General features: G+C 45.7%; 2 protein-coding genes across 5 annotated transcripts; one reads left to right on the top strand and one right to left on the bottom strand.

Annotated features, from left to right (window-relative positions):
* The first annotated feature begins 52,846 nt into the window (after positions 1-52,846).
* PSMC1 (proteasome 26S subunit, ATPase 1) lies at positions 52,847-66,528 on the top strand. Its single transcript, XM_025919972.2, has 11 exons — positions 52,847-52,917; positions 56,782-56,835; positions 58,324-58,420; positions 59,544-59,668; positions 59,918-60,103; positions 60,257-60,385; positions 61,442-61,538; positions 63,715-63,904; positions 64,398-64,549; positions 65,099-65,253; positions 66,181-66,528. The coding sequence occupies exons 1-11, from the start codon at positions 52,915-52,917 to the stop codon at positions 66,313-66,315; spliced, it is 1,323 nt and encodes a 440-aa protein (XP_025775757.1). The 5' UTR covers positions 52,847-52,914; the 3' UTR covers positions 66,316-66,528.
* NRDE2 (NRDE-2, necessary for RNA interference, domain containing) lies at positions 63,856-114,327 on the bottom strand. Of its 4 annotated transcripts, XR_015252085.1 has the most exons (15): positions 114,123-114,277; positions 100,761-100,869; positions 98,506-98,736; positions 95,401-95,550; positions 88,655-89,105; positions 87,404-87,809; positions 85,182-85,315; positions 82,676-82,796; positions 77,215-77,390; positions 74,578-74,964; positions 72,914-73,842; positions 71,662-71,800; positions 68,758-68,829; positions 66,945-68,301; positions 63,856-65,935 (listed from the first exon to the last, which is right to left on the bottom strand). XR_015252085.1 is itself a non-coding variant. In XM_086709029.1 (14 exons), the coding sequence occupies exons 1-14, from the start codon at positions 114,184-114,186 to the stop codon at positions 68,176-68,178; spliced, it is 3,495 nt and encodes a 1,164-aa protein (XP_086565155.1). In that variant the 5' UTR covers positions 114,187-114,277; the 3' UTR covers positions 63,856-68,175. The 4 variants fall into 4 exon arrangements, 3 of the variants coding, with proteins under 3 accessions (XP_086565155.1, XP_086565154.1, XP_086565156.1); XM_086709029.1 differs by having other exon boundaries at positions 63,856-68,301; XM_086709028.1 differs by lacking the exons at positions 63,856-65,935; positions 66,945-68,301 and having other exon boundaries at positions 68,329-68,829; positions 114,123-114,327.
* Positions 114,328-144,179: the final 29,852 nt, after the last annotated feature.

The following is a 144,179-nucleotide window of genomic DNA, read 5'->3' as shown; positions in this document are numbered from 1 at the left end:
CTCTGTCCCTTCCCCACTCACGCTCTGTCTTGCTCTGTCTCTCAAAAATAAACGTTAAAAAAAATTTTTTTGAAAGTACGTCAATTTAGAAATACTTGACTGCTAAAAACCGCTGACCATCATCTGAGCTTTCATGAGTTGTAATCTTTTTGCTGCTGCAAGGTCTTGCCTCCGTGTCGATGGCGGCTGAGAGGGGTGACGGTTGCTGAAGGTTGGGGGTGCTGTGACAATTTCCTAAAATAAGACAGCAATAAAGTTTGCTGCATGGGGTGACTCTTTCTTTCACAGATGTTTCTCTGTGGTGTGTGAGGCTGTTTGATAGCGTTTTACCCACAGTAGAACTTCTTTCCAAACTGGAGTCGAGCCTCTCGAACACTGCTGCTGCTTTATCAACTACATTTCTAAGTCCTTTGTTGTCATTTTAATAATCTTCATGGCATCTTCACCAGGAATAGAGTCCATCTGAAGAAACCACTTTCTTGGTTCATCCGGAATAAGCAACTCTTCATCCATTAATATTTCTTAAAGATTTTATTTTTTAAAGTGAAAAAGTTTTAATCTTTTTTTAATGTTTATTTATTTTTGAGAGAGGGACAGAGTGCGAGCAGGGGAAGGGCGGAGAGAGAGAGGGAGACACAGAATTCGAAGCAGCCTCCAGGCTCTGAGCTGTCAGCACAGAGCCCAAAGCGAGGCTAGAACTCATGAACCATGAGATCATGACCTGGGCTGAAGTCGGCCGCTTAACCAACCAGGTGCCCCAAGATTTTGTTTATTTTTAAGCAAACTCTATACCCGACGTGGGGCTTGAACTCGTGGCCCTGAGATCAAGAGTCACATGCTCCACTGACTGAGTCAGCCAGGTGCCCTTCATCCATTAGGTTTTTATCATGAGATTCCAGCAAATCAGTCCCATCTTCGGGCTCCTCTTCTAATTCTCGTTCTCTTGCTATTTCCACATCTGCAGTCAGAACACATACCACATCTATCCATAGAGTTCGCCATCTTACATGGGCGTGGTCTGTGGCACCCCGAGACAATTACAGTAGTAACTTCCAAGAGCGCTGATCACAGATCATCATTAAAAATCTACTAATGATGGAAAAGTTTGAAATATTGTGAAAATTGCCAAAATGTGACCCAGGGCCAGTGAGCAAACGCTGTTGGGACGATGGCGCTGACAGACGTGCTCAATGCAGGGTTGCCACAAACCTGTAATTTCTGAAAACCACAGTACCTGCGAAGAGCAGTGTGGCGCAATAAAATGAGGTGTGGCTGCACACGCAGGTGTGAGAGGCAGCACACACGTGTACATCCGTGGGTGTAATGAGCTTCATGGGTTTTTCTTCACATTTCCAAGGCGGTCCTTCCGTCCTCACTTAGAATGTTTATTGCTGTCTTCTCTTGTCACCTCTGTCTCCACTCTGCACGTCTCTAGCCTCCTCACTGATTCTCTCTGTCCCCTTCTCTCTGGACTGTGTCATGTGGCCTCGTCGTCAGAAGTCATGCTCGGCTGCCCTGGCAGTTTACTGGCCAGGAGGAGAGTGACCGTCAGCAGAAGGTTGGCCTGGACGCCTCTGTCCGGGAACCCAGAGACTCCCCAAGGTGATGAAGGGACCCACTGACTCGACGTCCATGAAGCTCTCGGACTTCATCCGTGGCTGGGCTCGCAGCTAGCCTGTCCTCAGTTGTCTGTGGTGCTGTGATCGTGAACTGGCCTTTCATGGGAGGCCATGGACCCAAGACATGTGGTGTCTCAGGGGACCCTCATCCTACACTACTTACTTGCACAAGTTTTTCCATATTCCCGTACCACCTGAAGTAATATCTTCTTAATATTTTGATCAACTGTGTTTTGACCAGTTTTGTTTTAAGAAGAAATTTGTCTCACTAAATGGAGGGCTCATATCACTTGTTATAAATAGAAAATACAGTCTTTGTAAAAACCAATAAAGTGAAGATAAAATTATCATTAGATTCTATCCAGATCCTGTATCCTAGCGAAGACTCGAACCCTGGGACCTTCTCCCTCGGTTAGAAGCGCAGATTGGCATGTGTGGGAGAGGTGCGAAAGATGCCAGCACCAGACAGACGTTGTGATGGAACGATGACTAGGAGACAATGGAAAAGGGGATAACTTCCTCATTCTGTGCTTCTGTGTGAATGCATCCCACCTCTGAGTGCCCCTAACATCATTCCACATTCACCTAGATCATTGGTGCACATCCCACACTGGGGGCTACATAAAAGTAACAAAGCACATAGGGCGCCTGGGTGGCTCAGTCAGTTAAGCGTCCAACTTCGGCTCAGGTTATGATCTTGTGGTTTGTGGCTTTGAGCCCCGCATCAGGCTCTGTGCTGACAGCTCAGAGCCTGGAACTTGTTTCAGATTCTGTCTCCCTCTCTCTCTGCCCCTCCCCTGCTCGTTCTGTCCCTCCCTCTCTCTCTCTCTCTCTCTCTCTCAAAAATAAATAAACATTAAAAAAATTTTTTAGGGGCGCCTGGGTGGCGCAGTCGGTTAAGCGTCCGACTTCAGCCAGGTCACGATCTCGCGGTCCGTGAGTTCGAGCCCCGCGTTGGGCTCTGGGCTGATGGCTCAGAGCCTGGAGCCTGTTTCCGATTCTGTGTCTCCCTCTCTCTCTGCCCCTCCCCCGTTCATGCTCTGTCTCTCTCTGTCCCAAAAATAAATAAACGTTGAAAAAAAAAATTTTTTTTTAATTTTTTTTAATGAAATAAACATTTTTTTAATCTTAAAAATTTTGTATATAAAAAAAGTAACAAAGTGCAGTAGTTTCTGAGGTCAGGCTAGCCACCTGGGGAAGAATAGTTCTTGGGCTTGAACACCAGCCCACGAATACCAGTTCCAATGTGACACAGGGTGGGCAAGTCTCCCTGTGCCCCAGTTCTCCTGCACCTGTGATGTGCAAATGGTAAGAACATCAGATCAAATGGGGTGATGCTCAGAGCAGGGCTCTGTGGCTCCTAAGGAGCTGCCCAGGCAGCAGGCACTGGCTGTCCACATGCTGGGGGACTGGGGACGAGGGTGAGGAGGACATTAAATCCAATAGTGAAGGATTTTGTTTTGTTCCTGCCCCGACATCCAGTGCTTGCCACGCTGTGCTTTATTAGTGGTTCTCGGTTATTAAATGGCATCACTCTTGGTGATGGTTTTATATTAAACCAAAAGGCTACAATAACTTCATTTCTGTTCCACTGAGTCCTTTCACCTCAGGATTAGCTGAGTTAGCTTGTACAATTCGACATGGTAAAATGTTTGGGGAAAGCTATAGTATCTTGTATATTGCTAGAACTTCATGGCTTTTAAGGTTTATCCATCTACAATGGTAATATTTTTACCTTCATTATCACGTTGTGAAGTAGGCAGGGCACTTATCTTCAAACGACCATTAGCCTTTTCTGAAATAAGAGTAATAAATAATCACACTTTACATAAAAAGTAACTGAGGTTCAGATTGACAGTAGATTGGAGAATAAGCTTTAAAATTACACAGACTGGGTTTGAGTTTCAGCTCTAAGAACTTTAAAGTAACGTCGTGTTTCAAAGCCTAGTCTCTCTTCATGTGCAGTGTGGGAATAGTTGTATGTGCATTACAGCATCAGCACATAAATGGCATGATCTGGGTCTGGGCTCTCGTGTGGTCCCTAAGCCCCTGAAGGTGAAGGTGATGTATTACGGCATTCTGGAAGCCAAAGAATAAACAAGATTGGCTTCTAGAAGAGCCCATTTTATTCCAAGATTTGGGAAGAAAAGGAAGCTTATTTTAATTAATTTAATACATTCTTTTATGATCAAGTGGCATTTATCCCTGAGATGCAAGGATGGTTCAGCATTCGCAAATCAATAAATGTGATACACCCTATTAAGAGAATAAAAGATAAAAATCAAAAGATCTTCCCAATAGCTGTAGGAAAAACACCTGACAAAACACAACATCCTTTCCTTGTAAAAACACCTTAACAAATTGGGACTGGAAGAAATATACCTCAACATAATAAAGGCCACATATGATAAACCCTCAGCTAACATCGTACTCAACAGTGAAAGGTTGAAAGCTAATCCTCTAAGACCAGAAGCAAGACAAGGATGCCCATTCTCACTGTTGTTATTTGACATAGTCCTGGAAGTCTTAGCCAGAACAATCCAGCAAGACAAAAAAAGCATCCCAATCAGAAAGGAAGATGGAAAATTATACGATCTTATATGTAGAAAATCCAAGACCACACACACACACACACACACACACACACACACAACTAGTCAGTGAATTCACTAAGGCTGCAGGATACAAAATTAACCTAGAAATCAACTGTGTTTCTGTACGTAAACAATGAAATGTCTGAAAAAGAAATAAAATTCCATTTATAAGAACATCAAAAACAATAAAATACTTAGGAATGAATTTAGCCAAAGAGGTGAAAGATCTGTGCACTGGAAACTATGAGACTCTGATGATAGAAATTGAATAAGACACAAATGGAAAAATATTCCGTGTTGATGGAATAGAAGAATTAATACTGCTAAAAATGTCCTTACTACCCAAAGCTGCCTATAGATTCAATGCCCCCTATTGAATTTCTGATGGCATTTTTCACTGAAATAGAAAATAACAACCCTAAAATTTGTAGGAAACCACAAAAGATTCCAAATAGCCAAAGCAATCCTGAGAAAGAAGAGCAAAGCTGAAGGCATCACACTTCTGAGTTCAAACTATATTACAAAGTTATAGTAATCAACAGTATGCTAATGGCATTAAAACAAACACATAGAACAATGGAGCAGAATAGGGAGCCCAGAAATAAACCTGTGCATGTATAATCCTTTGATAACGTGCAAAGAATACTCAAGGGAGAAAGGACAGTCTTTAAATGACACTGGGACAATTAGATATTCACATGTAAAAGAATGAAATTAGATTCCTGTCTTACACCACTCACAAAAATTAACTCAAAAGGGATGAAAGGCTTAAATGTAAGACCTGAACCCACAAAACTCCCAGAAGGAGACATAGGGGAAAAGCTCCTTGACATAGGTCTTGGCAACAATTTTGGGGGGTATGACACCAACAGGACAAGCCACAAAACTACAAATAAACAAGTGGGACTACGTCAAACTAAAAAGCTTCTGCACAGCAAAGGAAACAACGAAATGAAAAGGCAACATGCATAATGGGAAAAAACATTTGCCATCCATCTACCCCAAAAATATAAGGAATTCATACAACTCACTAGCAAAGAGGCAAACAATCTGATTTAAAAATGGGCAAAGGGGGTCACCTGGCTGGCTCGGTTGGTGCAACATGCGACTCTTGATCATGGTTTGAGCCCCATGTTGGGTGTAAAGATTACTTAAAAAAATAAAAGTGGGCAAAGGACCATGAGAAAACATGTTTTCAAAGAAGACATACAGATGGCCAACATATGGGAAGGTGCTCACCATCACTAATCACTAGGGAAATGCAACTCAAAACCACAATGAGATATCCTACCTGCTAGGATCTCTATTATCAAAAAGACAAGAGATAACAAATGCTGGACAGGATGTGGAGAAAGGGAAACCTTTATGCACTGCTGGTGTGAATATAAATTGGTACAGCCACTATGGAAAATGGTACAGAGGTTCCTCAAAAAATTTTAAAATAGAATTACCATGGGATCCAACAATTCTATTTCTGATTATATATGTCCAAAGGAAACAAAGTCATTTTCATGAAGAGATGTCTGAAGCCCATGTTCATTGCAGCCTTATTTACGATAACTACCTTATATATAGCATATATGTATATAGTTTACATATATATAGTTTATATATATATTAGATCTATTGATAAATGGAATATTATTCAGCCATGAGAAAGAAGGAAATCCCTCCGTTTGTGACAATGTGGGTGGACATTAAACTAGTGAAATACATCAGAGAAAGACAAATATTATATGATTTCACTTACAGGTGGAACCCGAAAAAGCCAAACTCAAAAACAGAAAAGTAGATTGGTGGTTTCCAGAGGCTGAGGGGTGGGGGGAATAGGAGGATGTTGGTTAAAGGGCAAACTTCCAAGAATAAGGTAGATAAGTTCTGGGGATCTGACATACAGCACGGTGACTATAGTTTACAAGTGTTATATACTTAAAAGTTGTTAAAACAGGAGATCTTAAATGTTTTCACCACACAAAAAAGGATGGTAATTATGTGAGGTGGTGGAGGAGTTAACTAATTCTATTGCAGTGATCAGTTCATAATATATACATGGAGCAAATGATCACATTGTACACCTTAAACTCACACAATGTTATATACATCAGTTGTATCTCGTAAAGCTAGGACTTTTTTTTGCTAAAACATTAAAAAAATACAGAACAAAATATGTAATTCACATTAATTTTTATGATAAAACAGAAGACCTCTAGGAAATTTTAAGGCTGCATTGGACTGAACTGCCAGCCTCCTGGAAGTTAATCTACTGTTTTCCCACCTTAGGGTACTTTGATGGAAATATGTGAGAGTCACCCTTATAAATAAAGGGCTTAAGATACTCCCTGAGCCATAGTGAATGGCTCCGTATGGTGGTTCTTGTTTTTATTAAGTGATCTCAAAATCACACCAGGACATAGTGGAAGGAAGATTACAGCCTACCTCTTCTGCATTTCAGGCTCTTAATTCTAGACCTGAAGAAAGAACACCCAATCTTAAACCTCCACCCATTTCCAGATGAATTTTGAATGTTAAAAGGAGGAGGCCAGAGAACATTGCCCTTGGAGTCACATCATTTCTTCTGATTTACAGGTCTGGCCCCTCTCTCAGGGATCAGTGGATCCAGGCTGCCTGCAACAGAAGTCTCCATTCCTGGGCTAGCATGGTTGGACAAGAACGTTTCTCTGGAAAGGCTTAGCACAGGACGTGGACTTTTCCCTTATTTTCTCAGACTCCCCACTACAACTGAAGATCAGCCCTCTTAGAGTTTCCTCCAAAACAAGCCATACTCTCCGTGATCCCACAGGAATGACGTTATCTGTAGCCGTGTACCTAACACATGGGGCACAACGAGGACATTCCCACCCCTCATTTAAACAGAAGAGTGTACTGGAATATTCAGTTTTCTGATACAGAAAAGTGACCCAATTACTTTGATAGATTATCTTGGCATCTTCTCAAAAACATTTAGCTACTGCTTCCTGGGTACACACTGGTTGCTAATGATGTGGGAAGGAAGCATGCCAGATGAGATGGAAGTTCTCACCCCTGAGAACATCAGCATCATGTGGGGACCTCTATTAACATGACAGATCCCCAGGTCCTATCCCAGACCTAACCGAAAAATATTCTGATACTGGAACCCCAGAAGTACACTTTGCACAATTTTCATTAGTGATTTTGATGTGCAGCCAAGGTTGAGACCCCCCCACTTGGGAGCTTATTATCTCAGGCTCAAGAAATTACTATATCTTATTAATAATGAGGATCTAATGAGAACAGTACTTTACGTGACATAATCTTTCATACTTCGTGAAGACTTTCCATGTGTTCCATGAGTCTGTTAATTGTGACAACAGTCCTGTGAAGGAGGCATCACCATTTCCATTTTGCTGGTGAGGAGAGCGGGGCTCAGGAAAATTTAATGGTTTGATGACTTGTGCTCCCTCTGTTCCTAGATGGGGAGAGCTAGAGGGAGAGTCACCCCTGGACAAACAATGAAAAAGAGCTGTATTAGTTTCACATTCACCATCTTTGGGGGGAAGCCATCAGTGAGCTGAGGTTGCAGGGCAACCGGCAGGCCCAAAGTATGAGGAGAAACAGACATCTACAGAGAGGGAGGTCTCACAAGGGCTCACTTACCTGGGGCGGAAGAGTTTAGAGCAAGTATGAATTGTGGATAATTGTGAATTGATGAGTGCAGCCGGGGTGGGGGGGGGGCAGCGTGAAGCCTCTGACAGCCACAGAAATTGGGAACACACCATTTCTTGTAGGTCTTCTCCTCCTAGACTTCACGGGGTGCTCACAGCAAAGTCCAGCCTGAGCTCCAAGAAAATGTCCACTATGGTGCAATCCTGGGGGAGGGGCACAGCAGCCATGTGGGAGAAGAAAGTCTACCAGGACTTTGCTCTCATGTCTTTTCTAAGGAACAAAAACATCAATGAGGGGAAGGGAGGGCAACGAGATCTGCTTATTTTGGGCACTGGTGAAAAATCACTGAGGCAGGGGTCAAGAATCCCTACTCCTGGGGGGAAAGGCAGGACAATGCAGCACCAACAGCTACAGCCAGGGAACAGGCAGGAGAGGGGAGAAGACCACACCCCTGACAGCCAAGGACACAGTGTCCACCTAAAACTGAGGCTGAATCAGGACCACAGAAACACTCCCAGCATCCTCTCTACCGAGCTAACCAGTGCAGGTAACAATTAACATTAACAGCAGGGTGGCTCAGTGGGTTGAGTGTTCAACCCTTGATTGCAGCTCAGGTCATGATCCCAGGATCATGGGATCAAGCCCCGAGATGGGCTCTGAGCTGAGCATGAAGCCTACTTAAGATTCTCTCTCTGTTGGCCCCTCTCCCCCACTTCTGTTCTCTCTCAAAAACAAAAACAAAAACAAACAAAACTGAAACAATTAACAGAATACAGCTGAGAAGATGAGAGAAACCCTCTCTGAGACACAGTGCAAGACCTAAAGCTCACGCCAACGGACATGGCTTTGGCAAATCCAGTTACACCCACGCCTAAGACATTGCTGCTGGGGGCGGGGTGTGGGTGGCACCTGGGTGGCTCTGACAGGTGTCTGACTGTTGATTTGGCTCAGGTCATGATCTCATGGTTCGTGGGTTCATGTTCTGCATCAGGCCCAAGACTGTCAGCTTGGGGCCTGCTCAGGGTTCGTTCTCTCTCTCTCTCTCTCTCTCTCTCTCTCTCTGCCCCTCCCCTGCTCCTGCACTCTTTCTCTCTCTCTCTCTCAAAATAATTAAGTAAACTTTAAAAAAAAAAGATATAGCTGCAGGAACAGGAAGAACAGAAGGTAAAAACAACATCAATAAACCTCAAATCTGGCCCAAGTCCTGAGTAGATGAATTCGAATATCCACAGTTTATTAGTAGGAAAAGCATGCTCATATGTAGGCATACAGACTCTTTACCCCAGTCTCTGCTGACAACATGTCAGCTTTCAATGACAAAAAATTATGAGACACACAATCCAAAAACATTCTCTAGAAACAAAGCAATAATTGGATCCAGACTCAGACTTGAAACAGATGTTGGAAACACCCTGGTAGGAAATCTTAAATAACTATGACTGGGGTGCCCGGGTGGCTCAGTCGGTTGAGCGTCTGACTTTGGCTCAGGTCATGACCTCATAGTTCGTGAGTTCAAGCCCTGCATTGGGTTCTGTGCTGATGGCTCACAGCCTGGAGCCTGCTTCAGATTCTGTCTCCTTCTCTCAGTACCCCTCCCCACTCTCTCTCTCTTTCAAATATAAATAAATATTTTTAAAAAAAATTTTTAATAAAAAAAAAATGGACTTGCACACAAGTAACCGGAATCCAAGAAGGAGAAAAGAGAACAGAGCAGAAGAAATATGCAAAGAAATAATAGCTGAGAATTTCCCCCAAATTAATGACAGAAACTAAGATCCAAGACACTCCCAGAATGCCTAGCAGGTGATTTATGTAAATATACTCCCCTACACACACACACCACACTCAAATTACAGAAACAAAAGGAAAAGAAAGTAGAAAAGCACAGCTGGAGAAAAAAAGGACATTACGCTCACAAGAACAACGTAAGAATTGTAGCAGATCTCTCATCAGAAACCGTGCAAGTCATAAGACTATAGTGTGACAGCTTGAAAATGCTGAAATTTAAAAAAGGAAGTCTTTCAATCCAGAGTTCTATATCCATCAAACTTATCTTTCAAAAATGAAGGAGAGGGGCACCTGGATAGCTCAGTCAGCTAAGCATCTGACTTCGGCTCGGGTCATGATCTCGCGGTTTGTGAGTTCGAGCCCCACATCAGGCTGTCTGCTGTCAGCACAGAGCCTGCTTCGGATCCTCTGTCTCCCTCTCTGTTTGTCCCTCCCCTGCTCATGCTCTCTCTCTCTCTCTCAAAAATAAATAAAAACTTTTTAAAAAGACCTAAAAAAAAGAACACGAAACTAAGCACTGCCACAGACAAGATCGACTGTTGATGCTAAAATTAATGAGGTAAGAGTTGAAGCAGAATCAGGATATTCATAGTCTAAAAGGATCTCCACCAAATATTTAGCAATTACAAAAAGAAGCAAGAGGAACTTTGCAGTGGAGAATTCTGGCAGACACCAGATGAATCAAGTGAACAGAATGAGCAACCACAATAGTACATACCAACGCCATGTGCCACGGAAATGACGCATCGTGAAGGGCACGGCATCTCTGAGGCATCCGTCACACCAACTGCAGTCTAATCAAAAGAAAACATCAGACAGACTCAAACCGAGGGACGTTCTACAAAACAGGGACGAAAATTCTTCAAAAGTCTGAAGCTCATGAAGGAGAAGTAAAAAAGAACTGTTACAGATTCCAGGGAAGCGTAAGGAGTCATGACAACTACATAGGACCCCAGATTCTAGCACCTGACAAGGACATTCATGAAACCCAGTAAATTTTGTAGTTCATAGTATTGTACTAAGGTGAACGTCTTAGTTTTGACAATGGTCCTGTGGTTACGAAGTTAACAGGAGGAGAAGTTGGGTGAAAGGTATATATGGAAACCCTTGTACTATTTTTACAACTGGACTGGAAGTGTAAAATTATCTCAAAGTAAAAAGTTAAAAAGAAACAAAACAAGGGACGCCTGGGTGGCTCAGTTGGTTAAGCGTCGGACTCTTGATTTCGGCTCAAGTCATGATCTCAAGGTCATTAGTTCAGGCCTCACGTTGGACTCCATGCTGAGTGTCGAACCTGCTTAAGATTCTCTCTCTCTGGGGCACCTGGGTCACTCAGTCGGTTAAGCTTCGGCTCAGGTCATGATCTCATGGTATGTGAGTTCCAGCCCCACGTCAGGCTCTGCGCTGGCAGCCCAGAGCCTGTAGCCTGCTTCGGATTCTGTCTCCCTCTCTCTCTGCCCTTCCCCTGCTCAGCTCTGTCTCTCTAAAAAATAAATAAGCATTAAAAACAAGTTTGTAAAAATAAATCAGTGGTTCTGAGAGTGCTCCCCCAAGGGCACCAGCAGCGCCTGCACCTGGGAAGTTGTTGGAAATGCAGATTCTCAGGCCCCCACCCAACTTCAGGGATCAGAAGCTCTGAGGGTAGGGCCAGGCCATCTGTGTTTTAACAAGTCCTCCAGGCAGTTTTTTCCAGTGAAGAGTGCTGTCCTGAGCATGAGCTCTGAAGGACGGGTAGGAGACTCCCCACCCCCCGGGGTCCTGCCTGTATCCCCATCAGGCTATGCCGCTGTGGCCAGATCCCAATGCCTCCCAGCCCTGAATCTCTTTTCTGCATCTCAGAGCCATTTCTAATTATTTTGAATTGCCCGGATGCAAAATAACTAGGCTGAAAACTATGCTTCCAGTAAGCTATTAGATGAAGGTAATGATTTAGCATCCCGGATTTATGCAGAAGGTAGCACTTTTTTTAAGGGATTTTTTTTTTAATCACCTCATAGCTGTCCTTGGTAGATTCCTGTGTATTCCTAGGGCATTTGATGAGTGAATTTTGTTTAGTCTTCCCAGAAGCTGCCCTTGGATTTAAGTCATTACAGAATGACCTACCAGCAGCAGAAGCTGTCCATCCAATATGTACCACCTTCCTCAAAATCCTCAGAATCACCATGGGAGATTTTTTTAAATGCAGATTTTCAGGCTATTCCCAGACCTTCTCAATCAGAATCTCTATAGGCCAGGGAATCTGCATTTTTAATATGCATTTCCTGCCTTCCCCCAATGAAAATCAGTTTTTCTGCATATTAACATTTGAGAACCACTGCTTTGGGGGATGGGGGGAGGGGGCTGAAGAAAGGCATAGCCTTAAAGAGGATACAGGACCAGCCTCAGATGTGGTGAGAAGGATTTATGGACACTGGAGATAACTACAGCAGAGATTTTTGCATCCAGGCTGGTTAGGCTGATGGCCACTGAGATGCCCGAAAACCTGCATGGTGCATCTGTCCCCATGATTGATTCCTGGCATTCTCTGACCCGTGTGTGAACTTGGGCACCACCCCACCCACTTGTCCCAGCATTCACCCCTGCTGTCTCACAGGCTCTTTAAGTCAGTTCAATATTCAATAAATATCAAAGCCTGCCCTGTGTGTGCTGTTTGAAAGTGCGGAACAAATCCCAGGGCAGTCCCTGACTTCAGGAACACAGTGAACACTGCGAGAACACATTACATAACTAAGGGCTGAAACAAACTATAAAAACAAATTCCCAGGGTGATCAGGAAGGGGTGGGAGTCCATGTAGACTGGGAAAGTCAGGGAGGTCTGCATGGAAGAGGTAGCTGAGGGCTAGGACTGGGAGAATGGATACAAGAAGCAAAAAGCTCTCTGCTGAAGGCATAAGGAGGTAAGAAAGGAAGAAGGGAGATCAAGGATTCCAAGGAGAGAGACTGTGAGCATCTCCCCCTGTGCAAGGGAAGTCAGGAGTGAGAGGCAAGAGCTAGGGGAAACTGCTTGTTCCTAATTCTCCCTCCTCTAAGGACCATCTGCTCCCACTCTACTCCCTTTACTAGAGTCTCTGGCTCTTTTCTTCCCGGTTACCCTGGCCCCTCCGGGATATTCACTGACTGCAAGGGCTCTTTAAACTTCCACTGAGCTACTTACACTCTATCTAGTGGGGTAGAGAGCAGTAACCAGCATCAATGCCTCATACTGCCAGAGGAGAAAGAGTGGAACAGAGGAGTGCTGAGCTGAGAGGCACCAACCTGGGCAAGATGGACAGGCAGCAGCCCATTGTGTCAGCCAGGGATCTGCAGAGAAGGAACCAGTGGCATGGTAGATACACAAGACAGAGATTTATCGTAAGGGATTGTTTCACACAATTGTGGGGGCTGACAGGTTCAGATCTGCAGGGTTAGACCAGCAGTCTAGAGACCCAGGGAGGAGATGAGGTTGGAGCTCTTGTCCGAAGACAGTCCAGAGGCAGAATTGCCTCTTCCTCCAGTGACACCAGTTACTTTCTCTGTGTCTTCAACTGATTAGATGAGGCCCACCCACACCCTAGAGGGAAATCTGCTTTACTCAAAGTCCACCCATTTAAATGTTCATCTCATTGGGGCACCTGGATGACTCAGTCGGTTAAGGGCCCAACTCTTGATTTCGGCTCAGGTCATGATCGGATGGTTCTTGAGATCAAGTCCTGTGTCAGGCTCTATGCTGACAGCATGAAGCCTGCTTAGGATTCTCTCTCTCTTCCTCTCTCCCTCTCTCCCTCTCTGCTCTTACCCCACTCACACTCTTTCTCAAAATAAAATAAGTAAACATTTAAAAATAAATAAATAAATGTTAATCTCCTCTTTAAAATACTTTCATAGAAACATCCAGACTGGTGTTTGACCAAATATTGGGGTACCTTGGCCTGGCCAAGTTCACACACTAAATTAATCATCTCATGCATTAAACCCCTCAGAGCCTAAAGAAAAAAAAAATCAGAAACCATCCTAAGCCCTGAAATCCCTCTCTACTTTGGGCTCACCAAATGGCACACTCTCACTTGGGAGGACTCGATGTCAGCTTTGAGAGAGGGATGAGCACTCTTCCCAGTTTCCAGGGACCTCCCTTGACCACCCCCTCAGCTCTAGGGGTTCAGCCACGGCCTCCACACCCGGGAGCCCTCTTTCCCTGCCTTGAGTAGTTAACCACTTTTCATCACGTAACAACAATTTCTGTTCAATTTTCCCCGTTCAAACTGCCACTGTGGTTTCTGTCTCCAAATGGACTCCAAGTAAATCGGAGGAGAGCCCTAAGGAGATGGCCTCTGATCCTTCCCTTCCCTAACACAGCCTGAGGGGGGAGGCTGAGGGGAAGGAAAGAAGAGAGAAAACTCTGTCCTCTGTGGAGAGGGAAGCTGCTGTCTACAGCTCCCCCGTCCAGTCTTTCCCCTGGAACAGGGCATTCTCCAGAATCATTTGAGAGCTTTAAAAGAACATGATGCCCCATTCCTGTCTCCAGAGATTCTGGCTCAGTTGGTCTCGGATGACACTCGGTCATGAGTATTTTTTAACAGCTTCCATAATTGTTACAAGAGAGATTTTCATGAAGCTCTACATGTATCCTCTATAACTTACTATATAGTGTGTTTTTTATATATTTTTAAATTTACCCTGAGCTACTATATTTTGCAAGATTGGTTTGGAAAATTTTAGCCTGGCTGAGGAGAGAGGTGGATTTGTCCTCCCCGCCTAGAGGGAACAGTGTGAGTACAAGATTCAGATCAGACACCTGTCCATTGTCTCCTACCGCAGCTCCTACATTGTCTCCTACACGCTCTTCTTGGTGTGGCCCATGTGTTGAAATATAATTTTCAAAACAGGAAAATCCTATGTCTCCTACAAACATACAGTGCGCAAAAATATTAGATTTCTTTTTTTTTTTTTTAGTTTATTTTTTGAGACAGAAAGCGAGAGGGAGAGGTAGAAAGAGAGGAAGAGAGAGAATCCCAAGCAGGTTCCGTGCTGACAGCGCAGAGCCCGGTGCGGGGCTCGAACCCACAAACCGTGAGATCCTGACCTGAGCCGAAATCAAGAGTCGGTCGCTTAACTGACTGAGCCACCAGGCTCCCCAAAGATGTCTTTAACTCAGTGAAAACAAACAAGAGGAGACAGACAATGGAGGACAACAAACCTGCCTGAAGAGACAATAGGAGATATATCGTGCGTGTATACACACACACACACACACACACACACACACACACTCACACACACCGAGAAGGAAAGGCTACCAGAACAAGATTGCTAAATTAGATACAAAGCTGGTGAATGCTAATGGCTCATTTTTATAAATCCAGTAGAGGGATTTTTCTTAAGAGACCAAAACACAAACAAACAGACCAACCATCCCTGGAAACAAATATACTACGATGCTAACGGTAATTAATTCTGAGTTGCAATATGGTTCACTCTCAGTTGCTTCTTTGTAGTTATCTGTTGTTTTTAAATATTCAAAAATTAAAATAAAAATATAAAATAAAACAGGTTCAGTACTAAAGGGTGGAAAAATCAGACAGATTCGGATTTGAATATTGGCAAGTCTGTTAACTTCCCTGACTTTTAGCGTCCCCATCAGTGAAACAGAATAATGAACCTAACCTTACAGCTGAGCCTCGCAGCTTAAAGACTGTAATATGACCAGAAGTTCCTGACTCGGAGTAAGCACACAATGAAAGGATTAACTTTTGCTCTGTTCTTGAAGACTCCATGCTGTGTTTATGGACATTTGACCGTCTCCCTCTTGCCTTAACAGTCATCCTGAAAGCTCTCTGTCTCTCTCTCTCTCTTTTTTTAAGTTTTATTCATTTATTTTGAGGGAGAGAGAGAGAGCAGGGGTGGGGCAGAGAGAGAGGGAGAGAGAGAGAATCCCAAGCCTGACGTGGGGCTCAAACTCACAAACTGTGAGATCATGACTTGAGCCGAAATCAAGAGTCAGACGCTTAACCAACTGAGTCACCCAGGCGCCCCTGGAAACTTTCTGAGCTGTCACTCTACCTATTGGACCAGCCACTCTCCACTGCCTCTCCTAATTAGTGCTCCTAAAATGGATGCCTCTCCAAGTATCCAGGGTATCCAGTGTATTTTAAATTATTTATTAAATATGAGTTAATGGAACTGAAAGAGGCTCTAAACAGGGATGCCAGCTTTACTGTTGGGGTTTTATGGTGGCTCATCCAAGCATTTTCGCGCCGGATCTGTGCAATGCTATGTTCATGCAATCACTCACTCATTTAGAAAACATTTAGTGAGTTCTACCACCTGTCAGCTACTGTCCTGGGCATTAGAGGTAGAAAGATGAATGAGGCGTAGTCCACTCTTTTGAGATTCGTGGACTTTAGACTTTATTCTACACTATGGAACTTGTCAAAAACTTGGCCTCAGATGCTTAGATCAATGTTAATGTGAATTCCTGTGGCCTCTTAAGATCTAGATGAGATCAGTTCAAAGTTCTCCCCTCCTTACTCCCAAGGTTGCTGTGAATTCTAGAGGGGCTAATGTTTGTAGTCATCTCTGGCTTTGAGATTCTTAGTAATCTAATTAGCATTCTCTCTCTTTCTTTTTCTTCTTTTTTTTTTTAGAGGGAGAGAGCACAAGCAGGGGAGAAGGGCGGGGGGATGGGAGAGAAAAGGAGAGAGAGGGAGAATCTTAAGCAGGTTCCATGCTCAGCGTGGACCCCATGACCCTGGGATCATGATCTGAGCCAAAATCAAGGGTCGGACACTCAGCTGACTGAGACACCCAGGTGCCCCAGAATTCTCTTTTTTTTAACGGCTCCTTAAATGCCTTCCTGTGTGAACGAATGCGTTTGTGATTCCTGATGTGTCCCCCCACCCAAAAGCACATAATACTATTTTTTCTGTCTTCTCTCTCCCTCCTGCCTTCTGTGATGGTTAATTTTATGTGTCAGGTTGATGGGGCCACCGGATGCCCCGATATCTGGTTAAACAACCTTTCTGGGTGTGTCTGTGAGGGTATTCCTGGAAGAGGTTAGCATTTGAATCCACAGACTGAGTAAAGCAGATTGACCTCCCGCGTGTGGGTGGGCATCATCCTATCCCTTGAAGGTCCCAGTAGAACAAAAAGGTGGAGGAAGGTGGAATTTGCTGTCTGCCTGGCTACTGGAGCTGGGGCGTCAGTCTCCTCCCCTCAGAGTCCCTGGTTCTCTAGCCTTCTAGCTGGTTCTCCAGCTTGCAGACGACAGGCTGGGGGACTTCTCAGCCTCCAGAATCACATGTGTCAGTTCCTCATACTAAATCTCAAGGGGCGCCTGGGTGGTGCAGTCGGTTAAGCATCTGACTTCAGCCAGGTCACGATCTCGCGGTCCGTGAGTTCGAGCCCCGCGTCGGGCTCTGGGCTGATGGCCCAGAGCCTGGAGCCTGTTTCCGATTCTGTGTCTCCCTCTCTCTCTGCCCCTCCCCTGTTCATGCTCTGTCTCTCTCTGTCCCCAAAATAAATAAACGTTGGAAAAAAATTTAAAAAAATAAATAAATAAATCTCTTTGTATTATGTCTATCTATCATTCATCCATCTATCTCCTATGGGTTCTGTTTCTCTGGACACCCTGACTAATACACCTTCCCACCTCATATTCTCATCCTCTCCTGGATTATTCTGGGGAACTATCAGTTCCTCTAACCTTCTGTGAATTGTAATACAGTAAAATTGTAAATTTTGTGAATTGTAGTACAGTAAAACCTTACAAAAATTTGCAAGCATAATTCATTCCGGAAACATGCTTGTAACCCAAAACACTTGTGTATCAAAGTGAACTTCAAGAACCATTGGCTTAGTTGTGATCATGTGACATTCAGCGTGGTGTACTATGTGTATGGCAAGACATCACTTGTTTATCAAGTTAAAATGTATGAGAAATGTTTCCTCTCTGGGGCGCCTGGGTGGCTCAGTCGGTTAAGCATCCAGCTTTGGCTCAGGTCCTGATCTCACGGTTCGTGGGTTCGAGCCCCACGTCGGGCTCTGTGCTGACAGCTCAGAGCCTGGAGCCCACTTCGGATTCTGCGTCTCCCTCTCTCTCTGATCCTCCCCCTGCTCTCTCTCTCTCTCTCTCTCTCTCTCTCTCTCTCTCTCTCTCTCAAAAATAAATAAAATATTTTAAAAATTGTAAAAAAAGAGAAAAGAAATGTTTGCTTGTCTTGCAGAACACTCACAGAACAAGTTACTTACAACCCAAGGTTTTCTTCCTTGTCCTTCCCTTTTGAACGATACCCCTTCAATGAGACTCAACCTATCGCTGAATCTATTTTTTTTAAATATATGAAATTTATTGTCAAATGGGTTTCCATACAACACCCAGTGCTCGTCCCAAAAGATGCCCTCTTCGATAGCCATCACCCACCCTCCCCTCCCTCCTACCATCGCTGAATCTAATAAATATCTCTAGTTACCTTCACAAAGGAAAAGAGTTCTTCAAATTACTCCTAGTAAGGATGCCATTACATATTAAAAGTCAAAGACATTTCTCAAATACGGAGTTATTGGGGGTGAGAATATCCAGTTACAACCACGTGTGTTGATTCAAAACATTTCCTTGGGGCACCTGGGTGGCTCAGTCAGTTGAGCGTCTGACTCTTGATTTCAGCTCAGGTTGTGATCCCGAGGTCATGAGGTCAAGCCCCGCGTTGGACTCTGCTGAGTGTGGAGCCTGCTTGGGATTCTCTCTCTCTCTTTCCCTCTCTCCCACTTCTGCATGCTCTCTGTCTCAAAATAAATAAACATTTTTAAAAATTTCCTATTTCCTATTTTACTTTCTTCTCAGATTAGTGGTGGGAGTTGATTCACAACCCCTTGTGTAAAGTGACAGACAGCTTCTTGTTGGACGTTTCAAGTATCCATTCTCTGTGCCGAAAGTTGTAGAGACAATTGTTCTTCATTTCTACAGAAATTGCCTCTTACCCAGAAGCTCTCCAGGAAAAATTTAAGAAACGTTCCCCCAACCAGTTCCATCTTCAAAGCCTTACATAAGAGGACTCTTAGTTAGAGCCCTCAATTATTCCATGAGTAGAAGCTATAATGGGTGGGCTGGGGGTGGGGAGTGGATGCCACTCACTGGACAATCATAATCCAGTTACTTGATAAGTGTCTTAGCCTAAGCAGCATTGACAGGCTCACTGCAGGGCAGTTCCCAGTGTCACTGTTAGTGCAGTCGGTTGGGGGCATTTCCACCACAAAGCGCCCTTTGACTCCACTGCCAAGTAAAGGAAGAGATTGACTGGCAGATGTTATAACCTTTCCACCTCTCTTAGACCAGATGCCACCCTACAAATAGACATTTATTAAATAACTACTTAGTAGCGTGCCGGTCCCAAACCTGCCTGTTCCGTGAGCTCGATGAAGTCCCAGCTTCTGCCCTTCACATTCTCTGACCACACTCCTCATCAAACATTCAACAAGACAGATAGACCAACAGTCAGCACGAGGTAGTCAGGCCCTCTGTGTTAGATGCAAGGCTGTCTAGGGGCTTGGCTGAGGACTGGGCTTCATCATTATCCCTTTCTCTCGTGCACATTTGGTTTCTTTGATTGGCTCTGTCTGGGATGACCGCCGACACTGAGTTCTTGCTGTGTGCCAGGCATTGTGCTAAGTGTATTATGTACATCATTTTATGCAGTCTCCATAATAACCATATGACGTAGGAACTGTTTTTTTCTTATTTCATTTAAATCCAAGTTAGTTACCATATGGTGTAATAATGGTTTCAGGAGTCAAACTTAGTGATTCACCACTTACCTATAACGGCCACTGCTTATCCCAACAAGTGCCCTTCTTAATGCCCATCTCCCATTTAGCCTATTCCCCGACCTAACACCCCTCCAGCAGCCCTCAGTTTGTTCTCTGTATTGAATAGTCTCTTATGGTTTGCCTCCCTCTTTGTTTTTATCTTTATTTCCCTTCCGTTCCCCGTGTTCATCTGTTTTGTTTCTTAAATTCCACATGTGAGTGAAATCATATGGTATTCGTCTTTCTCTGGCTGACTTATTTTGCTTAGCATCATACATTCTAGCTCCATCCATGTTGTTGCAAATGGCAAGTTCATTCTTTTTGATTGCTGAGTAATATTCCATTGTATCTATATAGCACACCTTCTTTATCCATTCTTCAGCCGATGGACATTTGGGCTCTTGCCATACTTTGGCCGTTGTCGATAGTGCTGCTGTAAACACTGGGGGCATGTGCCATAGAGACACTTAGGATTCCTGTTTTACAACCAAAGAACTCAGTTGGGGTTACTCAGAGGGATGACGTATGCCAGGTTACAGAAATAAAGGTGCCCAAAGTGAGACGAACGAAGAGGTAGGTCTGGCTGAGTCCAAAGCTTTAAACACTTAACCACACACCGTATTTAACCTGCACCAGTCCAGTCCCCATAAAACAAAGTAAACAAGAAACAAGAAACAAAAGAAATCCCTTTGATTGGCCACCGCGTCTCTCTCCTTCCCTTCAGAGCCACTCTTGCCCAAGCAAGGTCTGGTGTGGTCATTCCTTTCTCTACCCGTCCCCTCCCATCCTACCACGCTCAGGCTTTGCCTCCGGCACACCACTGTGGTCACCAACACCAAGAGATATGCTCACCAACAGCCTCCATATCACCAGATCCGAGGGACGCTTCTGCACAGAACTTACTCTGTCTCCCGGAAGTATCAACTCTGTGGGCCCCAGGCTCCCTGAGATTGTGTCTGCCATTTTGTCCCTACTTCTCTGGGCATGGTGCCTCCTCAAGACACCTTTTCCTCATCCATCCTGTAAGCATTCTCCAGGGTTTGCTCACATGCACCCAAGTGGCTTTCACTTCTGCTCTGCGGAACTCTAGAGCTCCGTTGATATTATTAACTTGTCCTCAGGGTTGTGGAAAAAAAAAAGAAGCAAAGTAGGTTTCAACCTGTGTAAGTAAGGGATGCTTTCTTTTTCTTTTTTTTTTTAAGAGACATTAAAAAAATTTTGTTTGTTTGTTTATGTATTGTTGAGAGAGAGAGACAGAGACAGAGACCTGAGCCGAAGTCAGAGGCTTAACCGACTCAGCCACCCAGGCTCCCCAGGGATGCTTTCTATGCAGACACTGTCTCCCTGTAATATTGTAAACGCTATGGGATGAGAAGTGTAGTGGACAAGGCTACATCCACAAGTTCATCCAAACCTGTAACAACTCCTTAGGGTTACCTGATTTGCATAAGCAATGACAGAAGCATACTTTGGTTAATGGAGTTATAGGTGAGGTATCGGGACCCCTTGGGTGATTAAAGGGTGAACGCTGGCCAGCCCTTATGATCAGGAAACCTCTGGACCTCTGGTTTGACCACAGGGCTTGCCTACCCTGCCATAAGCATATTTGTTGCTCAAACTTTTTGTGCCTGGGGTAGATCTGTGTCCCTGAAAAAGAGACACTTTTCCTGAAATTCCAACCATTTGTGACACGATCTAGGTAGTTTACTAATAAAGGCCTGCATGCTTGGCAGAATTTGGTGTGAGACTTGCTTTCATGATCACATACCCCCCATAGAGATTGTGTGAATGGGGTCATAGGGCTCCTCCCTGCCCCCAAACACCACAAGCTGCCCAGAGTCATCAAAAGGACCTGACATTCAATGAATACAAGATTAGCTTTTGGTATACAATACTCCCTTTGGAAAGGATAGAATCCAAGGTCAAAAAAAAATGTCCTACCTGTGAATGTTTTGTGATATTTTTAAAAATAAATGTTCTACTTTGGAATAATTTTAGATTTATAGAAAAGTTGCCCAGGGGCGCCTGGGTGGCTCAGTCGGTTAAGCGTCCAACTTCAGCTCAGGTCATGATCTCGTAGTTCATGGGTTCGAGCCCCGCGTCGGGCTCTGTGCTGACAGCTCAGAGCCTGGAGCCTGCTTCGGATTCTGTGTCTCCCTCTCTCTCTGCCCCTCCCATGCTCACGCTCTGTCTCTCTCAAAATAAATAAATAAACATTTTAAAAATTTTTAAAAAGAAAGAAAGAAAAAAAAGTTGCCCAGAGGGGCGCCTGGGTGGCTCAGCCGGTTGAGCGTCCGACTTCGGCTCAGGTCACGATCTCACTGTCCGTGGCTTCAAGCCCCGCGTCGGGCTCTGTGCTGACTGCTCAGAGCCTGGAGCCTGTTTCAGATTCTGTGTCTCCCTCTCTCTCTGACCCTCCGCCGTTCATGCTCTGTCTCTCTATGTCTCAAAGGTAAATAAACGTTAAAAAAATTAAAAAAAAAAAAAAAGAAATGAAAAGTTGCCCAGATAGTTCAGAGTTCCCATATACCCCTCAGCCAGCTTCCTTGAATGGCAGCCTCTTACCCAACCCTGGTACAAGTGTCAAAACTAAGACATTAACATTCGTACTTTACTGTTAACTAAACCATCCTATTCAGGTTTCACTAGTTTTTCCCCTGATGTTCTTTCTCTGTTCCAGAATCCAGTCCAGGAAATCACACTGCCTGTGGTCGTCGTGTCTCCCTAGTCTGCTCTGATCTATGACAGTCTCTCAGTCTTTCCTTGCTTTTTAGGTCCTTGACCGTTTTGAAGAATACTGGTCAGGTATTTTGCAGAATATCCGTCAGCCTGGGCTTGTCTGGTGTTTTGTCACAATTAGACAGAGGTTGTGGGTTTGGGGGAATAGTCAATGTCTGAGGTGTCCCAATAACACCTCCACCAAGTGGGTGGACCCCCAGAGGGTTCTGCAGTAGCCACAGACTGGGAAGGGAGCCTGGGGGGATTAGGAGACAGTGCCCAGGAACTACATGATGGGATGTCATCCTGAAGACCTGTGTCTGTTTTGTGGCCAGTGGCAGTCCCAGGGCCAGAGGAAGGAGTGGATCATTGCTGAAGGAGATACATATGTCTGAGGTTGAGGGAGGACATGGCTAGCTGTATGTGGGAAACCACAGCCCCTGTACACACAGAGTAAATAGAGAGGCCAGGGACGCCTGGTGGCTCAGTCGGTTAAACATCTGGCTTTGGCTTAGGTCATGATCTCCCGGTCCGTGAGTTCGAGCCCCACGTCAGGCTCCGTGCAGACAGCTCGGAGCCTGGAGCCTGCTTCAGGTTCTGTGTCTCCCTCTCTCTCTGCCCCTCCCCTGTTCATGCTTTGTCTCTCTCTGTCTCAAAAATAAGTAAACATTAAAAAAGAAAAGAGAGGCCAAACATTCTGGTTAGAGACTTCTGCCAACTCAGATCTTCTACAATAAGGATGCATCTCATGTCAAAAAAAAAAAAAAGGAAGGAAGGGAGGCAGGAAGGATGGAAGGAAGAGGGGGAAGGGAGGGAGGGAGGGGGGAAGGGAGGGAAGAAGGAAAGAGGGAGGGAAGGAAAAAAAATATAAATCACCCTGGACTATATTTGACTTTATACCATATAATTTTTTTAAAAACTTTAATGTTTATTTATTTTTGACAGACAGAGAGTGAGCAGGGGAGGGGCAGAGAGAGAGGGAGACAGAGGATCCGAGTGGGCTCTGTGCTGACAGCAGAGAGCCCGATGTGGGGCTCAAATTCATGAACTGTGCAATCATGACCTGAGCCAAAGTCAGATGCTTAACTGACTGAGCCACCCAGACACCGCATAAAATATAATTTTTAATATGTTTTACAGAGGAGAGGTCCCAAAAGTCACGCCGCAATGCTACTCCAAGTGCAGGCAAGTGAAATTCCACTCTTTGGTATCCCTGGATTGAATGCAGGCCCCTGAAGAACAGAGTTCCAGGGACTTTAACTTGGGGTGAATGTTTATCAGCCAGTATCTCTAATAAGAAGGGAAAGATACAGCCAGAGAGACTGAGGTGCCCACAGAGAAGGGGAGAAGAAGCAATTAAAGGCAGAGTCCACAATACTGCTAAGGGCTGGGCTTGACCTTGAGAACGCTTGTTCCATTAGCTCCACTGGGACCGAATTCCTGTTCCACACTAACTAGATTAGTGGTAAATGGCAGAAACAAATAGACAATTAGCTAACAGGTTAAATTAGTTTAAAATCAGAAGTGAAATTAAATGCACAGAGCCCCAGTCTCCGGAGGAAGAGGCAAGATTATTGTTAATGGAGCACGGCCAGGCATGCCATACCTTTGGGGAACCCCCTGCCTAGGGAAAAAGACACAGAAGTAAACAAATAACCACAAACTAACATTACATTAAAGGGATTATGAGAATACAGAAGTGGAAAAACCATGCCTCAGAGAGTCAAGAATGATTTCACAAAGAGCTTACACTTAGACTGGGTCTTGATGGATGTGTAGGAGTTTGGTGGGTGACAGATCACTGTGAAATGGTGAAAGAGCAAGGGTTTTGGAGCCAAGAAGACCAAAGCTAAAATCCCAGCTCCATTCTTTACTATTAGTGTAACCAGAGACAAGTTATTTAGCCTCTGAGACTCAGCTCCCCTGCCTATAAGATATCTAACATGAGACATCCTTGGTACATATAGTATCCAGGAGCTGCCCAGCACCCACTAGGCTTCTTGTAAATAGTGGGTGCATTAGAAGTTGAGGGTATATGGGGTGCCTGGGTGGCTCATCAGTTAATGTCCAACTCTTGATTTCGGCTCGGGTTGTGGTCTCACAGTCGTAAGATTGAACCCCATGTGGGGCTCCGCCCTGCGCATGGAGCCTTCTTAAGATTTTCTCTCTCCCTCTCCCTCTCCCTCTCCCTCTGCCCTTCCCCCCAACCCCCCTCAAAAAAAAAAGGAATTTGAGGGTATGTATAAAAATATGTTGGAGGGATGAGTCACACAAAGGTTGGGGAGAGGATGTGTTGGAAGGTCCAAAGACCCTGAGTTTGAATTTCTTCCCATCCTTGACTTGCCAACAGTGTGATACTGGACTAGTTATAAAGCTTCTCTGCAACTATAAAATGGGGATAATAACAGCACCACCATGTACGGCTGTCATGATGGTACAATGAGCTAAGGCATGCGAAATGCCCAGCACACCATGAGCCATCAGTAAGTGGTAGCTATTATTTCTTTTTTTTTTTTAATTTTTTTTAATGTTTATTTTTGAGACAGAGAGAGACAGAGCATGAACAGGGGAGGGTCAGAGAGAGAGGAAGACACAGAATCCGAAGCAGGCTCCAGGCTCTGAGCTGTCAGCACAGAGCCCAACGTGGGGCTCGAACTCACAGACCGTGAGATCATGACCTGAGCCGAAGTCGGCCGCTTAACCAACTGAGCCACCCAGGCGCCCCTATTATTTCTGCTGTCATCATCCTTATTCTTTCTGTCATTACTGGGAAGAGGAAGTGAGAGAATGGCACTGAGAGCCAACTGATCATATCTGGCCCTGCACATACACTAATGGTATTTATCGATGGGCTTACCTCTCCATCATGTCTCCCCACTAGAACATGAGGTCTGGTGAGGGTAGGCTCTTTGTCTTGTTCACTGCAGTGAAGCCAGTATCTAGCAGAGCACCTGACACACAGTATGTACTCCATAAACATATTTAGGGCGGATAGATGGATGGATGGATGGATGGATGGATGGATGGATGGATGGTTGGATGGTTGGATGGATGGATGGATGGATGGTTGGATGGATGCATGGTTGGATGGATGGATGGATGGATGGATGGATGGATGGATGGATGGTTGGATGGATGGATGGTTGGATGGATGGATGGATGGATGGATGGTTGGATGGATGGATGGATGGATGGATGGATGGATGGATGGATGGTTGGATGGATGGATGGATGGATGGATGGATGGATGGATGGTTGGATGGATCGATGGATGGTTGGATGGATGGATGGATGGATGGATGGATGGATGGATGGATGGTTGGATGGATCGATGGATGGTTGGATGGATGGATGGATGGATGGTTGGATGGATGGATGGATGGATGGATGGATGGATGGATGGATGGTTGGATGGATGGATGGATGGATGGATGGATGGATGGATGGATGGTTGGGGAAAATCACAGGCCCATTGCAGGGAGGACTCAGAGCAGATCTATGAGTATGGCCCCATTCCAGATGCTGTTAAAGGTTCAATAAAGGCTCCCAGTAGTGGTCCCTGGAGGATGGAGCCGGGAGGAGGCAGGTGGGAGCCCTGGGAGGTGGGTGGGAGAAGTGGGCAGAGACGGAACATAGCCAACTCCTGAACACAAGTGCAGAGTCAGCTGGACCTTCAAGGGGATCACTGCCAGCCCCAGTCCCTGGCCCAGGCAGCCTTCCAGCCCTGACCTGGAGCCCCAAGGAGGAGTGGGAAGCAGCGGAGGTGGGGGGCATGGTCTCTGCACCTGCTCAAACTCTGACTACCCTTTGTCACCCTCTTCTGAGCATTAGGAAACCTGTGCTCAAGTCCTGATTCTGCCACTCATTGCTGTGTCACTTAGGCCATTTGTATGACCATCTAGGTTTCAATTTCCTCATTTGTGGCCGGGGTGGGCAGGGGGTGAAAAGACCTACCCTCTAAATTGCTGTGAGCACTGAACATAATGAGAGCACCTGACACAGTGCCTGGCATGAAGCGGGCACCCAGCAGAGGTGGCTGCTGTTATTACTACTGTTAAAATTATCATATCATTAATAATAAAAAGGCACTTTATGAACTGTTATCATTATTACTATAGCCCCAAAGAATCTCTTGTTTGAGCTGAATGGCATAAAGACACCTGCTCCTATCTCAGCTGCTAAATTCCCCTTCAGATGGAAAGCCACTTAGGGCTGTGGCCTGTGAGAATCATCTGTGTGCCATTCTGCTTTTTCCTGGTCCCCTCTCTGTCCCTCTCTCTGTCTCTTGTCTGTCTCTATCTCTCCATCTGTCTCTCTGTCTCTCATCTCTCTGTACCTCTGTATCTCTCTATCTGTCTCTGTCTCCCTGTTTCTCTCTTCCGCCCCTCCTAACTCGTCATCCTCAAAGGCACTTTAAGCATGCTCTCTTTCTGAGGGCTTCCCAGCCCCACCACTACCACCATCTACCAGAAGCGACCCTCCTCCCCTCTGCTCCCTCCCCGTTTCCGTCAGTCCTCTGGAGGGCTTTGCACAGAGCCTCTGTTTCCTCATCTGTAGAAGTAGATATGACACCACCCATGTCCCCGTCTCATGGGCTGTTGGGGGGGGATTCAGTGAGATAAAGCAGAGAAATTGCTTAGCCTGATGTCAGGCCATAGTGTTTGGTAAAATGGCAGTCAGACAACTGTTTTCTTATTTCTTATTTCTTATAATTTCTTATTTCTGTGTTTGCACCTAATTCCCTCTATTTCATCATGAGTTTTGAGGTCAGGCGCTGAGCTCTGGAATCAACTCTGGATGAATCCCAACAGGGGTCATAAGGTCAGTGTGCGGAGGGAGGGAGGGAGGCACAAACAGGAGAGAACGGAGGTGGTGATGGGCTGTTTCTGTGCCAGAAGCATTTCAGAGAGAACCCTCTGTTGAGAAGGGTGGGTGTTTGAAGCAAAATGTGGTTCACACTCCCTCTTCCTTCTTGCCACATGGAGCCACCAGAGGGATGTGCTTCCATGGGTGGGACCGGCAGGTGAGTTCAGGCGCATGGGGTTAGGTAAGACCCCAGGATGAGGGCGCCTGGTCTGGCCTAGCCCACAGATGTTAGTGATAGGAGGCGCCATCCTAAACACTGCCACAGGTGAGGACATGAGGACGTCTGACCCTCCCCTGTACTGAACGGTGTGGCAGGAATAATGGCCTATACTTCCCAGATGAGGAAACAGAGGCCCTAAGAGTTCAACTTGCCTAAGATCATGCCTTTCCCCGGTGCTGCATCAGGGTCTCAAATCCAGCCCCCACCCCAACGCCTAACTGTTCTTTAACCTCTCAGTGTCACACAGAACAAGCTGCATCATGAAGCATGGGCAAGAGGAAGGGCCCAGACTCTCCAAGGACATGAATGAAGGGCGTCCAGGTTCATAGGCAAATAAGCCTCCCTCAGGCCCCGAGCCCTTGTGCAGTTGCGACAGGCAGCTGGCAGACAGACAGACAGACAGACCTCCACACCCCCGTACTGAAGCCTAATCAGTGTGAGGTCTAACCATTTCACTTGCTATAGAACTACTGAGACCTACTGTGTGTCAGGTACTGTGCTATCCCTATTTTATTTCATTTAATACTCCAAGCAATCCTACAGACTTCCATTGCCATTTTACAGATGGAAATCTGAGTCAGGGAGTTTAAGGAAGCTAAGGTCATACAGTCATTAGGTGTCATTCACGTGACCATATTGTTAATCCTCAAATCCCCAGGGAAGCTCAAGGGCACACCATCACTGCTATCTGAGTCTCACCGTGTGTCAAAGCTCCAGGTGACTATCATCTGCACACCTAGATTTATAAAGGAGGAAGTCCCTGGGGGGATGGGAGGTTGTATCAGTTTGCTTTGGCTGTAATAACGCTACATAACAAACAATCTCAAAACTTCAATGGCGTACAACGATGAGCACTGATTTCCCTCAGGCGTGCACGGCTGGGGGTTGGCTGAGCCAGGCTGTGCTCCCTGGCAGTGGCTGTGCTCCAGGAGTCTCTCATTGTCCTCCTGTAATCAGCAAGCTTCCCCAGGACACTCTTCCTGTGCTGATGACAGAGGCACAAGCGAGCAGGTAGAAATGCGAAAGATTCAGCACACCGTCATTCCGTCTCATTCCACTGGGTAGCAAGTGACACTGCCAACCCAAAGGCCAGGGAAGCATGCACCACCCACGGAGGTGAGAAGAACTACATGGTCATGTGGCAGAAGGGGTGGCCTTGGGGAGCCATTCCCTCCCCCTCTGTCCCTGCAGGTGGCAGCATTTGGGCAGATAGATGAGGAGAAGCTCAAGTTCTCTCTAGAAGACAACAGTGTGTGGTTTGTCGCCCACCTCCCTCCCATTGCAACGAACTGGTGTCACTTTGACAAAACATGCTTGGGTGGGCTGTGAATTTCTGGACCTCATTGTCTCTGATAATATTAACAATAATATACCTCAATGGGGAAAAACTGAGAGCTTTCCCCCTGAGATCAGGAACACGACAGGAATGTCCACTCTCACCACTGTTGTTTAACATAGTGTTGGAAGTGCTAGCATCAGCCATCAGACAACAAAAGGAAATCAAAGGCATCAAAATTGGCAAAGATGAAGTCAAGCTTTCCCTTTTTGCAGATGACATGATAATATACATGGACAACCCGATGGACTCCACCAAAAGTCTGCTAGAACTGATACATGAATTCAGCAAAGTTGCAGGATACAAAATCAATGTACAGAAATCAGTTGCATTCTTATACACGAATAATGAAGCAACAGAAAAACAAATAAAGAAACTGATCCCATTCACAATTGCACCAAGAAGCATAAAATACCTAGGAATAAACCTAACCAAAGATGTAAAAGATCTGTATGCTGAAAACTATAGAAAGCTTATGAAGGAAATTGAAGAAGATCTAAAGAAAAGGAAAAACATTCTGTGCTCATGGATTGGAAGAATATTGTCAAAATGTCAATACTACCCAAAGCTATCTACACATTCAATGCAATCCCAATCAAAATTGCACCAGCATTCTTCTCGAAGCTAGAACAAGCAATCCTAAAATTCGTATGGAACCACAAAAGGCCCCGAATAGCCAAAGTAATATTGAAGAAGAAGACCAAAGCGGGAGGCATCACAATCCCAGATTTTAGCCTCTACTACAAAGCTGTAATCATCAAGACAGCATGGTATTGGCACAAAAACAGACACATAGACCAATGGAATAGAATAGAGACCCCAGAACTAGACCCACAAAAGTATGGCCAACTCATCTTTGACAAAGCAGGAAAGAATATCCAATGGAAAAAAAACAGTCTCTTTAACAAATGGTGCTGGGAGAACTGGACAGCAACATGCAGAAGATTGAAACTAGACCACTTTCTCACACCATTCACAAAAATAAACTCAAAATGGATAAAGGGCCTGAATGTGAGACAGGAAACCATCAAAACCCTAGAGGAGAAAGCAGGAAAAAACCTCTCTGACCTCAGCCACAGCAATTTCTTACTTGACACATCTCCAAAGGCAAGGGAATTAAAAGCAAAAATGAACTATTGGAACCTCATGAAGATAAAAAGCTTCTGCACTGCAAAGGAAACAATCAACAAAACTAAAAGGCAACCAATGGAATAGGAAAAGATATTTGCAAATGACATATCAGACAAATGACGTCAGATACATATCAGACGTATCCAAAATCTATAAAGAGCTCACCAAACTCCATACCCGAAAAACAAATAATCCAGTGACGAAATGGACAGAAAACATGAATAGACATTTCTCTAAAGAAGACATCCGGATGGCCAACAGGCACATGAAAAGATGCTCAACGTCATTCCTCATCAGGAAAATACAATCAAAACCACACTGAGATACCACCTCACACCAGTCGGAGTGGCTAAAATGAACAAATCAGGAAACTATAGATGCTGGCGAGGACGTGGAGAAACGGAAACCCTCTTGCACTGTTGGTGGGAATGCAAACTGGTGCAGCCGCTCTGGAAAAGAGTGTGGAGGTTCTTCAAAAAATTATAAATAGATCTACCCTATGACCCAGCAGTAGCACTGCTAGGAATTTACCCAAGGGATACAGGAGTGCTGATGCATAGGGGCACTTGTACCCCAATGTTTACAGCGGCACTTTCAACAATAGCCAAATTATGGAAAGAGCCTAAATGTCCATCAACTGGTGAATGGATAAAGAAATTGTGGTTTATATACACAATGGAATACTACATGGCAATGAGAAAGAATGAAATATGGCCTTTTGTAGCAACGTGGATGGAACTGGAGAGTGTTATGCTAAGTGAAATAAGTCATACAGGAAAGACAGATACCATATGTGTTCACTCTTATGTGGATCCTGAGAAACTTAACAGAAGATCATGGGAGAGGGGAAGGAAAAAAAAAAAGGTTAGAGAGGGAGGGAGCCAAAACATAAGAGACTCTTAAAAACTGAGAACAAACTGAGGTTTGATGGGGGGTGGGAGGGAGAGGAGGGTGGGTGATGGGTATTGAGGAGGGCACCTGTTGTGATAAGCACTGGGTGTTGTATGGAAACCAATTTGACAATAAATTTCATATTTAAAAAAATTACAAACAGAACCAAAAACAAAACAAAACAATAATATAATTTACAGTTGTCTGGATCTTGAAAGATTTCCAAGCGTTCATTATCTTCCTGACCCTCCCTCAACCCCGTGAAGTGTGCAGAGGAGGGAAAGAGCCCATGATAACTTATAACTAATAGCAACAACTCTAATAACAACTAGAATTTCCTTAGCTCTTGCTGCATTCCAGGAGCAGATTTACACAACTGACTCATTTAAGAAAGACTCATTGCTCCTCACAGGGGCTCTGGAATCAGAGTCTGCTTTGGAATCCCAGGGTTTCTGTTTCCCAGCTGTGTGCCCTTGGGCAACTTATTTAACCTCTCTGCGTCTCTGTGTTAGTTTCCTAAAGATGCCATAACAAATTACCACAAACTAGATGGCTTAAAACAACCAAAATCTAACCTCCAGATCTGTGAGGCTAAAAATCCTCTTTTTATAAGGACACTAGTCATACTGGAGTAAGGGCCAACCTTACCTTACGCCAATATAAACTCCAGTCTTAACACACCCAATTTAACTAATGACATCTGCAATGCACCTATTTCCAAATAACCAGATAAGGTCATGTTCTGAAGTTCCAGGAAGGACATGAATGGGGGGCGGGGGACAGAGGAGACACTACCCAAACCAGTCCACACTCAAAGCCTTGTTTTTTCTTTTCCATCTATAAAATGGCGCTGTTAGTGGGTTCTATCTTAGGAGGACTGGGTAAGGCATAGCCGGAAAGCTTTTGGCACAGAGCCTGGCACATTAAAAGTGCTCATCAAACAGAAGCTTTCATATCACTGTCACCATCATCCCCACTTTACAGTGAGGGAAACGAAGTCCAGACAGGCAAAATTGGTTGCCATCTCATACATGGCAGAGCCAGGTTCTTTAATTCCTGAGCCAGTGTGCCATGCATACAGTAGGTGCCCAATAAATGCTCCATGACAACAACTTGAAATCCAGTGGGCACAAACCAAGCCGTGGAGCCCTGTGACCACTCCAGGATGAAAGGAGATGGAACCTGGAGGGCCTGGAGCCCGAGCCCCCTGCCGGAACAGCGCCCCCCGCCTCCACCTCCACCTCCACCCTGCAAGCTGGCTCCCAGCCTCTCAGCTGTCTTTGAAATCAGCTCCTAATTCCACTGCTCTCTGTCTAGTGGGTTGAACCGACACACCTGGGGAAGGATGTTTACCATTAATATTGCAAATTGGATTCCACGAATTAGTCAATCCGCTGCTGGCAGCCGTTTGGCTGGAATTTTTCCAGCAGCTGGCTTTTCAGCTGTTGCAAAGCCACAGGGACTGCTGCCTTCCCAGGGACTTTGTCAAGAAGGCTTTGCTGAGACAGAGAAAGCCCAGTTTTCGCATTTGGGGAACGCTCTTGTTAACAAATTGTAGCTAATCTTACCTCCACGAGGGCTTCCCCAGGCACACAGCTGATTTCTCCTGCAAGTTGTGGGGGAGCCTATGGGAATGGATGGGCATGCATTGGTGGGTGGCTTTGCTGCCATGATGTGGGTAAGTTCAGGTAAAGCCAGACCCAAGCAGACTTGGGGCAGTGGTCAGCTTGGCTTCTGCCCCAGGACTCACCCGTGTCCCCCATGATCTCAGCTTCATTCTCTGGAAAGTGCAAATTTCCCCTGTACACAAGCCACTGAGTCAGGTACAGGTCGCAGGACGCACACACAAAACAGTTATGGTCCCTACTCCAGGAGCTTCCAGGCGCAGAAAAGAGATGTGACGTGTACAACCTCCCTAATTAAGTCAACGAATAAAAAAGTCCTAAGAGAGGAGCGCAGGAGCACAGCTTTGGGGGCAGGGGGAGGGTATCAGGAAAAAGCTTTATTGGCAGGTGGCATCTAGGTGGGTCTTGCAGGTTGAGTAAGAGTTCAACAGCTAGTGGCGGAGTTAGAAGTATGAGTAAAGGCAAGGAGGTGAGAAGCCCAGGGCAGGTACAAGAAACAAGAACTGGTCCAATTTGGCTGAAAAGCAGGAAATTATGGCAGAAGCAACTAGCGAGGCGATAAACAGTAATAATGATAATAATCCCCATCTGAGGAGTCACTCCAGAAATCTGCAAACTCTAGAAAATGCCTACAAGCTCATCAGAGTCCAGAGTTTGCAATGTGATGGATAATTCAGAAGCCATTGTCATTGTTTAGGAAGGGCCCGTCAAGGCCCTTGCATCCTGCACCCCCTGGGGTGAAGCGCCCAGCAGCCTAGCCCCCAGAACGGGCTGCCCATCCAGCCAGTTCCATTCCTTCCATCCTCACTGCGCCTGAGAACGCAAGGGTGGTAAACCCACTTCACAGATGGGAAAGGTGAGGCCCAGGGTCTCGAAGTAGAAAATGGCATGCTCAGTAACTAAAGGGAGGTAGATTTTTTTCCCAATGACCTCACAGTCATTGCAGAGTTTTCTTCCATCATCCAGAACGTGTTTTCATTGAGGTGCGGGGGGGTAACGAGGCTGGGAGAGGAGCTGACACGTGAGCCAGTGACTGGAGCGGCTGGTGCTTGTCCTGAGGGAATGGGAAGGAGGGGCTCCTGATGCCACTCTGGCGGTGAAGCCTGACCTGAGTCTGGAAGAATCTCATCGGGAGCATCCGGATGAAAAGAGCCAGGAACTCTGGGCAGAGGGAACAGCCTGTGCAAAGGCACAGAGGAGTGAAAAGCAAATCAACTGGAACGTATGTTCCACAAGAATAGGAACTGAGTCCACCCGTCTCCAGGCCCAGTGCCCAGCCCACAGTGACTGCTCAGTGCATACTGAATGAGTGACTGAATGAACGGCTAGTTTACTAAAATTCAGGGAGGGGGCGCCTGGGTGGCGCAGTCGGTTAAGCGTCCGACTTCAGCCAGGTCACGATCTCGCGGTCCGGGAGTTCGAGCCCCGCGTCGGGCTCTGGGCTGATGGCTCGGAGCCTGGAGCCTGTTTCCGATTCTGTGTCTCCCTCTCTCTCTGCCCCTCCCCCGTTCATGCTCTGTCTCTCTCTGTCCCAAAAATAAATAAACGTTGAAAAAAAAATTTAAAAAAATAAAATAAAATTCAGGGAGAGTTCAAACCAGAAATGCTTTCAATTTCCTCCAAACCTGTGCTTTGGCCCATGCCTCGAAAAAGCCTCCTTCCCACCCCTGGATATCTTAGGCAGATCCCAGCATTTGTGGTCACTTCTAGTGTTAGGAACAGTCCTATCTTCGGAAGAGTCTCTCCGATTAAAAAGCCTGCTCCAGTCTAAAGCACCCCCCATTCCCCGAACTCAGACCCAGTTCACAGCTCAAGACCCCTCCTCCCCAGCAGTGGGAAGGGGCAGGGCCTTTCCTTTTTTTCCCCTCCCTCCTCCCACTCTGCTGCTGACACCACCTGGGAGGGGGGGATTACAGGGATGCCGCAAAAGTCTGTTATCAAATCTGAGCTCCTCAAGGGCGTGTGTTGCATATTATTCTTTTATGGAGACAGAGTTGTCATATAACATCAGTTTCAGGTGTGCAACATAATGAGTCTCTATTTGTATATATTATGAAATGATCACACAGTAAAGACAAAATTGTTTTCTTGTGATGAGAACTTTTAGGATCTACTCTCTTAGCAACTTTCCGATATAAATACGGTATTGTTGACTAGAATCACCATGCTGTGCATTACCTCCTTAGGACTTACTTATTTTATAACTGAAGTTTGTACCTTTGACCCCCTTCACCCTTTTCACAGCCCCCCTTACCCACCCCCTGCCTCTGGCAACCCCTAAGCTTTTCTCTATATGTATGGGTTCAGGTGGTTTCTTATTTTTAAGATTCCACATATAAGTGAGAGCATATTGCATCTGTCTCTTTCTGTCTGACTTATTTCACTCAGCATAATACCCTCCAAGTCTATCCATGTTATTCCAAATGGCAAGAGTTCCTTCTTTTTTATGGCTGAATAATATTCCCGTGTGTGTGTGTGTGTGTGTGTGTGTGTGTGTGCGTGCGCACATCATACTATAAACACATTTTTTTTACCCCCTCATCCATCAACGGACACTTAGGTTGCTTCTGTGTCTTGGCTGGGAGGGGGGCAGATATCTTTTTAAGTTAGTGTTTTCATTTCCTTCAAATACCCAGAAGTAGGATTGCCAGATCATATGGTAGCTCTATTTTTAAATTTTTGAGGAATCTCTGTGCTGTTCTCTATAGCGGCTGCACCAGTGTATGTTCCCACCAGCGGTGCACGAGGCTTCCCTTTTCTCCACATCCTCACCAGCATTTGTTACCTCTTGTCTTTTTGATACTATCCCTTTTAGCAGTGATACCTCGCTGTGGTTTTGATTTTCATTTCCCTGATGATGCGTGATGTTGAGCATCTGTTTGTGGCCCTCTGTGTGTCTTCTTTGGAAAAATGTCTGTTCAGATAATTTGCTCATTTTTAATTGGATTGCTTGTTTTTGTTTTGTTTTGTTTTGTTTTTTTTGCTACTGAGTTGTGTAAGTTCTTTATATATTTTAGATATTAACCTTTTAATCAGAGATTGTTTGCAAATATTTTCTCCCATTCAGTAGGCTGCCTTTTCATTTTGTTGATGGTTTTCTTCACTGTGCAGAAACTTTTTTGTCTGATGTAGTCCTCGTACTTGCTTAGTTTTGCTTTATGGCCTTTGTTTTTGGCATCAAATCCAAATAATCATCTCTAAGACCAGTTTCAAGGAGCTTACCCTCAATCATTTCTTCTAGGAGTTTCAGGTTTCAGGTCTTGCATTCGAATCCTTTTTGTTTTTCTTTTGCATTCAAATCTTTACTCCATTTTTAGTGAATTTTCTTTTGCATGTGACTGTCCAGTTTTCCCAACACCATTTATTAAAGAGATTGTCTTTCCCCATTGTGTATTCCTGGTTCGCTTTGCCAAATCAAAGCTAATAGACCGTATATGTGTGGGTTAATTTCTGGGCTTTCTATTCTGCTCCATTGACCCATGTGTCTGCTTTTATGCCAACACCATGCTGTTTTGACTAGTATAGCTTTGTAATATACTTTGAAATCAGGAAGAGTGATTCCCTCCAGCTTTGTCCCTCTTTCCCATGATTGCTTTGGCTCTTTGGGGTCTTTTGTGATTCCAGAGTGTGCTGCATTTTAGAAGGGCCATCCTTCTTTAAGCTGGACTGTGTCATGCCACACAAGATGTCCAGAATCCCTGCCCACTAAATGCCAGGGCAACCCCACCCAGTCATTGTTACAATGACTGTAAGCATCTTCATGCTTACACATGCTCCCCTAGGGAGTGATATTATCTTATTTTGAGAAGTGAGCCTTAGCTGGGGCTATTTGTCATCCTCTTTTGGCTGACATCCACTGGTCAAAATGTCAGCTATTTCATGAAGCACACTGGGCTTCTGCTGAGGCTCCCTGTGGATACCTCCACCATGCCCTGTCCCCTGACTTTGGCTTTGCATTCTCCAGCTGACCTCTCTCGACCCCCCTGGGAGTCTGCCATGAAGACTGTTCCTGCCAGGGCTTCCTCATGCCGGCACACAGCTTCTTGGTCAGGATCCACTGAAGGATCAAGCCAGCTACTTTCTGTGGCAGCCACTTGTGCTGTGACGAGCCAGAGGTATACAGGCTACCCGTGACTGTCATCTCTTTCCAATTGCCATAGTGAGCTGCCCCAGTCATGCTCCCATGTGGGTCCCCCAACTCCAGGCACACATGTCAAGTTCCCACCAAAATTACTCTCTCCCATGCTACAACCTGGTGCCCAGACATGTCTGCAATTTAGCAGACCTGTGGCCAGGGAATAAGACACAGTCCCTGTTTTCACAGGAACCACCTGTCTCTATCTACTTGAGTTTTGCTCACTTCACTTGGAAGGTGGAAGGGAAAATCTAGAGTGCTTCCGGCTTCCATGGGTGCCCTCCTCTTTCCAATGTCTACTCTTCCAGGATAGCTGCCATTATGGCTGCTGGTGGGAGTTTATAGGATTGAGCCCTAAGGGATGTAACTGACATCTCTCTTAGCAGGTGGAAGAACTCGTCTACCTTCCATTTTAGGGTTTCTCCCAACTTCTGGAACTGCTACTAATATCTTATTCCACTTCCCTTTACAAACAAATGAACAAGCACAGTTCTTTGGGAAACAGTAAGTAGATCTCTGAGCCCAGAAATCAGGTTGTATGTAGAGTAGATGAGAGTAAATGAGTCAGGTGGAATCCTGGAATATGTGTAGTAAGTGATGTTTATGTGCTAAACTCTACAGTATGGGCTTCCAATACGTCATCTCGGTTAAAACCTAATTTTACAGAGAAGGAAATTGAAGCTCCAAGAGGTCAGGGCACTTGCCCAAGTTCACCCAGCTGTGAGGTCGAGGGGCTGGGCTGTGAACCAAGGTGGCTCAGGAATGCCATGCTCTGAACCTCTGCTCTCATTGAGTGAAGTCCCAGGAAGATCCATCCTGCCAGCAGCCTGGACCACAAAGCCCTGAGGAGGGGCTCAGAGGGGTCCTCATTATGCCCATGTTTGTTATCCCAGGAGCCACCAGTCCCAGGCTGCAGGAAGTCATGCTACCATTTTACTAATGAGTTCAGCCCTTATAGAACCAGTCCCCACTCAACCATTGTTCCCCTGTAGCCTCTTCCTGGTATGTTGGGTCATTAGGTCTGTCCTCAGTCTCTTGCTGATGTCTGATTGTCAGATGCTGCCATCCAGAGGCACCAGCAGAACCGCAAATCGTGCCAACAGTGCAGGACTTTGGGAAATTGATGACCAGGGCTCCAGGGAGCTGCTCACACCTCCTGCAAATGCCTGGCCCCTGGAGGATGTGCTGAGGATGTGCCCAGCGAACACCCCAGGGCCAGAGCTTTGACAAGAATGACCTGATTGTGCCATGAAAACCAACTGAGAAGTGAGAGATTTAGTATCAAACTCTCGTATAGCCTGCCACAGTAATTACTCGAAAGAGACACCTCCAAACAATCAACATCAGATTCATGCTTGCTTCACTTGTAAAACGGGTGCAGAATGCCATTATGACGTAAATTCTGATCATTTTCATAATTATTCATTATATTTCTAAAAAATGGATTCTTGCCCATATTTTTTTTTTCTTTCTACTTTCTATTCCATTCTATTCCAGTCCTTGCTTTCAGAGACTGGTCAGACTGGAGAGGAGAGGAAAGACAGAGGCCTGGAGGCAGTCAAAGGGGAAATGGAAAGAAGGAGGGAGGGACAAAGGAGCTCACACCTGCACACATAGCTAATGACACCACCAGCAGTGACATTGGGATTGGCAGCTGATGAAGGGCTTTACCGAGCTTGGTGAGCATGATACAGACATGATAGATCCAGGGGGCCTCAGCCATGCCTCATCCACAGATATTTACTGAGTGCCTACTGTATACCAGAAATAGTGCTGGGGCACAGAGACAGGAAAGACCTATAGCTCACAATGTGTTAGAAGAAAGACATGTATGAACAGGTAATTCTATATTGGCAGGGGCGGGGAGTTGTTTCTTTTTTTAAGAAAAGCTAATAATGAGTCTCTAGGGAATTATGTTGTTACAGGTTGAATTGTGTTCCCTTCCATAAAAGATATGTTTAAGCCTTAACTCCCAGTACCCTAGGATGTGGTCTTACTTGGAAATAGTCATTGCAGATATAATTAAAATGAGGTCATGCTGGACTAGGGTGGGCCTCTAATCCAATATGACTGGTGTCCTTATAAAAAGATGGCCCCAGGAAGACAGAGACACAGAGACAGAAGTTGTATAGCCACAGCCAAGAGACACACCAGAGGACGACGGGGCGGGGGGAGGGGTGGCGGTCATGGAACAGATTCTCCCAAAGCTTTCCTGAGAGTGAGGTCCCTCCAACACCTTGAGTTTGGACTTCTCACCTTCAAAATTGTGAGGCAGTACATTTCTGGTATGTTAAGCCACCCAGTTTGTGGTACCTGGTTTCCACAGTAGTCCTAGGAAGCTAATCATATGCTGAGTGAAAAAAAAATCCCCAAGGTTACAGTCTGTATAATTCTATTAGCACTCTTGAAATGACAAAATTATGGAAATCAGAACAGATTCGTGATTGCTAGGGGTAGAGGAGGGGGTGGGGCTGAGCGCAAAATGAGTGTGGCTGTAAACAGGATGCTGGTGGTGATGGGCATGTCCTGTGTGTCGCCTCCATCAATGCCAGTATCCTGGTCGTGATACTGAAAGACCTCCGTCTTGACCTCAGTCTATACTTTTGAACTGATTACATCCCAGTTTATCTTTTAACTCGGGCAGAAGACCAGGCGGGCAAAGCATCCCATGGTGGGAACCAAAACTACCCCCTCCAGCAATAACAACTGTCCTCATGCCATCAAGACCCTGCGTGATTGACCCCAAGACAAGGACCAACCTGACCTCTACTGCCCAGCTGCATGGACCCACCGACCTTGGCCCCACAGTTTTCTTACATAACCTAACAAGTATTTTCAGCACTCTGGAGACATGCTTTAGGACACTAGTCCACTGTCTTCCACATGATGGACGCACTGAAATAAATCCCTGTCTTGTTTTACCACTGCCCCCAATCTCTCTCTCTCTCTCTCTCTCTCTCTCTCTCTCTCTCTCTCCCCCTCTCTTTCTCTCCCTCTGCCTCTAGATTTACTAGGGCAAGTGACCAAACCTGGTCTGTTTGGGACCCCTGGACCCAGGTGCTTTTGGTCTTTGGTAAATCACCCCCAACTAAAGATGAGAGAAATTGGGGCTCAGAAACCATACAGCTGATGGGCAGTCAGTCCAACTTAGACATTCTGGCTCCCAACCTGTATTTTCTTTGCCTTTTTATCCCCAGAAAATTCAGAGAGCCTTTGGGTTGGGATGCACCCTAAGTCCACATTCTACAACTTTCCATCCAGCTGTTGTGCACCTCCACTAGCTGCTGGGGACCCCACCACTTTTGCTTGGAGACATCTCTGCCTGGCTCCCACCTACTTTCAAATCTTGTCTTAAAAACACTATCGGGCCCCACTCAGAACCCCAGAGTTAGGGTAAAGATTATTTTAAGCTGAAAACATTTGACATTCAACAGATGGCAGAAAGAAGCCTTCTCAGCCTCCCTTATCTGATGAACAGCAGCAACTTCTAGGAAATGAGGCTTCCATGAATTCCCTCTTTGGGACAAGTCTACTTCCAGGAGAGAGACCGAAGATAAACCTACACTAAACCCCTCTCGGTGGGGGTGGGGTGGGGGGGGTGGGGTGGAGTTTCACAGTCCTGAAGAAGATGGAAAGACTACACATACCTGTATAGAAACATCATCTCCCATTTGTTTTCCTAAAAATCCATTTGTCTTTCCCAAAGAAATCTGTTTGTTCTCCGCCCACTTTTGTCCCACTAAGTTAGGTCTATAAGCCTCTAACTTTACATATTTATTGAGCTACCTATTTCTTTTGTTAGCTCCTTTTGGTATGCATACAAATAAGCCTTTTGTCTCCTGTTACTATGGCAGTTTAATTTGCATGCCCCCACTGACTGAATCTAAGAGGGTAGAGGAAAAGTTCTTCCTCTCCCACAACAGCATCCACCCCAGGACATCTTGTCCCTGACCCTCATATCTGATCTCTACCCTGGCCATATCTATTCACCCTATTCTCTGAGCCCTTATCCCACAAGAGTTAGATGGTTATTATTGGGGACAGAGGTTTATAATGCCCAGACACTGTCTTTTGGCTGCCACATCTACTACTCACCCCTGTATCCCTGTGTCACTGCGTCCCTGCCTCAGGTGCCTGGTGGGGCTTCCCTGTTTACTGGTTGAAGGAGTGGGGTGTCCTGCTCAGCTGTGAACAGCTCTGCTGTTCTCCACTGTGTCTGGCCAAGTGCAGAGACATCTAAACTGCAATCGCTTCCACACCCCTCCAGTGTTTTCAAACTTGGCTCTTCAGGCTTCTTTCCCTCTTACTCTTAGGTTCACAGGATCCTCATCACCTTGAAAAAGCCTCATCATCTGACCCAGCTTCTGTTTCTGTTCCTGTCTGACTCATCTCATTTTTGCAGCAGGACTGCCGAATCAGCCACTACCCCACGTCCCCAGAGTTTATTTCTCCAGAACGTTCCATCCTGCTGTGACTTCCATGCCCTCCATTCTCCTACCCCTGCTCATCATACATAATGTTTCTTTTTTTCTACCTCGGAAAGTAACATGTTCACTACAGGAAATGAAAAAGTAGCGAAAAAAATATAACGAAGAAAATATAAGCATGCCATTTTTCTACCACCAGATAGATACAACCCCAGGTAAAAGTTTGGTGTGTCGGGGCGCCTGGGTGGCGCCGTCGGTTAAGCGTCCGACTTCAGCCAGGTCACGATCTCGCGGTCCGTGAGTTCGAGCCCCGCGTCGGGCTCTGGGCTGATGGCTCAGAGCCTGGAGCCTGTTTCCGATTCTGTGTCTCCCTCTCTCTCCGCCCCTCCCCCGTTCATGCTCTGTCTCTCTCTGTCCCAAAAATAAATAAACGTTGAAAAAAAAAAAAATTTAAAAAAAAAAAGTTTGGTGTGTTTTTTAAGCTTTTTTTTATATATATAAAATTTTTTTAATGTTTTATGTATTTTTGAGACAGAGAGAGACAGAGCATGAGCAGGGGAGGGGCAGAGAGAGAGGGAGACACAGAATCCAAAGCCAGCTCCAGGCTCCGAGCTGTCAGCGCAGAGCCTGACGCGGGGCTCGAACTCACAAACCGCGAGGTCATGACCTGAGCCGAAGTCGGATGCTCAACCCAGACGCTCAACCGACTGACCCACCCAGGTGCCCCAAGCTTTTCTTTTTTAATGTATAATAAGTAAGTGAGCAAAATTGAGACCATACAATATATTTAGTGTTATATTTTCCTTCTCTATGTAAAATAGTATCACAATCATTGATCATGAATATTTTTCTCACGTCATTAACTATTCTTTGAAAGAGATGAATTTTCATAATCTATAACATTCTATTATATAGGTTTATTTCCCTCATCCAACGAGTATTTACTGAACATCTATTATGTGCCAAGCACTGTTTTAGGCACTAAAACAAGTCAGATGAAGTCTCCACTCTCATGGAGCTGAACTTCGGGAGGGAAAAAAGCTATGACAAGGTGATATTTTGGTTGTTAGATATGCCATTATGTATACGAGCCTTTATTTTTAGACTTTATGCTGCTTTCACATTCAGGAGCAGGGGTTCCGTGTCAGAAAGATCCGAGCTTTACCTTTGTGCCTTTGATAAGTTACTTAACCTCTTCCTGTGTCAGTTTCCTCATCTGTAAAGTGGGTGTAAAGCTAGCATTTCCTCACTGAGGTAGATGAGATACTGCCTGCAAAGCACTCAGCACCTGGTAATCACTTAACACAAGTCAGCTGTTATTTTTATTGCAACAAAGGAACAGAAATCCATGTGCCCATGCTCAGTAATTTTTGCAGGATAAACTCCTAGAATTAGAATGAGGTGGGTCGAAGTTAGCATTTGTAAAACATTGACATATTGCCAAATTGCCCCAAGGAAGGTGACGCTCCCATTGGTAGGGGTCGGAGGCATTGGTGGACCGTGCCCCAGGGATCTCCTTAAGGACCATATCCGGTGGCCTTTGGGTTCCCTGCCCTATTCCTCAATGCTGCTCTGTGCACCTGACACCATTGACCCCCTTGAGAATTCTCTTCCCATCGCTTCCTTGACATATACACCACCAGGACTCCCCTCTTGCCCTCTCGCGGCCCCTCCTCATGCCCCCCTGACACCTCTCTACTGACAGCCATTCCCCAGAGTCAGTCCTGGGCTGACTGGCTCCTTCCTCCACATCCCCCGCCTTGGAAGATCCCGTGACTGCAGCCAGCACCTCTGTGAAGACGCGTCCACGGCCGCTTCCCCCTTCTCTCTTAATTTGTGACCATCTTACCTGGAGTTCATCGAACTTCTTGGATCTCTGAGTTAATGTTTTTCGCCAAACTGGAGGTGTTATTGACAATTCATTTCCACAATTTTTTGGCCTCTTTTATCCCCCTTTCCTTGTAGGACTGCATTTCTGTGTATGTTGTAACACTAGATTCTACCCCAGGCCTCTGAGGCTCTGTTCCTTTTATTTTTTCACTCTTTCCTGTCCTCTGGATTGTTTGTTTCTATTCATCTTTCTTTAAATACGTGGGTTCTTTCTCCCACTGAACCCACCTAGGGAGGTGCTTGGGCTTTTGAGCGATTCCAATCTCGACCCGCTCCACTTCCTAGGCAAGTCTGCCTGACTTCTCTGAACCTCAGTGTCCTCATAAAATAGGGGTGACGATACCTTTTCCTCAGATCTCAGACTTGAGATGGAAGTGTGCGAAGTGGGTTCACATAGTAATGACTTGATCAGCGGTAGTGATCTACTTTTCTAAAAATTAAACTTTTAATCTTGAAATAATTATGAATTCACGTGCAACTGTTAGAAATCAAACCGAGAGACCTTGCAGGTGCTTTGCCAGCTTCTGCCAGTGGTAACTTGCACTTGCACAACTGAGTGCAGTGTTGTTAGTGGGGCCCAAACAGACCAGGTTCATCCACTTGCCGAGGATAAAGTCCAGAAGCAGAGAGACAAACGGTGACAAAACAAGAAAGGGATTGATTTCGGTGAGGCCGACGCTGGGAAGACAGTGGACTAGTGTTCCAATGTCTCCAGAGTGCTGAAAATACTTGTTGGGTTAGGTAAGAAAACTGTGGGACCAAGGTCGGTGGGTCCATGCAGCTGGGCAGTAGAGGTCAGGTTGGTCATTGTCTTGGGGCCAATCACGCAGGGTCTCGCTGGTGTGAGGACAGTTGTTATTGCCGGAGGGGTAGTTTCAGTTCCCACCATGGGATGCTTTGCCCGCCTGGTCTTCTGCCTGAGTTAAAAGGTAAGCTGGGAAGAACTTAAACAGTTAGAAAACACAGACTGAGGTCAAAATGAAGGTAGTTAAGACAACAACTGAGTCCTGTTTCGGTAACACATGGAAGTCAAAGCATTGCTGTGCATCATCTGGGCACAAGTCTAAGATGGGAGCCACTGGGCACCCAGTAAAAGTGCAGGTGGAATCTGAAGTCTTCAGCTTTAGTTCATTTCTGATGATCCAGAGCTCAAGACAGAAATGAAGTTGAGGAGGGGGGGAGAAGGGGGGGGTGGGACCGGGGGTCCAGTGACAATGTGGTGACTTGGTTCCAACACCAAGAGGAGCTCAGGCAGGCCTTCCTCTGGTATGGGGGGTCAGCCTGATGGAGCCTGAACAGAGAGGGACAGAAAGTGGCACAGTGATGCCACTGAAGTAGATTCCAGAAGTGCCTAAAGGGTGTGGGGGAGAGAAAATAATTTTCCCTATACCCTTCTAGGTTCTTGGCTGAGACACCCCTGTAATAAAAAGACTGATTAACAGGAGAAAAATAAACAAAAGTTTAATAACATGTGTACCTCCTATATACTGGGGAGAAAACCGAGTATCTCGCTGAAGTGGCCCAAGCCACCCCCTTAGATATCATCTTCAGCTAAAGACAAAATGGGAGGTTACCAGGGAAGCACAGAAAGCAAGGGCATGCTTGTTATGCAGATCTAAGTCTTTGCCTTCTCGTTTGACAAGAGTTCCTAGAGATTTGCTCTGTAGCTCTTCTGGGTATGAGGGAGATGCCCTTACAAATGGAGATTTCCCTTGTATTTGTAAACGTCTCTTACAAAAGGGTAACTTCTACCCACTTATCAGAGTTGCTCCTGTGTCTGCGGTTTCTTAAAAATAACCAGCTTTGGGGACGCCCGGGTGGCTCAGTCCGTTAAGCTGTTAAGTGTCTGACTCTTGATTTCGGCTCAGGTCACGATCTCACAGTTTGTGAGTTTGAGCCCCACGGCGGGCTTTGCACTGACAGTGCGGAGCCTGCTTCGGATTCCCTCTCTCTGTTCCTCCCCACCTTGTGCTCTCCCTCCCTGTCTCTCAAAATAATTATAAATAAATAAACTTTAACGTTTTTTTAAATTAACCAGCTTTAAATAATTCTTATGCCAGAGGGGCATGTTTCAGGGTGACAAATTCCGCTCCCCTTCAGGGGCCAGGGTTTAGCCAGATAGAGGCCAATTAGCAGGCTTCCCAGCCCATCGTAGGAAAGAGGACTTGGCCAGCCCAGGGGGCGGAGGGGGAGAGAGTGAGTGAATAGAGGGTGCAGGGGGGGAGCGACCAGGGTCATTTGGAAGTCCAGCACCTGAGACCAGCTCCCGAAGGAACTTCTAGTCCGAACAGGAGAAACCGGCCGCTGAGCAGAATTTGGTTGCATGGCTCCATCTGCCGGCGACTCTCTGAACTGCATGCACCCACGGGCCTCTCAGTCAACTGGCCGCGGTTCATTTCTCCTTCAGTGACCAAGCACAGAAGACATACCCACAGTGACAAGCAGCCTGGGCACTAAAGCTGGGGGGTGTTTTTGGTGACAGATGATCAAACCTCAGGTCATTTTTCCCAAACGCTTCATTTAAAAAAGTATTTAACAAACATATGTCGTACTTAACACATGGGGCAGGCACTGTTGTAAATACTTTACAAATATCAAGTCGTTCTGTGGATAGGGTGTGTTAGTACGCCCATTTTACAGATGGGAAAAGTCATGCCTGGGGCCACACACTGATGTCCTATGTGAGTGGCAAGCTGGGGTCAAATCCGAGCGACCTGACTTCAGTCTGTGCCCTTAACCATCACGCTCCTGCAGAGACCAAGATGGTCTCGCTCACGACAAGCAGTGACGTCTGCAGCCACGGGCGTTGCAGCTGAGACCAGATAGCGCCCAGACCAGCACAGGTGACAACAGCCAGAAGTGATGACCAGCAGAACCAGAGAAGACCTGGAAAGGCTCAAGACAAATTAAACGTCTTCTATTATTTTTTTTTAATTTTTTTTTAACGTTTATTTATTTTTGAGACAGAGAGAGACAGAGCATGAACGGGGGAGGGGCAGAGAGAGAGGGAGACACAGAATCGGAAACAGGCTCCAGCCTCTGAGCCGTCAGCCCAGAGCCCGACGCGGGGCTCGAACCCACGGACCGTGAGATCATGACCTGAGCCGAAGTCAGACGCTTAACCAACTGAGCCACCCAGGCGCCCCAAGACAAATTAAACGTCTTTTAAAAGAGAAGACTTTGGAGCAGACTGTCAGACTCTCCAGAGGGTGAGTTTTCACATCTGACCACATCAAAAAGACGACAGCCACCAAAGGCCCTGTCCATTGATCTCCGAACATACCAGAGATCCTCCACTGCTTCGACATAAAAAGCAGCGGGGGCCAAAGAGCGGCCCTGGGCCGGACGGAGGCCTCACCCCAACAACCGCGTGCTCGCAGACTGAGCGCATTGGGTTCATTAATTTCTTACCTCTTGTATCTTGTGTGCTATGTGACTTTGTCTTGTGCTTTGCTTTGTGTGACACGTATGACGTCAACTTAAACGCATAGTGAAATGTCATTGAATTTGGAGTCCTGGACCCGCTTTACAAGTATGGCAGCCTTGCTTTAGGATGGAATCAACTTGACATTGTGGAAAGACACACTCGTGTGTGCGCCCTCGTAGCGTGCTCACGACGGTTTGCACGGTAGGCAGGATTCTGTGCCGTTGACTCACTGCGTGTTAGACAATTTAGAAGAATCAGAAAAGGCTCCTTGAGTATTGCTTGAATTGACTCCAGCAGAAGTAATCAATAATAAATTGGGGAGTAGATCTGTGTGAATATAGACTTTCCAGGCATCTTGCGTGGGGTGAGATCCTAAGGTATCAGCAAAGGCAGAGGAAACCAAAACCGGTCCTATGCAGGGGGCAGCCGGCAGTGAAAGCTTATCGTGGGCTTTACCCCTTTGCAAGCAGGGCCGGAGGCGGAACTAGCCAAAGCTGAACCCAAGAGACACCACTTTAGAAGGGCAGTTGGAGGGTTAAGAAAAATGAAGCCGTTTGGAAACATTGCAAAAATACATGCCACTAGTGGCCAAAATAATCTATAGCTTGGCAGAAAGACGTGAACAAAAACCGTGGAAAAATATGTACACATATCCCAGGTATAAGTGGGGCATAGAGCTCTACATAGTTAGGAAATTGTGTATCGCAGCTGCGAGGGTACAAAAATGGAAGGAATGTGCGGGCACTAGGTAAATGCCTTACAAAAGCGGGAAGGGCCCAGATGCTGGACACCATACTTGGTGTAGAAGACCCGTGGTACCCACAGAGTTAGAAGTCAGAAAGAAACTCACTACCAGGAGCCCGGGATCCTAAAAACATAAAGCTCTTACTGTCAAGAGCGTCTACTGCAGACTTCACCATCTTACCAGTGAAAGCCATCTGGCAGGAGCGCCGGGGTGGCTCAGTCGGTTGAGCAGCCGATTCTTGATTTTGGCTCAGGTCATGACCCCAGGGCCGTGGGATCGAGCCCCGAGGTGGGATGGAGCCTGCTTGGGATTCTCTTTCTCTCCCTCCGCCCCTCTCCTCTGCTCTCTCTCTAAAAAAAACAAAACAAAACAACCCAAAACCCATCTTGCAGCCAGACCAGGACCAACAAAGGGGTAAAAAGTAGTCCTCTATTACTAATAGAGGAATGAGGACGTTCCAATCAATGAATAATTCAAATGTAAAGGACAAAACACCCTTGGGACCTTCCACCTGAGGATCCAGGAAACTATAGTAACCCAGGGAGGGGTTTGGCCGGGAGGATTATCAAAGCAGACCTATTATCACAAGAAAGAGTGTTCAATTTAATCACAGTCAAGGTTAACCCGCGAAGTAACAGAAGATGGAGAATATACTTGTGCTGAGCTTCAAAAACTTAGGGCAGATTTCCGTCAACAATGTCTGATGTAGACCGATTACTCCGCGCGTGCGCTGACGGAGCGCACACGAGAGCCCCGGCAGGTACAGAAATGCATCAGGGATCAGGTCTTAGGGGCAACACCCTTGGCTGCCTGCTTGACAAGTGACTCTATCTTGCTCTCTGCATTTCCAAATCTACGTTCTATATCCTAAGATCTTTCCTGACCCCTTGAAGCTTGCTCCTAAAACTCAAGAACCGTTTCCAGACTGTTATCCCACCGCGCCACCTCCAGGGGGAGCCGCGTGAACCAAGAGCAAAGGCAGCCAGTGTGGCGGACAGGTGTTCTCAGTCCACGAAGTGGACTTCACCCAGAAGGAAACCCTGCAGGAAATGCGCCCATTCTTGCAGCCCCAGTGCCTAGCACAGTGCCCCAGGCACTCAGCGAATGCAGGCATGGAAGAAAGGAGAGGGCAGAGGGGAGGAGAGGGAGGCCAAGGGGCCTGGAGGGAAGAGGAGAGGTGGGTAGAGAAACAAATATGGAGGCTGGTGGTGTCGCTGCCTTAGATGCTGCACCTATGTCCTCTCTTCTGCAGGCCACCTCTCCAAACTTTCTCGCTGGCTCGGCCATCAGTAAAGATTTTTGACAAAGAGTTGAGCATCAAGTCCTATTTGTGTATTTATTTATTTTTGTAAACAAATCCCCACACATGTATTTATCTATTATATACACATGCAGAGGTCTTCAAAGCGAGGTATGCAAACCGCTAGGATTTGGGAATCTATTTCTTGTTCCCTAGTGGCCATGTTTTCTCCATGCTAAAATCTGCTCTCTCCGAGGCTGAACCCGCATTCCCAAAGTTCTTCTCCCTCCTAACAGAAGGAAGCCCACCCCATTCACCCACCTGTATCTTGCCATGTCTTGGGCAGGGGGACCCACACAGAAATGACTGAGAACATGGCTTCGGGGAAAGCTCCTTTGAGGACTAAAATCAAAGCACCATAAATACTTGGGGCTTAGGGTTTCCCCATCATATACCTATTTCTGCAGGGGGTGAAGTTTAGCATTGGGAAGGAGGCCCCACAGACCATCAGGGATGGTGGCCAAGTGGGAGTGAGGAGAAGTCTCATTTGATGGCCTGTCCCCTGTCATAAAACACGTTAGACATAAAATGTATCACTCCTGACAGAGTGTCCCTGGAGAATAAAGCAAACCAACAGTGGTAAGAGATGCCGAAGCTGAAAACAGCTCTTTAAAATGTGTTTAAATATTAGCAATTTTTTCCAGTTAATCTCAATACTTGCTCCTAGGATGAAACATAACTTAGAACAGCTAAAGTAAGATTGGTTTATGACTCTCTTTTCAGTGTAGTTACAATGTTTTCTGAGACTACTCAATATTGCAAGATACTTTAGATAAAAACAAAAACCCACAGATCGAATTTTAACATGGTTTCTTTCAGATTCAGTGGATGTTCTTTTATGAGGTTATGGAAACCAATTTATCTAGTCATATGAAATATTGACTCCGACTATAGTCATAGTCAAGCCTCACCTTCTTTTAAAATGTTTTCTATTTTCTGCTTCCTATTTCTGAAATTCTATGTGCCAGAAAATTTGAAAAATGCACACATACACACGTTTACCAAAGGAATGCCATACATTTTCTCATAATCCTTGCTTCATGGAGAACGTTTAGTTTTAGCTCTGTTACATTGCATTATTGAAAATCAAAGAGAAACAAAGATTAATTTACCTTGTTTTGAAACAAGACAAATTGTGAAAAAATGGACACATTAATTGTTCCAAATTGATCTTAACTGCCTTTGATCACTTCTTACCAGATACAGTCTATAATTCATATCTCAGCAGTTTTTGCAAAGAATATCCCTGCGTTACATATTAAGAAGTTTAGGGACACCTGGGTGGCTCAGTTGGTTGACTGCCTCACTCTTGATTTTGGCTCAGGTCATCGTCCCAGGGTTGTGGGATCGAGCCCCTCCTCGGGCTCTGCGCTGAGTGTGAAGCCTGTTGAAGACACTCTCTCTCTCTCTCTCTCTCCCTCTCCCTCTCCCTCTCTCCCTCTCTCTCTCTCTTTCTCTCTCTCTGCCCCCGCCCCCGTTCCCACATGCTCTCTTTCTGTAAAATAACCAACACAGATAAGGAGGCATCTTGGAAATTAGCAACAGCAGGAAATCCCTGTGGGCACTGGGGCGGAAGGACAAAGGGAACTTCAGGCCCAGGGCCCCGTCACTCTGTGGGAGCCGGAGCTATGGTTGTCCTGACAGGTGAGCACTGAAGCCACCGTGGCCAGGCAGCCGCTGCCCCCGCCACTGGAGGCTGAAAGAGAGAGAGGGACATTTCTGACTCCTCCGTCTACTCCCTTCCAGTCTCCCACCAGAGCTGCTCATTGACGTGACCTGGCTGACAGACGGTGGCCTGGAGAGGGAAAGGAATGGATCTGAGGTACTAATATCCTCTTGAACATATGGGGAAACTGAGGCACAGACAGGGAAGTGACATGCCCACGTTTGGACAGCTAGTGTGTCTGGCAGAGTAAGGACTCCCCAAAGATGTCCACATCCTAATCTCTGTAACCTGTGAATATGGTAAGTTAAGTGGTAAACTCGCTCCAGGGGGTGGGTCACGCATGGAATTATGGGTACTAATCAATTGATCTAAAGATAGGGAGATTATCCTGGATTACCTGGGTGGGCCTGATGTGATTGCCAAAGTCCTTAAAAGTGAAAGAGGGAGGCAGATGTGGAGTCAGAGAGAGATGTGAGGGCAGAAGCAGGGGCAATGTTACCAGCTTTAGGACGGAAGAAGGGCTACAAGCCAAGGAATGCAGGTGGCCTCTTGAAGCTGAAAAAGGCAAGGAAATGGATTCTCCCTAGAGTTTCCAGAAAAGACTACACTAAATTCGTGGTAGTTTCTTAGAGCGACGATAGGAAACCGAGACAGCAGTAAGCGATGGAGCCCAGTTTCAGACCCAAGTGTTCTGATGCCAAAATCTGTTGCTCTCTTCCCTATTGGGTAATAATTTATTAATAATAAATGTATTAATGATTAAAATTTATTATTAATTCCCTATTGGGTTATATTGCTTTGACTCTAACCCCCCTTAAGCCTCCATTGGGTGTTATGCGTCCGTTTTTCAGTTCTTCACCACATGGTGTCTCCAGTCCCTATCACTTGCCGCTCTCACCTCAGGGCCTTTGCACTCGCTATTCCCTCTGCCTGGAAAGCTTTCCTCCAGATACTGAATAGCTAACTCTCTAATTCCTTAAGTTTTTGTTCAGATAACATCCTATTTAAAATCAGAAGCACCTACCGCCACTGCTGCACGATCTCTAGTCTTCCTTCCTATTTAATTTCCCCCAAAGCATTTATCTTCGTGTAGCATGCTATATACTCATTTACTTGTTTATTGTAAAATCCATTAGGAAAAGGATTTTTGTCTGTTTGTTCACCGCAGTATCCTCAGATCATAGAGGAGAGCCTGGCACATGGTGTGCTCAGTAATTATTTGCTGAATGAATTGTGAGATGGGGTGACAAGGTGGGGATGGAAAGAGGGACGAGATGATGAAACATGACAGAAGCAAATCTATAAGACTTGACTACTGAGGTGGCCAGGGAATGGGAGAGGTTGGAGGGGAGGCTTCGGCTTAGGTCTCTGAATGGTGTCATTAGCCAGGATAAAATATATGTGAGGTCCTAGGGGAAGACACTAAGTTTGGCCTTGGATACTTGCAGGGCATCAACGTGTGTGTGTGTGTGTGTGTGCGTGTGTGTGTGCAGAGATACAGAGAAGACAATAGATACGCACACCTACTCAAACACAAGCAGAAGTATAAGTCCATATACAACTGTACACATTTATATGTATACGCTATTGTGATATTCAATATCATGTTTCAATTCCTAGATGTCCTAAACACAGCCTAGGCTAACTACAAACAAAATATTACTTCTGTGAGCAAGGCAAAAGTCACTAATGTGATTCTTCATAATCTCTCATCTTCTTCCCAGACCCACCCCTTTTTTTTCCCTAAGGCAAATGGATATTCCCTGACCGGGTCAGTTTCTGTGCCCCCTTTCCAGGGGAAATCCAAGAAATTGGAAAAAGGGAATTAACACTAAGGAGAGTAGAGAAGTTATGTTTATCTGCAAAATGATAGCTAAGAAGCAGGGAGGGGGTGGAAAGACTGGAGCACCTGGTGCTTGGGGAGGTTGGAAGCTGCAGGAGTTGGGGTTACAGAGCTGGCTGTCATTGGAGTGGAGAATAGTGACGGGGCCAGCAGGAGGGAGAAAAGAGATGAATGTGTTTTCTGTGCATTAAGGGGCTTCTTAATGCAAGCCCTCCAGAATTTAAGTTTTCTTAAGTATTATCAGCCTGTGCTTCTTTGAATGTGACACCACCTCAGGACCTCTACACTTCTTCGAGTTATACATAGATTGCTTAGACATTCTATACAACTCTGGCGTTTCTCTCAGCATTCGTGAAGGGGGAGTTGTCTTGCCCCTCACCTATCATACTGTTTCACATATCATGTAGATGCCAGATTTGTTAGCGGAGATCAACAGTTGTCAAGACATAGTTTTTATAGATGATGATGAAAAGGAAAGAGTGATTTCCTATTTTTGTACCTGTTGGGTGTTAGTGAAATATTTTTAGCATTTCACAACTAAAATGCCTAAAGTAATCAGGAGCAGAGAAAAAAACAAAAAACAAGAATGAATTCCATCTCTCCAGTTCAGCAACAGGCAACATTTTGAGCACCAGTTGTGGAAGTTTCCAGAGGCCAAAGGGATGCTTGCTATCTTTCTAATGTCCTGGTGGGTGTAATAAATGATCAACGTTACCAACCAGGTGCAAGACTAGTTATTTTAAGACAACATGTGACATCATCACAAGCCACAAAGCATCAAAGGAAAAAAGAAAAAGCATCCAGGTAACTCATTAGACAAGGAAATACTCTCAGATGATCACGTCTATTCCAGAGCCCAAATAATAGCTTAAATGTTGATCCGAAAGTTTATGTCACCTTCGCCGTTATAATTCCATTCCAGTTCTTGGAGCAACACGTGAAATTCTTCTCAGTTAAGATTTTTGCAGATTTTAAATATTTTATATTTTCACAACTGTCTTACTTCTTTCAAAGTCTACGTCGTCGTCTTAAACTGTTGACAACAGCCTAACAACTTCGATTTAAAATTTTTTTTCAAGTAAAATATTTTACAAGATTCACATTTTGCTTCTAAGATATTTCGTTGCCCCACCAAGCCCTTGGAGAGCGACTCCGTCAGGGAGGGATTTGGCTCCTCTCGGCTTCCGTAGCGTCACTAGGCAACTTCCGCTTCTGTCGGCCGCTTTGGCAGATGCATATCCGGTAGCGGTGGTTCAAGCGGCCGGAGCAAGATGGTGAGTGACTAAGGGTTTCGGCGGGTGGTGGCGGTGCGACGGGGTCGAAGCGACCCGAGACGAGAGGGCGAGGTGGCTCCCCGAGGCACTCGACCCGCCCGCCTTCCTGCCCGCCGGCCCGCTCTCCTCGGGGGTCGGGGGCTCCCGGAGACAGTGCTGAGGTCCGCCGGGGCCGACCAGCGGGCCCGGACCGGGGTTCCTGGGGCCCCTGGCGCGCAGGGTCCCCCGGGAGGGCTGCTAGTGGGGCGGCGGAGCGGGTCAGGGCGCCCCGCTTTGCTCCTCCGTCGCCCGGGGCCCCGCTGACCGGCGCGGGGAGTTCCGGCGGGAGCCTCCCTGAGCACCTGGGACCCGTGCTTTCTGAGCCGCTCAGGTGAAGGGCTGCGCGACCGCAGAAGAGGGAGGGATTCGTTCCGGCCGAGGAGGGGAGAGCGCGGCGGTGGACGACCGCGGGGAGTGGGGGCACTTGGGGAAGTCATTCAAGACTGACGTCTTTGTGACTGGTGCACCTCGGAGGGGAATCTCCCGCTAGCAGTTGTTCGTTAGTTCAGTAGGCAGGTGTTTATTGAGCACCTGCAACTTTTTTTTTTGGCCAAGTTCTGCTCTAAGCGGTGAGGGCGCAAGAGGTGAGCGTGATTGGCGAAGTCTCTGCCTTCATGGAGCTTACATTCTAGACAAGGCGAACACACACACACCGAAAAGCGTTCTAGACAAGGCGAACAAACACACACACTTCATGGAGCTTACATTCTAGACAAGGCGAACACACACACACACACACCGAAAAGCGTTCTAGACAAGGCGAACACACACACACACACACACACACACACACACACACACACCCGAAAAGCAGACTTGCAATATGATGGCAGGGAACGGGAGAGAGATGGGTGGGTGGCCAGTGCTATATGGCTGTTTATAGAAAGGGATGGGATGGCTATTTTACATAGGGTGTTAGCAAAGGCCCCTCTGAGGAGGTGAGATTTGAGCAGGGGTCTAAACAAAATGAGAGTAGCCTATGCAGACATCTGAGGGGAAGGGGCTCCAGGCAGAAGGAATAGTTAAGCGCAAAGGGCCTGAGATGGCAGTGTGTTCAGCCTGTATCCTGAACATCAAGAATGCCGACCACATAGTCTTCTAGGTCTTGTAAGGACTTCGGGGGTAATGTTCTAAGCATGTGCTAGGTACTTTTCCAGCATTATTCTCCTTGTCACTGTTATTGAAGTAGAGCTGGCACAGTGTTAAATTAGTTTCAGGTGGACGACCCAGTGATTGGACGAGTCTGTTCTCTGCTGTGCTCTCACTGTAGCTGCCATCTGTCCCTTTACAGTGCAGTGCTATCCCAGTGCCACTGTCTGTATATTTATGTGCTTTATGTGCCGTACCTTTTACCTTTTATCCCCAGGATTTATACCTTTTATAACTGGAAGCCTGTGCCTTCCATTCCCCATCACCCACTGTCCCTTTCCTCCGGCAGCCACCAGTTCTCTGTTTATGGATCTGTTTCTGCTTTGTTTTTTGATGCCACATACAAGTGAAATCGTGTTGTATTTGTCTTTCTCTGTCTGACTTCATTTAACTTAATACCCTCTGGGTCCGTTAATGTCACAGATGGAAAGATCTTTTTTTTTTTTTAATGGCTGAGTAATGTCCATTGTGTTTGTGTGCATTTACACGCCTCACCATCTTTATCCATTCATTTATTGATGGACCCTTAGGTTGCTTCCATATCTTGGCTACTGTAAATAATGCTGCAATAGACATAGGGTTATATTCCAGCATTTTCTTCTTATCCTTACAGTAATTATTATCATCCTCACTTTACCAAGGAGGAAACAGAGACACATTAAGTGACTGTGCTATTGCACAAACCCTACCAGTCTTTGCTAGAGGCCATGCAGGAAGATATTGGTGTCCAATAGACCTTCGTGATTCCTGGCTACATCGCTGACAAGCTTTGTGAGAATAGGCAAGTCACTTAACATCTCTGGGCCTTGGTTTCCGTATCTGTAAACCAGGGGTTATGATTGTGCCAATTTCATAGAGTCTGTAAGAAGTAAACTAGGTGATACCCTGAGAATGCACACTGTTTGGCATAGAGTAAGGGCTTGAAATGGGTATATTTGTTATTGTTATTTGAGACTGAGAAACATCTTGTAAAATGCCCCAGAAATGAAGAGGTTTATGACCTGTACAGGAAGATGCCCTCCTGTGGGGCCAGACTTGCGGGATCACGAGTGGTAGATGAACCTGGGAAAGGTTAGCTGCAGCCAGTGTGGCAGGGGCCACGTCTGCCACTCTAGAGTTTGGACATTACACCATAAATGCTGGGGAGCAGCTGAAGGTTTTTGAGGAAAATTAAAGGATCAGCTCCTTGTTTTACAAAGGAATAGCTGGATTGGTGAGGGGAGAAAATGCTGTGGGAAAGTGAGTGGGAGGTCAGAGTTCTGGATAAAAACAGAGATGGGTTAAATGAGAGTGAAGAACTGAACCAGATAGATTTATTTCAGAGCCCAGATTTTGTAACCAGACTGGTAATTAAAATCCTGACCCTAATGTTTTCTTGTTCACTGGTGATATTGTATTGCTGAGGAGTTACTGTGAGTCATGCACATGCTGAGTGGTTTATGTGCCTTACCTCATCTTCAGTAAGGGGAGCTAGAATCATCCCCACTTTCTGGTTAAGAATGCTGAGGCTCAGGGAGGTGACCTGTGTGATGGAGTTTAAAGCTAGATGCATCTGATTCCATAGCCCATGTTCTTAGGCTCATCGCAGTTCCTCGTCTAAAAACTGGGAATGATAAACCCTACCTTGAAGGGTGGTGTGGAATTAATGAAGTAGTAAAGGAAAATGTCTGGTACAGACTTGGGCACATAGTAAGCACCCCACAAACATTAGCTGCCCCAGCCAACAGCACATTTCTTTAGGAGGTGGAAGTATTAAAGGCCTGTACTTTGGACAGCCTACTGCGGTATAACTAACTCTGGGAACCACAGTTTTTCAGAGCCTGCAATTACCTTCTTCAGAATAAAGCACAGAATTTTAAGAATCCTGCAGGTGGGGAACTATATTTGACCCTAACTCTTCTAGGTAACAATGATACATTGTTCTGTCTTGATAATTAAACTGGTGGTGCATTAATTTAGAGGTGCTTACGTGGAAGTGATTTGAGGGGACTGAGGGCTCCTCTATTCAAGTAAGTTCACTATTGTTTAAAATGCCACCAGCTTTGAGATACTGTTCTTTATTAAGCCATCCCTTGTAGCCGAGGGGTCTGTTTTAAAATCCCCAAATCCCACGAGTGTATTAATACACTTGAGTTCTTGATACCTTAAGGTGATTTAGCTTTTCAGGTTGGGAAGAAAGACCTGACTGAGAGCCCCAGGCTTTAGAGATGGGAGGTATGTAAGTTGCTTTTGAAAGGAAAGTCTCCTGGGTCTTGGTGTGATCTTAGTAAGGAGTAAACGATTGATAAATGATTGTTAAATAGGTAAAATGACTTAGCTTTGATGGCCTAATTTCATGAAATATACTCACTCAAGTAGTTTTATATTAAAGAATGTCAAGCTCTACTTTCCCCTCAAAAAAGGGGTGGTCTTAGAATCCCAGCCTCATTATGATATATCAGTTTCTTAGTAGACTTGTCCTTGATTTAAGATGCAAACAGTTGCAGGGCACACCATTGATCCACTAACAGCTTTTCAGGAAGAAAAGAAATTTCTACGATGCTAAATGTACATGTTGACTGCAAGGTACATCTTAAGTCCAGAAATGTTAAACGGTGTCATGGAATCATGGGAATATAAGGATGTTCTTTTGAAGTGATCGCATTCTGAATTTATACCTCTGATTTCTTTTTTCAGGGTCAAAGTCAGAGTGGTGGTCATGGCCCTGGAGGTGGCAAGAAGGATGACAAGGTAAATAAGCCAGATGCGTCTGTGATGTGAGTAAACATATCTTGTGCAACATATCTTGGCTCTCAGCTGAGAAGTTCTTTGGGGACTCGTGAGTGTCAAAATGCAAAATAAGTAATCCTGTAGTTTTTTAACCAGCCTGGCCTCACGTACAGTATCCATTTCATGTTGTAGAAGATTGTTGACCTGTCAAGTAAGTAATTACGAATTAATGATTTTTATTTTTAGTTTCATTTTAGAGAGAGAAAGGGGGTGAGTGGGAGGAGAGGGGAGGTGAGGGGAGAGAGAGAGAGAGAGAGAATGAGAATGAGAATGAGAATCTTAAGCAGGCTCCACACTCAGTACAGAGCCCGACACAGGACTTGATCCCACGACACTGGGATCATGATCTGAGCCGAAATCAAGAGTCAGATGCTCAAATGACTGAGCCACCCAGGTGCCCTGAACTAATGATTTTTTTTTTAATTTATTTTGAGAGGGAGTGTGGTTGTAGGACAGGCAGAGAGAAAGGGAGATAGAATCCCAGGCAGGCTTCGTACCAGCAGCATAGAGCGTGACACAGGCCTCAAACCCGCAAACCGTGAGATCGTGACCTGAGCCAAAACCAAGAGTCGAATGCTTGTTTAACCAACTGAACCACTCAGGCCCCCCACCCTGAATTAATGATTTTTAAATGTGTAAAATAACACTACAGAGTGTTAAAATAAATTGCCAGTAAATTAGTGTTTAATATCCTCAGATGTGAAGAAGAATTGTCTCATTATTTCAGCTCAAACTTTTGGTATATAATTCTGAATTCTGACCTCTAGTCCTTATTGAATAGTCTATCATTGTGTATTGTAAAAAGAAAGATCAAGAGGTGTGAGTTAAGCTTCTGACTCTTGATTTCAGCTCGGGTCATGATCTCACAGTCCGTGAGATTGAACCCTACATCAGGCTCCGCCCTCACAGTAGAGAGCCTGCTTGGGGTTCCCTTTCTCTCTCTCTCTCTCTCTCTCTCTCTCTCTCTCTCTCTGCCTCTGATACGGACTCCCTCAAAATAAATAAACTTTTAAAAATAAAAAAATAAAAAGATCAGTTACATTCACCAATTGCAGAAGTGTAAACCTAGCTTTATTTGTAAAAGGAGCTTTTATAAATTTTTTTTTTTCAACGTTTATTTATTTTTGGGACAGAGAGAGAAAGAGCATGAACGGGGGAGGGGCAGAGAGAGGGGGAGACACAGAATCGGAAACAGGCTCCAGGCTCTGAGCCATCAGCCCAGAGCCCGACGCGGGGCTCGAACTCACGGACCGCGAGATCGTGACCTGGCTGAAGTCGGACGCTTAACCGACTGCGCCACCCAGGCGCCCCTTAAAAGGAGTTTTTAATAGCATTCTGAAAGATAAGGAAAATTACAGCCCCGAGAAATAGATGATGGCCCTACAGAAGTTTGTGTTTTGATATGATTGGTATGGTTTTTGTTTTTTCCTGCTGTTCTAAAAATTCAAGGACAAGAAAAAGAAGTACGAACCTCCTGTACCAACCAGAGTGGGGAAAAAGAAGAAGAAAACAAAGGGACCAGATGCTGCCAGCAAGCTGCCACTGGGTAATGGTTTCTCCCTGCTGTGTCGGTTCCACGAGAGCCGTCTGTGTGTGTAGCGTAGAGGTCGGAATGCGGAGTCAGGAAACGGGGTGGCTGCAGCTCTGCTCGCGGGTGTGGCCCTCCTCTGGGCTGCGGTAAAAGCTGTGCTTTGGTGTTAGCAGTGTGCAGACGGTATACAACCATGTCTCGCTTAAACAGCCAGCTCCTCTGAGGTATGAAGAGTGTAGTTTGAGATTAGAAAAGTCAGATTGAGCTTCAATAACTTAGAAAACACGCTTATTCCCCAAAGAAATGGAACGCCACTGTGTTGGAATGTCCGTCTTGGGATTCCTGAACACCAGCTTTTTCAGTGGCTTCATACTGAACATAGACTGAGATTCAGATCAGGTGACCTGACCCAGCCCACCTCTCTGTCCTCAGCCCGTCACTCCCCTTGCTGTCGTTCACACGGCCCTGCCTTGTGTTCTTTGACTCTTATCCACATTAGGGCTTTTGCCCTTTGCTTAAAAACATTCTTCCCCCCTCTCCTTCCCATGGCTGCCTTTTTCTCATCACTTCGGCTTACATAACCCTCCCATCCCCATCTAAACAAGTCTCTTCCTGCTTAATGAAATAATTTTTTAAATGTTGGTTGGTTAAGAATGAAAGGAATCCGACAATTTGAAAAAATGAATAATGAGTCAATATGGTATCGGTAAAGACTAGGTCCTCAGATTGCCAGAAGAGCATAGGAAGTCACGTTACATGGGTCATTACTATATGGTAAGGTGATGTCTGAGTTCTGTGGGAAGAGGATGAAGTATTTAACATAAATGGCTGGCATATTTTATTTGCTGTTGAGGGAAAATGAAATTAGATCCCTTTTTGCCAGATGTAGTACAGACGTGAAAATAAGTAAATGAACAAAAATTCAGGAATATATTTAACCTCAGGGAAGGAGAGACATTTTGAGGAAACCTAGGAACCACAAAAGATTGGCATTTTTGTCTATATATGCTAAAATTCCTGTGCAGCAGGGGACTTCAAGCCAAAAGAATGCAGAAGAGTGTGGAAAAAATGTTTGCCACCTATGTTAATTCATTGCGAATGTCAAGCTCCACATACAATAAAACTTTTTTAATTACAGTGACACCTCACACTCAGTGCCGCTTAAAATTACTGAAGTTAGAGAGAATTAAAGACTATCTTCTCATGGAGGAAGAATTCATTAGAAATCAGGAACAAATGAAGCCTTTAGAAGAAAAGCAAGAGGTAAACTGAGAAATTACTGTAACTTTGATTTTACAAATTGACGGTTTTAGTTATTAAATAGAATTCAGTGAATAAGTGAAATTCAAGCAGTTGACCTGTGCAGGCTCTTATGAATCATAAATTAGCTGCCTTTTAAAAGCACCACCTGCTTTGTAAACGTAGTAAAATCTAGTAACTCTAGTAAAACTGTCAGCATTGTCTACTTTTTAGGTCTAACCCGCTTTTCCTTCGTGGCATACTCTTACATAGGAGGAGAGATCAAAGGTGGATGATCTGAGGGGGACCCCGATGTCAGTAGGAACATTGGAAGAGATCATTGATGACAATCACGCCATCGTGTCCACATCTGTGGGCTCAGAACACTACGTCAGCATTCTCTCCTTTGTAGACAAGGACCTGCTGGAGCCAGGCTGTTCGGTCCTGCTCAACCACAAGGCAAGTTGCCAGTCTCGAAGCCCCGAATTAGGGATGCTTTCTCCTTCCTCTCAGATCCGCCTATTCGTGCCGTTCTGGTGAATGGCATTGCACTGTTGTAAATGGATTGTGTAAACCTCACGTCCCTGCAGTAAAACTTAACGTTCTCTGTAGGTACATGCCGTCATAGGGGTGCTCATGGATGACACGGATCCCTTGGTCACGGTGATGAAAGTAGAAAAGGCCCCCCAGGAAACCTATGCTGATATTGGGGGGTTGGACAACCAAATCCAGGAAATTAAGGTAGGTCTAGGCACCGGCTCTGGGTTTTTAGACTTTAGATTTCTTACTGCTGCCTCATTTAGGGTGCTTAGAGTTATTTTGCATATTTTGTTTTTTCTGTACTGATCAAACAGTAACAGAGCTTGCCAGTGTGCTCTTTTGTAGTTGTTAATACCGAGTTAGGTAATGGAAATAAATTGGGTGATTGTTGCTTCAGCAGCTGCAGCTTAATCCTTTTTATATGCAGCGTTTATTGTGTGTGTGAATATATAATGTTTCCATCTGTGTTAACTTCAGCTGTGGCCATCTGGAAACCTCCAGTGATGTGGGGACAGTGTGAGTCGGGGGAAGTGCAGTGGTCATTCAGGTTGGCTGTGGGCCAGCCACCTGCACGGCGTCTTGTCTGTAGGGAGGTCATGCACAGCTGTCCCCGGTCTCCACCCGGCACCTCTCAGACAGCTCGATCTCTAGCCAGTGTGTCCGTTGGTGTAACAGCAATCAGAAAATCATCCTAGCTCCTGTCTGTAGTTTAAATGGAAAGGGTGTATCTTCACTTGAAGTTCTTTTGCTCAGGAAGAGCTTATTAAATGTTGCTCAAGGCTGGCTTCTGGAAAGTTAGAGGGAAATTGGGAGCAATAGGCAGGGGGCGGCAGCTCAGGCGGGACAGAGGTCCTCTTCAATGTGTCCTTGCTGCTAGAGGAAGTCACCCACAGTGTCTCTAACAGTAGTAAGTGAGGTTTTAGCTTATTTTTTTTTTTTTTTTTTTTTTTTCAACGTTTATTTATTTTTGGGACAGAGAGAGACAGAGCATGAACGGGCGAGGGGCAGAGAGAGGGAGACACAGAATCGGAAACAGGCTCCAGGCTCTGAGCCATCAGCCCAGAGCCCGACGCGGGGCTCGAACTCACGGACCATGAGATCGTGACCTGGTTGAAGTCGGACGCTTAACCGACTGCGCCACCCAGGCGCCCCTAGCTTATTTTTGTTGAAAGTGAGCTATATTCTTGACGCCGGTTAATGGATCTGGTAATTTTAGTAGGAAAGCGTTTTATTTTTACCAGTGTTTGTTTTCTGTAGGAATCTGTGGAGCTTCCTCTCACTCATCCTGAATATTATGAAGAGATGGGTATAAAGCCCCCAAAAGGGGTCATTCTTTATGGACCACCTGGCACAGGTACGTATGCTCCGTGTTTGACACTCTCTGGGCACTCAGCTGATCTCCTGAGCTGCAGTATTAGCTTGTTATAATTAATTCTTGAGTAATGATGCCACAATTCCTTAGTTTAAAACAAAGTTCTCTAAGCGGCATTTTGGACGTTTTTGGAATAAATACGGAAACATACCTATTACACAAAAGTATATTTATCTGTATAGTAGATGCTTAGAAACTGAATTATCTTAGACTTGAAATTGTAGACTTAACAGACTTAATGTGTTAAAAACAGTAGTAGGAATTGCAACAAAAAACGAACACCAGTAGGCAGCCCCCACCCCAAATGCCTGCTCAGTGTGAATGCATTTACAGTTTCTTAGAACTCCTCTTGTATACCTCATTTACATGCTGTAAAACATAAGGCTTTCAAGTATTCATGATTCAAGATTAGTGTGAGTCTATTAAATATACTTTATAAGACAGGAAATAAACCAGGATGCTCAACCTTGGCTGTACACTAGGATCACCCTGGAGCTTTAAAAAATACCAGTATTTGGTCCCACCCTGAAAATCCTGATCTGCATCTGGAGTGTGTGGCCAGACATCAGAACCATGGTGGAGAACCGCTGATTTAAAACCTATTCTGTGCTGTTCAGATTAGGTTCATTCTCTGGTCCATTGGTACTGAATGAATATAATACTGTACACGTAGATGAAGATAAAAACACATATATTTGGTTCACCGTGCGACTAGTTGACCTGAGTAAATTGTACAGTCCAGGACTTAGTACATCGCTGTGTAAATTCCAGAGGAAGCACAGTTATTTGAGTGAATTGAAACCACGTTCCCAGGAGGATCCTGAGAGGACTGGGGACTGCCCACAGTGGAGGGACTGGGAGACAAGTGGAGATGAGCTCCAGAGGCATGGAGCTTCTGCAGCCTGTCCTCTTACAGCCCAGGAAATCAAGTATCAGGCCAGTGACCACTAGCCCAAGGCCGCGGTCTCTCTGGGAGTGAGCTGGCAACAGGGCTGAGGCTGGAAGAGAGGCCTCCTTTGGTGCATGTGCACTGCTGGGGACCGATCTGAGGAGCTGGGGTGAAGCACAGGGTGGTGGGCCTGACAGGAGGAGGAAGAAGCCGGTTCGGTGAGCCCTCTGGCTACTGCAGTGCCACAGCAGCTGGCCTTGGCCATTTCTGGACTGAAAGATGCCACCCACTTAGAAAGGTCCTTTTTGTCTTCTGTTCACCAGCCCTAGTCGATTCTCTCGGGGAGTCTCCGCACTTTAAGCCTTCACACCCAGCCCTCTGTCTGTCTCACCACAAGGATGTCGTGGCCACATCTTGTAGTAAAGCTTAGCGCCTCGTCCTTCTTCCCACTTGAACTAAGTCTTCCATGTTACTCCCCGGCAGCCTCCTCCCCTTCCCCCGCGGGCCTAAGGTTGGTCCTTTACCAGCCCTGCTCTAACTGCCACCGTGTCTTGATGCTCCTGCTTGGCCCTGTGCCCCTGTCCTCACTCACCATCAAAGGGGCCAAGGTCTTCCAGCCCTAAAGTTCACAAAATGGCTGCCAGATCTCTTGGTTTTGACCTGAAATAGAAAGCTCAAGGAACGGGGCAGGACTGGAAATGTTTGAGATCTTCCCTGAGATTGGTGAGAGGAAGTTCCTCACAAGGACACAACAGAGACTGAGAAAAGTCTGAACTATCATTTATGGGTTTCACTGGGAGCTGGCCCTGTCTCAGCTGAGCCTCGGGGAAGCCCAGCCAGCACAGCCACGACTCCTCGGGTGGCCCCGGGGGCTGCAGGCCTGGTGCTAAAGAGTGTTTCCTTAGGTCAGACCTAGGGTTCTCAGGCCGTTTTTCCATCACTGATTGTTTCAGAGTAGAGTTTGGATCTCAAACCCTGGTGGCATGCGTCGGGTTAATAACTTGCAACTTCTATGCAAGTTCGAATAACCCAGTAAAGTGTATTTTCTGACACTATGATGATGACTTTAGGAAGATGGTTAAAAATAATCAGAACGTTCTGAATTTCCTCTTATCTGCCTTGGAGAACATAATGTCAAGACACTGGAATGGCGGCATGCCTTTTCATGGGAGGGATCTGCCCGTTTTAGGTGGTAGTGACAGGGTTTTCAAGTTAAGACAGCACTTGAGGGTTTTTTCACTTTGTCTTTCTTTTTCTAACCTAAAATAGGTAAAACCTTATTAGCCAAAGCAGTAGCAAACCAAACCTCAGCCACTTTCCTAAGAGTGGTTGGCTCTGAACTTATTCAGAAGTACCTAGGTGATGGGCCCAAACTCGTTCGGGAGTTATTTCGAGTTGCAGAAGAACACGCGCCATCCATCGTGTTTATTGATGAAATTGATGCCATCGGAACAAAAAGGTACATTTTTCTCTTTGTGTCATTTAGAGGTAAAGACCTTGTAGCTCTTGTCTGAGAATGATCACGGAGCACTGCCTGCGTGGCCTGCACATGGGTTTGCCTCGGCTCCTTCTGTACGCGGCTGTGGATGCTTTAGGCTCTGCTCCGGGGTGCCAGGTGACAACCACCCGGGAGTCGTGACCATCTGGAGATTAGTGTGCAGCCATGCCTTGAGTTTCCACTCTGAGCCAGGCATCATCTGCACTCTAGGGACACAGCCATTGTCACAAGGCTTTCCAGGAGCTCATGGTTGGGTCGGGGGCTCAGATACCAAACGTGCAATCTGAATTAATGATGCCATCTCAGGCACAAAACATCTACAGTTTAAGTAAGATTATGTGGTGGTTGGGAGGCTGTGCTGATTTTGTTGCTAGAATTGAGGCATCAGAGGTGTTTTTATAATTCCTCTTCAGCAGATCAGTTCGGTTTTCATCCCTTCTCTTCTTTTTCAAAGATACGATTCAAATTCCGGTGGTGAAAGAGAAATCCAGCGAACAATGTTGGAACTGTTGAACCAGTTGGATGGATTTGATTCAAGGGGTGACGTGAAAGTTATCATGGCCACAAACCGAATAGAAACTTTGGATCCAGCACTTATCAGACCAGGTCAGATTTGCTTTTGTCCCATCACGGAGAATGAGTGTGTTTATATGTGTTCGTGTTTAAGTGCACTTTCAGGGGATTTAAAAGTGATACACATCAAGGCAAATACATTATTGAAGGGTAGAATAACTTCCCAAAAGCTGCGTTCCACTGAGGTAATGGCTAAGAGCATGATGTAGTAGGTGTAGCGTGGCCCTTTTCATCGCAGTCTTAAGTTGTGACCGTTTCTCTTTCCCGTAACGAATATTCTTTTTTCTGAAGAAATAGCTCCTATGGTAGCTCCAGTTAATTTCGCATTCGGGTAGCACCAAAAGCAGCAGTAGCTAGTTTGTGTGTTTCTGAAGGTACCAGAGGAGAGAGGATTTCTTTTAAACGGGATGAATTCAAACGTGGATATTTACAGAGAGCAGTGTTCACTTTTCAAGATTTGGACCCTTCCCACAAGGGAAGTTTCCCTCTGAAACTGCAGGTCTGAGGAGACAGGCTTCCCGAGCCACAGCGGAGCCTGGGGGGAGCCACAGGGGTGTGACTGGAAACCTTTTATACCCGCAGGCCGCATTGACAGGAAAATTGAGTTCCCCCTGCCCGATGAAAAGACCAAGAGGCGCATCTTTCAGATCCACACAAGCAGGATGACGCTGGCCGATGATGTGACCCTGGACGACTTGATCATGGCTAAAGATGACCTCTCTGGGGCCGACATCAAGGTGAGAACCTGGGCTGGACTGTACCTCTTGGTCGTGTGTGTGCGTGAGGACATTTCTTCCCAGATGACCAGAATTAGGGCGAGGCTCGGCAGCACTGAGTGTGCGTCCAGCCTGCTTTGTATGTGAGGACCTGGGTTTCTGTCAGGTAGGGGTAAGTGCCAAGGTCAGGTAGGGACGGCGCGTGTGGGGCCTTTTCATGCCGGTGCCTGCACTGAACTACGTATCGTTGGCATCTGTAGAACTAGGTTAGTGTCTTTGTCGGTAACTTCAATTTAAAGAGAGTTTTTAAATTTTGCACCAACTTTGTATTTTAGAAAATTTGAAGTCTTCAGAAAAGTTGCAACAATAGTAAATGCCCACATACCCATCACCTCAGTTCACCAAGTGTTACCATTTTACCTCTTTGCTTTATCATTCTTTTTTTGCTGAACCATTTGAAATATCCTGAGGGTCACAACCAGATAGAAACTTAGTGCTGAGATTGTGGTTTTATCACATCATGTTGCGTGGGTTGTTTTACTTTTGGCAAGTGTTGCGAGACAATAAATGCAGTAAATGGGGAGATTTCCATTTAGCCAGAACGCATGCTCTCTCCTCAGTGTAGGTAGGTGAACTGGACGTGTGCTCTGTTGCCGCGAAGTTTCCAGGTGTAACGGCATCTGTGGCCCGGGAACGTGGCTCCCTGTAACGACGGTGGGGCGTTGGTAGAGTTTCCCTCCCAAGCCACTCCGCCGGGTAGACCCCGAGCCAGTCCTCCTCAAAGCCACTCATTAGAAGGCTTCAGACATTCACAAGATCTCATCTTTTCCCAAATGGTTGAGGCAGTTTTAGTGTGGGCGTCTTACACCTTATTTCAAAGTAGCTCTCGGAATCATTAGAATACAAAGTATTTCATTTTCTGAACATACTGTTTGTTCTTCCTCACAGGCGATCTGTACAGAAGCTGGTTTGATGGCCTTGAGAGAACGCAGAATGAAAGTAACAAATGAAGACTTCAAAAAATCAAAAGAAAACGTTCTTTATAAAAAACAAGAAGGCACCCCTGAAGGGCTCTACTTGTAGTGACCACATCTGCCTTCAAGGAAACGGGGTGTCCCGACTCCTCCGAGGGATGAGGCTGGGAAGCCGCCCAGAGGAACCCACGTTCCCATTGGTCTTTCTTAGCAAAACCTCCCGTGTCCCTTTTTGAACGCGGTGTGTAGGGTGCCCGCCAGGCTGCCTTCATGTGTTGGCCACGTGCAGTGCTCTCCCCCCAATAAAGTGAGCGCCTCCTCAGTTTGTCCTGTTTCTGGAGCCTCCACGCCAGCCGCTCAGCAGCTGGTCCGGCATTAGGTGGACCAAGGCGTTAGGGAGGCTTCTGGGCGACGGCCAGGAGTGTAGACCTGAACACCTCCTGCCCTGCTCCCCTCCCCAGAGCCGGCGGCAGGGCTGGACAACAGCAGCCACAAAGCCAGCGGTGTCTGCTGTTTAAGCAACAGAGGCCGACTGTGTGGTTCTGGCTTCAGAAGGAAACTCAGCTTTCCCTTCTGGAAGGTCTGTGGAGCATGAGGGTTCTAGCATCCTTTGGGCAGGAAGGTATTGGCGTTGCTAAGCAAGGTTCCCAACAGGAATCTGCCCTGCCTGCTCGTTCTTAGGTTCAGAAACCTAACCCCCCTCAAGGGTTCTCAAAACCTGTTAGAGCTCCCCCTTACCTCTCTTCATCCATTTCCGGCACTTCTCCCCTCTCTTGAACAGTTCAGTCTTGAAGCCGCGAAGGAAGCGGGGCAGATCGAGGCAAGCGTCCACTTGGCTGGCCAGCCACCTTCCTCGGGTGCCCTGACCCGCCGCCCTTCTCCCCAACCAGTGTCCGCTGGTTTCTAGGCAAGATTCTCTTCCACGACACGGGCTTCTCTGGATGAGATGCCAAAGAAATACAACTTCAGCCATTCTAGAGCTCAGGATAGAGTCAGCAGCTGTCCGCATTTCTCTTAGAGCAGGACCTCAGGGAAGGTAGAGCAATTTCCTCCCAGTTCAGTGTCCTTAATAATGACTACAAGGCGTGTCCTTTTCAGAAGAAAGTGGTCTGAATGTGGATATTTACGTTTCGTTCCATTCATACCCTCAGAAATCAAAACAAGAATGTGGCCTGGCAGGTCTGGGTCTGGGCCTCTGTGTCACAGCCCCCAGGCAGGGGTGGGTTTGGTGGGAAGGCGCTGGCTCCACTCTGCACTTCTCAGATGGCCGCCTGCACACTCCCCTGCCGCAGGGGTCCTTTGGGCAGTGCCCCCCACACTTGGTGCACCTAAGTCCCCAGGGGGTCCTGTTCAAGTGCAGGCCCTGACTCAGAAGGGCTGAGGTGGGCCCGGAGGCTGCATCTCTAACAAGCCCCCAGGTGATGCTCCTGGTCCACAGAAGGGAGGTGGCATCAAGAGCCTAGCAAATAATGAGAAACTTTTAAAATGGGAGCGAGGCCAGAACACCAAGTTTTAAACGGCTCTTAAGGGCAAAAGCTGCTCTCCTCACCAGCTGCGGGGAGAGGTCCGATTGCTCAGAAACCAGACCTTTCCTACCACGACGGCAGGACCACCAAGGGTGCCAGTGGGGAACGTTCACGGCCGGGCAGAGGAGTGGAACAGACCTCCCGCACACCAGCCACGACGGGTTTAGTTTTCACTTGGCAGGATTGTTCCCTACGTACACACGTTCACATATACAATATGTAAACAATGGTTTTGTGTCCTTCACACATCCAAACAATGTGCAAGAGGTAAAAGACTGATAACCCAGACCCAAATTACTAAGAATTAAGAAACCTGAAAAGCGGAGGTCTCGTGACACATGCTCACACACATGCGTCCCCGTCCTGCGCATCCCGGCTCCGGTGGGGGGGTCGGGGGCGGGGCAGGTGAGAGGCCCGGAAGGCAGGGCCCATTCTCTCCTGGTCTAGTCCTCCAGCAGAAGCGCCAGCTCCTCGACGGGCAGGCGCACCCGGAGCTCCTTCTCCGTCATCAGGTCCAGGACCTCTTGCATCTCTTCGGGGAAGTGCTCCACAGCATCCAGGTACAGCACCTAGGGCCAGGGGTCCAGCGCTAGCCAGCTGCCCCCACGCCGCCCCCCACAGCCTGCGCTCCCCTTCGGCCTCACTGGGCAGGACGCCCGACTCATAGAAGTGGGATGGAAGGGGTGAACTCCAGCAAAGCCTTCTCTTCCTGAAGTGGGGTCAGGACTAGGTGGACATCTCTGTCCCCGTGTTTGACACCTCCTGACCGGGCTTTGGGACACAGACCCCAATGCTTTCAGCATCTGGGCTGAGCTTTGGGCAAATGACAGACCCCCTTGCCCACAGCAACGCGCAAGGAAAGGAAACAATCAATCGCCCATCCGCTGAGGCTCCACGGGGGACAGCTGCACGATGAAAGCGTCTGGCATGGGCCCTGTCCACAAGGACACGGGAGAGGGGCGGGCACCGAGGCTTGGCGGGAAGGTCCCTGGGAATGTGCGGATCTCGGGGGCTCTGGAACTTACCTTCGCCCAGGGACAATTCTGAAGTGCTTTGTAGAACACGCCTTTGCTCCTTTCTTTGTCTCCTAAGGAAACCTGAGGCAGGGGGCAAATCACAGAAATGATTACTTGAAGCAGAGAGTCTAGGGCTACAGAAACTACCCTGTACTAATCCACCTGGGGGCTCGGCTGCAGTGGGCCAGCCCGTGGGGAAGGGCTGGTACCGCCACCATGGTGTGTGTTCGGTGACCCGCGGCACCAGGATGGGACAAGCACAGAACTGTAGAGGACACGGCTGGTGGAGGAGCAGAGGGCAGGGGTGTGGTGCTCGGGTGGATCCGGGATTCCGACGGTCCCTCCGGAGGCTTACGTACTCAGCACCAGCGCGGTGAACCAAAAAGGCTCTCGTACATGCTGGCCTCTCAGTGCGTTCTAACTTCTGCTAGCAGTCAATGGGAAAGAAGAAATGGCAGCGGAGGGTAAAATGCAATCCGGTGACCACCGGCTTGGGTGCCCCTGCTCCCTTTTCTGTTAGTAAGACTGACTTCATCGAGCCCACGGCACCAGCGGACCGCTTTATACACTCTAGTTTCTTTCCCGATTGTGCAGGTACATGATCAAAACACCCAAAGAATCTTGAAAATGATGGCAATTTCGGGGCGCCTGGCTGGCTAAGTCGATGGCGTGTGCGTCTCTTGATCTTGGGGCTGTGAGTTTGAGCACCATGTTGGGAGTAGAATTCACTTAAAAATTTTTAAAAAAGAACGAGGGGTGCCTGGGTGGCTCAGTTGGTTAAGTGTCTGACTTCAGCTCAGGTCTTGATCTCCCACAGTTTGTGAATTCAAGTCCTACGTCAGGCTCTGCATGCTCAATACAGAGCCTGCTTGGGATTCTCTATCCCTCCCCAACTTGTGCTCCCTCGCTCTCTCCAAATAAATGGATAAACTTAAAAAAAAAAATTAAAAAAAAAAAACAAACTGTAATTTTAGCCAAAACAACAAGGTTCAGTGGGAAAGCGCTGGTTACTGTGTAGGGAGAACAGCACATTTGGAAGCGCCCCCCAAACAGGTTTTAACCTAAGTCCAAACCTCAGTGGGAAAAGTTAACTGTTTCCCCAATTCCTTTCTTCTCCCATACTCGCCACGGCCAACAACAAACTGTAATTCTTTCCATCGTTCTCCCAAAGAAAATAAGGGAGTAAATCTGCACGTGCGCACACGCACCCGGAAAGGCACAAAGACACAACCAGCCAAAGCACCAGCCCTCCTTATGGAGCCGGCTCCCTTCAGCCTCTCCCTGCACACGCGGCCTGCACCCCAGCATTCTAGCCCTATTCTGATTTTTCTCCCGGGTTATCAGAGCCCTGGGAACCTACCTGGATGCCTCAGGAGCTGTGAGAAGTCCTGCTCTAACTCGGCTCTAACTCCCCCTCAGTCCAGTGCTAACCTTTCCAGAAGGAGAAATCCCACAAGGGCCCCCATTGTTTTCTCCCAAGTCAACAAGAGTTTTTTTGTCCAAAATCCGAATCTGGCTCATGGAAGATCTTTGTAAAAAATACACCCGGTCCACCTCGCACCACCCATCTCTACCGACCAAGACGGGAGACGTTAGAACTGGCAGACGCGTGAGCCATCGCTTCTTACGCTTCAAGGTCTTTCACTTGCTGACCAAGGCTCGCGTGGTAACGGCGCTGGAAATGTTAGGGAGCGTCTCCTCTCCTTCGGCTGAGTGGCTCCTGTGGCTCCACCCACGGGAGCGGAGGTGCGCCTGGAACCCGTTCTGGCCGCTGCCTTGGCTGCACCCCCGGTTAACAGGCCGCCACCATGAGTGCGCCGTGAACACCACACCAGCACCTGGACTTCTGGAGGTTTCCACGTCACACACGGGCGTCAAAATACCGAATCTGAGCTCTGGGGTTTTTTAAATGTCACAAAACACACAAACTTTTGCGGTAATTCATCTTGATGCCGACTTCCGCCCACAAGGAAGTGCCTATTTGTCCCCGGTGGGCCACTAGGCGGCTGTCCCGGGATCACGCGTCCTCCCTGCCACTCGGGCCTTTCAGAGGTTGGTGGGGAGAGGGGGGCACACCCACATGAATTCTGAGATCTGCGAAGATGGGGGGAGGCCCAGAGCTCTCCTAATCCGTAACTTACGTGCTCTTTACACCCGACTCTGTCCTATGTCAAGCGGAAAAGTCCACAAACTTTGTCTTAAGTTACCCAGTGGAAACAGAGATAAGGAAGATCACTCCTGCTTCTGAAAGCTATGACGTTCGTTACAGATCACTTGGTTTAGTAGCCTTCAGCTCAAACACTGAAGTGGCCTAGAAGCCTAGGTTTCTAAACAGCTATGCAACGTGGCAGTAGACGTGTTGTGGCAAATGAGGCCTGTTCCGAGGCCAGGTCCCGAACCAAAGGCAAAGTTGACTCACAGACGCTTGAAGCCCAGGACCCACCCAGCAGCCCCCACACGCACAGCAACAAAATTAAAGGGCACTGCACCATGTTCAATCACCACGGTACTTTTCAGTGAGACAAAGCTTCTCTGGAGAGGTCGTTGTAAAAGCGACAGTCTAGGGTGACTCTTACCTTTAACGACAGAACAGAATCAGGATCTGGGAACTCTTATGAACAGATGGCAAAGAACTAAGGTCTCTTTCCAATGAAAGCTCAGACCACTTCCAAGTTGCTGACTCAACAAAGTCAACTCCAAGAGATCCACAACCCGCGACCTCTTGCCCAGTCCTGAGACACCGGACGTGAGTCACCGGGGTTCCCATGAGGATTAAGCGAGGCCACGGAGGCATGAGGGCAAAAGCAAGCCCCTGCCAGCTTTGCCAGGAGGTGGCGACCGGACGCCTCTAACTTCTCACTTGTGACGAAGCAAAGCTCGGCATAAAAACAAAAACTCTACATATTTTCTTACCAAAAAATTCAGGTACATCCTCCACAGTAAGGGGCACTGGCTGCCGTTGTCGCTCCGCAACGCATTTTCAAACAGGGCTCTGATGCGATGTGTCAAGCCGGTCTCGGGAATTGTGGCGTGGACCTCTCTACCATCTACCCTGCAAGACACAGGCTCACGTAACTCCGAGGCCACTTCTCGCACCCACGGCGCCACAGGAAGAAGAGGTACGTTAGTGACGGCAGACAGCAGCATCGGCAGGACCAGAGTGTGTCAGGGATGGTGCTGTCCCAGGTGTGGGGGCGCTAGGGGTGCAGAGTACAGACATGATGTGGCCCCTCCGAGGCCAGAGGAAGGCAGCGTCCAGGGTTGTGTGTTTTCTACACCAGAGTCTGCCTAGACATCACCCGCAAACTCCTTGCTCTCTGTTTTCTAAAGAAAGCCTACCCTCTGATCAGCGGAATGCAAATTCTACCTTATGGGGAGGAAAGTCCTTTCCATTTAAGGAAAATAGAGTGACCAAAATCCCAACGGAAGAAATAAAAAACGAAGTGAAACACTGTTCAGAGGCAACTCTGAGTAGCCAGCTTCTACGAGGTCAGGGTGAAGCGACAGCAAAGATCTGGAAGGAACAATAATGCCTAAGCTAAGGTGTCCCCAAGACCACCGCCCGACCTTCAGACACAAACACTGTATCAAGAGGTAACAGTTAAGCCTGATAGTATTACCATCTGGAACAACAACAGAGACTGGTAATTCTTTCCTGCTCCCTCTGGACTCAGCACTCACCTCAGCGGCCCCTCCGAGCAGCCCTAAGAGGCAGGCTCTCAACTGTTCCCACGTTACAAAAGGGGAGCCCGTTACAGGTGACTGGACTTGCCCAAGGCCACACGGCTGGTAAGTGGAGGAATTGGGATCTGGATCCAGAGTCCTACTCCAGGCCCGGGCTCTTGGTCCATGTGCTCTTAGCACAGCTCCTCGGACAGCCAAAAGCCTGACCGTCACCGCCCACACGCCATAAGCAAGGTTCAGGATCCCAAAAAGCACGGCCTAGGGAGGCAGCCACGAAGGCCCCTAATGAAAGCTGTGGCCACTTGCAAGGCTCTTACTCCTCTTTCCACAGGTCATCCGCCATCACCCAGAACATCCACGGCGGGCGCTCCAGCCCCGGCCCATACTCACTTCCGGATCCCTGGGGCCCAGCAGGGCAGTGGGGACCCGGCAGGCGTGCCCCAAAGGTCTGTGGACACATGAACAAGATGTCCGTACTCACCTCTGAACACTTTCCACCAGTCTCTTCCTCATTTTCTCGGCCTCGATCGCAAACAACCAAGGCTCCAAGAGTTTGGTAGACCTGGTGACCGCGTCGAAAAATCTTCTGGTCTCACTGGCTGTGTGGGACCTGCTCTGAATCTGCACGTATGCCCGCCAAAGCACCTGGTTGCCTGGGTACAACCTTAACGCCTCGGAGAGAGCCTGTCGCAGAGGAGCCAGGGGGTAAAGGCTGACTTTCGTGTGGAACCTGAGCAGGCTCGTGTGCATCAGCGTCACGGCCTCCAGCACGCCGTGGGGGCCCTGGGCGCGGGCACCGTCCTCCGGGCCGGAGCCCCCTGGGGGAACAGAGCCCTTCAGTTTTGCGAGCACCTGCTCGTACACCCGCACGGCCGCGTCGATCCCTACGGTCAAGTACTGAAAGAGCATGAAGCATTTCACCAGGCTAGTCAGGCGGTCGAAGGAGTCGCTGGGAGCCGGAGCGGACACACAGCTGTCGCCCAAACAGTCCTGCAGCGCGTGTTCGTACGCCTTCCGAGCTTTCAAGATGTGAACGGCCAGCGCCTGCCCGGAGTAGGGCCCGCAGGGCCCCTGCTCCGTCAGCCTGGTCAGTACGTGAACGGCTCGTGCCGTGGCGGCCCCTCTCGGGTCCGGCAACAGCTCCGCCTCCAGCCCGGCGTAGAGGAGGCCGAGCTCACACAGCTCACGGTCCCTCAGGTCTCTGCCCCCCGCCATGCTGAGCGCCGCATCGAACACCTTCCTGGCGTCCTCGGTGTTGCCAAGCAGCCACTCCAGATGTGCGTACTGCTTCCAGAGGCAAAAACTGTTGCGGTTTTCTGGCTCCTTCAGGAGATTTTTGGCTAGTTTCTTGCAGTTCTTTCCCTGTGACTTTAGCCTCTTCTTGTTTTTAGTGTGCAGACACCAAATGACCTAGAAGTAAAAAGAAAAGGACTCCCGAGTGCCCTGGGATTTTACGGCAACCCCCCTGTACCGTCAGTGTTAGAAAGCCACACAGGTGTCGACACTTCCCGCCTTTCTCACATGTTTGGTAAACCCTGAGGCTCCCTGAGCTGGGAAACAATTCAGGATTGTACCGAGGCCACAGGCGCCCCCACACGACTGCATCCAAACCTCTATAAACAAGGCTCGTACACCCCGAGTAGTCTCCTCCCATGAGAGGTGGCCACCACATCTTATCAGACAGATACAACCTGGTGTGTGGATGGGCAGCTCAGGCGTCAGAACCGTGGGTGTTAAGATTCACCACTGACTGGTGACCGGCAGAGGGCAGAAGAGCTCACCCTAGACAAATTTCTAGCAAACGGATATGAGGAGCAGGGTCAAGTAGCGTATTTTATCTATTTTAATAAACCCCGAAATCCTCTAACCCCTGCTTACGCTTAGGCCTGGCTGTTCACACTAACTGCTCCTATAATCCCAGACATCTGGCAGCAGAAGTGCAAACACAAACGGCCCCAGTCACTGGCAAGCTGCACCCTCCTTCCTCCTACCCACCCCCGCGGCCCCTCAGCAGGGGCAGCCACACACCAGGGGCCTCTGGGGTCCCTGAACAAGGAGGTGGTGTGGCCCAGTGCTCCGAGGAACACCAAGAGCCCCGTGATCATGTACGAAGCCCCCACGTGGGGTGGAGGAGGCCAGAGTTACCTTCTCGATCTCGTACCGTAACCAGGAGAAGCAGAGCTGAGACCTCTCCCGGCCTGAAAACAAAGGCATCACAAGGTGAAAGATGTTGCGGATGAACTCCTCGCCCTCTCGATTGTGACCCCGGGTCCAGCGCTGGCGGCCCAATGGGTCTGAGCAGCCAACGCAGCTGACACCGGAAGAGGAAAGGTTGAGAAAAGTCAGTGGCATTTCGTCATGAAGCCCGTCATCGAAGATGCTGTTCTCATCCATGGCCAGGTAGAGGCAGGAGGCTGGAGGGCTGAGGCCAGAAGGCACGCCCAGGAACTGCAGAAAGGCCGCAACCAGCTGAAACTGAAGATCCTGGCTGGAAAGACGGATCATAGACTGGGCAATGTCATCAAACAGCACCTGCAAGAGAGACGAGATGAAGGGGCCTGCTCGGGAGCTTGGTTTGTCTACTGTGACAAACAGGGCTTCATGACTTTCCCCACAGCTCTTTTTACGTCGATGTGCTAATGACTCGATATTATTCAAATTAAATTTTAAACGGACAAGAGCTAGGTTTCCTGAAAGATACAAAAAAGTCAGAGGCCTCACAGGGCTCCAGAGAGCTGGAGGGAACTGCTGGCAGGCTTAAGCCAAAACCTTCCAAAGGAGCCTAATGGATTCACAGAAAATCTAGAATCATACTCACTTCTGAAAGCACACATATTTGCTTTTGTGGTTACTCTAGGTTAACGATAGTTAACACTGTTTATTGAGATAGAAAATAATTTTATTATTTGGTGATTTCCTTGTACAAAATTGTTTTCGGAAATGAAAACTATGCCCAAAAGGAGATAAAAAGTAGCAAGGCAGGAAGGAAAGGCAGCAGCCATGGACCACGAGGTAAGAGCAATTAGAAGAGAGAACGCTAGGGGCGCCTGGGTGGCGCAGTCGGTTAAGCGTCCGACTTCAGCCAGGTCACGATCTCGCGCTCCGTGAGTTCGAGCCCCGCATCAGGCTCTGGGCTGATGGCTCCGAGCCTGGAGCCTGTTTCCGATTCTGTGTCTCCCTCTCTCTCTGCTCCTCCCCCGTTCATGCTCTGTCTCTCTCTGTCCCAAAAATAAATAAAAGCGTTGAAAAAAAAAAAAATTTAAAAAAAAAAAATAAAAAAAAGAAGAGAGAACGCTAACTGCAAATGTCCACAGATGATTTCATGCAGTAACTTGAAAAGGTAAGGCCACGGAGACCAGCCTTTGTCTGAGGGCGCTGCTGACCTGCTTGGTCCCTGTGGTTCTCAGCAAAGAGGAAAGCAAAGCACGAGCTTAATAAAACTGGACGCCCTGGGGTTCTACTCGTCAGAACCGTCAGTTAATCAGAAAGCTGTTCTACTCCAGGCTCTGATTGGAGGAAAAGCTAAGGGACAAGGAACGGCTCACAGCAGCAGTTTGGTCCAGAGACGAACTTCCAGAAAATGGCTGGAATTCTGAGCCTTGAGAACGAACTTCTGGAAGGGTGACCCTGAGCGCCATAAAACCCAAACACCAAGACCTTACTCCTCCCGACACAATCAGCTTTGGCCGGAAAAGGGACTCGCCTGGCGATGGGCCATTCACCAAACATCCGAGAGTGGAGTGGAGGTTTCCCTGAAGTCAGCCCCTCCTTCCTGCGCAGAGCTCCCCACTTTCCTGATCCTAACTGCAGTCTGGCCACCCCATTCGCCACACCCCAAACATTCCAGGCACCCATGCTGACTCCTCTGCCTGGAGCAGATCCGGCTTCAAATATTCACTCACCATCCTGGAACATTAGCTGAGCACTCGCCCCAAGAAAAGCACCGTCCACGCACTGTGACCCGGCAGCAGGCAAAAATCCCCACCCTCAAGGCAGGTAGGTTGTGAGGGTCACAGACCACAAACCAGGCCGAAGCCAACAAGCCTCGCCACTGCAAACACCCCCCGCCCCCTGGTCTGTACCTAGAACATGCTGTGAGCCGCGCAGTATAGTTGGTGTCTTACGAAACTGGGTCAGTTTCAGGTCTCAAAATAGAATCTCTTCCTTTAATGTAAATCGTCAGAGCTGCTGGTCACTAGACACAGCGCAGCACAGACCAAGGCATTCGATGATAGTGAGATAATGTGAGACGTAAGTCAAGGAGTCGGTAAGTCAAGACGTAACCCAGGACTCGGTAAATGCTACTTCCCTCCCCAGCAAGACAAGCGGTACACTGACTGTCCCGACACGGCCTCTCCATCCAGGTCCTCTTGTCTTCTGGAATCAAACCTATCGGCTGTACCTCTGAGGATCCCAGAGTGCTGCGGGGAAAGTGGACGCGGTTAAAGAATCTAGGACGGCGATACCACGTTTTAAAACCCTGAGTCCTCAGGCTTCTGTGTGAAAAAGTAACTGAATAACCTGGAAGACAATCTCCGGGGAAGCCTGCCCTCCTTACCTGGGGACAGGAACTACCTGGTCAAGTTCCTCCAAGCTCCCACGCCACCAGTGGCCCAGGAGGTTCCCACAGACAGAAACAGGAGCAAAAGCTAACATCTCCCAAGCCAGGCGAGTGCTCAGACAGTGAGCTCAGCAAGCTTCTTTCAGGTGACCAGACCCCAGGGGAACGGGGAGAAGGCAGAGACCCCAAGGCCGGCCTCCCTCCTGGGCCGGGGGACCTGCCTGTCTCTCTGGATCCTCACAGTCTTCCTCGGTTTGCTTCTTGGTCTTATCAGGGCGCCACGGCCGCCAGTGCCTCTGGTCTCGGGACCGCTCGGTGGCAAGCCAGATCTGCCACCTGGGCAGACTCTTCTCTCTTATTTCCTGGTCCTCGTCTTCTGGCTCATCATCATCATCATCTAGACAAGAACGGGACTTTTAGCCCCCCTCACCAGCCACGGACACCCAACCGCTCTGCTACGCCAGCTGCTGTGGGGGGCCCTGGAATGCCATGATGAGTAAGACCCAGGCCCAGCCTTCTGGGACACTCAGGGACTCAGAGGCACCGAGGGACTCTGCTATCATCCATCAAATCCCCAAAACTCCCTGGAAGATTAACCAATGAAATCACATGATTTTTAATGCTATCACAGCAATTAAAATGGGAATACGCACATTATAGAACGGCACTGCCCAAGAGGACTTTCTGTGATAATGACATAATATGTACCCATGTGTCTAATACGGTAGCAACCAGCCACGTGACTTACTGGGCCCCTGAAATGTAGCTGATACCAGAACTAAATTTTTTATTTCATTTTAATTAAAATGGCCACATGTGGGGGCGCCTGGGTGGCTCAGTCGGTTATGTGTCTGGAACCGTCTGGCTCTTGGTTTTGGTTCAGGTCATGATCTCACGGTTCATGGGTTTGAGCCCTACATCAGGCTCTACCACTGACAGCGTGGAACCTGCCTGGGCTTCTCCCTTTCCCCACTCTCTCTCTCTCTGCCCCTTCCCTGCTCGCTCGCTCTCTCTCAGAATAAATAAACTTAAAATAAAATAAAATGGTCATATGTGGCTAGTGCCTACGTATTTGGACAACACAGTTCTAGAACGCTAAATGATAGTTAATGACAGCACTGGTTCAGCCTTTCTAAAGCCACCAGAATTTTCAGCCAGTGGCCTTATGACTACAACTGGTGTCCACTTCTCAAAAAAAGGTAATTCAAGATTATCCTGTACTTTCATTTTGTTTCCTAATTCTGAACATGCAGAATGGAAGAGGAGAAAAGTTCAATATTTAAAAATAAACAAACAGGATATATACATGGGTACAGCCACTCAGAAAACAGTTGGCAGTTTCTTATAAAACTAGACATGCACTTATTCAAAGACCTGGCAACTACAGTCTTTGGTGCTGATCCCAGAAAAATGAAAACCTACGTACACACTAACACCTGCACACTAACACCCACGGCAGCTTTATCCATAGTGGCCAAGCCCTGCAAACACTCCAAATGTCCCGCAGTAGTTGGTGAAACGAGCTGATTCGTCTACACCTACTATTCACAGTAAATGTGAATACACTATGGACGCGTCCAACAATTCAGACGGATCTCAGGGGAATGATGCTAGGTGAAAAAAAAAGTCAATCTTAAGAAGTCACACAGAACACAAATGTTGGTGAGGATGTGAAGAAACTGGAACCCTTGTGCACAGGTTGGGGAGAACAGAAGATGGTACAGTGCTCTGGAGAACAACATAGCGGTGCCTCGGAGAAGTTTTTAAAACTACCACATGATCCAGCATTGCCACTTCTGGGCACACGTGCAGAAGAACTCTAAGCAGGTTCTCAGAGACATGTGTACTCCATGTTCACAGCTGCAAAAGGTGAAGCAACCCAAGTGTCCGTGGACAGGTGAACGGATAAATAAAATGTGGATGCCATTCAGACTTAAAAAGGGGGTACTGAGGGCCGCCTGGGTGGCTCAGTCGGTTGAGCATCTGACTTCAGCTCCGGTCATGATCTCACGGTTTGTGAGTTCGAGCCCCTCATCAGTCTCTGTGCTGACAGCTCTGAGCCTGGAGCCTGCTTTGAGTTCGGTGTCTCCCTCTCTCTCTGCCCCTCCCTGCTCATGTCTTGTCTCTCTCTCAAAAACAAACAGTAAAAAAAATTTTAATTAAAAAAAAAAAAAGGAGGTACTAACACATGCTACACGTTGGACAAACCTGGAAGACATTATGCTAAGTGGAATAAGCCAGTCACAACACAACAAGTACTGTCTGATCCCACTTATCTGAGGTTCTTAAAATAGTCAAATTCAGAGACAGGAAGTAGCATGGTGGCCGTCAGCCGGGGTGGGGTAGGGTGGGGAGAGGAATGGGGAGTTACTGCCTAATGGGTACAGAGTGCCAGCTGGGCAAGATGAGGAGGTTGAGGAGATGGACAGAGGTGAAGACAGTTGCACAAGAGTGTGCACGTAGTTAATGCCACTGAGCCATATATTTTAAAATGCTTTTTAAGTGGTAAATTTTGTGTGTATTTTACAACAGGAAATTGTTTTAAAAAGTCACACGCCCTATGATTCCACGTATCTAACGTGTAAAATAACGTGACAACATAATAACAGGGGTGGAGGGCAGATCAGTGGTCCTCTGCGGTGGGCGTGGGGGCGGACATGGCTATCAGGCACAGCATCAGGGAGCCCGGTGGTGACGAATCGTTCTCCGACAACGGGGGTGGTTACAGGAAGCCATGCCTGCGATTAGGCTGCACAGCACCAAACACGCAAGCAAATGAGAGCTCGTCAAGCCATGAGATGCGGGGGTGCGCACGCACACTCACACACGCACGCACGCGCACACAGGGGACCGCCCCAGGGTCACTTCCAGGCTGTGCGACTGCACAGTCGCTGGTGGGCCCTGGGGCGGGGGGAGGGGGCACAAAACCTCCCTGTGTATTTTCCAACTTCCTGTGAATCTCTATTTCAAAATAAATGAGTAACAAGAACTCCAGAGAATTTAAAGGCATGATGTGTACATTAGCATTTTAAAGTTTATTTATTTATTCTGAGAGAAAGAGTGCGAGTGGAGGATGGGGAGAGAGAGAGAAAGAGAGAGAATCCCAAACAGGCTCTACACTATCAGCACAGAGCCCAATGTGGGGCTTGAACTCACAAACCATGAGATCATGACCTGAGCCCAAGTCAGGTGCTCAACCAACTAAGCCACCCAGGCGCCCTATACATTTGCATTTTAAACTCAATATTCTATCTATGGCTCAGTCGGCTGAGCGTCCGACTTTGGCTCAGGTCATGATCTCACAGTTTGTGGGTTCGAGCCCCGCATTGGGCTCTGTGCTGACGGCTCGGAGCCCTGGAGCCTGCTTGGGATTCTGCGTCTCCCTCCCTCTCTGTCCCTCCCCCACTCATGCTGTCTCTCAGAAATAAAAATGTTTAAAAAAATTTTTTAATAAATAAAATAAACTCAATATTCTATCTAAACACTCTTCTGAGTTATCAAAGAAAGGTAAAATTTAACTATTTATCACCTTCTTCTAAAGACTTACATTTAAGGTAACCCTTTAACCACACTGAAAACCTCTCACCATTAAGAGAAATCACCTGTGAGTCACACATCAGACTTAGATACCTGAACTTATTACATTAGAAATTCAAAAGATTACATGGTTTTGGAAAGACATATATAAATATGTAACAACACAGACTAACAGAAAGTGAGGGTGAGAGAGAAGAAATAAGCTGTGATGTATGAAGAAAAAACACCTCAGAATCAATGATAAATACCAACTACACTCTAAATGCTGACCTTGTCAAGATGGACAAGAAAACTTAAAAATAAAGCAAAAACAAAGAATAGTTATCATTTCATTTTTCTGGAAACAAGAAACGGTCAGCCTTTCTTCTGATCCTGTTGGTTTTCTGGAAGGATCCCACTAAATTCATTTAACTCAATAGAAGATTCTCCATAACGGAAACGCCAACTTATGTCCGTAACTTGACATTAAAAATCAGGGTTTTACCACTTGCATTACCTTTCTGGGAAAACAAACTTCACATCTGATTATGAGTAACTATTGGACCTTTGAGCACCTTTCAGAGAAGTAATGTTAACTTGGTCCCTGGACACTGCTATGAGAATTCTACTTTCTTCTCACAGAACATGGTAAACCTTAGAACATAAATTCCATGCACTTTAAGAGTCTTGCCCATTAAAACAAAAACAAAAAAGCAGCCGAAACACAGAGAGGCATGCTGAGCTGGTAACTCAAAGAGAAGTTACCACCAGAAAGACTTCCATTTTCTGGTCCTTCATGGGTCTTGCAGACTCACTGGCTTAAGAGGGTAATACCTACAAACATTTTGCCCTGCAGGTCATTTTTCTTCATATAGGAACCCCTGGTGAGCCTGAAGAAGGTTTCCAGTTCTCTTTGGGAATAACACTCCGGGAGAGTCAAAATAGCTGAGCCAAGCGAGTGTGACCTTCCCTGTGCCCCAGCAAAGCTGCTCCGGGCACCTGAAGGGCCAGACAGGCCGCCCAGCCTGGAGCGCTGCACAGCCACACTGACCACGGCTAATCCAGAGTTTTCGTTCCTCAGGTGAAGAAGCCATGGCCAGAAGGGTGACGTGTGTGAGGAGGGGCCCCCTTGCACTTTCAACAAAACCAGGGTGTGAAATCCCAAGGAGCTGAGAGCTGCACTGGCCAGTACGACAGCCGTGCACATGCGGCTACGGGGCCCTTGGAAGTGGCAAGTCTGAACTGAAATGTGCTAGAAAGTGTAAGATACACACCAGACTTCAAAGAGCTTGTATGAAAAAAAAAATGCAAACTATCCCAATGTTTAAATTATTAGTTACATGTTGAAATATTAAGGTTTTGACACACTGGGTTAAACAAAATATATTCCCATTAATTTCACCATTTTACCTTTTTATTATTATTTTTAGTTTTTTATGTTTATTTATTTATTTTTTTGAGAGAGGGGGAGGGAGAGAGAAATCCCAAGCAGGCTTCGCACTGTCAGCATGGAGCCCGATGAAGGGCTCAAACCCACGAAACCATGAGGCCATGACCTGAGCCGAAAGCAAAAGTTGGACGCTTAACCGACTGAGCCACCCAGGCGCCCCACCATTTTACATTTTCAATGTGGCTCCTAGAAAATGTAAAGTTATTTTTGTGGCTCGAATTATGTTTTCTATTGGACAGTGGTGTCTTAGGGTGTAAATCTGGAACGTGCTTTGGGGTCACTTAGAATGAGTTACACAAATGCTGGTTAATATTTCACAGTATTCCTAAACAGGCAAGTGTTTGTCAAAGGATTTGTTGGTCTGTCCACTGCCAAGGAAAGAGAAAGACTGACTTAAGTACACACTAAATGGGGCAGGGAGAGGGGGGATTAGTAACAAGATTACTTCTTCAGGAGCAACCTTATAAAAGGAAAAATGAAAATTACTGCCCTTGGAAAGAAACTCGAACCCTCCAAAGGCCTGGGGGGTTGAGTGAAAGACCCTAAGGGTGAGGGACAGTCTATTCTCCAAATGCAACCACTTGATGTATTTTTGACATTCAATGTTCTTCAGGACTAATAAACAGCTTACACATATAAAGAAATAATCATGAAGATACGAAAACACATTCCAGAAGAAAAAGGCGGAGGCATACGCATCCTGAGAGGCGCCTTACCTGGACTGATGACCACCCAGCCGCCCCGCTCCTGCTGGTGCATCCACGCTCTCCAGCCTCGGGCACCCTTCTCGCCAACCCGGGGCTCCCCACTGTCCCAGAAGGGCTCAAAGAATTCCACCTGTTCAGGTTGAAAATATGGAGGTTAGCCTAAGTTGTACAAAACTGCTGAGTCACTGAGCAGAGTGCGTTCTGACTGGCCTAAGAGGGGCTCATGGCAGAAATCTTGCTCGCCATCAGTCTTCCTAGTAGATATGGGATACATCCCCAAAATAGAAAAAAATAATTACGTAGTGTGGTGGGCAGCCTCCAAAATAGCCTCCCAGGACCCTGACCCCTGCCCTGTGGCTTTCACACCCCTGAGCGAGGGCTGGACCCAGTGACTTACAACGAACACAATACGGCAAAAAGTGACAAGCTACCACTTCTGAGAACCAGTGACAAAAAGACCAGCCGTGGTCACCGAGAAGGGCCTCCAGCTGAGTGGGAGAGGAATGGTTTCCCAGCTCTGACCCTGCTGTAGAACAGTCTAACTGGGAACAGTGACACTGCCAGTTCCCTTAAAGCCACTGGGCCCCTGAATACCTGAAATCATGTTGCTTTCCAGGCCTTCTGTGGGGAAGGGGGTTGATTCAAAGTTTCAACAGGACAGCCTGGGAGCTCCTGATGGCATGACCTCTCAACTCTGTGTTCCTAACTGGCACAGTGCCCAATACATAGTAGGGACTCAATAAACGCTTGTCGGCAGAGAATGGCACATGGCAGGCATCTGGTGAAGAAAATGGCCTGCGTGTTAAAGCCAGGCCCTGGGATCACACCTCAGCTCTCATGCGTTTGGGGCATTAGGTCCGCTGTGTGTGGACCCCAGTTCAGTGCGGTAATTCCCCGTGGAAGAGAAGTGATCACAGCCACGAACAGGAGAGCAATCGTCTCGTCAGCTGACAATAAGGACTTTAAAAGTGAACCAACGACTTGCTCAATGGAAGCTTTTATAAGAAACGTTTTGAAGAGGACGAGGTGGCCCACGGCCCAGGAGCCGCAGGACCGTCCAGCCTGAGCCTGGAGGAGCACCACACACACCGGGAAGAGGGCTGGGTCCCCGCACCGAGGGCCCGTCAGCCGTGTCGGGAAGGGGAGCTGGGAAGACCACCCCCCTCTCCACGGGTCTTGTTCTTCCAGGAGGGATCGAAGAAAGTCACTCAAGAAAAAGAAGTGTATCTTTTTTTTTTTTAAGTGTGACGGTGATAACCAATTTATTCATCCCATTGAAACAGACCAGACTCTGCTTCTTTGATGTTATGCCGTGTACGGTAACGAGGTCTCTCAGTTATAAAGATATGGTACGTCATCAAAGAAAAAGCCTTATTTCAAAGTTGCCTTGCAAGTGCTTTGAGACTACGTGTGCTACTAATATTTAAAATCTCCAGAGTGTGCAACAGTGGACACTCTGGGCGAGTGGCTCTTGACGCTTCATAGTCCCGGGCAGTGCCCTCCCCACAAGTCGCCGTCCTCATCACAGACAGCGAGTGTCGGCAAAGGGCGGCAATGAGGGCCATTCCGATCCTGCCCCCGCAAGCACACACCCTGTGCCCCGCAGTCAGCTAAGACTCACGTCTACGGCACGGCATATTCCTAAAATAGCAAAGCACGTCTTAAAATAATGTTGTTATCCGGCTTATCATACTGCTAATCAGTTATACTAATATTAACCAATATTCTTTAACCCAATTTTGCCTAGGAAAAAACAGATCAAAATAATGATGATAAAAATAGTCTTCAAATGCAATTCATGGACATTCCACAAGATGGAGACCTCAGCCTCTCAAGACCTCTGTTTAAGTTCACCATAAATTCAGCTATCCTACCCATCTTCCACCAGAGCCCCTTCGCAAAGCAGGAAACTGAGATTTCTTCCAAGGAAAAAGGGAAAGGAAGGCTTTCTTATACGGCTCTGCGGTAGAATGTTTTTACTGCTTCAACATCACAAATATGGGCAATGTTCATGCGTCACCTAAATGACAACAGATCCCCCATTAGGACGTGTGTTGACAAACCACCACCAAGTAACAGCGTTTGCAATTCCCACGAAGATCTTAGGTGGTGGAAATGTTAACTGGGGAAACGACGTAAGACCGAATTTCAAATGCACGAAGGTAGGACAGAGTTAAGATGTGACTTCAGAAGCGTAACAATTGCTTCTCTGCCTGGTGAGGACAACGAGCACTGAAACAAAGCTCCTAAGAAAAAAGGGGGGGACATAGTGAGTCTTTATATGGGGCGGGGGGGGAATCCTTCATCTCTCCATGTTTCACCACCTTCATTATGGAATTTTCCTTGGATCACCACAATACTCTGAGAAATAATTCTCAGCAAGACTGATACAAAGGAGGACAGGATATTTGAAAAACACCAGCACCATCTCCCAGGATCCACACTTGCCCCCAGAAGAGAGAAGAACGGGAGAGGAAGGAGAGAGGGAGGTGGGCCACGCAACCAGAACCCCCACCTGTCCTTTGGTGGGCAGGTCTTTCACACTGTCGGGTTTGAAGAAGGTGAAGTCGACCATGGCCTGGAACAGAGAGACCGCCTTCTCAGAGTGACCAGCCTGCCGCAGGAAGTGGCATTGCTGAAGAAAGAGACCTGAAAACGGGGAGAGAAGGGAGACTCCTGTTAACAGCATCAAAGGGAAAGAACACAGCTTCTAAAGCATGCATTCTGGGGCTCCGGGGTAGCTCAGTCGGTTGTCTCCGACTCTTGATTTTGGCTCAGGTCATGATCCCAGGGTCATGGGATCGGGCCCCACATCGGGCTCTGTGCTCAGCATGGAACCTGCTTGAGATATTCTCTCCTTCCCTCCTTCCCTCCCTCTCTCTCCCTCTCTCTCTCTCTCTCTCATCACCCTCTGCCCTTCCCCCTGCCCCTCTTCCCCTCTCCCCCCGCCCCCTACCTTCCTTGTGCACACTCACTCACACTCTCTTTCTAAAAATAAATAAAAAACAAACAAAAATGTGCATTTCCACACCGAGAATATCTTTTCTCCAAATTTAGTTACTGTGGTAATTTCAAAGCTGTAATAACACATGTCCTTATTAAAAAGGATTCACAATGGTACTGTAATCAAATGATGTACATTTATCCCAATTTTTATATGAAACCATCGTGGAATACAAATACTGACAAAAACTACATATGTTATAGGAAAAGACGGCAAAAGGTTGGTCTGAACAGTTAATCAAATATTCAAAGCTCATTATGCCACGAAAAATTCTCGGGAGAGGATGATGTAGGTTGTCATCAGAAAGCAGAGAAGTGTGCCGAAAGCTAGATGGCAGTAACCATCGGCAGCTTTCATCATCTCTTCAGAGTCAGCTGTAAGCAAATCAGGGTTCCATGCTCGAAGACGTTGGTTTGTCTCAACTGTGGTACAATTCCATTTACTAAATACTACTAAGCTGTATGAGCATACCGCGAACGATATCAAACATGTTTATTATTTCTGGAGCAATATATTTCTATCTTTAGAAGGTAACAGAAATAGCAAGGTTTTGATCAAATAAATGCCTGCTGTGTGCCACACACTGAGCTGTCTCAGGTAATGTGCAGGTAATGTGCTCAATAACCCTCCAAAACAAGTACTATACCACTGGTGCTGAGGGAGAAACTGGCACTCAACCAGGTTCACGAACAGGCAAGGTTACCAGGGAAGGGCAAACCCAGGGTTCGAGTCAAGAGTGATATTCTCCAGCTCCTGCTTCACATGCTGCCTTTGGTAGCTCACTACTGGACACAGTTTCTATTCTAGCCTCCTTTGGGACACACCAGAATGGTTAACAGCAAAATAAGAGCTGCTGCTATGCAGGGGCGCCTGGGTGGCTCAGTCGGTTTAGCATCCGACTTCGGCTCAGGTCATGATCTCGCAGTTTGTGGGTTCAAGCCCTGTGTTGGGCTCTGGGCTGACAGCTCGGAGCCTGGAGCCTGCTTCCGATTCTGTCTCCCCCCGCCCCCGCCCCCCCCCCCCACCCCTCCACCCGCTCACGCTCTGTCTCTCTCTCAAAAATAAACATTAAAAAGAGGGGAGCGCCTGGGTGGCTCAGTCGATTAAGCATCCAACTTCAGCTCAGGTCATGAATTCCATGAACTCGTCAGTTCTTGGGTTTGAGCCTCGCGTCGGGCTCTGTGCTGACAGCTCAGAGCCTGGAGCCTGCTTCAGATTCTGTGTCTCCCTCTCCCTCTGTTCCTCTCTCTCTCTCTCTCTCTCTCAAATAAAGATAAAAAAAAAAAAAAAAAAAAAAAAAAAAAGAACTGCATCTACACAACGACCTGCAGTCAGCTGGGGCTTCCCCCTGAACACCACAGCCTGAGATCCTAGAACGGGGGAGACGGCCAGACAAGCACCTCCACAGAGAAGGTCACGGACAGCCAGAACATTCCAGACTTCTCTAGGTTTCCTCGGTTAACAAGCAGAAAGGCTGGAACTTCCAGACCAGTGATACTTCTCTAACTTTACTGGCTCTAATGCCCACCCCACCACCCCCCGCCCCCGACCAAGAAGCTGGAAAGGGGAACATCTGTGGTAATCACAAGGAATTCCAATACTTTCTTGTTTAAATCAGTTTTATCCATGTCGACACTTCTAAAGTAAAGCAAAACTAAGTGTTCATTTCTGACGAAAGCCAAAAGAAAGGAGAGCTCCCCCCAGACAAAGGGATCTGGTCCTCGGCTTCTTACCAAACATGGCGTCCTCGGTGCCTGGCAGGGCGGGGTGCGATAAGATGCTGCCGTCCTTCACGGCAGACAAGGTGCTCAAGCACTTGCCATACAGACCGTGAATTTTTGACACCGTAAAGGTGCTAAACTGGCTCTGGCAAAATAAAAGGTATTTCTGCCACAGGGCTGTATCGTTGGGATGCAGAAAGATCAGTTTCTGCCACTCTTTGGCCAGGGCGGAGGGCTCCCAGAACTCGGAGCAGAGCTTCAGCTTGGCGAGTTTCAGGTCCACGCTGCTCTGGTTGCTTTCGATGGCCCGCTCCAGGATGGCCAGCTTCTTCTCCAGAACGAGCCTCAGAGACCGCTTCCGCTTTTCCTGCTCTCCTTCCTCGATGGCATACAGGCCAGGGCTCTTTATGACCTCGTCCTCCAGACAAAAACATCAAGTTACAAATGCGAACGGCAGTAGGGGAGGCTCAAACGCTCACCGCCAGGACAGAGACGCTCACAGCCCTTCCGGGCCGCACCGCCCGTCACCTCTCAGAATCAATCGTTAGTCCTGCTTTCTTGATAAGCATTTATCAGTGTTTTGTTTTGTTTTGTTTTTGTCTTGAGTGGAAACTCTGCTACTGGGGCACCTATGTCACCTGGTATGTTTGATCTTGCGTTTATTTCCCTGTCTACGCTCCGGCATTTCAAACTTCGATCACGTATCAATAGCCAGGGTGCAGTATCTTGGAAACTGCTTCCCAAGAGCCAACTTTACCAATAAAACAGCCAAATGTGAGGCAAAATAGGATAATGGTACATGTGGTTCAGCAACAGAGAAGTAGGACGAAGACAAAGCCATGTACTTTGGGACGGGAGCAGCACAGCTCTGACCAGGGAATGGTGTGAACACCACCTTCTCCCCTGGACTCTGCGTGTTTTGCGCGCTGTCTATACCTCACGGGTACATCTCCCTGCCTGGTGAACGTCTACTCTTCTTTCCAGATTCGGGTCAGATTTCACCTTCTTCTGGAAGCCCTTTCTCACTCCCCAGTAGCAGGTCACTCCCTCATCCCACCCCCAAGTTCTGCACGGAAGCACGCGCTACCCCACACTGCATTTATTCAGTCTGACCAAGTTCAGGGCGAGGGCTCCAGTCTAATCATCCTCAAACGCCCAGTGCCAGGGCTCCTCCCAGGGGCTCGAAAACCGCGGCACAGCAAATCTGTTTTCCCCAAACTAGGACAGTCACTCCGGTAAGAGAACTGGGACGGCGACACTTACCTGAAAAGCAACAAATGCCATCCACAGCTGAATATCCCGGGGATTCTCCCGAACTCTCCTGTTAAACTCCTCCACCTTGGCCTTGAGCAGGGCATGCTCTCTGTCTGTCTGTGAGTCTGGCCGCTTTGATTCTTGCTCTGAAGGACCCTGTCCTTGTAACCACTGCGTGGTGGACTGATCGTAAATCCCCAGAGGGTTCAGCCAGGTCGTAACGGGAGGAACCACATCATCCGAGCCCTTCACTGGGATAAATGAGACCGGCTCAGATGAGGGAGGTTCGGTTTTACCGCCAACGGCGACTCCGTCAACGTTCATCAGTCCCACGCTCTTCTTCGTGAAATAGCGCTCGACATGCTTGTGTGAGTGCTTCTTTTCTGTGGCAGCCCCCTCCCAGGATATGCACTGCTTCTTAGGGTTAATGCCAAGGCAGGAGTCCCCTTTCCTCTTGTATCTTATATTTGAAAAAGAAAAGAAGACACCGAGGGCGTTATGTGCACGGCCTCTGCACAGGCGAAGGCTCAGCTCAGCAGACCTCAGCTCTCGTTAGACAAGTTAACTGCATGTATTCAAATTCACCTCACCTTCAAACTGTTTCTATTCAGAGAAATATGAGAATTAGCAATTAACTTTTTCTGTGTTTGACTTATTCCCCTAAACACTTCAATTCTTTGTTAACATCTCATGAATTTAAGATCATGCCTGTCCTCCAGATTCTAGTAATTTCTGTCTTCCTGGAGCTTTGTAAAGTACTGCCCCACACGTTTTGTCATCAGTCATCACAATCATACATACCCAGGCAAGGGAGAAATCCTCATCCCCTTTTACACCATTGCTAAGGATACTGAAACCCTGGGTGATAATGTGTCATCTGTCTCCTAGACCAATCCCTTTTCTTCAATGTGGTCCTGCATCTCCACTTAAGAAGAAAATGGAGAGGGCTAAAATTGTAGTTTTAGTCCTGAAACAAAAGTATATTGGACAAAGTTACATTTGGCTAGTTTCTACTCTAGGGGAAAAGAGTCTGGGTTCTAAAATGCTTTTATGGGACATGTAGATGTCCCCAGAATTACAAACACAGGACCACCGAGTATCTGCACAAAAGCTAAGGGAAAGTGTGCACTTTTCTGTACATATGTTATACAAACAGTCAAGTAAAAAATGGGCAAAAGATCTGGAAGGAATTCACCAAAGAGGACATGAATGGCCAATAAGCACACGCAGAACTGCTCAACACCATTAGTCATGACGGAAACGCAAGTTAAAACTACGAGATACACAGCATACCCACCAGAACTGCTAAAATTAAACACTGACTCTCATGTGCTGTTAGTGAGAATGTGAGTTGGTACAATCACTTCGGGGAAAGGTCTGTAAACTAAACTTAGACTTACCAACTGTGACCCAGCGATTCTATTTTAGGTATTCACCCAAGAAAAAGGAAACTGCATTTCTACACAAAGACTTGTGCTCAAATATTCTCAGTAGCTCTATTCATAACAGCCAAATACTGCAGAGTCCAGACGCTCAGCAATGAAAGAACAGATAAACAACGGTATGGCCACACAATAGAGGACGACCGGCAGCGAAAAGCAACGAAGTACCGATAAATGCCACAATGTGGCTGAATCTCCAAAACATCACACTGAATGAAAGGAGCCAGACACGAAAGGGTGCAGACTCCATGATTTCATTTAGACGGAATTCCAGAACAGGCAACGCTAGTTAATGATGGGGAAAAAATCAGAACAGCAACTGCCCCTGGGGAGATGGGGAGGGGACTGAATGGAAAAGAGCATGAGGAGACGTTCCGGGGTCACGTTAATGTTCTATATTTTCATAGGGGGCTGGGTTATACAGGTGTATCATGAAGATTTGTGTGTTACACTGTATGCAAATTTTAAGTCAAAAGAAAAAAATGAAACAAATCTTGAATGCTAGTTAATGACATGCATTCTGAAGCATGGAGGGGGCAGCATACTGATGCTGGCATCAAATGAACAAGGTGGGTTAGAGGATGGACGAACAGATAAATATGTGATCAGGCGAGGGCAGCAAGATGTTAATGGCAGAACGTAGAGGGTGGGAATATGAGCTTCTTTCAACTGGTGCTGTATTTTTTTTTTTTTTTAATTTTCGTTAACATAATGCTGTGGGGAGCAGCATGAGGAGGAGAGAGCTGCCGCTGTCTACTGTCCTCTTCCAGAAAAATCTGTCTCCACCATCTCCTGGTCGAGGCCCAGCAGCTCCTTTGCCTCCCCATAGTCAACAGGTGCCTGTGAAGCCTCCCTCACCGCTCACACACGCCCGTTCTCTTTATCGTCTCCCCTGGCTCCTCCTAGGTTACTTCCTGACGGTCTCTCCCCAGCCTAGTCCATAGAGTGGTCAAAACAATTTTAAGGTCTCCCCTTCATGACTATTTTGTTTTCACTAAAAATGAATGGTACTACGACATTCACATAATCTCTTAAAAAATGTTTACAGAGTTTTCTGATGTTAAAGTGCATTTTGTAAAACCGATTTTAAGAGCTGTACTTTATAACAGATGAAAATGATAAAGGAGAAGGAAAACAATCTTACTGATATATATCAAGTGCCTACTTTCAGATATGTGAAAATAGTTTTTTTTTTTTTTAATTTTTTTTTTAATTTTTTTTTTTTTTTTTTAACGTTTATTTATTTTTGGGACAGAGAGAGACAGAGCATGAACGGGGGAGGGGCAGAGAGAGAGGGAGACACAGAATCGGAAACAGGCTCCAGGCTCTGAGCCATCAGCCCAGAGCCTGACGCGGGGCTCGAACTCCCGGACCGCGAGATCGTGACCTGGCTGAAGTCAGACGCCTAACCAACTGCGCCACCCAGGCACCCCGAAAATAGTTTTAAAAATAGTTGATGTTAGGGGCATCTGGGAGGCTCCGTCGGTTAAGCGTCCGACTTTGGCTCAGGTCATGATCTCACAGTTCGTGGGTTCGAGCCCCGCATCGGGCTCTGTGCTGACAGCTCGGAGCCTGGAGCCTGCTTCTGATTCTGTGTCTCCCTCTCTCTCTGCCCCTCCCCTGCTCACATTCTGTCTCTGTCTCTCAAAAACAAAATAAATGTAAAAATAATAATAATAATAATTTATAAAAAAAATAGTTGATATTAGGGGCATCTGGGAGGCTCAGTCGGTTAACCGTCCGACTTCGGCTCAGGTCATCATCTCAAGGCTCGTGGGTTCGAGGCCCGTGTAGGGCTCTGTGCTGACAGCTCAGAGCCTGGAGCCTGCTTCGGATTCTGTGTCTTCTTCTCTCTCTGCCCCTCCCCTGCTCATGCTCTGTCTCTCAAAAATAAATAAATGTTAAAAATAGTTGATATTATGGCTTCAGGCTTTCCTCCCTACTTTAAGCACTTTGCCACACCATTAGTTTTAGCAAATATCATTTTTATTGTAAAGCTTTAAATTGGCCCACTGGAGGGGTAAGCCCTCATTTAAGTTAACGTCCTTCTATTTGGGTTTTATCTAATTTATCACTTGTCATAGAATCTTAATTGGGCAAAACCTAGGATGTAATTTAATGCAATATTCCTCCAAAGGAAGGCATGTTTCCTGTAAAATCCTTATCAAATAGTCAGCTGGTCTTACCTGAATAATTCCAGAAGGAATTATTGGAGATTCAGTGAAGGATATCAATGGACATTTAATTTAAATGAATTCAGCTATTAAGGAAAAGGGAAGGGATGGGAAGGGAAGAGAAGGGAAGAAAGACAAGAAAAAGGGACAGGGTATGGGAAAAGAATATATTTAAATCAAGCATATAATTCTGCCCTGAATCCACTGAGTGGCTCTGAGTCCCAGAGTGAGCTGTGCAATAATAAATTTGCCTTTCTTTCAGTGACTTCAATTCACACATGGCTCTCATGGTGGCAGTCACCTGGGTCCACATTCCAACCCCATCATTTACTAACAAGATGACCCTGACCAAGCTATTTCAAACAAAAAACAAAAACCTGTCTGTGCCTCAGTTTCCTCATCTGTGAAACGGAAATAATGGTACCCATGTCATAGAAGAGCAGGGACGATCAAAAAAGTTTATAAATTTGAAGTCCTTAGCCATATAATAAGGACTAGGTAAGTTTAAGTTATTATTATTTTATAAGACTTGGCTCTCAAACATAAGCCAACTATTTCATCTGGTATACAGCCAAAGAAACAATCCATTCCAAAAATGGATTAAAACTGAGCTGAACTTCACTGACAGCCAGGATGTTAGTCCTAAGGCATTTTCCGAAGGTAATTCTGACTCTTATACACAAACCCTAGGTCCCGTTCACTACAATACTCTAACACACACCAGGTCACTGCTGGGATGCTCCCACGATGAGAACATTTGCTCTGATACTGAGCCCAATCTTTCTGGAACTTCCACTCATTGGTCCTGGCTCTGCCTTCCCAAGTTACACAGAACGTTGCCAACCCACCTTCCAAAGACGGTCCAGCAAAGCTTAAAAGACAGTGACCATGCTGCTGTCACAAGCCAAATACCCACAAGCCCTCATCTGGTCCTCACAGGACAGTGCTAGCCAAGTCCTCTCAATGCTCCTGAGTTGTCACTGCCCCTAAGTGTGAAAATTCACAGCCTGACAAAACACCCCCTGTTCTCTGACCAACTCCCAATGCTGTGGGATCAATACCTTCCGAGATCTGGACATTTAACAGCTGTACAGCCATTAATCCGGTCAAGACTTATCTCCCCTAAACTTTAGGAATTAACTGGAAAATAACACCAATGCCCAAGCCCTTCCCATAGTATCTTTGCAATTCAAATGAATAAACTTGTCTCATTACTCTCTTCCTAAGATCTGGGCCGTTCATTAGCACAGATTTAAGAGCCACTCACTGTGAATACTTTTCCCTTTTCATCTATTAATAAATAATGCCTCTTTTTATTTTTGCAAACTGATTTCTAATTCATATCCATTATCTCTGATATCTCAGTGCAAGACTCAGCAGGAGTTAACAAATGAAGAAACAGAGGCTCAGACAGGGTAAGGGATTCACCTGGGATTCCATTATTAGTCAACGGCAAAGTCCATTTCCCAATCTAGAACACAGCCTACCAGACAACCAGGCCCATCTTTACTTGGGGACAGCAAAAGAACATTACTGGTTCGAGGAACACAGGTTCCCAAAAAAGCCGCTTCCAGGCAGTATGATCTCCGGAGGCTACGTAACCTGTCTGAGGTTGCTTTCCTCGTTCGGAAAAGAAGAGTGCGGCCCTCCTCACACAGCAGCTGGAGGGTCAGACAGGCTAACGGGAGTGAAAGAGCAGGCTGGGCCGGTGCGTGCTGGCCTCCCCATCTTTGGCTGGGTCCTCCCACGTCTGTGGCGTGGAAAATCTAACGAGACTTTGAGGAGCAGGAAAATAACTCAAAAATATATGAATACACTTCAACAGTCATGCCTCTCAGACGTGACAGTACGCAGCTGTAAATACACACTAAAATCTTATGGATATAAACACATCGTAAAGGAAATCTTTGTTGGAATCACTTATGTGGTGAGGAAGAACGTCATGATGAATGGCAACCATGAAAATTGGGAGGTGCAGCAAAGTAATGGAAACTGACAGTTTAAAAAGTAATCAGCTGGGGCGCCTGGGTGGCGCAGTCGGTTAAGCGTCCGACTTCAGCCAGGTCACGATCTCGCGGTCCGTGGGTTCGAGCCCCGCGTCGGGCTCTGGGCTGATGGCTCAGAGCCTGGAGCCTGTTTCCGGTTCTGTGTCTCCCTCTCTCTCTGCCCCTCCCCCGTTCATGCTCTGTCTCTCTCTCTGTCCCAAAAACAAATAAAAAAAAAAAAAAAGAAAAGAAAAAGTAATCAGCTTATAAAGAACGATAATGGTCTCCCCTTGGCTTTATATTCCAATATTCTCTACCTTCAACTTTCATTACCTGTAAGCTGTTTGGGAACAGAGATTGGGTGTCACTGTTCTTCGTGTCCTGACAGTGTCCTACAACTACTAAGTGTCTAAGGGATTTAAGAAGCATTTAAATATTTTTGATTGGCAGGCTAGAAAAGTTTAATGAACTAATTACTGAAGCAAATACCATCACCCGTTTTTTATCTGGTGATGTACACTAGAAACATTTTGAAAAAGTCGTTACTATTTAATGTCTTTTTTTTTAAGTGGCTTACGTGGGGGAGAGATAAATAAAAGTCTTCATAACTTTTAAAAACGGCATATAGATCAGGGGCACCTGGGTGGCTCAATGAGTTCAGAGTCCCACTTCAGCTCAGGTCATGATCTCATGGTTTGTGGGTTCGAGCCCCGCGTCGGGCTCTGTGCTGACAGCTCAGAGCCTGGAGCCTGCTTCAGACTGTGTCTCCCTCTCTCTCTGCCCCTCCCCTGCTCACCCTCTGTCTCTCGTTCTCTCAAAATCAAACATTTAAAAAAAAAAATGGCATACAGATCAGACAAAATGGTTTCTGGATAGTTTGTCACAATTACTTACTTCAAGGTATTTTTAGAGTAACTCATTCAACAAATATTTACTAAAAACCTATTACAAAGGAGACTGGATCCTGACCTCAAGGTTTAAGCTTTCATTTCAGAATGTGAGAGATAAGACACATATGTCAATACCTCGCCACCCCCCGGAATCTAGAAGGGATGGGAGCAGACAGAGACGATGCAGACAGGGCTCAAGGGGGGGCGGGGGGAGACAAGTTACTTCCCACCAGTGAAAATCAGGAAAGACACCGTGACGGATACCTTGCTATATCTCCTCGGTAGAGAGACTTATACTCCCAGTTTGCAGGATCCGGTTTCTTATCTGTTCTGAAGGTTTCCCCTGTGAGAGCCTGAACGTCCTCAAGCCAGACGCAGCGGTGCCCAGTATCAGCGACGGCGTTCCCTTCTCGGCTGTGGGGCAGAGGAAGGTGAAGCACAAAAGGGACATCTAGTTACACGGCCCACCTTTTCAGAAGTACGGAAGGTAAACATTTCAAACTCCGCACGGCATCAAAGTGCTTAAATGCATAAAATGAAAGGCGCATGTGTCACAAAGATGGAAAAAACTTTAAAATATAAAGCAAAAACTGTCAACGCTAAGTGGCATCTTACCAAGAAGTCAGCCTACCTCAGAAATTAACCCGATATAGCTGTTCAAGTATTCCATTAAATGACTGTAACTAGAATTTCAAGCATATTTGGTAAACAAGTGGGCTGCCCTTGCTTAGCCTAAATCATCCAAAAGCGCTCCGGTTATTCCAGCCGAATCTTGGCAACAACAGCAAAGCTGCAGCTCTGAATGGGTCAGTCTCAGACATCACTGAGGCTTGGGCTGAGTCTTGTTTGGACAGCTGGGCTCTGTGGACGGTGCCTCGGCCTTGTGTGCTGACCCCCCCTTACAAAAGGGCAGAGAGAGTCCACTGTGAGACCAGACCCTTCGGTACCCCCAGAACCAACTAGAGAGTGGGCAGACTTCCTGCCAAGATGCGCATGGAATCACTTCCCAGGAGTCAAATGAGAGCGAAGGCAAGTCTTTCTGGCATCTAACATCCTCCCTGCTCTGAAGATCAGCTCATAATGCTGCTGACACACAAGAGGCTGCCAGGGCAGAGCTGCAACAGCATTACCTTTGCTCTCTTTGCTGTCTGGCTCTTCCCAGAGAGAAATAATGACTCTAAAGGCTTCTAAATCATTCTTGGCTGGGAATACAAAGGAATGGCATTTCGGGGACACAGAGTAGGTTTCAATCGGTATTTGCTGAATGACAGCATCTCGGGTCACAACACACAGCGATTTTTAACATAGTCCCCTTTGGAACACCCGGAGGGTTTTCTGTTGACAAACACCGGAAGGGGCAGCAAAGGGAAGGAATGAGGTGGATGCATTCCAGAAAGAAATGGAAAGCCTGTGGCGGGGGTGGGGGTGGGGGTGGGGGGCGGCTGCAGACCACTCCCGGGGAGGAGACAAGGTCTGATCCGTCCCCTCCCAGGTACTGAGGTCAAGAAGGAGGATGAGGTCTGGGCTGTGAGCAGGGAAGGGTCTGCCTCACCTGAAGATGAAGAGGTCACCCTAGGAAACAAAGGTCCAGGCGAAGCTGTCACCTTGGGGGAAGTGGCCCCTTGATCACCCTGAAATAGAGTCCCGTGGGGTATACTATACCCCTGAGAACCTACTTTCCCCACATCCTGGAAGTACTCTCACAACGCATCAGTATCTCAGTCCTTGTCTCTATGGAAACAATTCCTCCAGGCCATCTTCCCAGGGAGAGGCTACAGAAGTTCAGATCGAGAAAATAAGAGAGCAACAATCGATTTTGATCTTAATGGGGATATTCTGCAAAGTATCAGTGAACTTAAAAATGCCATTTGGATCACAGAAGTATCAAGAGGCTGTAAAGATCACCTCCGATGTGACTAAGCACAGGCTGAAAATAACTACCTTTCAAGTTCGAACGGTAGTTCCTGTGTGGGTTCAAGAAATCCTTTAAAATTCACTTTCCTCGACGGTAGGAAAAAAAAGGACAGGTAGCTAACGGTGAGTTTTCAGAAGAAACGATGATTAATGTATTTTTCTTTGAAGACATACTGAAAGCAAAAATATCAATAATTCACTCATTCACGTAACAAGACTGTATTGAGCGCTTACTACGTACCAGGCCCTGTGCCAAGCGCTGAGAGAACACAATGGCAAACAAGACGGGAGTGATTCCTGCCCACAGAAATTCAGTCAAATTCAGAGCCCTTTTGCTGGATTCCCTTGTTCTCCCCTCCTAGAGCAAACGTGGGTTACAGGTATAGCACCTGAGACACAGAGAGAGGGCTAAATCAATCTGTGTCTTCTGAGCCACGGAGGCCTGCAACGTTCTCCACGGTCTGATGGCAGAAGGACCCATGAAGACGGCAGCGTCTGCCTGTCTGATGGCAACTCTATGGGCCAGAGTCCAGACTTACTCCAACACAGAGCTCTCACTGACCATCAGTGAGACTTCTAAGCATACGATGAAAGCAAATCATCCCTAAGAGTCAAAACTTAAGAGCACTGCATTTTTTTTTTTTAAGTATGTCTTAAATTTTCTCTCTTCTAGCCCATATGAACAAAGGAAAGAAAAAAGTGAAGTGAGAAATCACTCAGGTAGTTTCACCACACGCCACCTGTCACAGGCACCACAGGGAAAAGTGCCTCCCTGTGTGGGAGGCCAGGAGACGAGGCAGAGAGGACCTGTGAGCACCTGTGCAGCCACCACGCTGTGGGACAATGTGAGCAACACGCTCACGGCAGACAGTGGAGCAAAATGTGGGGAGGAGTAAAGCCCCCAGGAAAGGAGACACTGTGATCACGAGCTGGTCCACACTTTCAACAGGGGTTCTAAATAAATGTGGAGAAAAGGACAAAGGCAGCGATGGAGTGCTACATTAACCTCAACCAAAGAGAGAGAGTGTGTGTGTGTGTGTGTGTGTGTGTGTGTGTGCGCACACGTGGGGGTGATGCGAGCGATCGGAAGTGTGGGGGCCAACAGCCCCTCCCAGATGGGACCCTACACGACGCAGGAAAGTGGCCCACATTCCCAGGCTGTGCGTGGCCCATCCGCCATCTTTCAAAAACCCCAAAGACTTTTTGTCTGAATCAGATTTTGACACAACCATTACTGTGTCTCAATAACTTTTCTCAAATAAAATCATGACTCTAATTTTTTGTAATGAAACTTTTCTTCTAAATGCTAACCTAATGGTAGAGCTCTCTTTGGAGAGTTTTGGACTCCAGTTGACTAAGTGGCTAACCAGGCATTCAAACGTCTAATTTGTGGCAACAACTGAGGGGAAAAATTCAAACTTTGAAGTCATAGGTATTTACGAACAGAAAACCTACTTGGGTTTCTCGGATTCCTTTTTACTGTCTCTAATGCTTCTGGAAGCTTTATCCTTTTCAGAATCACTATCTGGCTCAGACCCACTGCTACTGGACCGCCCATGTTTTCTCCTGGTTTTCTTGTGGTGATGCTTCCTTTTCTTCTTTTTCTCTTTCTTCTTTTTTCTGCTTGTTTGTTTGGGCTTTTTGTTAGTGTCACTTTCATCCGAAGGCTCTGATTTCAGAGGGCTCCTGTTGGGGAAAACCAACATCAGAGTAATTTTCAAAAGAGAATTAGAAAGAAGACTATGTAAATAAGCAAATATGTAAAAGGGAACTCTGCAGTGCCTTCCTGGGTCACAACTCCCCTTAAGGACTTAAGAGTTGGACCTAAAACAACAGTAGGTGAAGAAATCCTAATTTCAACAGTTTCTCAACCTAGATGTGGGGCTCAAACTCATGAACCGCAAGATCATGACCTGAGCCGAAGCTGGACGCTCAACTGATGGAGCCACCCAGGTGCCCCACATCTATACATTTTTGAAGGACAGTAATCTACCATTTTATCAAATACAGTACTTGTTTAAATAACATTATAAAAGGTTTATTTTCAGTCCTACATATTAAGGCAATATGTCCTTAATGATGAGGGAGGGTGGGGCAAGCTGAGGGCAAAATACGGGCTGGCACCCCGCCCCCCCCCCCCACGTGGGATATGTGTGATGTGCCTGGGACACGCCTGGCTACCCAAGAACAGAGAAAGTGTTTAAGTGCTTGCCATGGTGATGTGGGAAACTAAGGCAAATGAAAACTGAAATTCCCTTACTGCCTACAACCCATTGACAAGTCCTTGAAACTGGCAGGGTGACCTCCCTCTAGGAGCTCAGCTGCCTCCAGGATGACGCTTTGCTGGGGGCAAAAGACAACCTTGGCTTAACATTATCCCAACCTCGAGGATCCTGTAAGTCGACTTCCCTCATCCCACCTGCCCCGAGATATATGCTGGCAATCCTACTCCAAGCTTGTGCCCCGCCCCCCATACATCTGAAGGGTCTCATGACTGAGGTTTTATTAAGCGGTAATAAGCGGCATTTCCCTAGCAACAGCCGGCCCCTCAAGGTCCTGGAAACCTTGCTTCCAAAATTCCTTAGAGACTTACTCTATCCCTGACCCCCTCCCAACCCGAGGGTATATAATGAGCTCCCCATCAGGACCCCAGTGCAGCTCTTCCTGCCCATGGGTCCTGTCCCCATGCTTTAATAAAATCAGCTTTATGCACCAAAGATGTCTTCAAGAGTTCGTTCTTGGCTGTCAGCTCCAGACCACCCCACCATCACCCCAAAACTTCATCACTTAATGCCAAAAAAAAGATTTCGTTCTGGTCCTTGCGTTTAAAAGCTCCAAGGAGCTCTTCTGCATTACTGAAACACCTACAAACAACTGCCTCATGCATCAACTATTCTCAATTTCCAAAGGCTTCTTGTACTTTTAGAGTCCTGGCTTCCCAGGGTTCATCATCTTAATTAATGAGACCATCTGGTCCATATTTGCAAGAGAACTCATTTCTCAATTCAATGATCTACAACAATTTCTTTCTTTTTTTTTTAAATTTAAAACTTTTTTTAATGTTTATTTTTGAGGGGGGGGGGAGCACGAGCAAATGGGGGAAGGGCAGAGAGAGAGAGACAGAGACAGAGAATCCAAAGCAGGCTCCAGGCTCTGAGCTGTCAGCACAGAGTCCGACGCGGGGCTTGAACCCACGAACTGTAAGATCATTACCTCAGCTGAAGTCGGACGCTTAACCGACTGAGCCACCCAGGCACCCCAACAACTTCTTTCAAAGCTTAGTCCAGATATGTGCCATTCTGCTTTCCCCAAAGTTTCCAGGAGATTTTATCCTACATTCTACCACACCAGCATCTTGTTTTTCCAAAACTGCTAAAAATGCAACTGAAGAGATATCTGAGTGACAATATTCTAAAGGTTACTAATGAGGTTAGTCAAGTTACTTAAAGAATCACAATGATGCCGTTTCCCTTGGGGCTTAATTATTGGCAGTAACTGTGTCTCGCACTTGCCACTGTAACGCAGGGGGAAAAATAGAAAGAATTTAGGAATGAGGTAAGGAAAAGCAGTCAAAGATCACCTCACTGCTTGAAGTGAAAAGAGTTCTAATTCGCTCTTTTATCACAGGGTTTACGGAGAAGCATTATTCAAACTAAGCTACAGACTACACACTGACAAAAACTGAAAATCCATCTTTCATAAAAACCTACCTTGTCAGAGGTGACCCTTCAGAAACCAGGGCTGTGGCCCCTTCAGTTTGTTGGCTCAGAGAGGTTATGGCTCCAGCACAAAAGCTTGGGTTGCTCAGCCAGTCTAATTCTGCACAGGCGAAAGAAAAAAGATCAATGAAGTGAGCTCGATGGGATTTCTAGAGCAGGCAACCCATCTTACCAGCTGACGTCCTAATTCACAGCCAGTGTCAGCCACACGTCGTGAACAGTCCTCAGAAGCCGAAGGGAATCCATGAAATTTTTATTTCCTGGGGCATGGGGCTCTAACACACTCTAAAATATTTAAGACTGAAATCCTCTTGTGATAGCAGGCTGTGGCTTAAGCAAAAGCCACATAACAAGCGTGGCTTAAAAAGCAACAAGGCTTTATGGATTCCATCCACACTTCAATGAGCAGGAACGCTTCCAAAGCACTGGGTTTTAATGACCTCGCATTTGATTCAGACAATTCCAAAAAGTTTAAAAATCAAAGCATGCACAAAAGCCTGCCATGCTTGATACTGTTACAGGAGATTAAGATATTTTTCTTTAAAAAACATTCTGTTTTGGGGGCACCTGGGTGGCTCAGTCGGTTAAGCATCCGACTCTGGCTCAGGTCATGATCCACAGTTTGCGAGTTCGAGCCCCGCTTCGGCTCTGTGCTGACAGCTGGGAGCCTGAAGCCTGCTTCGGATTCTGTGTCCCCCTCTCTCTCTGCCCCTTCCCCACTCACACTCTCTCTGTCCCTCTCTCAAAAATAAACATTTAAAAAACAAAAACAAAACAAAAAAACAGTACTCCTCTTTAAAAATAAAAACACAAGCTGTCAACTTTTCCAATGCTAAAATTAAATAAAACATTAATAATGATTATCTCTGGGGGTGGTGAGATTAAATGTCCAAAATTTTTCCTCCATTAATTTTGAAGTCCTCTGGAATGAACTATTTCTTAATTACTAATTTTCTAACCTTTTAGGAGCCTTAGCTGTGAAGGAAAAAAAAAAAAAAAACAAACCCTGGGGTGGTGGCAGCAAGGGGGCTCCTGGGGGGGGGGGGGTTTGTATTTTGTCCTGTTTTGTTCTAGGACAAGGCCAGAGCATGTTCATGCGCTCAGGAGAAAGAACCCGTGAGATGGCTAAGTTAGGAGATGCACTTCCTAACAGTCATACTGGGATATCATCTATATACCATAAGGGTCACCCATTTAAAATGTACAATGCAAGGGGCGCCTGGATGGCTCGGTCAGTTAAGCGTCTGATTCTTGATTTCGGCTCAGGCCATGATCTCATGGTTTGTGGATCCAAGCCCTGTGTCGGGCTCTGCGCTGACAGTGGGGAGCTTGCTTGGGGTTCTGTCTCTCTGCCCCTCCCCCAGCTCACATTCTCTCTCTCAAAATAAACATTCTTTTTAAATGTACAATTCAATGGTTTTTAGTATACAGTAAAATATTGGATTGCAAGTTACTTGTTCTGCGAGTGTTCCACAAGACAAGCAAACATTTTTTTTTTGAAATTTATTGTCAAATTGGTTTCCATACAACACCCAGTGCTCATCACAAAAGGTGCCCTCCTCGATACCCATCTCCCACCCCCCGTCAGCCCTCAGTTTGTTCTGTTTTTAAGAGTCTCTTATGCTTTGGCTCTCTCCCACTCTAACCTTTTTTTTTTCCTTCCCCTCCCCCATGGGTTTCTGTTAAGTTTCTCAGGATCCACATAAGAGTGAACACATATGGTATCTGTCTTTCTCTGTATGGCTTATTTCACTTAGCATAACACTCTCCAGTTCCACCCACATTGCTACAAAGGGCCGTATTTCATTCTTTCTCATTGCTACGTAGTACTCCATTGTGTATATAAACCACAATTTCTTTATCCATTCACCAGTTGATGGACATTTAGGCTCTTTCCATAATTTGGCTATTGTTGAGAGTGCTGCTATAAACATTGGGGTACAAGTGCCCCTCTGCATCAGTACTCCTGTATCCCTTGGGTAAATTCCTAGCAGTGCTACTGCTGGGTCATAGGGTAGGTCTATTTTTAATTTTCTGAGGAACCTCCACACCGTTTTCCAGAGTGGCTGCACCAGTTTGCATTCCCACCAACAGTGCAAGAGGGTTCCCGTTTCTCCACATCCTCGCCAGCATCTATAGTCTCCTGATTTGTTCATTTTGGCCACTCTGACTGGCGTGAGGTGATATCTGAGTGTGGTTTTGATTTGTATTTCCCTGATGAGAAGCGACGTTGAGCATCTTTTCATGTGCCTGTTGGCCATCCGGATGTCTTCTTTAGAGAAGTGTCTGTTCATGGTTTCTGCCCATTTCTTCATTGGATTATTTGTTTCTCGGGTGTGGAGTTTGGTGAGTGCTTTATAGATTTTGGATACTAGCCCTTTGTCCGATATGTCATTTGCAAATATCTTTTCCCATTCCGTTGGTTGCCTTTTAGTTTTGTTGGTTGTTTCCTACAAGCAAACATTTCTAGTAAATTTTAACCTGATAAACAAACGGTGTCTTGCAATACAAGTAGTACGTGATTCAGAATGTCACATGATCACAACTGAGCCAATGGTTCCTCTCTCTCTCTCTCTCTCTCTCTCTCTCTCTCTCGTTCTCTCTCTCTCTCTCACTGAGGGATTGTGGGTGATCTCCCATGCTCGGTCTCAGGCCGTGGTGTCTGGAAGAAATCAGTGATTTTTCAGAACGTTGGAAGGTGCCCACGACTGGTACTAGTGTATTTTTTGTCACTTCAAAGCACCTACGGACAGTCCTCTGCTTTTCCATTCAAGAGTAAGCTTAGGAATGCTTAGCTTCATTCTAGGTCAGGCTCCTTGCAGATATAGACGCTTTCCTCTGCTGCCTTATTGCCAGTTACATTAAATACAGTATATGACAAGAGTTCGTTAATACTGTAGTCAACTTCCGTGTGAGCGTATACAATGGCCCCATGCAGAAAAAGATTCCACTGAGCCAACAGACAGCAGTGATTCCATTAGTGATAGTGAAACTTGTCCTACACAATAACCCTCCTCTCTCGTCTCCCTCACACCAGCCACGAAGGCTTTCAAAGGTAAGTACAGGTTAATTTATTTTTCTTTATCTGTTTTCTTTATTATTTTGTATTATATTATGGTACTGTATCATTTATGTGAATATTTTGGGGTTGTGGAATCATCTGAGTTTCCATGATTTCTAATGAAGAGATTCACTTTGCTACACAAGTGCTTTGGATTACAACCATGTTTCCAGAACAAATCATACTTGCAAACCAAGGTTTTACTATATTTAGAACTGGGCAGGGCACCTGGCTGGCTGAGTCGGTGGAGTGTGCAACTCTTTTTTAAAAAAAATTTTTTAACATTTATTTATTATTGAGAGACAGAGGGAGACAGAGCATGAGCATGGGAGGGACAAAGAGAGGGGGAGACACAGAATCCGAAGCAGACTCCAGGCTCTGAGCTGTCAGCACAGAGTCCAACGCGGGGCTCAAACTCACAAACCGCTAGATCATGACCTGAGCTGAAGTCAGACACTTAACTGACTGAGCCGCCCAGGTGCCCCTGGAGTGTGCAACTCTTAACCCCAGGGTCATGAATTCCAGCTCCGTGTTGGGCATAGGGTTTACTTAAAAAATATATATATTTTAAGTAAAAAATATCTGTGTTTTAGATTATATATATATATATATATGCTTGTGTGTGTGTATATATGTATATGCATATATATGTACATATATACATATATATGTATTATGTATATATGTATATACACACACACATATATATACATGTATATACACGTATATGTGTGTGTGTGTGTATATATATATATATAATTGTTCAATTATCACCATAATTTTAGAACATTTTCATCATCCCAAAAAGAAACCCCAGACCTATTGGCAGTCACCATCACTCATCTCTGGCTCTCCCACCCCCAGGCAACCACTAATCTGTCTCTACAAACTTGCCTGTTTGGACAATATGATTTTTTTTTTTTTTAATTTGAGACAAACAGAGGGGGAGAGGGAGGGGGAGGGGGGAGAGGGAGGGAGAGAATCTTAAGCAGACTCCACACTCAGCACAGAGTGCAACACAGGGCTCGATCTCACGACTACGAGATCATGACCCAAGCTGAAATTAAGAGTCAGGTGCTTAACCGACTGAGTCACCCAGGCACCCCCAGGACATTTAATATGAGATCATACAGCATACAGTCTTTTGTAACTGGCTTCTTCTACTTTGCATAATGTTTTCAAGGTTCATCCATACTGTAGCAAGTATTAGTAGCCATTCCTTTTTATTGGCAAATAATATTCCATTTTATGGGTAGATCACATTTTGTCCACTGATCAGCTAATGGACGCTTGGGTTGTTTCCCTTTTTTGGTTATTATGAACAATGCAGCTACAAACATTCATGTACAAGTTTTTATATGGACATATGTTTTCATTTCTCTTGGCTAGACAGCCAGAATTGCCGGGTCATGTGGTAACTCATGCTTAGCATTTTAAGGAAATGCCAGACTGGTTTCCAAACTGGCTGCACCAGTTTACGTTCCCATTAACAAGGTAGAAGGATTCTAATTTCTCCAAATCCTTGGCAACTTGTTACCGTCTGTGTTTTAGATTATAGTCATCCTAGTAGGTGTGATGTCTTTTCTCATCGTGCTGCTGGTTTCCATTTCTCTGGTGACTAATGATGTTAAGCATCTTTTCATGTGTTTATTGGCTAATATTTGAACAGAAATAGTCAAATACTTTGCCCATTTTTTAATTGGGTTGTCTTTTTAGTATTGGGTTGGCAGAGTGCTTTATATATTCTTTGTTCTAGTCCCTGATGGTTACTGCATCTTAGGAGGAAGGAACAGAATGTGTGCCCCGTGATGACAGGTACTTTGTTTTACTCAACTGCTGTATCCATGGGACCATGAGCAATGCCTCGCATAACATCAGGAGGCGTTTAATAAATATTTGTGGAAAAGAGGGGAGACAGGGAGGGAGGGAGGAAAATTCCTAAGGAGGAAAGGGACATTAAAACAAAAGGGAAAGAGAAGGATTGTAACTCTTTAAGTGCCTACTGCAGGCTAAACACCAGGTAAAGCACTTTACATTCTCGTTATACCTTTTAAGCATCAAAACAATCTTCTTTGGGAGGTATTACAATCTATATTGTACAGAAGGAAACTAAAGCTCAAAGGAATTAGGTAATTTGTAAGGTCATACCCACTGAGGGCTACACAGCTGTTCGTGCAGTCTCTTTCCTACTGTTTCCTTTTCCTTCTGCGGTCTGGATCTGATCCCTGGCAAGAGGTATGTGAAGTTTCTGTAGCTCACTGAGATCATGATTATTGCCAAAACAACCGCATTGTGTCATGAACAAAGGAAAAGACGGAACAAGCAATATGCAAAGAGAGGTGCTCTCAACATATATTTTACATACATATACATATTACATATTTTACATAAATATTTGAGATAGTGAGGACAGCGTGGAGGAAATGTAGAGAAACACAGAGGTCAAAACAACATAAAGTGTGTAACTCTCCAAAGTCCTTCAGAAGTCCTCCAAAAATAAGAAAAAGGGTTTTTAAGGAAACAATCAAGGCTTTGCCAAATGAGACCACTGTGGGAAAAAAAGTAATGTTTACAGAACTAAAACGCTTGGGGTTCTAACCCAAATCATAACTGACCTTCTCTGTGACCTTCATCTCAATCAAATGACCTTTCATTGGGGCAAATGGTATTTCTACCTGACAAGTTACTGCTACTGCTTTTTTTTTTTTTTTTTTTTTTTTTTTTTGGTCCTGGTAGCACATTAGCAGTGAACATGCATGGAATATTAGAAGTAGTCATCACTGGATGTTAGGCATGCAGGAATTTTGGAGATAATCAGTTGAGGGATTTTAAAACTTTTTTTTAGCTAAAGAAAATGCCGCTCAAACAAAACCTTCCGGAGAGGCCCAACCTGCAGAACAGCAAAAGCAGGGATGCTTCCTGGGGTTCAGAGGGAGGGGGCAGGTCTGAGAAAGCTCTCCAGAGCACAGCCCGGGCACCACTCCCTCATTTACAGAACATGGGAGGTCCGAAGAAGTCCAGTCCTCTGGCCAAGGGCACACACCCAAGCCTCGATCTGCACTCTGCCCAGTTCTCTCCATCATACACCGTGGTGCAACTCTTCACTTCAACGAAGGAGCTGGCTTTCCTGAAGTCTCCCTGCAACTGGTACACAGGGCTACCGTGGTGATTTTCATTCTGCGATCTCATTACCTGCGGGGCCGTCTTCCCACTTCATTCTAAGGTCCACAGCTCAAATCCTTACAGGGACCAGGGGCGCCTGGGTGGCTCAGTGGGTTAAGCACCTGACTCCAGCTCGGGTCATGATCTCACAGTTTGAAGTTGGAGCCCCGCAACGCGCTCTCTGCTGTCAGCACTGAGCCCATTTTGAATCTTCTAGTCCCCCTCTCTCTCTCTGCTCTTCCCGCCCCCCCCCAAAATAAACAAACATTAAAAGAAAAAAAAAAGGCTGTCTAAAGAAAATCTTTACAGAGACTGGATTAGTAATGATTCCTGTGATAGTACAGAGAATGAAAAAAAGAAAAAGACAAAAATATTTTGCCAAATAAGGAAATTGGTTTACAACTCTTACATCCGAGTTTTCAGCTCCCACCCTCCTCCTATTCCTTCCTTTCCAAGCTAAGTGCAACATGAGGGCAGAGGTCATGACTATTCACTCCTGTATTCCCAACCCCTAGCACAGGGCCTTGGCACAAAGCAACTGGGATCAATAAATATTTGTTGAAAAAACAAAATGAGTGAGGATCTGAGCCATATCTTCCTATCTTTGTATCCCCAGCACCTAATATACTGAACTGAAGCAATTTGAGATTGTCAAAAGCATGCCATTATCTAGGTATAAAGTACAACCATTTTAATTCTTCCAGTCTTCACTGCAAATGGAGATTGAATCATTAAAGGATAAAGTACCGAATACCCACTATGTGGCCAGGCACAGTCCTAGGCTTTCGGGGTAGAGTGTGACTAAGGCAGGCCAGGTCTCTCTGCTCATATGGTATTTATACTTAATCATAACCTTACTGTTCACATAACACATGTGCATTGTGAAATTAAATTTTGGTTATATGGAATCCTGGAGAAAGTTATCTGAGATTAAACAATGCTTTATTAATCAGAATGCAGTCTTTTTCTATATTTACTTACATCCTCACAATTTACAAGTTCCTTTGACAGAAGTCAAATATGTATTTAGATAATTATATCAACACATATTATGTATTCAGATAATCACATCAACACCATGCAGGATGTAACATATTACGGACAGGTTGAGCAGGATACAACATGCTTGGGTTTAAATGGAGAAGCTGACTGGCTGACAAACCTTTTGTCCCTGCAGGCTGGTAAATAAGCATAGGTTGAACCTGCCTGGAAATGAGCACTCTGCTATACAAACACACACACACACACACACACACACACACACACACAGAGAGAGAGAGAGAGAGAGACAGACAGACAGACACAGACACTCCTAAGAAAGGAAGCATGGAAGCATCAGGCAAAAAAACACTTTAGGAGCTTTAGAGCCTGGCTGGCTCAGTCGGTAAAGCATCTGACTCCTGATTTCAGCTCAGGTCATGTTCTCACAGTCTGTGAGTTTGAGCCCCGTGTCTGGCTCTGCACCGACATCACAGAGCCTGCTTGGGATTCTCTCTCTCTCCCTCTCTGTGACTCTACCCTAATCAAATGCACGCACTCTCTCCCTCCAGATAAACAAATAAAAATAAATAAATAAATAAATAAAAACTATTGCCCAACAAAACCCAGGCAGGTATCTAGAAGAACCACAGCATGTGTAATTTTACAGAAAATTATATAATGAATCATCAGTAAGTTGACATTCTTTTTATCACAAGTTTATTATATAATGCTATCTCTCCATCACTAGTGAAAATGCTTTAATTCAATTCCACTGGATACAGGGATGAAGAAATCACCACGAACAGATTTAAAAATTTTTTAACATTTTTTGAATCACAACTGGATGAAATATCCAAGTTCACCCCCTCCCCATTCTATTGTAATAAAATAGCACTGATTCACTGGTTTAAGTGAACTCAGGTGAGCACCACCCCTCCAGGAATCATTCAAAAAGGCATTTCTAAGGCTGAGTATAACAAACGAACATATATATTAGGGAAGGGGATTGTCCCTTTAGTAAGACTGAGTCAAGCTCTTCATTTTGATCGAAACCTTTATTTTCTGACAAGGAAACTGAGGGAGGAAACGTTTGTTCAGAAACCTCCAGCAAACATGGCTAAGCACTGAGTTTAAGGTGATTACAGAGAACCTAACCAAAGTCAGCCCTTCTACAGAGCTAACCTACAATTTGAAGAGAACCCAGGGATCCCAAAAGTAATGTTTACACGACCCAACCCCCAACATTCTAATATCACAGTGTGACTCAGAGCACAAGTTTTTGAGTCAGAAGGACCTGTGTTCAAATACTGGCCTTACCGTTTACTGGTTGGGCAACTCTTAACAAAATACTTAATCTCTAAGTCTCTCTTTCCTTTCATTCGGCATATTTTATTTTATTTTTATTTCTTATTTCTAGGAGCTAGGAACACAAAGCAAACAAGACAAACCCAACCTGACTCTCAGGGTACTGACACACTGGCAGTCACACACAACGTGACAAATGTCAAGAAAAAGAAAATACACGGGGTACAGGGAGAGCACATGGTCCCAACCAGGTAGGGGTCAGAGAAGGCTGCCTGGGAGAACGTCTCCGTGGAGACCTGAAGGATGAGGGTAATCTGCTAGGGAGAGTCTGGGCAGAGGAAATGGCTGCTACAAAGGCCTGGAAGTGCAAACACAGGGCTCTGGGAAACAGCAAGCTATTATGTCTGGACCCCTGCGGGGGAGAGCAAGTGGGGGCAAAAGGAAGCTGGAGAGGTTAGGGGCCTTCAAAAGGTGTCAGAGTTTGGGCTTCTCCTAACAGCCACAGACAGACAGTAGACAGCTCCGAACAAGAGTGACAAAGTCAGAGCCAGGATTCTAAAGATCAGCAGCCAAGAGGAGTATTTAAGAGCACGTGTTTTGAGGGTGCCTGGGTGGCTCAAGCCGTGATCTCACGGTTCATGAGTTTGAGCCCCGCATCGGGCTCACTGCTGTCAGTGCAGAGCCCGCTTCGGATCCTCTGTCCCCCCATCTCTCTGCCCTGCCCCACTTCCGCTTTCTCTCTCAAAAATAAAAGAATAAATTAAGAAAAAAAGAACACGGGTTTTGAAGCTAGACTGCCTGAGCTCAGATCCTGGTTCTGAGGCTTAAAAAAGGATGGCCATAAAGAAGGATGAGATCTTGCCATTTGGGACAACATAAATGGACCAAAAGGGCTATCATGCTAAGTGAAGTCAGAGAAACAAAAATACCACACGATTTCACTTCTGTGTAGAATCTACAAGACAAATGAATAAACAAACAAAAAGCAGGGGCTCCTGGGTGGCTCAGTCAGTGGAGCGTCAGACTTTGGCTCAGGTCGTGATCTCGCCATTTGTGAGTTCGAGCCCCACATCCGGCTCGCTACTGTCAGCACGGAGCTTGCTTTGGATCCTCTGTCTGCCTCTCTCTCTCTGCCCCTCCCCTGCTTGCACTCTCTCTAAACAAAACATTTTTAAAAATTTAAAAAAAAGAAAAAGAAAACAAACAAAAAGCAGAATCAAACTTCTAAATACAAAGATCTGATGTTGCCAAAGGGGGATGGGAGGATGGGCAAAATGGGTGAAGGGGAGTGGGAGATACAGGCTTACAGTTACGGGATGAATAAATCACAGCAAGAAAAGGCACAGCACAGAGAATGTAGTCAATGGGATTGTAATAGTGTTGCACTGTGACAGATGGTGGCTACACTTGCAGTGAGCATAGCGTAAGGTATGGAGTTGTTGAATCACCATGTTGTACATCTGAAACTAAGGTAACACTGTGTGTCAACTGAAATCCAAATATAAAAGGAAGTCCGGTGCTTCTATGTACAAAAGAAGACCAGAAACAGTGTAAATGTCCTTAACAGAGGATTGTTTGAATAAACCATGTGACATCACACGATGATGTTCTGTGCATCAGTCAAAAGAAATGAGGAAGATCTCATACTATGCTGTACGGTGATCTCTGGGATTCAAGCTAAAATGCAGACCAGTAGGCATTAAAGAAGGGAATATAGTCACTCATATTAAGGGAGAAAAAAAATGGAAAGATATCATTGACTAATTAAAATTCTAACTTGCAGAGTAAGGAAAGTAACAGGCTGGAGGAACAAAGATGGAAGCCTTTATTTCTCTGGATATACCCGGTTTACATTTTCAACCTCAGAACCATGTAAATGTTTCACAACACTATAAAACAGGATCGATTCAAAAAGAAGAAAAAAGCAATCCCTAAAAATTAAAAACATACCTAACTGTATAACACACTGTTGATAACACCACAGAGAATTACTTCAAGTGATCTTAAAACACAGTAATTTGACCACACATCTGCTGCAGGATAGGTCCTAAGGACAAAAAGAATCACAAAGAAATACTAAACTAATTTTTAAGCTTATTTATCTTGAGAGAGGGAGAGAGAGAGCATGACAGCATGCATGAGGAAGGGGTGAGAGAGAGGGAGAAGGAGAAACCCAAGCAGGCTCTGCACCATCAGCACGGAGCTGACGTGGGGCTCGAACCCAGGAACCAGAGATCATGACCTGAGCCAAAATCAAGAGGTGGACGCTTAACCTACTGAGCCATCCAGGCGCCCCAAACTATTTAGTATTAGTCACAATACTACTGTTATCTTTAACATATACATAATTGTATTGATGGCATTAGGAACTAAGATTTTCAGTGTAAGAAGAAATATAAATATTAAATTACAAATTTATATACAAATTACATATTACATAATAAAAAGAAATTAAGTAAAAATCTCACGATCTTCAATTTGGCCCGGAAATATCACTGTGAATTCATGATGTATTTTTCTCTTCCTGGTTTTGACAACTCAAAATGTCTAGAAATAATGGCAACCCAGTGCGACTAGCACTCTGAACACCAATTTGTGGTTTCAACCTCCCCGAACCATTTTCCACTAAAAGAAACAATGGTTTTTAGAGAAACAGCCAGTTCCAGGCCATAATGGAACATAGAAGTGATGAGCTCTGGGCATCCTTTAGACCAGAAAGCAAGAAAGCAATTAAAGACACCTGGGTCATGTCAAAACAACACATACCAACTTAATTAGACTCCCATTAGCCACGGATGGGACAATGTGAGCAATAGAAAAAATATCTGCAATGGATTGAAATAGAAGTGTTAAAAATTCAATAGTTTGTAACGAAAGCAGGGAAAAAAAGAAACACCTAATTGGTCACCTCTAAAAATTGTAAGGACCCCAACTCATTTTCTGAAAATTGGCAAAGAGAACACATCAAGCATTGTCGTTCCTGCCAGAACTGTATTTCAGGGTATCCCGATAGTGTTGACAGGAAGTTTATAGAATAATTGTCACCTCGGTCAATAGCAAATACCCCAACGAAGTATTTTCAGCTAAAAACATTATACCTGAATCTAATTAACTCTCTAGATCTAATTGCCAGCTCACAGGAAATACTGGGATAGAGAAGCATGCTAAAGGACACCAGGAGGATTTGGTGGGAAATGTCCACAGGACAGATGACTCAGTGTCCTCAACAAATAAATCACAAGGGAAAATGGAGGGGAAGGAGAAACTGTTTTATATTAAAAAGAGACTGAAGAGATATATCTACAAAATACACTGTTGTATCTTTTTTGGATCCTGACTTGGACCAACATTAAAAGACCATTTGCAAGACAAGTCGGGAAATCTGAACAGACTAGAAATTAGACGACATTAAAGAATTACACTTAATTTCATTAAGTGATGCTTAGATTTTTTTTTCATAAAAAGCTCTTTTACAAACATTACCCTGATGCTGAAGACCCCCAGAAGACATTCGATAAATATCTTAAGATAAATGACAAGAGCGACGCTCCCCTTTAAACCTTCTATTTCACCTTCCCCCAGTAAAGGATAACCCCTTGGCAGTTACTGAAGTCACCACCCTTCCTCACCATCAGTCTCAATCACCTTTCCCAAGGCTCCTCTTCATGCCTCTGTATTTCCAAACTGGGCTGTTTGCAGTTTTCTGCATAGGTCCCATGATTTCCTTCCTGCGTGTCTTTGAAGGCCCTGGAATGCCCTTCCACTATCTCCATTTGTTCAAATCCTACCCTCTTGAAGACCCCTCGCAAAAGTTAGCTCCTATATAAAGCCTTCTTTGAAATTCCCATGTTGCAATAGCTCACCTGTGCCACCTATAACATCTTACCTTTTCTGTTACTTTGTGAAATACCTATTATTGGTCTGTATATTCAGCAAACATTTATTGAATACCCTACCACGTTTTGGACCTGTGCTAGGGGCTAAGTATGCTATCATGTATAGACACTGTCCCTGACCACATGGAGGTTAGGGTCTAGCGAAGGCTAGCCAAAAAGTACACTAACTATATAAGAAATGACTCACAATTCTGAGAAGCATTACCAAAAAAGAAGCGTGTGAACTAGAAAGGATATAAAAAGAGGTGCCAGACACAATTGGACTCTGCCACGTGGGTGTACGATTTAGGATTAAATACTCTACATTACAATTCACTGTGCCTCACGTGTTAATAACGCAGATTTCCTGGGAATGCTTAAGGCTTAGAACGAATATGTAATACCATCACCTGGCACCCAGGAGACCCTCAATAAACAGTTCTGACTCCCAGCACCTGCGCCCTTGCGGAAAGAACTTGCTTTTTTTGATTAGGCTTTGGGTCCTAATCCCTAGCTCTGAGTCTGACAAAAGCTATGAACCCAATAAGCATTTCAGAAATGAACCCAATAAGCATTTCAGAAATCAGTAACACGGGAAAGGAAGAAAGATGTGGTAAGAACACCCAGCATCTACATCAGGAATCTCCTTGAAATGTAGGGTACTATTATCTACGTTTTATACATGAAGCAACTGAGGCTCAGCGCAAGAATGAGGTCCAAAAGCATGACAACATGCAAGTCCCAGCTCCAGGGCCTCTCCTCGGTCTCTTTTTCTCCATCCATTACTCCGCAACCCAAACCCAGAAGCCAGGACGAGGCCAGGAGCCCTTCCCAGAAGGCTTTGCAGCGCCGCTGAGAACTCTGGGATACAAAGGGATAAACAAATCCAAGGCAAGGACCGAGACCTAAGACCGAGAAACTCCTTTGTAATCTCGCCGGGTGACTTCTTCACCCCTTCTGTTTCCTTACCTTTCCTGGCGCTGCCGCTACCGGAAGTCTCACCAATGCCTGCAAAGGCCGGGAACAGCGCCATGACGGCAGGCCGCACCGCCGTCCCCCTCTCCAGAAATGGCGCCGGCGAGCGGACGCCGGTAGTGAGGCCTTCGCGGTTGCGGTGCACTCTGGGAAGTGTGGTTTTTCCCACTCGCACTCCCTGGGGCTTGACCCGGGGACCTGGCAGGGCGAGGAGGGGCGGGGCGGGGTGGGGCGGAGCCACATCGCCGTAATTGATACTGGAAGGCTTCTGTTAAAACCCGGAAGTGCAGAGACCGGATGTGGAATTGTTCAGAGCAGAGAGTAGTAGGAGCTGGGATTCCGGTTGACCCCTGAACTCGCACCGTCACTAAGTGGGTCAAATTAATCAAACTCTGAGGTTCAGTTTCCTCATCTGCAAAATGTTCGTTCGATTAAATGAGCCTTAATAAGGTGCTTAGTTGGCATTGTGACTGGCCCATGGAAAGCACTTGATGAAAGTTAGCTATTATGTGAGTTGTGACTGCAAATCCAACTCAAAGCCACGTGAGATATCCAGAATTCCGTTTACTATTTAAAATACCTTGGGGTGCCTGGGTGGCTCAGTCGGTTAAGCGTCCGACTTCGGCTCAGGTCATGATCTCCCAGTTTGTGAGTTCAAGCCCCGCACTGGGCCCTGTGCTGACAGCCCAGAGCCTGGAGCCTGCTTCGGATTCTGTGTCTCCCTCTCTCTCTGCCCCTCCCCTGCTTGCGTGTGCGCTCTCTCTCTCTCTCTCTCTCTCTCTCTCTCTCTCTCTCTCTCTCTCAAAAAATAAATAAACATTAAAAAAAATTTTTTTTAATAAAAAAACACCTCAGGTTCTACCAAAACCTCTGGCTCTAAGTTATCTCAATTAGTTGGAGCAGCATCTGCCTCCTTAGCAGATGACTGCAGAGCGGGGATGCTGATAGTCCTCCCCAGTGCTCCATGTCTTTCTACTCCAGAAAAATAAGTTATATGGAAGGTTTAGGAAAATCAAACCTTAATAGTAATGTTTCTGTAATCAGAAGGAATCTGGGCATGTTAGATATTTTCGGTGCTACAAATGCATAGGAGAATTGGGTTTAAGAGAGCACCCTTATAAGAATAATTTAAAGGGGAGCCTGGGTTGATTACTTGGTTGAACATCCGGGACTCTTGATTTTGGCACAGGTCATGATCCCAGAATCCATGCTGAGCCTGGAGCCTGCTTAAGATTCTCCCCCCCCCCCTTCTCTCTTTCTTCCTCTGCCTCTCTCCCCTGCTCGTTCTCTCTCTTTCAAAATAATTAATGAAAAAAATTAAAAAACAATGTAAATTGGGGGGGTATTTATTTGCTGAGAAAGAGAGAGAGAGAGAGAGAGAGAGGAAGCTGGGCAGGAGCAGGAAGAGGGAGAGAGAACGGATCCCGAGAAGGCTCTGCACTGCTAGTGTGGAGCCCGATGCGGGACTCAAACTCACAAACTGTGAGATCACGACCTGAGCTGAAATCTGGAGTTGGATGCTTAACCAACTGAGCCACCCAGGCGCCCCTAAAAAAACACTTTAAAGTGTACAATCAAGGGGCGCCTGGCTTTGCAGTTTGACCCCCCCCAATTGGGTGTAGAGATTACTAAAAGCAATTAATTAACAAAAACAAAGTGTATAATTGAGTAACTGATACAAACTCCTGATTTTAAGTTGAAACTTTATGAAGTTTAGGCAGAGTTTCAGAACATCAAAGAATATAAAGTTTACTATATGTGTAAGTGTAATTGCTTAGCTTTATAAAAATTAATACCTGGCAGGTAATTGAAGTACCTGAAAAGGAAATGAAATATATTAAATTTATAAATTTATATGAAATATATAAATACAAAGCAAAGGTCAGCAAGCTTTTTCCTAAAGGGTGAGAAAGTAAATATTTTGGGCTTTGTGAGCCAGAGGGTCTCTGTCACAATTACTCAGTTCTGCCGTTGTATCGGGAAAGCAGCCATAGGTAATAAACACATAAACAAATGGGAGCGGCTGTGTTCTAACAAAACTGTGGTTACAAAAACAGTGAGCCACAGTGGACTTGGAAAGTGTTCTGTATTACATTGGGCAGTGTTTGATTAACTGTCTTTATAAATTGAAACAAACATTATTCAAGACCCCTTCAAGGTATTGCTAAAATTTACTGGGCTTATAAATCAAATAAATTTGTAAGCTGAACTTGAACATTTAAGAACATTGTTCTTCAATTAAAACATTTATTCCTGGGCACCTGGGTGGCTCAGTTGGTTAAGTGACAGACTTCAGCTCAGGTCATGATCTCGTGGTTCATCAGCTTGAGCCCCATATTGGGCTCTGTGCTGACGACTCAAAGCCTAGAGCCTGCTTCACATTCTGTCTCAGTCTCTCTCTGCCCCTCTCCCATTCAAGTTCTCTCTCTCTCTCTCTCTCTCTCTCTCTCTTAAAAAACATTTATTCCTTTATAGTCAATAGCCAGTTTTCAGGAAATGAAAAAGCAGAAAATGTTAAAACACCAGGGGACACAATCAGCAAAACCCTGAAACTGTATAAAACAAACCATCTGGTTCTTAGAACAAATAAAATACAAGGGAAAAAATCAAGTCAAAAAGAGACATACAGGGGCACCTAGCTAACTTAGTTGGAAGAGGCTGTGACTCTTGATCTCAGGGTCATAAGTTTGAGTCCCATGTTGGGTGTAATTACTTAAATAAACAAATATTTTTTTTAAAAAAAGAGGGGCTGGGGCACCTGGGTGACTCGGTTGGTTAAGCATCCAACTCTTGATTTCGGCTCAGCTCATGATCTCAGTTTTGGGAGACTGAGTCCCACATCAGGCTCTGTGCTGACAGGGTGCAGAGCCTGCTTCAGATTCTCCCTCTCTCTGCCCCTCCCCACCCACCTGTTTTCTCTCTCTCTCTCAAAACAAATAAATAAACTTAAAAAAAAGAGGGGTGCCTCGCTGGCTCAGTCGGTGGAACGTGTAACTGAATCTCAGAGTTGTGGGTTTGGGCCCCAGGTTGGGTGTGGAGGTTACTTAAAATCTTTAAAATAAAAAAATAGAGCGACATACATTAAAAGAGACTTGAGAGGCATATTGACCAACAGTAATGCACATATCCTATTTGGATTCAGATTCATACAAACTGTGTAAGTCAAAATCATGACACTTATGAAACCATTGGTTGGAAATTTGAACACTGGCTGGGTAATTCATAAAATTAAGGAATTATTGTTAAAATTGTATAGGCATGATAAAGGTGCTGTGATTACAGATTTTTAAAAGAGTCTGTGTCTTTTAGATATACATACCAAAAGGTGAAATGGTACATTGCCAAAAACTGGCTTCCAATATGGGAGGAAGTCAAGGGGCGAGGTATGGTTGAAGCAAGATTAGCCCTGAGTTGATAACTGTTGTAGTAACGTATACATGTACTATTATTTTGGCCTTTTTTTCTGGTAAAATGTTGAAATGTTCTATAATACAAAAGTTTTAAACTAAACATCAAAAAGTTTACTTTTTTAAAAAGCGTAACAATAAAAGGGAACAAATTCCTGATAGGCATAACAACATGAATGAATCTCAAAATCTGTATGCTGTGCAAAAACAGGCAGACACAGGAGTACTTACCATATGGTTCTATTTATACAAAATTCCAGGAAAGGCAAATTAATATATAGTAACAGAATATATAGTAGCAGATCAGTGGTTGCATAGGGTTATGGGAGCACACGGAGGGATATTCTATGGGAGGCACGCAGAATCTCTTGGGGGTGATGGAAATGTTCTGTATCTCGATCATGGTGGTGGTGGTTTCATGGAAGTGTAACCACCACCTGGCTTTTTAAAAGTTTAAGACCACACTAAGGTTTGGAATGTATTGTTTCGATAAATTAAACACCTTTTAAACCAGGGGTCACCAAACTTTTTCTGAAAAAAGTTGCAGAGTAAATATATTAGACTTAGCAGGACATAGGGTCTCTGTGTCGACTACATTGAAATTTGAATTTCATATAGTTTTCACAGGTCACAAAATATTCTTCTCTTTTTTGCAACACTTATAAATATAAAAAGTATTCCTAACCCATGGACCATAAAAATCAGCAGTGGGTCAATTTGACCCATGGCCACAGTTTGCTGGATGGTTGCAAACTCTATATCATTAAACAAAACTAATTTTTTTTAAAGTTTATTTTACTTATTTTGAGAAAGAGAGAGTTTGTGAGCAGGGGAGGGGCAGAGAGAGAGAGAGAATCCCAAGCAGGCTGCATGCTGTCAGCACAGAGTCCAATGCGGGGCTTGATCCCACGACCCTGGGATCTTAACCTGAGCTGAGATCAAGAGTCAGATGCCCAACTCACTGAGCCACCCAAGTGCCCGTAAAAGTAAATTTTTGAAAGGTCTTTTCTGCGTGGGAAATTCCACCCCAGAGTACGTGGAAACAGCTCACTTTAACTGTTGTTGTTGTTGTTGTTGTTGTTGTTGTTATTATTATTTATTTTGCCCTACAGACTTCGGGTATTTCCAGTGCCTATAGCAGGGATTTCTTAGAATAGGCCAAAAATGGTTTCAAATTCTGATTTGGCTTCATATGTAGTTTGACTAAATGGTGAGAGTGCACCACCCGATCCCTTGTACTTCTATTCTTTGTGGCAGGGATTGCTCCCTCTAGCTGGGCACGGTGCTGTTCTAGATCTGTCTTACGTTCCAGTGTGTTCTCGTTTAGCCTGCGTTGCCTCATGGATTTTGATCACCTCCAGACACTGACAAGAACGAATCTTTTCTCTGAGGCTGGCGGGAGGAGAAGATACGTGAAGGAGGAGCGGTGGGAATTGTGCAGGAGAGATCTGCAGAAAGGGGCTCTGTTTTAGTTGCAGGAGTTGGAAGAGAGATGCTGTTCCATTGGATCCCAGTGGAGTAGGCGGCCAGTCTGGCCACGAAGAATGAAAAATGAGTGGAGGCTACCGAAAGCTATAGAAAACAGTCTGTAAACAATGTCATAGGAGACACAATATGAAGAAATAGACTGCCAGGAGGCACTTGGACACAAAGTAGGTAGGTGCCTAGTCCTTGTCTGTTGGTGAAATAATGCCTGTGTAATTTCCATCTACTTTTGGAGAAAAACATTATAGGAAAAAGAATAGGTAGTGGACTCCTATTGTTTTGCCTAATTCACAGCCCTTTTCCTGAATCCGGGAAGTGGTCATGTGTGTACAATAAGGCCAGGTGTCTTGGCCCCACCTGAGTTTTCCCGGTAGGTATGTGACCCAACTCAGTCAAGGCTTCGGTTGGTAAGGGCTCAACCCAGATCTGACCCAAGCCAGGCCCAGCAAAGTTCTTTTCCAGGGATTTGGGAACTAGAGCTGAGCAAAGAAACTGGCCTCTGTGTGTCTAGACCGGGTGATGTAATAGCCCAGGAGCTGGCGGAGGGGCAGAGGATGCCTGCCTGTTAGTAGAGAAAGATGAAACATATTGAGTTGGAGAAGAGAGTCCCAGAGATTTGGGGAAGCTCATTCCAGTTGCCCCTGGAGCCTCATTCCTATGCTTGGATTCTGGGAAACAACCTAATATCCTTATAATACCTTCTCCATTTCAGTTAAATGGATTCAAGTTGACTGGCTTTCACAACCACCGGCCCTAAGCAGTACAGAATGAATGAGTGCATGACATCATTTCCACACTCAAGGTCATAACCTCACAATCTGGAGGTGTTCCAATTCGTTGGAGTGATGAATGAGACTTTTAAACTGGTCTACCTAGAACCTGTAAGAGCAAACTCCTTTCATCTTCTTCTTCTTAATGTTTATTTATTTTTGAGAGGGAGAGAGACAGAGAGTGAATGGGGGGGGGGGGGGGCGCAGAGAGAGAGAGGGAAACACAGAATCCGAAGCAGGCTCCAGGCTCTGAACTGTCAGCACAGAGCCTGACGCAGGGCTCGAACCCACAGACCATGAGATCCTGACCTGAGCTGAAATCAGACACTTAACTGACTGAGCCACCCAGGCGCCCCAGGGTTTTGAGAGGTTTTGCAGAAATTAGAGAAGGACGTCAGCAACAGGTGCTAATGATGCTACCATTTAGAACACCCTTTAGAAGGAAGCTCACTTGGATTTATTCTCCTATAAGGAGGGTTGCGTGGTCAGGCTGAGGGCATTTCCTAAGAGCCTTGGGGAAAAGGTGATTTTGTTCTTTTTAGTGTGAGTTCTACTCCCAATGTGGGGCTTGAACTCACAACCGAAGATCAAGAGTCATATGCTCTACTGACTGAGCCAGTCAGGCACCCTGAGGGGGGAAAAGGTGATTTTAACCAGAGTTTCAAAAGGTTAAATGCATTTCCTTGGGTGGCTTACTCTAAACTAGCACCTCTTCCCAATATGCCCTGAAAGAATTTTCTACTTTTGTTGTCATGCAAGCTCTTCCAGGAAGTGGAATGTGGTTGTTTTGTTTTGTTTTGTTTTGTTTTGTTTTGTTTATCTTGAGAGAGACAGAGACAGCTCAGGAGCAAGGGAGGGGCAGAGAGAGAGGAAGAGAGAGGATCCCAAACAGGTTCCCCACTGTCAGCGCAGAGCCCAACGCAGGTCTCAAACCCACGAAACCACGAGATCGTGACCTGAGCCCACACCGAGAGTCAGACGCTTAACCGACTGAAGCCACCCATGCCCCCCAAAAGTGGTATATGTTTTATAGCTATATTGATAATGAAAGAAATCAATGATAAACCTTCTGTTTTTCAATAATTTTTACATAAGCAAATGGTTAAATCCCCCCTGGTCAGGCTGCCTTTCTTGGTCTAGAAAAGTGACATTTTAAGAACTGGTTTGTCTCCATTTAACAACTTCTTTACCTTGATGATTTGTCTCTCTGGCTTGTGGCCCCTTATCTTTTAAGTGCGAGGCAGGAGTGGGATGTTTACGCCTCTCCACTTTGTTCCCATCTACACCTCTCTTTTCACTGCCTCCCGTCACTGCCCAAGGAGCAAAAGCGTGGATTTTTTTCCCCTGTAAATTTCTAGTTGTAAGTGAAAGTGTCTAAATTAAATCGGTTTCACCTTTTGCCCATCTATTTAGGAGTCCAGAAAGGAACTATCCTGTCCATTTTAAGCATGCAATACACGCCTGATACAGAAAAAGTTTTAAACACAGGGAAGTATGAAGCAAACGCAGAATAATCACCTATATTCCCATTGCCCGAAGACAAATATTATTTCAGAGTATTTCTACACAGGGCTTTTCTTTCTTCCTTTTCTGCTTTTCTGATGTCTTAGGTTATGAGCATATGTTTTCATCATAGTTATGATTATTTTTCCTCCTAATATTCTATGCAAGCATCTCTCTGCTTTATTACAAATGTCATAAACATGTATTAGATGTATAATATTTCATCCAATGGATGGGATCACAATATACTTAACCATTCCCATTTCTAGATATTTAGCAAATCTCGCTTCTGTCATCTTGTTGATTTTATCTGTGAGATCTCCAAAACATGAATGGCCAGACGGGACTGTGAGTCACAAGATCGTAAATGGTAGACCCACCAGTGGCCAAGAGGGGTGTGTGTAATGATGAACTGCCTTGTGCTGGAGCATGAGGAGTGAGGTGGCAAAATGGCAGTGAAGGAGGGCAAGAGGACACTTTCTAAAAAGACAAATATAGGAGTGCCTCGGTGGCTCAGTTGGTTGAGCCTCCGACTTTGGCCCAGGTCATGATCTCGCAGTTCACGAGCCCAAGCCCCACGTCAGGCTCTGTGCTGACAGCTCAGAGCCTGAAGCCTGCTTCAGATTCTGTGTCTCCCTCTCTCTCTGCCCCTCTCCTGTTCATGCTCTCTCTCTCTCTCAAAAATAAATAAACATTAAAAAAATAAAATAAATAAAAATAAAAAGACAGATATCAGAGTGCCTGGGTGGCTCAGTCGTTTAAGCGTCTGACTCTTGATTTCAGCTCAGGTCATGATCTCCCAGTGTGAGTTTGAGCCCCATGTAGGGCTCTGCACTGACAGCTCAGAGCCTGCTTGGGATTCTCTTTCTCTGTTTCTCTGCCCCTCCCCTGCTTGCATGCTCTGTCTATCAAAATAAGTTAAAAAACCTAAAAAAAATTTTATAAATAAAAAGACAAATATAATTTCAAATAATAAAGACAAAGCTCCACAAAACATTTATTGAGCAAAGTCACTATACTAAGTGCCAACACTACATCTCAACAAATAATTCTGGCCTGTAGGAGTAAGTGCAAAGATAATCCATGAATGAACAAGGGGCACTAACAAGACTGGGGAGGTGGGGGTTAACTCTGCCTGGCTCCACAGAGGTAAAGCTGCTTACCCGAGTCTTGAAAAATGATGAAGGAGGAGTTCCCTGGATAGACCAAGGAGAAAACAAATGTAGGCAGAGGAGATAACAAGTGCAGAAGTCTAAATTATGAAACAGCAAGGTGTGTTCAAGGACCCTCAACCAGGGCTATGTGGCTGCCGTGAAGTGAGAGAGGCTTTGGGCAGGTCCTTATGGACCCTGATGCCTTGTGGTGTACAATAAAACATTTGGTCCTTGTCCCTGGTTCTTCCTCAGAGGCTAATACTAAATCCTTGGAATTTTCCAAGATTCTTTGTTATTCACAGGCAGGAGGGGGACAGGCTGGAAGACTAACTACATGATTAGAGGGCTGGGCTTTGAACCAGCTGACCTCTAGGGAATGGAGTGGGGTGGGAGGTTGAGTTCAATCACATAGCCAATAATGCAATCAATCATGGCTATGTAATGAAACCCAGTAAAACTTGAGATACCAATTCTCCAAAGAACATCCTGGTTGATGAATACATCAGTGTGCTGGGAGGGTGGTGCATCCTGGTACCATGAAGAAAGTACACAGAAGCTCTACATTCAGGATGCTCCCAGACCTCATCTATGTGTGCTTCATTTGGCTGGTCCTGATTTATATCTTTTATAATAAAATTATAATCATAGCTATAGCACTTTTCTGAGAGTTCTTTGTTGTAGCAAATTATCATACCTTAGGTGGTTGAGGGATCCCCTGAACTTGTACTCAGTTGGTCAGGAGTGCTGATAGCCTGGGCACCCCCGAACTTGTGGCTGGCATCTAAAGTGAGAGCAGTCTTTAATTAGGGACAGAGCCCTTACCCTGTAAGTCTGCACTCACTGCAGGTGATTTGCATAGGACTCACATGGCAGGATTGCACCGTGCTCAGGGATTTTAACCTTATTTTGATGATTTTTTTTTTTCCTTAGAGAGAGAGAGGGAGGGTGAGCAGGGGAGAGGAACAGAGGAGAGAAAGAGAGAATCTTTAGCAGGCTCCATACTCAGCTCGGAACCTGACGCAGGGCTCAATTCCATGACCCTGGGATCATGACCTAAGCCAAAATCAAGAGTCAGATTCGGATGATCAACCGATTGAGCCATCGAGGCGCCCCTGAACCTTACTTGGAAAGATTTTAAGCAAGGGAATGTCAAATATTTGTGTCTTAGAAAAACCACTGTGTGGCAGTGTGAAGAATGGATTAGACGGGGGAGAATATGAAATAGGGTGTTACGGATTGTTGGAACTCAGAAAGGAGCAATAAACGAGGCCAACACATAGCAAGCAAGAATGGGGATGAATTATAAAAGATCTCTGTAAAATAGAGTGTGCAGCATCCCGGGGGTTGGTTCCGCAAGGGTGTGCCCAGACTGTAGTGGGATAGAGACAACGGTTTATTGGAAACATCACTTTCAATGAGCAGCAAGCTAAATGATTTGGATCTTTTAAAAAAATAATAATAAAAAGATATATATTTCCTTTTGAGTCCGCTAGAAGAGTTTAAAGATACCAAATAATACAACAAATTATCATGTGCTAACCCCCACCTGCAATTTAGCACACGGTAACATCTTCTTCCTTTCTCTTAAGTTGTTCTATTTGTGCCTAATTTTTAAAATTATTATATAAGTCAATGGCTCTCAAGGTGGGGAGGAGGGGCAGCTCTTCTCCACAGAGAACATCTGGCACTGTCTGGAGGTATTTTGGATTTGGATATATTGGATGACTGGGGAGTTGCTACTGGCAATCTAGTGGATAAAGGCCAATGGTACTGTTCAACATCCTACAATGCACAGGGACAGCCCCCACAGCAAAGAATTATCTGGCCCCAAATGTCAATAATGCTGAAGCTAAAAAACCCTTATTCACGGAAAAGAAAGAAAACAGTGCAGATAAAAGTGAGATCCTCATGTATCTCTCCCCAAATCCAAACCCACTTCCCAAACACCCTCTCCCTAAAGATAACCACTCTCACGAATTGGGTAGGGCAGAGGTTTGTTGGTTTGGTTTTTGGTGGTATTTATTTTTCCAATTTCTTTTTTTGCTCAATTCTTAGGGTTCGAGTTTTTGAAATTTTTAGCTAATTCTCAGTGTCTCATACAGGAGTAAAAGTACCCCAAACAGATACCACTGTTGCCGTAAAAAAAGTATAATGGTGGGGGTGCCTGGCTGGCTCAGTCGGTGGAGAATGTGACTATTGATCTCAGGGTTGTGAGTTCAAGCCCCACGTTGGTTGTAGAGACTACGTAAAAATAAAATCTTGAAAAAAAAAGTACAACCGTATACATTCTGCCTTTTAAAGCCTTGACACATGCACGCACATGCCCAGATCCATCCCCTTGCCACCTTAGTCTGCCCTGCCCTCTTTCTCAAGGTAAGCTAGGTTGTCCACCTAGGAACTTGAGAGGAGACTGTGTTTTCCTTTATTTATTAACCTTTATTTACTGTGGTAGAAGACCATGAAAAGTTATTGACAGAAACAAGATAAGACACAGGGCTAGCCATGTTCCAGCCCTGACCAAAATGTAATACAATAAACATTCCCAGGGTACCCAAGTGGCTCATTCTGTTAAGCATCTCACTTCGGCTCAGGTCATGGTCTTAAGGGTTCGTGAGCTCGAGCCCTGCTTCAGGATTCTCTCTCTCTCCATCTCTCTCTCCCTTTCTCTCTGCTCCTTGTGGGATTCTCTCTTTCTGTCCCTCCCTCTCTCTCTCTGCCCCTTGCTCACTCGCACTCTCTCTCAAAAAGTAAAAATAATAAATAAAAACAAACATTCTGTAATTCATTCGGTGTCCTTGGACACTGCCAGTAGGAGCCCATCCTACAAGATCATGTGATTGATTCTTATACAGAATATAGTATGAGTTTAATAACATCTATTGGAATGGAATCACCAAAGATAGGCTTATGAAGCAAAGATGACGTAATTTGTTCTTTTCTTAATTCTTTAGAGAGGGAGGGGGAGTGGCAGAGGGAAAGAATCTTAAGCAGGTTCCATGCTCAGCATGGAGCCCAATCCCACAACCCCCAGGATCATGACCTGAGCTGAAATCAAGAGTTAGATGCTCAACCACTCAACCGACTGAGCCACCCAGGCTCCCCAAAGATGATCTAATTTAAATCAGAGTTTTACAAACTACTTACAAACAGCTGTTTGTGTTACAAACAACTTATAAGAATTTTGGATTAATTAATCCAAGAAATTAGGGTTAATACTGAAATGATGTGACAATGCCAAAAAAAAAGTTAATCAACTGAAATAAATGAAAAAGTAACCAATAAGATGGAGAACAGGGGCACTTGGGTGGCTCAGTCGGTTAAGCATCTGACTTCGGTTCAGGTCATGATCTAATGATTTGTGGGTTCGAGCCCTGCAACGGGCTCTGTGCTGACAGCTCAGAGCCTGGAGCTTGTTTTGGATTCTGTATCTCCCTCTCTCTCTGCCCCTCCACTGCCCATGCTCTGTCATTTAAAAATAAATAAGTGTTAAAAAAAATTTTTTTTTAAAGATGGAGAACAAAAAATTGCTCCTTACTTTTTATTAAAAAAATTAAAATTCCTGAATACCTTTCAAATGCATGCTAAGTGCTGTGCTCTACACTGTGATAAAAATATCTTCTCCAAGTGACATAAATCTCACCTAAGATGCCTGTAAGGATCTCATGATCCAGAAGGGGAAACACACACATCAGCAGATAATTTTCATAATATGATGTGATGGGACAACGAAAGAGATATTTTTTCAGTATAGGTGCAGCAGAGATTAAATTAAAGACTCAGTTGGTAATAGCGACACCCTTCTTCATCACCATCAAACTCTGGTTCATAACCTTGTGATAAGAGCTGAGAATACCATTTAAGTTAAAATAGTCATGTAAGTGTGCCCTACCCAATTTGAAACACATTGCTATAATAATCTATAATAATTTGAATGATATGGCACTGGTTTAGAACTCAGTGGACATAATAAAACACAATAGAGATTATAGAAAGAGAATCTGTTCTCCCATAAGCATGGTATTTCAAACCAATGATTGGAATGTGGATTATTCAACAAATGATCTTGAAATACATTTAATTTGGAAGAAAAATTATATCCCTACTTCTCCTTAATATCAAATAAATTCTAGTTGGATCAAAGATGAAATATTTTAAAAACATGCAAAATTGAGAAGAAAATATAAGTATTTTTAAAATCTTTGGAGGATGGGCACCTGGGTGGTTCAGCCAGTTAAGCGTCTGACTCTTGATTTGGGCTTAGTTCATGATCTCACAGTTCATGGTTTCAAGCCCTGCATCGGGTTCTGTGCTGACAGCCTGGAGCTTGCTTGGGATTCTCTCTCTCTCTGTCTCTGTCTCTCCCTCTCTCTCTCTCTCTCTCTGCCCCTCACCTGCACATGCACACACACACACACACACACACACACACACTCTCTCTCTCTCTCTCTCCCCCAAAATAAATAAAATAAACTTTTAAAAAAATCTTTGGGCAAATAAGATCTTTCTAAACAGAACATCAAAGCTATAATTCTAAAAAAAAAGTTGATAGATTTTATTAGACTAAAATTTAAAACTTCTGAACTATAGACAACTCCTGAAAACAAATATAAAACATGAAGCAACAAATTAAAAGAAAAAAAAAAAAAACTAGATCATAGATCATCCAGGGGAGCCTAGTGGATTCAGTTGGTAGAGCATACAATTCTTGATCTTGGAGTTGTAAGCTTGAGCCCCATGTTCGGAGTAGAGATTACTTAAAAATATAAAATCTTGGGGCACCTGGGTAGCTCAGTCAGTTAAACGTCTGACTCTTGCTTTCAGCTCAGGTCTTGATCTCGGGGTCCTGAGTTCAAGCCCCATGTTGGGCTCCACACTGGGCATGGAACCTACTTTTAAAAAATCGGATCGTCAGGGAAATACAAATCAAACCACAATGAGATACCACCTCACACCTGTCAGAACAGCTAAAATTAACAACTCAGGCAACAACAGATGTTGGCGAGGATGCAGAGAAAGAGGAACCCTTTTGTACTGCTGGTGGGAATGCAAACTTGTGCAGCCACTTTGGAAAAACAGTATGGAGGTTCCTCAAAAAATTAAAAATAGAAGTACCCTATGACCCCAGCAATTGCATTACTAGGTATTTATCCAAGGATGCAGGAGTGCTGATTCGAAGGGGCACATGCACCCCAATGGTTATAGCAGCACAATCAACAATAGCCAAAGTATGGAAAGAGCCCAAATGTCCATCGACTGATGAATGGATAAAGACGTGGGATATATATATATCCCTGTATATATATATATATAGGAATATTACTCAGCGATCAAGAAGAATGAAATCTTAGCATTTGCAATAATGTGGATGAAACTAGAGTATATTATGCTAAGTGAAATAAGTCAGAGAAAGACAAATATGTGATTTCACTCATGTGTGGAATTTAAGATGCAAAACAGATGAACATAGGGGAAGGGAAGCAAAAATAACATAAAAGCAGGGAGGGGGACAAACCATAAGAGACTCTTAAATACAGAGAACAAACTGAGGGTTGCTGGTGGGGTGGGGTGTTGGGTAGGGGGCAGGGCTGAAAGGTGAGGGGCATTAAGGAGGACACTTCTTGGAATGAGCATTGGGTTCTATTCCTGAAATTAAACACACACACACACACACACACACACACACACACATCCCCACAAAGCTTAAGCTAACTAATCCAGGAAACTCCAGAAGTGGAAAATATTAATTAGCAATAATATAAAGTTTTGAGTACATTTTATATCATTCAATAACAAAATTTAATTTACAAATGCAATTTAAACTTTTGCAAATTATGTGAAAAGAAATAAAAATCTGCCTAAAAAAGGAGAGAGAGAGAGAGAGAAAGACAAACCAAGAAACAGACTCTTAACTATAGAGAACAAAGGGATGGTTACCAGAGGGGGCGGAGGATGGGTGAAATAAGTGATGGGGATTAAGGAGGGCACTTGTAGTGATAAACACAGCGTGTTCTATGGAAGGTGTTGAATCACTATATTGTACACCTGAAACGAATGTTACTCTGTATGTTAACTAACTGGAATTGAAAGAAAAAACTTTAAAAATCTTTAAAAAAAAAAACCTTTTTTTAAAAAAAAAAGGATCATCTGGAAGAATATCCTTGACAGATTAAAAAGCTGTTCAGGGGAACCTGGGTGCCTCAGTCAGTTCAGCCTCCGACTCTTGGTTTCGGCTCAGGTTGTGATCCCAGGATTGTGGGATCGAGCCCCAAGTCGGGTTCTGAACTGAGCATGGAGCCTGCTTAAGATTCTCTCTCTCCCTCTGTCCCTCTCCCCCACTCATGCTCTGTCTCTGTCTCTCTGTCTCTCTCTCTAAAATGAAATAAGAAATAAAATAAAATAAAAAGCTGTTATTTTTTAAATAAGAAAAATGTGACTCTCCCCCATAACATGGGGAAACGAGATGAAAATGCAATCCACAAAAAAGATACGCAAATAATCATGTGAAAAGATACTGTTCTTATTTTTTTTTAATGTTTATTCATTTTTTGAGAGAGAGACAGAGACAGAGACAGAGACAGGAGACAGAGCACAAGTCGGGGAGGGGCAGAGACAGAGGGAGACACAGAATCCAAAGCAGGCTCCAGGCTCCGAGCTGTCAGCACAGAGCCCAGCGTGGGGCTCAAACTCATGAACTGTGAGATTATGGCCTGAATCGAAGTCAGACGTTTAACCGACTGAGCCACCCAGGCGCCCCAAGATACCGTTCTTATTAATAGTGAAAGTTTCACCACCATAAATGATAGTGAAGATTTAAAAAATGGAAAATACTAGTGTGTGCAGAAAGCAGACATTATTGTACAGTGATGGTGGGAAGACAGCGAGGTAGAAATCTTCTGGGTGGGGATTTGGGAATATGTATGAAAAAGTCAAAGGAGGAAAATAAAACAAAACAAAAAAACAGAGGCAGGTTGAGGGGAGGAGGGGAAGGTGAAGGGACTATTTTGAACCAGCAAGTCCTTTTCTAGGAATCTCTACAGTATGCATCTCTTGTGTTTACAACCACATAGTAGTCGGCTCAGGCTGCCCTGACAGAATGCAGCAGACTACTGGCCTCAACAATAGTTTATTTTCCCACAATTCTGGAGGCTGGAAGTCCAAGATCAAGGTGGCCATCTTCTTGTGTGTTCTCACATGACCTTTGCTCTTGCGTTTCTTTCTCTCATGTAAGGACACCAGTCACTTTGGATTAAGGTCCCATTTAACCTTCATCACCTCTTTAAAGACCCCATCTCCAAACACAGTCGCATTGAGGAAATAGTGCTTCAACATATAATTTTGAGGAAACACAACTTGGTCCATAACAAATAATGAAAAATTGGAAACAACCTAAGGGTCCATACAGTAAAACATTACCGAGCCTTAAAATTGATACAGTCAGTTTATATTTATTAACATGGAAAGCTGCCATGATACATGACATGTTTCTTAAAAGATTTTAAAATCATAGGCTTATATATATATATATATAATCTCATATATACATATTTGAAAAGCAAGGTTTATGCACCCTAAACAAGGTAACATCTGGGTAGTGGAGATTGAATGTGAATATACACATTCCACTTTATATTTCTATGAATAATATATAATGAATATTTTTACCTTCACATAAAAAAGAAAAAAGCCATTTTATTTTTTTTTTATTTTTAAAAAATTTTTATTATTGACATATAGTTGACATAGGATGTTACGTTAGTTTCAGGCGCACAACATAGTGATTCGACAATTCTATATCTTATTCACGGCTCACCCGGGTAAGTGTGAAAAAAGCTATTTCCCAAAGGACAGTTCAATCCCAAATTTATTTCTTTGAGGATCATTTAAATAAATTTCCATTTCTGATTACTAATTTGTTGCATAAATAATTACAACCTATAAGCCAAAGTGGTCCTACCGGGTACACCAGGAAAGAGGCCACTGATGTGAGGCAGGTTACAATCTTGAGCAGAAGCTATCCATCTACAGAAAAATTATGAACCTAAGTAAATATTAATTAACAATAGAATCTATGGGGATGCTTAGTGGATATTTGGCAATCCTTTGTTAATTTGATCATTTTAGCCAGTTAAACTAGATAATATAAGCCAAAAGTCCCTGAGAGTACACAAATACACTGACAAATTTCAAAGACAATAAATTCTTTTTCTAGCAACTTGGAATCCTATGGGCAATGTCAACACCAACCCAATGGAATTTCTCAGACAAATCCACTTCTACAAGTAGGAAAAAAACCCAACACCACAGTATACAGTATGCTGCTTTAGTTCTCGATTGGTTTATCAATGAATTCGGTCCCTGGAGTGACAACATTCCCTTTAGTGAAAAATCATCCCAACTTGCTACTTAGTTTGAATTAGGGTTTGTCAAATTCAAAGACCTCAACAGCGCAAGGTCACATGGCGGTGACGGTTGTTCAGACTGAGTGACCCTGCCCCGGGTAGTTCCTGATTGACGCTCCCCATTTGCCTACACCCGAGAAACAGACCTTTCCCTGTGGGACCGAATGGTGGCATCAGGGGTGCAAATTCATCGCCGGATTTTTCAGCTTCCCACAGGTCTGGCTAACTGATTGATCAGAACAAATGAAAGCGTTATGTCTTCCAACCTCCCTTCCGATGATCAAGCAGCTGATTGCAACTTTCCACAGCCTTCAGCATATGGGTTGCATGACCCATGGCCGATTCTGCTGAATATGCTGGGAATAGCTTCCTCTTTGACATTCAAGTTAATTATCACTATTGAATCTTTAATACTTAAAAAACACACGGTGCTTAATTTGTTCATGAATCCGTGGTTTGATAAATGCCAGTGTATATATTAAATTATGTTAATGTCTAATATCTTTTTTGAGCAGTCAAAAGTGCATTAAAAATTAAAATAAAATTAATTCCCACTTTCCCATTCTTACACTGTAGGTAATGTTATTTTACACGGTGCTGTAGTGTTCTACAAATTGATGTTTGGTGCTTTGAATTAATGAACTTTGTGATTTATTTACTGCCTGGGGTGCTGTTCATTAGTTTTTCAATTACTGTAAAACTTTATATAACATGGCACGAGCCCCTAAGCAATCAGATGAACAGTACTGGGGAGTTTTTCTTTTAAATAGGATCATGTAATAAAGACAGAAGACTAAATTAGCATCTCTGATATGCCAGCCAGAGACACTGGGTGCCATGCTGGTAGGCTTGTGAATAACCTTCCAGAAGTGAATCTTTCAGAATCAGAATGCTCGGGAAAATCTGCTCTCCTGCCCTTGAGCAAAAGTCCTGGTGAACCATCTTTGTCCACAGAACTCAAAACAAGAATCTCTAGGATGCAGTGTATTAGCAAGAGGCAGGTGTGATTCGAAAGTACTGTCATATCACCCTACAAACTCTTAGAAAGGCCAGAAGTGATTGTTTCGTGATGAGGGAGGGTGGGGCAAGCTGAGGGCAAAATACGGGCTGGCCCCGCCCCCCCCCCCCCCCCCCCCCCCCCCCCCCGAGGTGGGATATGTGTGATGTGCCTGGGACACGCCTGGCTACCCAAGAACAGAGAAAGTGTTTAAGTGCTTGCCATGGTGATGTGGGAAACTAAGGCAAATGAAAACTGAAATTCCCTTACTGCCTACAACCCATTGACAAGTCCTTGAAACTGGCAGGGTGACCTCCCTCTAGGAGCTCAGCTGCCTCCAGGATGACGCTTTGCTGGGGGCAAAAGACAACCTTGGCTTAACATTATCCCAACCTCGAGGATCCTGTAAGTCGACTTCCCTCATCCCACCTGCCCCGAGATATATGCTGGCAATCCTACTCCAAGCTTGTGCCCCGCCCCCCATACATCTGAAGGGTCTCATGACTGAGGTTTTATTAAGCGGTAATAAACTGCATTTCCCTAGTAACAGCCGGCCCCTCAAGGTCCTGGAAACCTTGCTTCCAAAATTCCTTAGAGACTTACTCTATCCCTGACCCCCTCCCAACCCGAGGGTATATAATGAGCTCCCCCATCAGGACCCCAGTGCAGCTCTTCCTGCCCATGGGTCCTGTCCCCGTGCTTTAATAAAATCACCTTTTTTCACTGAAGATGTCTTCAACAATTATTTCTCGGTCGTTGGCTCTGGACCATCCCACCACCACCCCCAAAACTTCATCATTATGTTTTGCACTAAGACTGAAATGTGTCCATGTGTCAGATTTCTTTCAGTGTCTCTTTTGGTAAGCTCTGACATGATTCCTGGCACGTTCCCTCGGGGTTTTCTTCAACTCTTAGATACCCTGTGTCCTTTCCAGGAGGGGCGCTGCATGTAAAACATGGTCCCTGCTGGAAAACTCCCAGGGAGGTGAGGCTGAGGCAAGGAAAGGTTAGAGGGAGTCCCACAATCACAGAAGAGCTAGAAGAACAGTGGGGAGTGAGGGGAAGCTGTTGGCAAGGCGACAGAGGCAGCTGACTGGCTCAGAGGGAGTCCAGACTCAGCACCGGCAAGGGGGCGGGGGGGGGGGGGGGGGGGGGGGAGGGGGCGGTAAACACACAGCCACCGAGGCCCAGGCTTCTTCCAGTTAGCTCAACCCGCTCTGCCCCGTGACCCTAAATCTACACGTATTTCAGATGTGCCCACAGAGAGGGAAGCTTTTCATCTGACACAAGGGATTTACTATTCAAAGGTACAGTAATTCATACTATTCATAGGATGAAGGCAAGAAAGAAACGCTTGTTATCTGCATGGGTGGGGGGGGGAAGCCTGTTGACAGGACACCAAGAAGCTGAGTACCCCCAGGAGCTGAGTAGCTACTCAGGCCGCTTGAGATCAGACCACACAAAACACCAGAAGGAAGCCTGTGCTTGGGACGAGGGGGGGTAGTAGCCATGTAACTAATACGTGTTCATTAGTCTTTTGCAAAGTTATACAAAATACAGCGTGAGGAGACTTCAAACTCTAATTTTAAGAATTTTATTTCTGTATCAGAAATATAACGGAACCTCAGTTTTCTAGAACTTTCCTGGTTAGTCTGTTCTGGCATATCTTAGTTGGCCAGTCTGCCCTCACCCCTATGGTCATCCCCAGTGAAAACAACACCAGTCCCATTGCCTCTTCAGGCACGGGGCTGGTCCCAGTTCACTCGTCTGTCGTACAAGCGTCTGTCTGGCCTGACCCCTCGCTTCTTGTCCTCCAAACTGTTCCCTGCCCACAGCCTCTCCTGACCCTCTGACCTGATGTTCAGGATGGCTTCTCTGGCTCTTAACCCTGTCACCATGCTTCTTCCTTGATTTAAACACATCCCTTTGCTGACGTCTGGATGAGCCCCTCTAGGAGCCCCTCACCCAGGATAGGTCCCCACCAAACCAGCCCTGGTTCCTCCAGCTGAACAGACCAAGGCAGTTCTGTAGAATTTGTTTTTGGGGGCCAAGGGGGAAAAAAGTCTTCTTTTGCTCCAACTCTTACTGTAAATAGCACTTCTAAAGACCTCGTGAATTTATTGTCTGATCCTTCCTCCATGATGAGGGATGGTGTGAATCTCAGCATCCTCATTACCAACATCAGTGAAGGCTACACAGGGCCGTGGTTCACCCAGTAATATGGTTCATCAGCTAATAGAACTAGACACTGGGGGGCACCTCGGTGGTCCCGTCAGTTACGCATCCGACTTCGGCTCAGGTCGTGATCTTGTGGTCTGTGAGTTCGAGGCCCATGTCGGGCTCTGTGCTGACAGCTCAGAGCCTGGAGCCTGCTTCAGATTCTGTGTCCCCCCTCTCTCTGCCCCTCCTATGCTCATGCTTTGTCTCTGTCTCTCAATAATAAATAAATGTTTAAAAATTTAAAAAAAAAAAAAAACTAGACACTGGGATCCTGAAGTCACCTCTCCTGTCATTTGATGTTTTCTGATAAGAGATGAATACTACGAAAACAAATAAGCAATAGATTCTAGTTGCCGCAAGTTCTGAGGAGTGGAGTTCTTTCCAACTTGTTACCCCGTAATATCCAAGTGGATCCTGAAAGCTAGGTAGCCTCTGGGCAGTAAAGGTTATCTTGGGCCTCAAAATCGCCACAATTACCTTGATAAATAAATCACTGTCTCCAGAAGCACCCAGATAATTCATTTACAGTAGCAGCTATCAGGTTACTTGAAAAATGTAGGCATAGCATAGGTGATAGTGAATAAAGGGTGTGGGTTCGGAGAAAGTCACCAACAGTGCTCACCTCCATGTTGACTCATGGGTACAGACAGGATGGCCGGTCCCAGCCTGGACCCACGCGAGGCTCTGCGTAGATTGTCCAGTGACCACCAGACCCTGTGGGAAGGTGGCACCGGCACAGGAGGGGGACTGAGGGAAGATTCAGGGCTAGGCCCCACCTTAGCCTCTGGACTAGGTGTGTTACTTTGGCCCCAGTCAGGAGAACTGGTGAATTTCCCAAATCCAAATGTCAGTCATGATTTCCTAAATGGAATGGATCACAGCCCTCAATATTTTGGAAACTAACCATATTGTCTCCCCTAATCTCTTCGGGGAGAGCTGTCTACTTCTACACATCCGCTCCCAGGAGGTCAGACCCCAAAGAGCTCCCGTTCCAGTGCAGGTCACAGGGTCGGAAGATGCTGCTTCAGCTGCCAGCTCGAGGTGATGTAGGCAGAGAGCTGGGAACAGGCGGGATGTGCTATTTTGATGTGCGTTGCCCCCACTGCAGCATAAAGACACCATTAAAATGACTTTGAAAACTTTAGACATCTTGATGTATCTGCTCATCTGAAGCTTACTTTAATAACTATAATTTAAAAAAAATCTTAATGCAGGGGCGCCTGGGTGGCGCAGTCGGTTAAGCGTCCGACTTCAGCCAGGTCACGATCTCGCGGTCCGTGAGTTCGAGCCCCGCGTCGGGCTCTGGGCTGATGGCTCAGAGCCTGGAGCCTGTTTCGGATTCTGTGTCTCCCTCTCTCTCTGCCCCTCCCCCGTTCATGCTCTGTCTCTCTCTGTCCCAAAAATAAATAAACGTTGAAAAAAAAAATAACTATAATTTAAAAAAAATCTTAATGTTTATTTATTTTGGGGGGAGAGAGAGACAGAGTGTAAGTGGGGCAGGGGCAGAGAGAGAGGGAGACACAGAATCCGAAGCAGGCTCCAGGCTCCGAGCTGTCAGCCCAGAGCCCGATGTGGGGCTCGAACTCACGAACCATGAGATCATGACCTGAGCTGAAGTTGGATGCTTAACCCAGCTTAAGGTCACCCAGGTGCCCCTTAATAACTATAATTTTAAATAGCTTCTATCCTGATCTTGATTCTTACAACTTATGTTTCACTTTTAAGGTTTATAATGACTGTTATTTAATGTTTATTTATTTTGAGAGAGAGAGAGAGAGAGAATGCGAGCAGGGGAGCAGCAGAGAGAGAATCCCAAGCAGGCTCCAGGCTATCAGCGCAGAGCCTGACCCAGGGCTCCATCTCAGGACCTCACGGACCTGAACCGAAATCAAGAGTCGGAGACTTAACTGACTGAGACGCCCAGCCACCCCTATAATCACTATTAATAAAACAGTTTACTTGGGAATTTACCTGGTGTCTATTTCTTCACGTACAGTTTTTATAACAGCAATCCCAAACTCCTCTAGGAATGTTTCCAGCATGTTTATTGCCTCCATTACTCACACTGGGAAATACTTGATTGCTTTCTGCTTTTTTGTTAACTCGAGAAACTCATTGATTTTCAAAAGGAAAACTCTTTTTTTTTTTAAGTAATCTCCACACCCAACGTGGGGCTCGAACTTACAACCCCAAGATCAAGAGTCACATGCTCCGCCAATTCAGCCAGCAAGGAGCCCCTCAAAAGGAAAACTCTTGCAATCAAATGAAATGACTCACGTCTCCCCCTCCAGCCACACTGCTGGGCCTTGCACAGCTCTGGACACATGTCCTGCTCCCTTATTTCCAAACTCTTTCCTTTTCCAACTCTCCCTACTGACTTCCACCAGCTACACTGTGCTATTCTCATTTCCTTTGGGGGTCTCAAATCTACCTGTTTCATCACCCACTGGGACTCATGAACCCCCCAAAATGACACATAATCCCCTGTCCACGTGTGCACATTTCTCTGGGGAGTAGATCCATAGCTTTTGTTGTATTCTCAAGGGTCCATGACCCCCTCTTCCTCCAAAAGAACAGCAATTGTCTGTCATTTTAATCAAAACTATCATTACACTATACTTGCAATATTAAATCACCCTCCTGGCTGATCCCCCTACCTCCAGTCTCCTTCCAGTCCCTTCTGGACGCTGATGTCACCCCACTGTCTCATCTGCCCAACACGAGGTTTAATTGCTTTGGTTCTTTCTCCCTCTGCATGCAGTGCCCACAGGAGCCTGGTGGTGGCGCCACCACACCGCTTTTATTCCCAATTCTCTGCAGCTCTCCCATCTGCCACACCTCCCCCGCTCTCTCCGCAACCCTCGCCCACCACCCCGCGCTTCCAGGCCCAGCAAAAGTCGCCTCCCAGACTAGGACCAGCCCCGAGGTAGGGTCCGGTTTCAGATGCAGACTACCTGAGTGGGGATGTAGGCCTGGAGGTCTACAGGGCTGGAAATGTCGATTGGAAAGTTTTTAAAAATCTTGAAAAAGGGCAAGCGCTCCAAGGGAAATAAAAACAGAAAACAGCCAAGGGCTTATCCTCAGTTTCTACAGCACTTAGGTGCTGGCATCAGTGCTCAGCAAAGAGCAGCACTCGAATGCTTACAGAATCAACGTGAGATGTCTTGTTCAAAACAAAACATATCTAAGCGGGTGGGGGATTATGAGGTCAGAATTTGCCTGCAAAATATTTCTAACAAACTGCTTTGTAAAAAAAACAAAACAAAACAAAACAAAACAAAAAACAAAAAAAAAAAAAAACCCAGGTGAATTATTTCCCTAGTCTTTGCGTCACAAATCATTTATCAAAGCATTGGAGTTGATAAGCAGTTTTAAGCAATGCACGTCAAAGGACAGTCCCGAATAGGGGCAGGTTAAATACACATCTTTCATGAACATTTTTCCAAGACAAGATAAGAAAGTAAATCTAAAGTGGAGAGACAGAAAATACACGGGATTAGGAATCAGTAAACAGCTGTCCCTGGTATTTGCTCAATTACTGTTACGTATGCAACTAACCCCGGTCATAATTATTTAGGAAAGAATCCGTGTCTTCTTTAGCAACACACTCTACACCGATACCGTCGGTCTCTAAGGTGCAAATGGGTCCGCAGGTTAAGTTAGGTGTTTGATATTATGAGTCAATATTAATATTAAACTCGGGGCTGAAGAGAGAACAAAAACCAGGTCAGTGCGCAGCTAGGTAACCACGGGATGGTCTGCGACTTAGGCAGGCGGCTGTGAGCTGCCCAGTTTAGGTGGGAGGGAGGTGGCAGTCCCAGCAGGAGGCCGGTGTCTCAGCACGCGGGCTCCTCCTTCACCCTTCGCAGCAACGGTGCTCCCCAGTCTGATGTTCCTATAGGGCGTCATCTTCTTCATTTGCAGAGGATGATGGACAATATCAAGTTCAGGCAAGGTCAGGTCACTTGCACAAGGTCCCAGCCTGTAGGCACACGGTCACCGTGGAGCCAGGCCTCTACCTGACGATCGACTCCTTCCGGAACTGGCAGCGATCTATCTGTAAGTTCCTCTCGGGCTTAAGCATGCCCTTTGGTCCTCCGCACGCAGGAGCGTTTTTAAAAACCTTTGCAGCTGCGCTCCTGACAGCTCCTCAAAACCCTCATCCCCAAAGCTGGCTGCCTGCAGCATTCTGCCAGGGTTCGGACCACACGGCCCGACTGTGCCCCGAATCTAGAGGAGGATTTGCAAGCAGGAGAGCCCCCAACCATAACTGCTTCCATTTTACACGTGACCAAATGGGGGACTGAAACACCCAAGAGCTGGCCCAAGATTGTGCAGCTGGCTCATGGCATGGCCGGGGCCGGTCCAGGGGAGTCTCTGCCGCACCCCACTTCTTCCAGCTGTTGGTGGCCTGGGGGATACCGACCGAAGTAAGGCTGCGTTTTTAGGAGGTGAAAAGTGGGTCCTTTAGGAGTCCTGAGCACCTGGGGATTTTGAGTCTTATCGGAAAGGCATTGTTCCAACTTACTGGATTTTTTTTTTCTTTTTACAAATTGACCCCCTGCCCTCGCCAGACTCTTCCCACTCATTCCTTCGGAAACATGTCTACTTTTGACAACTCTTGACGTTAGTACGCAGCTGAGGTGAGCGCGGGGATTCCTGTCTCCTGGACTCCGTTGTATATTAATGAGCACTGGCAAAGAACAGGAGGAAAAGGTCAGAGCTCCCGAGCTTTTATGGGGCAGCCAGTGGCCAAATCCTCAGATCTGCAACCTGCGTAGGGTGCCCATGTCCTCAGGAAAGGCTTCGCACAGCTCAGAAAAGCCCTTCAGCTGATCAGCTTTGAGACATCTCTGAGCTTCCTGTTTCTACCAATTAAAGCTACCTCACCCCTTTCACCTTTCCTCACTGGTGTAGGAAGATGGCCCAATTTGTCAGCAACCAAAGCAGAGACGATGGCTGAGCTGACTCATTTAGGAACAGTAATTCCTTCCAGAGAAGATTCTCCATTCATTTAGACACCGGAGCAATTATTTGCTGGCTGACAGTTGTAATTACTTTTTGCTGCAGGTAGGTAACTGTTCCAGAAGCCAAGCTAATAGGATTACTGGTTTCTGAAGGGCTTTTGGAACAAGTAATTTTCAAGTAGTCAGCGCGGCATGTTCAGTGAACTTTCCACCCAGGGTAAATTCCTTCCTCTGTGGCTCCCCACGGAAGGCCAGGCGTGGGTTCTTCAATGGGGCACTTTGGAACTGCAGGACATTTTTCTTCCAGCCTCCTTTGTTTGAAAATGGGACCTGAGCAAATCATGCTTGGAGACGTTTCACGAGCTTGCCCATAATTTTCAACTGCTCTGAGACTTGGCATTAAGTTGTATCAACCAACCAACCCTTTTGGCCACAGCAGGGTACATCCCTTTCCCAGTCATGGCAGGTCGGGGTAACTTCTCCCTCCACGCTGCCCATTTCTGAAGGGAAATTAAGGGGAAAAAATAGACCCGGACAGCATTTTGGACAAGGTTTCTAACACAATTACCCTCTGTGTGCCTTGTAGATAGTGATTTTGCAACAAGGTTTTCTATTTGGTAAGAAAAAGGCCTTTTGAATGCTTGTCAACATTTGTCCCTACCACATCGTTTGACATTTAACAGAGCTTAAGCAGCACATCCACGGTCTGTTGGGACAACGGTTTCTTTTACTGAGGAGTTTGAGGTATTTTTGCTACTGTTGTTGTCATTGTTGGGATTAAACATTCTCACATCCTGCACTGCCATCCACTGATCAGTGGAATGCTGGTCTTGAGCGGGGCATACGTGTTCTGTGTCCATGAGTTAGTCTGTCCAGGAGAGGCAGCAAAGGCAAAATTGCATGACTGGGACAAGACGGGGCCTAACTGAAGGCCAGCATCTCCAGAACAGCTCTGCTTTCAAGTAAATAAGAACACTGAGTTGTGGCGAATCAAGAGGCGATGAACTATACAGACTGACGGTGTGGAGACTATCTCCCTTGTAGCTTTCTTGAAAAATAACCGACACACGGGAGCGCCTGGCTGGCTCAGTCGGTTAAGCATGTGACTCTGGATGTCGGCTCAGGTCACGATCTCGCCGTTAGTGAGTTCGAGCTCCGCATCGGGCTCTGCACTGAAAGCACAGAGCCTGCTTGGGATCTTCTTCTCTGTCCTTCTCTCTCTGCCCCTCCCCACTTCCCTCCCTCTCTTTCTCTTAAATTAAGTACACAAACTTACAAAAAAGAACCAGTCTCAGCAACTTTCAAGTACACAATGCAACATTGTAAACCATAGTCATCATGCTGTCCATTAGATCCCCAAAACGTATCCATCTTATAACTGGAAGTTTGTTTGTCCCCCTGACCAACATCTCTTTTCCCCCACCTCCACCCCCCAGGCCCTGGCAACCTGTGCTATCTACTCTCTATTTGTATCAGCTTTGCTTTTTGGGATTCCACGTATAAGTGAGATCGTACGGTATTTGTTTTTCTCTGTAGAGATTATGTTTTAAGGGTTTGGACATATAGTCAATGCATAGGAACTTGCAAATAAATTTTATTACAAGTAACTTGTGCTATCAGTTTGGTCTACTGATACTCAAATTCATTAGATTCTGGGATCCCCGGAGAAGGAACTGTAACCCTGCAGCAAACTTCCTTCACAGCCCTTAGAAATTGAAAATCTTCACTTATTGTTAGGCAAGCTGAAAGTATGCTAGAGAGCTGTCCTCAAAGCCTGAAAAGTGCTTAGCTGAAATTGTCAAGGAAGCTTAAGAAAATGTTTACTGTTTAATATCATACAGCCTTTGGCATTACCGCAACCTTTGCAAGTTGTTCTGGTGGGGACACTGGAGTCCCCCCACCAACTGTAGGACCCCAGCTCTAAAATATCAGGAGAGTAAAATTTGTAAATGAGAGTATAGGAATCAAAGAACAAGTTTAGAATTAGGGGCGCCTGGCTGGCTCAGTGAGAAGAGCATGTGACTCTTGATCTTGGGGTCATGAGTTTGAGCCCCACGTTGAATGTAGAGATTACTAAAAAAAAAATTTTTTTTTAAGTACAAGTTTGGAATTGGACAAAACTGGGTTCAAATCCTGCTCTATCACTTCCTACCTGTGTACAATCATATCTACCTTGAAGGGTAAGGGTGATGAGATAATGTATGTGAAGCACTTAGTACTATGTGCCTGGCACATAGTAAATGCTCAGAAAACCGTGATCAACACATTAATGATACTGATGAATCACACTTCCTTCAATGACACATACCAGTAACATTTCTGAACAAAAGATGCACCGTTTGCCAGCCAAGCCTCCTTTGTGGAAGGAAAATTCTTTTTTTTTTTTTAATTTTTAAAAAATCTTTGTATTTATTTTTGAGAGAGAGAGACAGAGCATGAGTGGGGGAGGGGTAGAGACAGAGGGAGATACAGAACCGGAAGCAGGCTCCAGGCTCTGAGCTGTCAGCATAGAGCCCGACGCAGGGCTCAGACTCATGAACCTTGAGATCATGACCTGAGCTAAGGTCAGATGCTTAACCAACTGAGCCACCCAGGCGCCCCAGAAAAATCTTTTTTTTTAAGTTTATTTATTGATTTTCAGAGAGAGAGAGAGGGAGGGAGAGAGAGAGGGAAGGAGTGGGGGAGGGGCAGAGAGAGAAGGAGAGAAAGAATCCCAAGCAGGCTCTACACTGTCAGCATGGAGCCCAATGAGGGGCTCATACCCAGGAACCATGAGATCATGACCCGATCCGAAATCAAGAGTAGGATGTTCAACCCACTGAGCCACCCAGGTGCCCCACATTAAAGAAAATGCTAAAGTACCCAGGAGACATAGGCTATCACAAAAGGTCATTCTGGTCACTGATCACAAACTGTGGTCAGTGGCCCCCTGCAGCAGAATCGCTAAGAGTGCGTCATTATAAAACTGGTTTCTGGGTTCCAGAGAAGGCAGGCTGTATTGGTCAGGACTGGCGAGGCTATGCTGTGTAACAGACACACCCTAAAAGCTTAGTGATTTAACCTTGAGAGGTTTGTCACTCATTCAAAGTCCACTGTGGCTCTGAGCACCCTCCGGGGAATCTCACTTTACGCAGGGGCTCAGGGGTACAGGCTATTTCTGCTCTGTGGCTCCGCGATGGTGATGAGGCAGGTGAAGACAGTCAAGGTGATCCCTGGCCAGGAATCTACTCACAATCCATTGGCCATAACCTGTCACATGATCCCACCTATCTCCAGGGGCTAAGCAGGTGGATATCTGGTGAACATTAAATGTCTCTGTCTCACCTACCTCCTCAATCAGTCCCTGGGGTGGGATCCAGGACTCTATGTTTTCAGACTCCCCTGGTGATACCATTCAAAGTCGCAGCACCATGATTATCTGCTCTGGGCGATATTCCTTTATGGGATAAGTAATTTGAAATAATGGAAAAAAGAGTGGTCTGTCAACATACTGATTTATTAAAATGAGCATCGAAGGGCCTAAAACATCAGGCTTTTTTCTGGCTGTCGTTTAAGTGTCTGTCTTAGATACAGATGCCTCTCAAATCTATTTCTGGTCCAGATTCCCCCCTATATACACTCAGCCAAGGGCTCAAGGGTGCCTCCACATGTTTGTTCATCCCTACCAAGCCTGTCCTGTGGCCAGGGACAATGCCAACATCCACCCTCCCAGGTGACTTCCAAGGCGTCCTGACTTGGGAGTCTTCCTTGCCCCTTTTCTTTCTTTCGTGTCTCAAAGCCAGACATCAAGACTGCGTCTCTGTCTCTTTCTTACACAGTCTGTCTATTCTTTCTCTCTTCCTCCACTGCTATCCCTTTCCTCCAGGGTCCTATCATCCATCACTCACATGGTCCCCCTGCCCCAGTCGAGCGTTTCTGTCCTCTGTGTCCTGTGTTGCTGAGTGATGAATTCCCCTTCGTGATGATTATTTCCTCATCTTCTATGACTCAGCAAGACTCCCCTCTATAAGCCATTTCTGACTGTATTCTTTTCCCTTCCACTGCTCCCTCAGGTAGTTTGTCTCATGTAGCTCTACAGACGTCTTTGTCTCTGCCTGACTGCAAGTCCTATGGGAACAGACAGCAAATTTGCGTCTCTCCAGGTTGTCTTGACATAGTCTACACCATACTCAGCACATAGTAGGTATGAAGGAAGAAAGAAATGCAGGTAGCAAGCTGCATGGTGCCTGGCACACAGTGGGCGCCATATAAAAGCTCGCTGAATGAAAGAATAAGCAAGTATCCAACCATCCTCCTGTGCTTAGTTATCTGAAATATCCATTAGTGTCACCAAACCCAAGGTGATGAACTAATTAAACTGACTGTTCACCTTTATGGGTACGGCACTTTTTCTTTGGAAGACTTGATAGGCAAATGCGTCTTCACTGGAAACCGTGTTCTGCCTCTATGACCAAAGAATGAGAATCAGATGTGAAGTGAACCATCATGTTCAGGGTATCTGAGTAATATCATTGTGCAAGGGGAGTTCTATTTTAATTTGCAGGAAAATAGTTCTGAGTAAAATAAGGTGAATTAAAAATAGAATCAAGCGAATTAAAAATAAACTGCGTGAGTAGACTAATACCTAGTTCAAAAGGCGCTAACAACTGAAAGTGATATCATTTTTCTTAATTTACTATATAATCCATAAATATTTGGGGCAGTTAAAACAGTAACGTTAACATATCTACATGAGTACTCATCCACACATAATTAAAAATGAGCCACAGGGTGCCTGGATGGCTCAGTCAGTTGAGTGCCTGATTTTTGATTTTGGCTCAGGTCACAATCCAGGGTCATGGGATCGAGCCCCACATAAGCTCCATGCTGAGCATGGACACTGCTTAAGATTCTCTCTCTCTCTTTCTCTCTCTCTCTCTCTCTCTCTCTCTCCCCCTCCCTCTGCCTCTCTCCCTGTTCATGCTCTCTCTCTCAAAAATTAAAATAAAAAGAAATGAACCAGAAATATTCTCAAAATGTATTTCTAGGGGCAAGTTTGTGAACCATTTATTATACAGTGTGTCTCATGTCTTAAATCATAATAAAATTTTGTTACAAAGTCTGAAGTATTTTAGTTTATTTTATTACCTCTAAGTTTGTTCTTTCATAT

Source organism: Puma concolor, chromosome B3 (assembly GCF_028749965.1).
Source record: "Puma concolor isolate L17-30 chromosome B3, mPumCon1.1.hap2, whole genome shotgun sequence".
NCBI lineage: Eukaryota > Metazoa > Chordata > Mammalia > Carnivora > Felidae > Puma > Puma concolor.
Note: the sequence above shows the minus strand (reverse complement) of the source record. Positions and strands in the feature narration are given on the sequence as shown.

Bases quoted from the DNA above. Each gene is read 5' to 3' on its own strand.
- PSMC1 (XM_025919972.2), top strand. The intron at 60,386-61,441 runs GTAGGTCTAGGC...TGTTTTCTGTAG, and splicing joins ACCAAATCCAGGAAATTAAG to GAATCTGTGGAGCTTCCTCT. The intron at 63,905-64,397 runs GTACATTTTTCT...TCTTTTTCAAAG, and splicing joins GATGCCATCGGAACAAAAAG to ATACGATTCAAATTCCGGTG.
- NRDE2 (XM_086709028.1), bottom strand. From the start codon at position 114,186: ATGGCGCTGTTCCCGGCCTTTGCAGGCATTGGTGAGACTTCCGGTAGC. The intron at 95,551-98,505 runs GTAGGTTTTCTG...TCTGCCCCACAG, and splicing joins AAGGAATCCGAGAAACCCAA to CCGAGAAGGGAACGCCGTCG. The intron at 77,391-82,675 runs GTAAGGCGCCTC...GTTCTTGTCTAG, and splicing joins CTGGGTGGTCATCAGTCCAG to ATGATGATGATGATGAGCCA.